Source organism: Medicago sativa, chromosome 7 (assembly GCF_051527215.1).
Source record: "Medicago sativa cultivar Bolivia chromosome 7, Bolivia_mono, whole genome shotgun sequence".
Classification (NCBI taxonomy): domain Eukaryota; kingdom Viridiplantae; phylum Streptophyta; class Magnoliopsida; order Fabales; family Fabaceae; genus Medicago; species Medicago sativa.
Genome location: NC_140755.1, coordinates 84,756,227 through 84,899,932, shown reverse-complemented (window position 1 = coordinate 84,899,932; position 143,706 = coordinate 84,756,227). Strand labels below are relative to the sequence as shown.

General features: G+C 33.7%; 11 protein-coding genes, 1 long non-coding RNA gene and 4 pseudogenes across 21 annotated transcripts; 6 read left to right on the top strand and 10 right to left on the bottom strand.

Moving 5' to 3' along the window:
• Positions 1-2,996: 2,996 nt before the first annotated feature.
• On the bottom strand, positions 2,997-8,617 carry LOC146909522 (alpha-L-arabinofuranosidase 1-like; annotated as a pseudogene). Its single transcript, XR_015017889.1, has 17 exons — positions 8,316-8,617; positions 8,091-8,145; positions 7,652-7,848; positions 7,031-7,155; positions 6,698-6,848; positions 6,498-6,565; positions 6,191-6,336; positions 6,052-6,097; positions 5,911-5,963; positions 5,662-5,806; positions 5,004-5,122; positions 4,808-4,885; positions 4,585-4,691; positions 4,351-4,407; positions 4,000-4,199; positions 3,397-3,537; positions 2,997-3,304 (listed from the first exon to the last, which is right to left on the bottom strand). The product of XR_015017889.1 is annotated as an alpha-L-arabinofuranosidase 1-like (transcript).
• A 699-nt stretch (positions 8,618-9,316) lies between these two features.
• LOC146909521 (alpha-L-arabinofuranosidase 1-like) lies at positions 9,317-15,695 on the bottom strand. Of its 2 annotated transcripts, none has more exons than XM_085723989.1 (18): positions 15,390-15,695; positions 15,095-15,300; positions 14,720-14,774; positions 14,398-14,597; positions 14,045-14,166; positions 13,791-13,944; positions 13,132-13,201; positions 12,515-12,660; positions 12,351-12,396; positions 12,203-12,255; positions 11,963-12,107; positions 11,722-11,840; positions 11,532-11,603; positions 11,349-11,452; positions 10,961-11,017; positions 10,626-10,824; positions 10,125-10,271; positions 9,317-9,587 (listed from the first exon to the last, which is right to left on the bottom strand). In XM_085723989.1, exons 2-18 carry the CDS (start codon positions 15,272-15,274, stop codon positions 9,438-9,440), a joined length of 2,019 nt encoding a protein of 672 aa, XP_085580115.1. In that variant the 5' UTR covers positions 15,275-15,300; positions 15,390-15,695; the 3' UTR covers positions 9,317-9,437. The 2 variants fall into 2 exon arrangements, with proteins under 2 accessions (XP_085580115.1, XP_085580116.1); XM_085723990.1 differs by having other exon boundaries at positions 15,453-15,695.
• A 15,329-nt stretch (positions 15,696-31,024) lies between these two features.
• On the top strand, positions 31,025-35,823 carry LOC146909520 (histone-lysine N-methyltransferase, H3 lysine-9 specific SUVH1-like; annotated as a pseudogene). The gene is made up of 3 exons (XR_015017888.1): positions 31,025-31,158; positions 31,570-33,816; positions 35,731-35,823. The product of XR_015017888.1 is annotated as a histone-lysine N-methyltransferase, H3 lysine-9 specific SUVH1-like (transcript).
• Positions 35,824-38,036: 2,213 nt separating this feature from the next.
• LOC146909519 (putative protein S-acyltransferase 1) lies at positions 38,037-42,513 on the top strand (annotated as a pseudogene). The gene is made up of 6 exons (XR_015017887.1): positions 38,037-38,420; positions 40,353-40,532; positions 40,634-40,942; positions 41,058-41,279; positions 41,543-41,991; positions 42,245-42,513. The product of XR_015017887.1 is annotated as a putative protein S-acyltransferase 1 (transcript).
• Positions 42,514-48,750: 6,237 nt separating this feature from the next.
• Positions 48,751-53,619, top strand: LOC146909518 (DHHC-type zinc finger family protein). The gene is made up of 6 exons (XM_085723987.1): positions 48,751-49,327; positions 50,144-50,338; positions 50,488-50,796; positions 51,146-51,361; positions 51,487-52,060; positions 53,188-53,619. The coding sequence occupies exons 1-5, from the start codon at positions 49,226-49,228 to the stop codon at positions 52,024-52,026; spliced, it is 1,362 nt and encodes a 453-aa protein (XP_085580113.1). The 5' UTR covers positions 48,751-49,225; the 3' UTR covers positions 52,027-52,060; positions 53,188-53,619.
• Positions 53,620-54,918: 1,299 nt separating this feature from the next.
• Positions 54,919-57,640, top strand: CRD1 (dicarboxylate diiron protein, putative (Crd1)). The gene is made up of 5 exons (XM_085723986.1): positions 54,919-55,432; positions 55,894-55,958; positions 56,112-56,439; positions 56,888-56,986; positions 57,155-57,640. Exons 1-5 carry the CDS (start codon positions 54,977-54,979, stop codon positions 57,416-57,418), a joined length of 1,212 nt encoding a protein of 403 aa, XP_085580112.1. The 5' UTR covers positions 54,919-54,976; the 3' UTR covers positions 57,419-57,640.
• Positions 57,641-58,324: 684 nt separating this feature from the next.
• On the bottom strand, positions 58,325-60,010 carry LOC146909516 (cytochrome P450 CYP94D108-like). Its single transcript, XM_085723985.1, has one exon. It carries the CDS (start codon positions 59,975-59,977, stop codon positions 58,451-58,453), a length of 1,527 nt encoding a protein of 508 aa, XP_085580111.1. The 5' UTR covers positions 59,978-60,010; the 3' UTR covers positions 58,325-58,450.
• Positions 60,011-62,039: 2,029 nt separating this feature from the next.
• On the bottom strand, positions 62,040-65,839 carry SIP2;1 (small and basic intrinsic protein 2;1). Its single transcript, XM_085723984.1, has 3 exons — positions 65,292-65,839; positions 62,518-62,781; positions 62,040-62,418 (listed from the first exon to the last, which is right to left on the bottom strand). The coding sequence occupies exons 1-3, from the start codon at positions 65,580-65,582 to the stop codon at positions 62,254-62,256; spliced, it is 720 nt and encodes a 239-aa protein (XP_085580110.1). The 5' UTR covers positions 65,583-65,839; the 3' UTR covers positions 62,040-62,253.
• Positions 65,840-69,121: 3,282 nt separating this feature from the next.
• Positions 69,122-87,172, bottom strand: LOC146909514 (uncharacterized). 3 transcript variants are annotated; one of them, XR_015017884.1, is made up of 10 exons: positions 85,775-87,172; positions 85,583-85,660; positions 75,893-78,542; positions 74,581-75,393; positions 74,122-74,478; positions 73,468-73,947; positions 72,377-73,282; positions 71,521-72,279; positions 70,063-70,126; positions 69,122-69,393 (listed from the first exon to the last, which is right to left on the bottom strand). XR_015017884.1 is itself a non-coding variant. In XM_085723983.1 (9 exons), the coding sequence occupies exons 3-8, from the start codon at positions 77,957-77,959 to the stop codon at positions 71,542-71,544; spliced, it is 5,361 nt and encodes a 1,786-aa protein (XP_085580109.1). In that variant the 5' UTR covers positions 77,960-78,542; positions 85,583-85,660; positions 85,775-87,172; the 3' UTR covers positions 71,086-71,158; positions 71,521-71,541. The 3 variants fall into 3 exon arrangements, 1 of the variants encoding a protein (XP_085580109.1); XM_085723983.1 differs by lacking the exons at positions 69,122-69,393; positions 70,063-70,126 and adding an exon at positions 71,086-71,158; XR_015017886.1 differs by lacking the exons at positions 71,521-72,279; positions 72,377-73,282; positions 73,468-73,947; ... (3 more) ...; positions 85,583-85,660; positions 85,775-87,172 and adding an exon at positions 70,257-70,458.
• A 5,019-nt stretch (positions 87,173-92,191) lies between these two features.
• LOC146909513 (putative aquaporin SIP2-1) lies at positions 92,192-94,614 on the bottom strand. Its single transcript, XM_085725786.1, has 3 exons — positions 94,211-94,614; positions 93,055-93,318; positions 92,192-92,775 (listed from the first exon to the last, which is right to left on the bottom strand). The coding sequence occupies exons 1-3, from the start codon at positions 94,496-94,498 to the stop codon at positions 92,632-92,634; spliced, it is 696 nt and encodes a 231-aa protein (XP_085581912.1). The 5' UTR covers positions 94,499-94,614; the 3' UTR covers positions 92,192-92,631.
• Positions 94,615-95,216: 602 nt separating this feature from the next.
• Positions 95,217-96,739, bottom strand: LOC146909512 (uncharacterized). The gene is made up of 2 exons (XR_015020428.1): positions 96,113-96,739; positions 95,217-95,430 (listed from the first exon to the last, which is right to left on the bottom strand). It is a non-coding gene; the product is annotated as an uncharacterized LOC146909512 (long non-coding RNA).
• Positions 96,740-100,072: 3,333 nt separating this feature from the next.
• Positions 100,073-107,786, top strand: LOC146909511 (PQ-loop repeat family protein / transmembrane family protein). 3 transcript variants are annotated; one of them, XM_085725086.1, is made up of 14 exons: positions 100,073-100,408; positions 100,643-100,817; positions 101,304-101,346; positions 102,289-102,315; positions 102,438-102,527; positions 103,380-103,540; positions 104,220-104,388; positions 104,475-104,597; positions 105,093-105,212; positions 105,431-105,451; positions 105,640-105,698; positions 105,829-105,919; positions 106,403-106,506; positions 107,294-107,786. In XM_085725086.1, exons 2-13 carry the CDS (start codon positions 100,663-100,665, stop codon positions 106,451-106,453), a joined length of 1,110 nt encoding a protein of 369 aa, XP_085581212.1. In that variant the 5' UTR covers positions 100,073-100,408; positions 100,643-100,662; the 3' UTR covers positions 106,454-106,506; positions 107,294-107,786. The 3 variants fall into 3 exon arrangements, with proteins under 3 accessions (XP_085581212.1, XP_085581211.1, XP_085581214.1); XM_085725085.1 differs by having other exon boundaries at positions 100,278-100,408; positions 105,084-105,212; positions 107,294-107,449; XM_085725088.1 differs by having other exon boundaries at positions 100,294-100,466; positions 107,294-107,590.
• LOC146909510 (DUF309 domain protein) lies at positions 107,246-109,043 on the bottom strand. Its single transcript, XM_085725089.1, has 3 exons — positions 108,637-109,043; positions 108,366-108,513; positions 107,246-107,675 (listed from the first exon to the last, which is right to left on the bottom strand). The coding sequence occupies exons 1-3, from the start codon at positions 109,009-109,011 to the stop codon at positions 107,449-107,451; spliced, it is 750 nt and encodes a 249-aa protein (XP_085581215.1). The 5' UTR covers positions 109,012-109,043; the 3' UTR covers positions 107,246-107,448.
• A 5,375-nt stretch (positions 109,044-114,418) lies between these two features.
• Positions 114,419-116,330, top strand: LOC146909509 (protein PHYTOCHROME KINASE SUBSTRATE 4-like; annotated as a pseudogene). The gene has a single exon (XR_015017883.1). The product of XR_015017883.1 is annotated as a protein PHYTOCHROME KINASE SUBSTRATE 4-like (transcript).
• Positions 116,331-125,837: 9,507 nt separating this feature from the next.
• Positions 125,838-127,631, bottom strand: LOC146909508 (BTB/POZ domain-containing protein). The gene has a single exon (XM_085723982.1). The coding sequence runs from the start codon at positions 127,566-127,568 to the stop codon at positions 126,132-126,134; it is 1,437 nt and encodes a 478-aa protein (XP_085580108.1). The 5' UTR covers positions 127,569-127,631; the 3' UTR covers positions 125,838-126,131.
• A 1,036-nt stretch (positions 127,632-128,667) lies between these two features.
• LOC146909507 (uncharacterized) lies at positions 128,668-133,694 on the bottom strand. The gene is made up of 4 exons (XM_085723981.1): positions 133,545-133,694; positions 133,070-133,130; positions 131,533-131,622; positions 128,668-129,765 (listed from the first exon to the last, which is right to left on the bottom strand). The coding sequence occupies exons 1-4, from the start codon at positions 133,610-133,612 to the stop codon at positions 128,815-128,817; spliced, it is 1,170 nt and encodes a 389-aa protein (XP_085580107.1). The 5' UTR covers positions 133,613-133,694; the 3' UTR covers positions 128,668-128,814.
• Between the last annotated feature and the right edge of the window lie 10,012 nt (positions 133,695-143,706).

The following is a 143,706-nucleotide window of genomic DNA, read 5'->3' as shown; positions in this document are numbered from 1 at the left end:
AGAACTTCTTGCCTAGCTTCAAGGAAACTGACCAATGACTCTGTTGAGACCAATTATCGTCCTCCGGACTCGGGACATGTTCAGTTCACCGAATAGGATGTCGTACATGGAAAGACCAAACACTTCATACTGATTACAAACCCCGTTGTCCTCACAAGGAACGGCTATTTCCCAGAAATTCAAGGACTATGCAACGTCCCGAAATGCCGCTTCCAACCTATAGGTAAAACTAAGTAAAGACACGGTCGATAGAATCTCCCGTCCATCCCGTCTCACTCTCCAATCTTTGGAGGGAAATCTGGGGCCACCGGCTTTGCCCTTCCCATATGAGCTTCGTTGTCCAATCAAAGAACAACAAACATAAGATAACCGAAGGGATAGAAAATACCTATTCAAAAAAGTTAAGAGTTGTCTGAATAAACATAGATGAAATTCCGAGATACTCCATAAATGTGGAATTCCAAAGGTGAAAGAGGTAGGGTAAACGAAGGAAGGAGAAGAATCACGAAATCTCTAAAGATGGTAATCACAAAGGAAACTACTCAAGTGAAACTTCCCTCTCAGCAAGATTTTAAAAAGAAGTTCCCAAAACCAACTACTCCCTCCTTTATACAATTTATAGACGCGTCAACGATCAAGACCCGCCGAACTACAAAATGGGTTAATCCAACGTTCTTAATCACACCTCAAGATTATAATTGTTTTTAAGTATCCTAGGCACGTCGCCTTTCCCCTACGCGCGTGTGGCACACATGTCGGCAATGAATGCAAAAGGAAATACTAGTAGTCCCATTAAAGATAGTAAGTGGCTTCGGTGGCCATCAACTTCAAGATGAACAAGTGTACTACCCCGACTACTTCTGTCTAGACTTCGGGGCCAACTTCATGCTTATTTTCATAAAGCTAAAGCTCCTTATATTATAAAGATGGTAAAGGCTTGGGGGTCAAGTCTTCCAAACTAGGCAGAAGCCCATACCGCTACCGCCGGCTCAATATTAGTTGGCCCATTAACCCATATTCTTCTCCAAGAAATTCGCCACGTAAGACCTCATGTACTCCTCACCGCATGGGAGTAATCCCCATCACATCATTGCCGTTAGATCAATCCGAAATGACTTCTCGCACTTTACGTAGAGTGTCTAGGGGAAGGTTACAACGTCGCCGGCTATAAAAGTGTGACTCATTGTCAAGCTCAAGGTATAATCACAATTCACCATATTTTCACACGCTTTTCTTATCTTTGTATTGACTTGAGCGTCGGAATGCTAACCTATTTTGCAAGTTTCTTTCCCTTCATCCATTGGTCGTGGGAAGAATCTCCTTCGGATCGAATCTTCTCTTTGTTGCGCTTGGTTCTTTTTGGCACGAGCATTCTCACCAGCACATCTCTATTATGGTATACTCAAGTACAATATACATGTGTGGGCTTCATTCATATGTACTCGTACAAAACAAAAATACCACTTTCATAGCTACACAAAACCTGTTCCTTTTTTACATTTTTTTCTTGGGTTCTCATCAGCCTGTTACAAAATTGCTCTTTGTTGTTTTGTTACCTCAAGTATGATTCATACTTGGTAATTAACTTTTAACAAGTAAACTAAAAATAAGTCGAGTAATAAAATGTGATTTGTCTTCACAAGACTACTTTAATTTCAACTCGGCAAAATCATTATCATTTTGAATGTATAATAAGAGGGGATGTACAAGGTATTAAGTATGGTTTAACAATCATAAACTAAATTGAAAAATATATATAAATTGGTAAAAAAACTAGGAAAATTAATCCGGTCTTTCGAGTCCTTTGTTCTCGCTATTTGGTAAATTCCACCTATCCACTATAATTATTCTCCTAGTTTCATGACAAATTAACGTAATAGTTTTGATCAATCTCTTGATTCAAAACCCTCTTCTCGAATTTCAACCCCTTAAGCTCTTAGGTGAATCTGTAACCATTGAATAGAGTTTCACAATTACATGATTCAAACAGCTTTAAACAAATTAATCCAATACACGATCAAGTATAATTTAGCTACTCATGACTAAAGCATAAACAATTAAAAGAAATAAAAACATTACATGAAATAGGACCAACTATGAGTTGGATGGCAAGCCACCATGAAATATTTGATCTAAGTTGCAAAACATGATTGGATAAAATTGTGACACGATCCTTCATTAAATTCGAATTCCATAATTGGCACTCATTAAATCGTCTCAGGATGTGCTTCAACCATGCCATGATTTCTTTGGCGTAATGACATGCAAAAACTTGATAAAATTGTTCATGAAGTGACAAAATTGTGGCACAATTGTTCTAGATCAGGAACCTTGATTTTCTTGATATTTTCATCTCAAAATTGCCTAAAACAACTTAAGACTGAACTAAAATGCATAAAATATGACTAAAACACATCATACGACATAGTGACATCACTCGTGAAGATCACGTTGTATATTTTGGGGGACTCGCACTTATGAGGTGGATAAATCCTCTTAACGACAAAGTGACTATGTCAAGCCACAATTTTTAGAATCATTTTTTATTTTGTAGGTCACATCCGAATTATTGTTGGAGATGTTGACCGAGGATGCGCCTATGGAAGAAGAGTTGAGTCTTTCCTTCAATGACATAATCTTGGAGTGAGGGTGACTGGAAGACACACATTGTAGTGCATATCATGCATCAAGAGGTGCTTGTTGCATCCATGAAAACACCGGCTTCAACGTCACACGTTCCAAGATGTGCAAAATATAGAAATTTATCTTGATGGATCCAAATAGAATATGAAGAATTCAAATATAATAAAAGGAGGAGTCACCATCTGGAACAGTTGGTGGTCTGCAGGGTTTGTTACCACTGATATATCCCTCCAAATCTCTTGCAATAAGAAAAGAGTTACATTTCTTGTATGATGCGGGATAATGGATAAGGTCATTTCGTGAGGAAGTCATGGGATCAATTTGCGATTAAAAGAATTAGAAGGTTGATACCATGAATATAAATGATTCAATTCATTGATTACATTTCAAAGTACATCAACATAGAGATACAAAAGTTTACATAAAATCTAAAGTTTGTTACAATAAACATTGGATTAGGATTTAGAATTTGAATTTGAAAATAGATTACAATAACAAACTATGGGAATATTACTCCAATAAACTCAATCCTTATTCTCTGCTTATTTATATCTCAAGGGTATTATTATTAAAAGATATCAAGTACTGTTAATGAAATTGGAGGGATTATGACATTCATCTCATTGCCAGGATTTTGAAGTGGACTTGTTTGTGGTGCTATCTGCATACATAAACAAACATAACTAGATATTAGATCCATGCACTGGTCTTTTTATTTTTGTAACAAATTTATAACAAAGAAAATATATGAACCTTTTTTGGTTCTGTGAAGCTATTCTCATCAAGTATATTTTGAGACGCGAGAACAGTCTTTGTTGACCCAGCTAGGTTTTTGCTCACATATCCTTGAAGAGAAATCTTGAGATTCACTTGGTTGTTCCCTAAGTTAGCAATCTGAAGAATCAATTGTGTTTCACCATCATGAGACAATATTGAATTTGTAACAATTGACAAGTAGGGAATCTACTAAGACAAAAAATTTACAAACGTATTCTAAGAGCGTGTTTGGGTTGACTAGTTTGAACTTATCTATTGGTGTTAGAGAGAACTTATGGAAATAGGTTCTTTATGACATGTTTATGACTTGTTTTCACACTATTTTCGTGAGCTCTTCAAAATAGCTTATGAAATAGTTTATAGGTTATATGAAAACAATTTAACTTTATTTTATCGTTTGTTAGAGAAATAACGTATACATAAGCCCTTAAACGACAAGTGTTAATGCTATAAGTACTAAATGAAGTTTTTTATGCAAACAAGACCTGGTTTTCTCCTATAAATTTTACATATGTATAATATAACTTTTTAGAAAAACAAATTAACAGATAACTATAGTAAAGAGTATGTATTTGTTACCTTTATTTTTAAGTGAGTATCATTATTTTGAGGATTTTTGCAAAGAATTGCAGATGCAGCCAGCGTTCCGGGATCGGGGTGTTTGAAGTTGTGAGTTGATAAATGTTGCTCCATTTGACTCTTTAAACAGAACCTGCGTCCAATAGCTAGGAGTTCCATACGATTGATCGCTGTCAAAGACAATTGCATCTGGACTCCAACTACAAAAATTGCACATCTCAATGTTATCATCATGCAATAATAGTTTAACTTAAATCTTATTCATGCACTTCCCCTTAGCATGTTCATACTACTATTTTCAGTTACTTCATGAATGGAACATGACACTTAAAAGGAAATAGAAAGACATACTTTCTATCATTCGCATTTACCAAAAGTGGTGCATAAGAAGCCATTGCAACATGATCACTGCATTAGAAATGGAAAAAAAATATAACAGTGAGTATAAAATTGTACATAATTTAAACCATGGTCAATTTCATAGTTTGAGATGCAAAATTTCCACAAATACATGGTCAACTTCAAAAATTGAAAGCAAGATTAAGAGCTTGCAATGCAAGGATCAATAGAAAGGTGCAGTCTAACCTGTTTCTTTCTAATCCAATAAGGAATCCAGCTTCAGCCACACCAGCCAAAATGGTTCCAAACTTAGCTTGCTTGTCTCCTATTAGAGCATATTCACTCACAAAAGCCTATATATAGGACATTCCAATTTTCCAAGCATTAACTCAACTACTAATCTCTTACACAATATAAACAAATATTTTGATACAAAAAGAAGAGAGCTTCATGAGAATGAATACAAAACCTTTGGTCCATTGCGTGGAGACTTATCAAAATTACTACCAAGATTAAACATAGCTCGAGCATCATCTTTAGGATAATTCTGGTAAGAAATTTAGAGTATGAGAGAGATTAATGTAAAAATTGGAAACCAATTATATACATAAGAAAGTGAAACATGAAATTGTTGAGGTTATAATTTTTAGAGATAGGATATTTACTTTATATTCATACAGATCGGCTGGATGATCTAGCGGCTTCTCATGAGCATCACAATTTGAAATAATTTGAATATCTGGATAAGATTGCCGTATTGCTTTGTGGAAGGCCAGGTAATTTCCTAATCAATGAAGAATTTTTTTAAAGAAAAGGTCAGATTAAATATTTGGAGAAGAAAATTTGTCATCAACATAAAATTAAGAGCATCTCTAACCAGGGTTATTTACAAGGTTCTTAAACTTAAGAATTAGTTGTTGAAGATGAAGTCTAGCATGAAGTCACGATAATTTTTTATACAAGCTATTAGTTCTTACTACTAAAAGATAATTTTTTTACCTATGTGAGTTACATTATTTTAAGTTGTAAGTTTTAAAAGATATGCATTATGACAGAAACAAATTTTGAAGTTGCTGAACTTGATTTGAAATAATAGAGTCCATAAAAAGGAGTTTAACAACTACAATTTATAATAGAAGGAGGAAATTAAAGATGCCTTAATATATATATATATATATATATATATATATATATATATATATATATAATAGAAGGAGGAAATTAAAGATGCCTTAATATATATAAAAAAAAATAGAAGAAGAAGGAAATTAAATAATTAAATTCTCACATAGTTCCTAAATATGAGGAAAAGAGAAAGAATACCAAGGTAATTTTTCATCCCACAATTATTGCTACCAAGAGCAATATATTTTAGGATAAAAGGTTCTGGGTGTCCCATAGATGCTCTAATGGCTCCCCATTTTGAAGTGGCTGGACCTCTAGCAAACTCAATACTATCAAGTGCTTCCTACAAATTCAGTTATGCAAAATTAAATATACCAGTGTTTCAAAAAGAATAGAAAAATCAACATCTTCATGGGATGGGAAACAAATAAGAGTAAGAAAATATACTTGCACAAAAGGTGCGATGGCACTTGTATCAACACTATCAGTCTCACTGAGGCCTGTATAGTAAAATTAAACACACATGAAAGGACAAATTTAACGATCACTTTTTTAAAACATTTGTAGCAAAAAAAATGTAAAATATACCGTTGTTGATGACCCATACAGGCGTTGCACCAATGTCCTCAGCTAGCTGCACAAGAAAAATAGTGTATCAATATTGAAATTTACAACAAAATAATTTTATTAATTAAATTTATATTAAAATGTGAATAAATAAACCTACTTGAAGACCCTCATAGTAACCAAATCCCTCATCTGTCCAATAATTCCAAACATCGTTAAAGTGTCCGGGTCTTTGTTCTTGAGGTCCAACCGTATCTTTCCACCGAAATGCGTTCATCAATGCTCCTCCTCGAAGAAAATTACCACCTTTTTGCAAAAAAAAACAAAAAGAAAAATTGCATTATTGTAATTTTGAACTTATTGAATGATTTAGTAACAACGTACCAAATTAAATTTGTATTAGTATTAATATGTTTTCTCTTAGATTACTATAGCATGCTTAATAAGCCAGAAAATGTTATGCATACCTGGAAATCTAAAAGGCTGGTTTCAACTGCATTATCATTTCAACCAAGTCGCTTCGGAAACCATGTCCCTTTATACCAAGGCAAATTTGAAATTAAAATGAGCAATGTCAATAGTTTATGATTAAAAAAACTAAAGATTATATAGTAGTAGTAGTAGTAGTTAGAAAAGTGTAATAGTTTCTGATATTCAACTCATATACCTTATATGTGTCTTGAGGCATAGCAGATACTTGGTCTAACCATATGGTTCCTTTTTTGGTTGTTCTTAAGGTAAGACTTGCATTTGAACTTGATGCACTGGCTGTTATTATGGTCTCAATTTTTTTCCACTTTGCAACCTTTTTATTACGTCTGCAAAATCAATTTTTTTGTTAACGACAAAATTTTATTAATAATCAAGTCTTTGCACAAGAGAACAAGACCGACAAAATACAAACAACATTGAAAAAGGTGTTGTATATAGATGGAATACACAAAAGAAAAGACAATTATTATTTCTATGGTCATATATCTCTCTAGGATATAGTGCTCACTTTATGATTTGGCTAGAACCCAGTATTCCTCCACTTTTTGCATCTCTGAATGAAATTGTCATATCTTGTGGTCCTGACGAACGATAGTTGAGCGCTACCTTGTATTGTTTCCCTTGCACAATATTCTGAAACAGCGTTTTAGAATATGAAAAACACACTTGTACATGGTGCAATATTATTTTATTTATGCGTATTAGACAAAGTCCCTTAAACTATGATATGGAAGTTCTCTATTTCTTTTAGATTTTAGAAAATCTAGTGCATCACTAAATAATGATTGAAAAATATTAAAATTTTAGTATTGTAATTGTGATAAAAAAAATGTAAATATATTATAATAAATTATGTTCAAATATCATTGTTGCCTAAATTTTAAAAGATAGTAAAAAAGCACGAATATCAATCACTTTAAATCAAAGGCTTGTTTAATGTCTAACATAAACACGACACCAATGGATGTTAATACATTCAATCATTTCTATATGTTAAATTATTCATGATATCTATAATGTTCATGTATGTGTCAATACTTGATAGGCCATAATTAAGCATAATTTTTCACAATATCAACGATCCCAAATCAAGGAGTTTGCGTAAGTTTTTTTTTTTTGTTATTCTTACCATGCCCTTAAAACCTGGGTTAGAAATACCAACACCATCGGCAGGGCAATTGTCACATAGCACATCAATTCTCAATGCAACCTTATTGCGTTCAAAGCTAGAACTAAGCTCAGTCACTACATGAATATCTGCTTCTGTTCCAACTATGGTCCAAGGGTCAAAATTTGATGGAACCTGTGTTCCTCCAGCTTCAAACCCTGAAACACAAATTCATATTATATTTGAACACTATACATAATTAAAATCATTAATTGTGTGCAGTTAATGTGACTTATTGGTTACTCTCAAAGAAGTATCAGTGTCCAGGATGTTAAAATAAATACATTCTTTTAATTATTTGAATTTTCTATTATTTTTTGGGAAATACTAACCATGTTTAAAGACCGGTTAGCATGACCCTTATTTTTTAGAAGTTTTAGAGAAAATGAAAATTAATGACCTCTGTTGCTCACAAGTTCAGACCATATTCCCCCAGTACCAGCACGGTTGACCTCCTGTAAAATAAAATATTTAAAATATTTAAATACAAATAAACATCCAAATTATTCTATCTAACCATGAAGAAATCAATTATTTAAAATGTTTCATAAACCTTAAATTAGCATATGAATTTAAAAGCTTTGTTATATTTAATTTTGAAGATATGAGCATAATAATTTCCTACCTCAAGAGATATTCCAAAAAGGGTGTTAGGAATTGGCCTTCCAGCTGATCCAGCATTTACAACTAGAGTTGAGGTTTGGTTACCATCAGCATTACATTGAAATGCAACAAATGACACTATAATTAGGCAGAGCCTAAGAAAACTACTACATGATTTTGAGAAAACCATTTGTTTTTCCTTTTTTCCTACCAAACTAAACAACTAATTCTACAAGCAAACCCTCCAATTTCTGTGTTTTTTTGTTTTTTGTTTTTGAGAGACACCAATTTTATTGTGTTAGTGTTGTGTTGTGGTATTTTTTTTTTCTTGTCTTTTAATTTTGGTTTGTATTTATAAGACACACTTTGTGCAGTTAATGTCAAAAATAGATAGATATATGACTAAAAATAAGTTAAGACCCGAGTCATTAGCACATTTGCTTTCTATGGATCAATGTTACAGTTTTCTAAGGATCATGTTACAGCCAAGTTCTGTTCTATGGATCAGTTTAGCTTTCTATTTACGTTCCTTTCCTTGTTTAGTTTTCTTAAGTAAAGATTAAGTAATAATAAATTAAAAATTGGAATGCTAATAATGTTTTTAATTGATCTATATTTAAAAATAATAATAATAATAATAATGTTTTCTGGTACATAAAAATGAAGTGTTTAAAAAGGTGTTACTAGAATTCTCTTACGAATGTCTCTCTGAGCATAGTTTAATTGGTAAGAATATTATGGTATGCATGTGCTGAGGTTCAAACTCATAATTCTCTTATTCAGCTTAAAGAGTGAATATCTAACCATCATGCTACTTTGACAAAAAAATATTTCTCATACATTTTTTTAAACCCTCTTACAAATATGTTACTTTTCGTTTCCACTTAAAAATAATCAATATTGTTTGCCGAAAGCGGTCATTAGCGTAATTAGATTTAGTCGATGTCCAAGTAACTGAATGAAGGTTAGCCGAAGATCCACGGAGGTCGTGGAAGAGTCAGAATTGGTCAACGACGATGGAACTTGACAACTTTGGAATAATATTAAGAATTTCATATCACAATTCTACATATTTACAGGGAGCATTTTTAAATTACATAACCAATTCCATCCCTTTATTTTGTTGGTTTAATTTATCATCACTTTATATAGAAGACCATGAGGAAGAATCACTCTCTGGCATCTTCAGATTACTGGATTCTTTCAACAAATCAAGTGATGTGAATGAATGTGGTGGGACTATTACATTCATGTCCTTCCCAACACTTTGAAGTAGGCTCTGGATTGGAACCACCTGTATCAACAACATTCAAATCAACAAAAGCATAAGCTAATTTAGCATAGTTCCACAATTTTAAATCTTTGACAAAGCAATTGTTTTATCACGACGAATTTTCGTTGACAAATGATCGAAAACTAAAATGTTATGTTAAGTAAAATTTCAGTTCTACATTCTATTTTAAGTTTTAATTATGAAATTGTTATCTCATTTTCATTTTGTATCCTGTTTTCAAAGATTTGTACATAAAACAATGAAAACAAGCAAAAGATATTTGTCAAGGGACAGTGAAAAGAAGAAAAAAGTGTTTTCAAGGTTTTCCGTAGTAATAATGTTTAAAAACATGAAACAAAATGAAAATAAGGTGCCAATTTTGTAATTAAAAATGGAAAACGTTTATCGATCCTGCTCTAACTTTAGTTCCATGTATTGTGAAAGATATGTAATTGTGAAAGATTTTATGCAATGAGTTAAAATTAAATAATCCAAAATAGAGGAACTAATTGGCTCAATTGCAAATGACAAGTTTGGAAATACTGAAATTTAAGGTACCTTTTTTGGCTGTGAGAAAGAATTCTCATCCATTAAATTTGTAGATGTAAGCACAGTCTTTGTTGAACCAGATGACTGCAATGAATTTGGGTCCAATCCATTGAAAGAAATCTTGAGGTTCACGGCGCTGGCACCGAAGTTCACAGCCTGCAAAAGTTAATTGTTTTAGGGTGATGACAGTGCTAATGAAAGCATTTATGACAACAAATCTGTTTATTAATCAACAAAAATTAGGCGCAGGTCCTTATCTGCTGATTTTACTGTTCTCCAATCACACGTCAACACAAATCACAAATAAGGATTATAAATTTATTAAAACCTAACATTTCATAGTAATACCAGCTTACAAAAAAAATAGGAAACAAATAGTGAGATCAATATAAAACGTTAGTGCAGGCAACTTTATGTCATTAACTATAAAAGAAAATAGAGCTTGATTCTCTCAGAAAGTATATAAGATGACTCAGAAATGTGTAACTAATGCAAAGTTGTTTTTCTTACCTTTATTCTTATGTAATTTTTCTTATCTACAGAATTTTGCCAAGTAATTGCTGATGCGACTAGTGAATTCGAAGCTGTAGTTTGTAGTGATGAATTCAGAAGTGTTGCTCCATTTGACTCTGAGAAAAATAATTGCATCCAGTAGCTAGGAGTTCCATAGTGCTGAAAAGAGTTGAATACAATTGCATCCGGGTTCCACCTTAAGAAATAAATTGACAAAATATTAATTAATTTGGCCATCGAGAAGGTACAATTCTTCCATGATGGGTACTAAATCAAGGTACGGTTTACTTCTAACTTATTAGAAATTTCCAAGTAAAATCAGAAGAAATTACCTCCTATCATTGGCATTTACAAAAAGTGGAGCATAGCTAGCCATATGGACAATATCACTGCACCAAAATGAAAAAAGAAAATATTAAAAGGATGAGTGCCATGTTTAGTGAACCTTATGAATATCTCATGCCGATTTAATCAATTCTGTGATCGAACACACAAACCATCTTTCTGTTAAATACAATGTGTATTATTTAGAGTATGATATATATGCCAAGTATGTTGTGGAGATTTTAAGGGTTGTAATTGATGTAGCCTAATATCATAAAAGTCTCTTCCAATTGGTTTTCATATTCCACATGGGAAAAGTGCAAATTTTCAAGGCTGGACGGTGTCTACCTCCTGCATAAATAATTAATTAAAAAATTATAAGAAACTGCAGTAAACCTGTTCTTTTCCAGTCCAATAAGGAATCCAGCTTCAGCAAGGGCTGCCAAAAGACTTCCTTGCCCGGCATCATTTCCGGTTACAGCATACTCACTTACAAATGCCTGTTAAGTGTTCAACTGGATTGAGCATGAAAGCAAGTGCCAATAAACAATTAAAATAGAGAGGTGTTCAAGATAAAACCTTTGGACCACTTCGTGTTACTCGATTAAATGTTGTAGATCTAGAAAACATGTCATTCGCGTTTGTATAAATCTGAAGAAAAAAACAGTGAGATAAGATACTGCAAGTGGATGTGTTCATCTGTATATGAATTGAAAAACAGTACTCCATTGAAGTCGGTAATCAAAGAAACAGTGATAAGATATATTACATGATAATCATACATATCAGCAGGGTGATCTAGAGGTCTTGAAGAAGCATCACAGTTTGAGATAATTTGGATATCTGGATAAGCACGTCTGATTGCATCATAGAATCTCAGGTAGTTTCCTGGTCAGTCAAAAGATTTAACAGAAAAACAAAGTCCAGAATTTAATCTGAAGTGCTAATGTATGTTAACAAAGAACAGTCACGTTATTTTCTAAAGAAATACATAAGAAAAACATGCATACCACGATAGTTCTTTTTTCCACAATCCTCATTTCCAACGGCAACATATTTTAGGTTAAATGGCTCCGGGTGTCCCATAGCAGCTCTCATGGAACCCCATTTTGAAGTCGGACCACCTCTCGCAAACTCAAGTCCATCAAGGGCTTCCTATAATCAAGATTTCAAGATTCTTAAACCAATTTTCATTAACAGAAAAAGATAGAGAAATTAATATAGATAAAAATGAAGATTGAGATATGTACTTGTACAAAAGGTAAGACAGCGGATGTATCAACTTCATCGTTATGGCTGACACCTACAATGAAACATCTCAATTAGAAAACAAACACAAATTTACTAATTCACTTTGTTAGAAACAAACTTAATCAACAGAGTTAAACAGAAAAATACCATTATTAAATACCCATATTGGTAAAGCACCCAAATCCTCTGATAACTGTTTAACAACAATAATAATATATATTATGTTACTTGTATAGCACAAACCAAGACCACTTTTAACTAAATACGAACATCAGAATCTTCGAAATCAATATTCGGAAAGAGGCACTTACTTGGAGAAACTCGTAATAGCCAAGTCCATCATCAGTCCAGTACTTCCATACATCACCAAAGTGCCCTGGTCTCTCCTCCCAAGGTCCAACAGCCGCTTTCCATCGAAATGCATTCCTTAAATAATCTCCTTCGACAAAACAACCACCTGATGCAATGTAAACCAACATTCCAAAAAGTTATCTGATCTGTAATTAGACTGCTCATACACAAACTAGAAGAATGAACTGGTCTGCAAGATTACTAAATTATGCTTACTTTAAAATATGTACTGAAAGGTACATGTTAAAATTTTGTCTAGATTTGAATTGTTTGTGCTTCATTAATAAATAAATAACTATGAGAAACATGCCAAATCACAGTTCTAAACAAATAGAAAACATCCATATAACCAGATAGACAGAACATATACTTATAATTTATCGTATAAGGCATAAGTAGTTTAGGAATGTGGAGCCAACTTAGAAAGTAACAACTAAAACATAACCGAAAAAAGTACCACAGAAAACAACAAAACACAAGTTCAAATATTAAAAATCCATAATTCCTTGGCTCAAATATCTGAAAGTGGAATAAAATCGACATGGTGTACTGGAGATAAAAACTACGTCATGCATACCCGGAAATCTGATAAAACTTGGTTTCAAATCTACCAGCATTTGAAGAAGATCACTTCTGAAACCATGTCCCTGTGCCAAGTTAAGGATGAATATTTTATTGATAATAAGGTGAGGGGAGGACAATGCGGTATTACTAACATTGACATCGGATATCAAAAGTTAATGACATTACATATCCTTGGTTAAAATACTTCATTTGTAAATAAGGTAATTTACAAAGAATAACTTACATAAACTGCCAAGATACAAGTCTTTACAAAACAGTATTTTAAACAATATTCTATATCATGAATATTAAAAGATATGCAATCACTGCAAAGTATGAAGACCAAATATGCTATATTTAAGGATAATGTTAACATAAAAATATACACAGAAATAAAGTAGAGACATGAAGAACGAACCTATGATCCTTAACAATCAATTACTGAGAGAACGAATAATTTACCATCCCTACCCTTACCACCACAAGTACTTTCGAATAAACAGTTAATTTTACTAAGAAACATTAATGTTTGTTATTGAGAATCTATTTATAGAACTAGCAAGGGTGAAAATTAATATTTTATTCAAACTCATGAAGAAAAAATTCTATTAATTTTCGGCTCAAAAATCATGTCGTCTGGTAAAAGTAATCAAATTCAAAATATAGGCCAACCTTATATGTGTCCAGTGGCATAGCAGACACTTGGTCCAACCATATCACACCCTTTGTAGTTGTTGTTAATTGAAGTCTCGAGTTTGGATTTGTTGCCTTGGCCTCCAATACAGTCTCCACCTTTGTCCAGTTTGAAAAATCGGATGCAGAACCCCTGCAAGGTCAATTATCAGTATCACTAATCGGTGCAAAAGATAACTGGGATTAAAAAGTTTACACGACACGGCACTATAGCACATAAAAGTAGAGCTCACGTGATCACGGTTGAAGCAAGGCTTCCCACACCGTTAGATCCAGTCAACGAAACTGTTAGATTAAGTGGTCCTGTTGAACGAGCATAGAAGATAACTTTGTATTTCTTCCCTTGCTCAATATTCTGAAAGATCATAAAAGTAGTAAGCATATCCGCTACCAAGGAATTAAAAAAAAACTCGAAATGAAAGTGACCAGAAAAGGATCTAACAAAATTCATAACCTAATAATTAAAATTAAATGACAGTCTTTATGAATTGGATTAATGTTATTCATTATTTAATTTTGAAGTTCAGGAAATGCATGCACATTGAATTTAAGATCGAATTGATGCAAGGCTATCAATTAGTCTCACCATGCCCCAGAAACCAGGGTTATAAACACCAACACCATCAGTGGGGCAGGTACCTTCACATAACACCTCCAATCGAAGTGCAACCTTATTACGTTCAAAGTAGGATGTACGATCAGTTTCAACATTAATATATGTTTCATTTCCAATAATTGACCAAGGATCAATATTCGACGGAATGTTAGGGCCTCCAGCTTCAAATCCTGTCACAAGAATTATCGATGTTTCAATTATACTAGAAAACAGTAACCTTTAAATCATCAACAGCAAGGTAAACAATAAACCATTCATTTTCATTTAAAATTTAAGAGAATATGAAAGTGACCTCTGTTGCTCACAAGCTCAGCCCACAATCCCCCAGCTCCAGCATGATTGATCTCCTGTAGATTAAATTCAAGAAATTCGTCATTTTCTGCTATTTCGATTGTGAGGCACGCCGACTCAAATACAAACATGCACGCTTATAATAAAATCTAATTTTCTATAATACCAAGTTCTATGTTATAGCCTTTTCATTGATATAATAACTCGGTACTCATAAACCATATAATAACTGGGTCAGGCTTTATGTCCCTCCGGTCTTATAGTCTTATGTACTATTTTCCTTTATTTTAATCTACTTCGGATGTCGCGGATCCTTCTACATCCCATATCATCAACAATATCTGTGAATTGCAAGACACTAATTCATAATTCTCACCTCAAAGAATATTCCAAAAAGAGTCTCCGGTATTCGTCTTCCAGATGCCTGAGAAGCATCTACAACCAGTGTTGCATTCAAATCAGCCTGCACTTGCACATCAAAGCATTGAACCACAAGACAAACCACAATTAACAGTTGCAGCATAAAAACACAGCATGAATCCTTTGAACAACCCATTTCTCTCTTCACAACATTCAATCTATCTGCACTCACAACAACAAAATGTAATGGAAATTAATAAGAATACTAAACAAGTTAAAAGGAAGCATATGTACCAAACAAGTTAACTAACACTAGTGTATTATATGTCACCACCACCGCTTAATAATGTTACAATATGACAATAATAACCGACACCTTTTTTTTGCTATGTTCTATTTTCAGCTGAAATTTCAGTCACAAGATATGTAAAAGGTTGAAACAAGTATGAGGTGAAAAGTTGAGTGAGTGAGTGATGAATTTGGTTGAATTTATAGAGAAACAAGGATTGAATTGGTCTGAATAATGAATGAAGGAAAAGTGAAGATAGAGTGATGTTGGGTTTGGATTTGGGTTTGCTTCTACGGTTGGTTGAAAAAAATGAAAGTGAGTTATGAATGTGTTTGGTTTAAGATTTTCTTGCTTTGGTTGTGTTTGTGGGACCCATTTTTGTTCTGTTTTTGGCCGTCTAGCTTTGACGCAATCACATTTGCTGCGTGTCAGTAACTAAACAGATAAGTACATCAAAAAAATAAACAATTATTTTTAGGATAAGTTTTGTTCTTTTCTATATCATTGGAAGTCATGTTAATATTATAGTATACATTATATGGTTAAATATGTTTTTGTCACTTGTAAATATACCAACTTTTCGTTTTAATTTCTTTAAAATTTTCCTTCAACTTTAAGTCTTCTAAAAAAATTTCATCTTCACTTTTGGTTCCTCCTTTAAAGTAAACTCATAGGTAGAATTCATATTTTTGAATAAAATTTTGCGAAATATTCATGATATTATAAGAATACTCCCAAAAAAAATTAGAATTTTTTTACCAAAACATGAATTTAATATGAATTTTTATATTTTTGAAGGTTAAAAATTCATATTTAATTTATGTTTTGTTAAAAAATTCTACATATTTTGGGAAAGATTTTTACAATATTCTACACATATACGCACAATTTCATTAAAAATAGTAAAATTAACTTAAAAATAGGAACCAAAAATAGTGATTGAAAATCTTATACGGACTAAAAGTTGAAGAAAAATTTTAGAGGGACTAAAACAAAAAGTTAGTATATTTATAGGGACTAAAAACATATTTAACCCTACATTATAATTATATTCAAAAACACTTAAATGAGATTATAATTAAATTGGAAAAACACCTCAATGAGATGATAAAATATCTGTTTCAACTTAATTTGAGATTTTTAAAAAGAAATTTTATCATTCATTATGATCATATTATATAATATACTAGTAATACAATATAAATACCTATTGCTAGTTTATAATTCTCTCCAAGGATTTATCTTGTAAGGCTTTGTTTGGGAGTTTGGAGGGGAAGGGAGGGGAGGGCTTTAGGGGTTGGAAATATATAGAAAAATGGACAAAAAATTCACATTTTTTGAAAGAACAGCTTTTTAGAGAATGATAAACTAATACTTATGATTAATATACTTTGGGTTGTGTTAACGGTGCCCCAGGGCCTTTGGTTAATGTATCTAAAAAGGAAAAATTAAATTGAAAAAGACACTTTTTTTGACTTTTGAAGCATTGATAACACAATTTTCAATGCAAAAGCTTCTACTTTTGCTTCTTAACCAAATCCACATGCGGGCACCGTTAACATTTCTCATATACTTTTAATTTTAAGAATATAATAACAACATAGATTGGATTTGAAAAATTCATATAAACCCTCCATAACCCCCTAAAATCCTCCCCGAATACAATTTTTGAGTTCCCCCAAATGAGGGGGATTTTTTATTATGAGTAAAAAATTAACCTCTAAAGCCCTCTCCTCCCAATGTCTTCTATTTCTTCCACTTGCTCCTTCCTTTTTTCCAAAACCCTCCCCTCCCCTCCAAACTCCCAAACAAAGCCTAAGGAGGAATGCTAATAATTTATTTTCAGAACTTTTTTTAATATACTCATTATAGTTATATAATTTATTTCAATGTATTTTAAAAGTGTGATAGCTTATGGGATGTGATTTTTAAAAATAAATAAATAAACTAATCATGAACGAAGTTTATATGGAAAAAGTGTTTTACGAACTTGTTAACATTTATCTACTTTATCGTTACATTAACAGGATTGGATTTCTTTACCAAATGGCAGACATTCTAAATGAAAAGGTGTAGAACTAGTTTCCTAATTTCTAATGTCTCTTTTTAGAATAATAACTTTGTTTTTAAACAAGAAAAAAAACAGCAATAATTTTGTTGATTATCTTACTTATTCTAATGTCTTTTATAGAATAATAACTTTGTTTTTAAACAAGAAAAAACAGCAATAATTTTGTTGATTATCTTACTTATATGTATAAATCATTTTTTCTTCAAAAAATGTATAAATCATTTTAAGATCCTCTCGAAAAAAACATTTTAAGATAGGTCCATAATAAAATTAATCTTTATTTTAGTTATATAAGGATTACGTTGTTAAATCTTGGTAGAAAGATGAGATTTGTTTTTGTTGATTTGAAATTTGAAGAAAAAAAAAATTGTCTTCTTTTTGCCAATGCATTGGTCACATTTTAGAAGAGTGTACAAAAAAAAAGGTAAATGGTCTCTTTAAAAAACCGATTAAGCGAGAAAAAAAATTGGTCAATGAAAATTTAGAAATAATAAAACTATTCCTAAAAAAAACTATATTATAAAACTTGTTAAAGTTTAGTGATAGATTAAAAATTTAATGATTAAGATTATCATAAATATATACGAGTATATAAAATAAGACATATTAGATCACTTGGTCCCTTAACTTATTTCATGTTTTCATTTTGGTCCCATAAGTAATAAAAAGTACCTTTGAGTCCCTCAACTTTTCGGCCGTTTGCCAAATAAATCCCGATGGTAACTATAACTCCAAATATCTATAGTGGACCAACCTTAAAAGAGGTCCATGGTAGACCTTATTAAATTTTGTAATTTTAACCATTCGATCTATTTATCTTAAAAGGGACCGTTAGATTTTCACATGTGAATGGACTGCGTTTTGCCCTTAATGAGACCAAACATGTGGGTAATTACCAATTTACCCCTTTCTTCTTCATATCCAAAACTCGAACTTCCATCTTCTTCTTCTTTGCAATCCAAAACCCGTAAATTAGGGTTCCTCTTCCTCCATTCATCCTCTCCTTTAAGTTCCCTCTTCTCTCCTCGTCCAAAATCGAATCCACTTCTTCATCATTTTTAATGGTGGTGTTTTTTCCAAATCAAACTCGAATCCTCTTCGCAAAATCAAAATCAAAATCGAATCCCTCTTTTTTTTTCAAGTTCCTTCTTCATCATTTTTAATTGAATCCTTTATGAAAGAGAGAAAATACGGTGGAAGGGAAAACCAAAGGAGGAAGGACGCCGTGTTGGTGTTTTCTTGAGGTTACCGTAAAGCTTTAACAATCCAAGCTTATGCATTCTCTCGCCGTTCTCTTTCATCCTTTGTTCCCTAATCTGTTCGTAATGTGATGATGAACCCGAAACGACAACACCTTCGTCACCGTCGGTTTTCGCCGTTTTGGTTTCGGTGGTGGCCGCGCCGCCATCTTCACCGTCGAAGAAGCCATCTTCACCGTCGAAGAAGCCGATTCTTCTTCGGTTCTCCTTCGACGACGGTCGGAAACACGCCGGATACCTTTGTGGGTTTTGTGTTGTTTTTGGGCGTGTGGCCTCGGTTTTGTTCATGAATTCTCGCTATTCCTCCTTCCTCTCGTTTTGTGGGGTTTATTGATTGATGCATTTCGAATTTGAATGACAACAAAGGGAGATGCATCCGAATTTGAATTTCGTTATTCTCGCTTCCCTCGGTTAAAAGCGATTTTGCTTTGCAATTGAAGAAATTTGTGTTTTTTCCTCCACCGCCGTTATTGGAAACGCATATAGGGTGATTTGATTCATTAGTTTCGTTATTGGAAAGGCATATGATGATTTTCAATTTATTTTTTCCGGGTTTTTAAATTGTTTAATTTAATGAATATGATAAAGATGAAGAGGGGGAGAATGAAAGAAGATGAAGAATGTTAAAAAGATAAGGTGTAGGTGGTGCACTATTAGAAATATAGACCCATATGATCCAATGGTTGTATTTTAATACAAAAAAATCGAATGGTTAATACAAAAAAACTAATGAGGTTTATGGTGGACCACTCTTAAGGCCGATCCACCATAGACATTTGAGGTTAAACTTTAACCGTCAAGGATTTATTTGGCAAACTAGTGAAAAGTTGAGGGACTCAAAGGTACTTTTTATTACTTATAGGACCAAAATGAAAACATGAAATAAGTTAAGGGACCAAATGATCTGAACAGTTTAAAATTTAACTCTTCAAAAAAAGTTTTAAAATTACTCCATATGTAGTTTTACATTATCAACACATCACAATTAATCATGTGTGTAATTTTGGAAATATATAGTTATCATGATAAAAAAAAAAAAAAAAGGCAGATAATTCTACCAATTTTAAGATTATGATAGGGAGAGTGTATAAAATCTGTATAAAAATTAAGTATTAATAAACTAAAAGTGGAGTTGATGCAATTATATTGTTTCCAAAATTGAAACTTACAAGAGTTTGTTTGTAATTATATTGTCTCGTTCTATAATTGTCGAGTGAACAGTCAATCATTAACACCACGCACGCATAGTACAATGTTTCATTCCTATATAGTAAAAAAATGGTACAAAAGAAGGGTCTTCTTTGAGACTGCAAGTGATCGTAATCCATCAAAAGATTACAACAATGTATATAGTGTGACTAAAGTTGTTATTTTTTATTGCTTTGAAGGTATGTATATCAAACTTGGACAGACTCCACTCATAAAGCAATGATCTCTCTACGATAAATATAGATAGATATTCCAACGATGATGAAGGTATATATGAACAAGAAAAGATCAAGATCGACGTGAATATGATATGATAAATTGACCTTTAGCAAATGCCTCTTATTTTACTCTTCAGATTTGGATGGTGTGTTTATCCATAGTTGGTGATATGTGACATCACTATGCCTACGATTATTATTCTTATTCGAAATATAAATAAAAATGAGTTGATGTATTTGATATAAATAAAATATAAGCATAAGTTAGTAAAAATACATATGAGCAAAAAAATAAATTAAAAGAAAATTGATACATATGATTTAATTTTAAACTAAATGCTTAAACTAATTTATGTAACCAAAAAAAAATTCAATGTAACCAAAAAAAAACTAATTTATTTACCTGTTTTTGTTTATATTTCGTGTAATAATATTATCATGATTCCCTTAAAAAATATTTATTATTACTATTTTTTTAGAGATTAATAATAATATTATTGTTATTAAAATTTGTGTGCCACGATATGATAAATGCATCTCATATCTTAATATATAATACTAAGGTTCACAATGCATGCTCATTGTGAAACCCTAAACCTAAACCTAATCCTGCCTTTTTTGAGAGGTTTAAAAAATCTTTACGAAAAAGTCTATGCAGGGAGTTGAACTCGCAACCCATAACCTCCATTCAAGCACTTTAACCACTTGACCGATAGTCGTTTTAGTGTTATAAAATCGCTTCCACTAATACATTATGATTGAAATGAATGAATAGCATATCATGAACAAACCAACAATGAATTAATACGGCAGTTGATATCAACAATTAAAAAGAATACACAAGGTCAAGTAATACAAGGCACAATTAACTTTTAATTTGACGTTATGCTTTTTGTTTCATTTTACGTTATACCTCCTTCACACATTCTTTACATGTTTATTATGGATTATGGATGGATGGATTCATTTTTATCACAACCTTTGAACTGCTTTTTTTATTCCGTAACTCATTTTTTAATTATGACTATACACTCACTCATTATATATACAACCACTAATATGATCTCAATATTTTTAGTTTCTACATTGAAAACATTGTGTATAAATATGTGATTTTGTGCATCATATTTTGGGTTTTGTTCATCATCACTTTCAAGTAACAATTGGATAATTTATCTTCAATTTTGTATTGTTGTTTTTCCACTCACTTTTCCTCTTCATCTTTTGATTATCAAAGTCTAAAACAAGAGTGTTCTATTTGTGGATTGGAGTTTGCAATAGGACGAGCTTTAGGTGGCTACATGAGGAGACATAGAGCTTCAAATATGAAAGGAAATAACAATATTCACAATTCTAATAATACTATGTGGTGGTAGTAGTCTTGATGCTTCTATTTTTTATTTTGTTGCATCATTGATGGTGAGGAAGAAGCTTATTAAAAATGGTTGTTTATCGTCACTTTCTCCATGAAACTATTGGATGATTCCTCTTCAATTTGGTGTTATAGTTTTTCTTCTCTTTTTTACTCTTTATTTTTTGGCTATTAATTAATACAAATTGGTAATATAAATAACGGGTATATTTATAAATAATATCGTTTTTTTATAAAGGTGAAGACAAGTGTCTACCATTTTTTCGTATAAAAATAATAATAAACATATTACTTCAAGTATAATGATAGAGATAAACATTGTGTATGTGTAATTAAGATAAAGATAGATAAAATTGAGATGAATAAAGAATAGTGCCTCTAAAAACAATATATAGAGAAGGTTAAAGGATATGATCCAAGTTACACATCTATCTCTCTATCTTCTATATATTTATATATCTTTGAATTTGTACATCTAAAAAAAAATTACACTATTAATTAACAAGTTGACTTTCCAATTATCTTTGAAGAATTAAAGAATTAATTAATTATCAAATTGAATAGTTTCCTCCACTATTGAAAAAAAAAGGAACTTCCCATTCTGCATGTCACACAAAATGAAAGGAGAAAACAAAGACTTACTTGCGAGTTAGTACTATATACCTCAAAGAAAAATATGTATGCTACAATTATTAAATAATTAAATCCATATGTCCACATAAAATAAATAAAAAAACGTATACACTAATCAAATTGTCGAGAAAATTTAGGAAAAGCCAGTCCTAACATGATAAGAAGATTAAAATGATTATGATATCCAAAAAAGTTTCATTCATTAGATTGGAAACTCTAAAAATGAACGTTTTAATTTTTTTCAATAAAATCTTGCCCCAACTTATCTTATATATGCATGATTGCCCAACTCTACTACCATGATCATTTATGCTTTTTTGCTTTGTTAAGGTGATATGGTTCTACTTTTACTTTCCTTTCCTTATTTTTTGTGTTTGGGAATACATTTTCGGTCCATAAATTGGTTTTTTTTTTAAGGAAGGTCCGTAAATTGGTTGATATGTTTTCTCAAAAAGAAGTTCATATATCCCACACATATAGCATATAAGATTATACATAGAGAACACATTATTTTCTTAGACTAATACAGCTTTATTTTCATATTTTATCCATAACAACAGAGAGATGTGTGATAACTAAGATGTACTTTCAAGGTTTGATACTTACTATTAAAATTTGCTTTTAGGATTGACACATATGCAATTTGTATGACCGTGCGGCGGCAGACGGGTGCAAGGACTAGTAATAATTAAATATTGCATTGACATTTGACATGTTAAACAAAGCTCATAACTTAGACAAAACCTACTTTGTTTTCTAATATCCAAGGGGTCTAAGTGTTTAAAGTCCCTTCATATGATCCTATTGAATAAAGGTTGTTGGCACTACTGGGCCTTGCATGATTAGGTGAATTTGTATCTGAGTGGCATAAAGTCGTTGGTAGGATGATTACACAGTATGAGAGAATGTTACAATAAAATTATATTTTAATTCAAGTGTACTTCAAATGTTTGATTGATTTACAACATGATATAATTACTCTTTATGAGAGGATTTACAATGATTTCTCTTAAGCATGTTCTTGGATTTGTCTTGATTATTATTTTCTTTAGAAAATAACTTTTTCTTTTTATGTGTAGTGTATTGAAGTTAAACATTCACACTGATCCTTTCTTATTCTTTTGTTTTTTGTTAGATTGGTCTAGAAGAGGTGATCAAAAGATGAAAGGTCCAAGAAAAATGGTCTCAAACGACGACATGTGTAACATTCCATACTTGCTTTTAGGATTGCCGACCGACCCCACAAACCAACACGAGTCTTTTCGCCGTGTTTTGTCCTCACTCGCACGCTTACCAGAAACTTCTCGGTAGGTCACCCATCCCAGAAATTGCTTCAAGTCAAGCACGCTTAACTCGTGGAGTTCTTATGGAATGAGCTACCGAAAAGAAGATGCATCTTGTTGATATAGGTAGTACCAAACAATTCTTATAAGCCTTCCTTCAACCATGTAGTCCCATACCTACACGGCTTTAGGATTCCTCTCATTCCGATGTGATTCGGTTCCTCTTGGAAACCTGTCGGGAGCCGCTCATTGTCGTGCCTTGTGCACCGTGACCACTCCCCGTCCTCGTCGAGCTGTGGGTGTTACAACATGTCTCACGGTTTGAATAATTTCCTTTTATACAAAGGAGAACGTAATTGTTGGAACAAAGATGTTGGAAAACAAGACAAAAGATATTACAAAAAATCATTGGATAAATTGTATAGATGTAAGGAAATGACATGTATGATAGTACTTGTTGTACTATTTGCTAGTTATCTTCAAATGCGTTGGCTTGATTCCTTTAAACTTTATATGCAGAGGATGAGAGGATGATCCTTTAATTCTTGAGAGACAAGCTTTCAGAGGTAAGCAATTCAACTATCCAAAGTCTTAAAAACTTCCTCATATCTTCAGACTTTCAAGACTTGATTTCCATTTGCCAAAATTTTGCAAAGGATAAGCACTTAGACTTTTATGACTTTACCCTTACTGGATGAACTTCTAGAGGAAGAAGCTATCAAAGCTTTATGACTAGGTATTTGTCTTGTTGAGATTTTGCTTAGAGGACATATGTGTTGAGTAAGTCATCAAAGAAAACTTTGAATTACGTTGACTTCACTCATACATTCTTGACCTATCTTTGAGTGTTACTAGTTCAAACTATGAGGTTTACTTGCTTCAGGCGTTTTCTCTTCATGTTGAAATATCTGAGCTAGAAGATTGTTGATTTTCTCTTGCTATCTTACACACTTGAACACATCGTTAGTAGACAAATTGTTCCTTAAATTTTTTATCACTAAAACATTAACTGTGAGATTATGTGGCTAAACCAAATTACTTCTTACAAGACATTGGAGATTTTTGGTTCGCATTTGTAGTTTTTTAAAGAAGCTGAAAAATTTATCTTGTGTTATGTTATAATTGTCAATCTAGTCCTCAACTATTCAATTTGCCGAACTTTGAAGTTTCAATATCTCATTTCTTTTCCTCCTGGTATTTTCAACCACGTGAAATAATTTGGATTTTGAATTGCCACCATAACACCCTTGCTCACCGTTTCCAAAATGCATATTCTTTAAAGCAAAAGGATATGTAAGTCTCTCTTGCACTTCATTGTGCTAACTTACAGCCACTTCATCATGCAAATATCTAAGTCTCTCTAATTTTCATGTGTATTCTTTTACTTCTGAAGTATACCTTGAATGTAGCTTACTACCCCACTAGTCTACATCGTGTGTACTTAATTACAATCTTGCATCACTCTCGTCACTTGCTCCTTCTAAACATACATTCTCAAAATTGAAGTCAATCTTCTTTGTCCTCATATCCCTCTTACACGTCATAAGGAGGATGTGTGGGTGATTTGATATAACTACTATAATGTTAAACAATATGTTGTTCAAATGTATATACAACCAACTTTGTGTAACCAGGGCCATGTTCATACTTTCTTCTACAACATAAGGAATGTATTTTCTTTTACTCCAAATAAAGGAAAAGCCATCGAGCTGCATATATAATAAGTGTCATTCCAAAAACTTATCCTACATGTATCTTATTAACGACGATACTCTCTTTGTATTTCCTCTTTTGCCATCATTTGATAAGATATAATTGAAATCACTCATGATCCACTAAGGGAAATCATTATCTTGAGTTAATGTCTGAATTAGATTCCAATATTCCTTGTGTCTTCCCTTCTCGTGAAGTTATATCAATCAATCTACAGACAAGGTGATTAAACTGATTCACTTAGTATTTATGAAACTTGTAGAACAACTAGTCACTTTACAATTAACTAGATGTTTCCACATAAGCTCTAATCCACCACTTCTACAAATTCAATTAACCGCAAAACTTGCATAAAAACTCAAGCAAACTCAGTTCTTCTCAATTTTAATCTTTTTGAATTGTATGACCTAAGGATGTAACAAAGAGTATGAATTGCTATTGGTTTACTGGCCCTTAACAATTTTAACTTAAGAAACTCATTGTCCTCGTCGGGCTTGTACGTCAAGGCTGATCGATAAAAAATGATTATTGTCAAGGTTGCTCCATGTTTCATGTAATCTAAAAAGATTAGTAATCTGAAAAATTAGTAACAAACTCAATTAGAGCCTACAAATAGAGAAGAGAATGAGATAGAGAGAGAGAGTAGGGAGAGATTCAACGTAGATTTCATTGATTCTACAAAACATCAAGGTAAGGGGTCGTTTTATTCAATCTAAGGGTTGTATATTCATGTGGGTAGTGAGAAGTTCTTAACTTCCGGTGTTTTTCTTAATTGTTTTGATGAATCTATGTTAAATCCGTGTCTTTTATGTTGTTATAACTACTTTTGATAAATCTTTGTTAAATTCATGTTCTTCTAAGTTGTTATAATTACTTTTGTTGAATCTTTGTCAAATTCATGTTCCTTAATGTTGCTATGATTGTGTCTTAATTTTTGATCTATTAGGTGTCCATTTTGGGCCATTGCTGCGATTATGTAACACTAGGGGATTGAGGTTTCGTTTATTTTCAAACTTTGTTTTAGAATTCTTGTTGAATTCATTTTCATTTTTAAGATGATTTGAGTATGCTTTGAACTTATTTTCACCGCACTATTTTTAATAAATTGAAATACTTTTGGATGATGAAGATGTGTGAGACCCTCGTATATTTTACTATTATTCGTATTTTATTTTAGAAAATACATTTTGGGGTTTAGGGTGTTACATTTTTGCGCCTCTATTATCTTCGCCTTGATCTTCAATTTTTTGTCTTCATTAATCTCTAGCGTTGTTTAAGCCGAAAATACACCCGATCTCTTTCATTTATTTATCCGTTTCAAACACATTCATTTCATTTCTCATGCAAGTCAATGATAGTCGTTACTTGCACCTTTTACTGCAACCTTTAACTTGGTAGCTTATGCGTAATTAAGGTCATCTTTGTAAAATAAAGCTGTCGGATTTATACGGATTTAAGTAATTTAGTGTGATTGGTTTTGTACTCATTATTGGCTTTATGAGGTTTGTCTACAAGCGTCATGTCCGCAATTAACACATTTGCATTAATGTTCCAAAAATGTCGGATTTATAAATAACTCAATGTGATTGGTTTTGTACTTGTTATTGCCATTACGAGGTTTGTTCCGCAAGCACCATGTCCATAACTCTCGCCCGCGCATTAATGTTCACAATATAAATCGTTCTAGTTGTGTAATTCGTCGTCATCCTAAATGTTTGACCTTCCTCCCTCATCCCACCTTGACTGCCATTTTCGGAAGCCTTCCATACCCACGCCCTTAATTGCACTCCCATTGTAAGACAACATTGTCATCATCAATAGGAAAAACAAACTTCACATAATTGCTCCATGTGATCCATGATCCCACATGTGTAGCACAAAGTACTCATGAAGGTTTTTGATAAAACAGAGGATGAATTAGGGTAAATAGAGACAACTTCACATAAATTAAAGAGAGAGAAAAAAACTAACTATAATACATATCTCACTTGTTATTATACTTATATATTATCTAAAATCTCCAAATTCACAAAAGTTACGGCGTTTCTCTAAAATAAGTTTCACATTCGTGTAACTTTTTTTTAACAAACTCATCTTTATATCTTTTTTTAAGTTGAAAAAACTACAACGAGAGGAACGACCTTGACGATTGATAAGTAAAATTAAAAAAATGAAAAACTATAAATAATAATATATTAATATAACGAGTTTAATTTATATACAAGTTTCAATGTACACAAGTTTTACACATACATCCAATGATGTGTTGTTACATTAATTAATGAGGTATGATAAAATATATGATTTTAACTTATAAAAATTATGGCAACATATCATTAGATGCTTGTGTAAAACTTTTATACATTGATTATGTTTATAAATTAAACTCGATATAATATGTTTTTTGGTAGAATGACAAAAGAAAAAGAAGAAAAGAAAAAAACCCAAAAATTTGGGCCCGGCTGGGGCATCAAGCCTCAACATTGAATTCAACTCGATGGAGGAGCTTGCCAAAAAGTCACATCTAATTTTGAAGAACGACCAAGCTTGGCCAAGAAATTTGTGCAATGGTTGCCCTCTCGAAGCACATGTTGGATTTTTTTAGGAATATGCTCATTTAACCCAAAAATCTTCACAAACAAAGAAGCGTATACATGCATATGAGAGAGATCCGGATCTTGAAGAAGACGGAGGACTTCTAAAGAATACTGTTTTGCAAATAACTCGTTGAATAGAATTGTTTATTACCAACATCAAACCATGGTAAACCCCAAATAGCTCGGCAAAAAGTGCATCCCCCGCCCATCATTAGAAGAGAATCCACTATCCAATTTACCTTTTTATCACGAAGTAAGCCTCCGAACCAATGTCACCGAAAACACCAAAACTTCCATCAATATTCAACTTAACACATCCATCTTGAGGTGTGGTTCATTTATTCATGTGACGATTAATGTGGTGTTTAGAGGTGTGAATATTAACGAAGTTAGGTCGTACGCAAAACGTCTATAAATGAATGACATTTTGGGATTTCCATTGTTTGTCGCCAAGAATATGATTATTTACGAAGCGCCGTATCCACTAAAAAGTTATTACAAACATGTTATCAAAAGGTCATTTAGATATAATTTTTAACCATGTTTTCAAGGATGTGAAGCTGAAGTAATATGGATGATTATCACTATATATTACTTGCCAAACTTCCTTCGATGGAGCACAATCCGTAAGGCAGCTTAAGCACATCTTCATCGTGTGTTCCACATCGCTAGCGTACACGAGAAGTTACCAAGTTGCGGTGATGTCGAAGCTTGTTAGTTAGGATTGCATTATGCATGCAAAGCCACATGAAATGTTGCACCTTGGCCGAATTGACAATTTCCAAATCCAATCACGGCTTTCATTATCATTCAACTATCCGTAACATGATAAAAGTCAACTATATGATGTAGAACTTGAATACCTTCTTGTTTGAGAAGCTCCTCAAACCCATCTATCCTAAATATCATCGTCAAAGGCCAAAGGAGGGGGAACTGATCAATAGTCGTGTTGAGCTCGTTTGGAACCATTGCCATCAGTTTATTCAGGTCCCATGATCTGAAATGTTGACAAAATCAACCAAGTGACAAATTGCTCTTAGCCCCGTCCGGTTATCATACCGTAATGAGGAGGATCCATCACCAATGTGGAATTGAAAGCCTTATCTCAAGGCTTCCAATGCCTTTAAAACACTTTTCCAGATTAAAGAAATGTTTTCTTTACCTTTAATGTTCCAAATGTCGCCACCTTTTATATACTTGTGAGATAAAACCCTCACCCAAAGTTTATGAGGATCATGAAGAAGGTTCCACACTAACTTCCCAAGAAGAGCAATATTAGATAATCTAGCTTCTCTAATAGCGAGGCCTCCAAATTTCATAGGGGAAGTAACATTAGACACTTAACTCTATTCCACTTCCTATTACGACATGTGCCACCTCAAATAAAGCTCTTCGCGACTCTATCAATCTTATCACAAATATTTGTAGGTAAATAATGCATCTGCATAATATATGTGTGTGTGTGTGTGCGCGCGCGCATGTGCACGTGCCCATTGTCGTAGTAACTTGGTAGCTTCTACGCAATTAAGGTCGTCTTTGTAAAATAAAGCTGTCGAATTTATACGGATTTATAAGTAATTCGGTGTGATTGATTTTGTACTAATTATTGGCTTTATGAGGTTTGTCTACAAGCGCCGTGTCCGCAATTATCGCATTTGCATTAATGTTCCAAAAATGTTGGATTTATAAATAACTCGGTTTGATTAATTTTGTACTTGTTATTGTCTTTACGAGGTTTGTCCGCAAGCACTATTTCCACGACTCTCGCCCGCGTATTAATGTTCACAATGTAACCGTTCTAGTTGTGTAATTCATCGTCATACTAAATGTTTGACCTTCCTCCCTCATCCCACCTTGACTCGATATTTTCGGAAGCCTTCCGTACCGGGTTCCACTTTGGTGCCATAGTTGTGTGCCATTGGTGCCATCTCCACCACACACACACACATCACACACACATCCCCACACCCATCAACACACATCAACGGCCGGGATTGCATCAATGGCACCAATGGCACCCAAGCAATGTCATGGAAGTATTTTCCTTCCGGACCTTCGCCATTAACCGCACTCCCATTGTCGGACAACATTGTCATCAACAATAGAAAAACAAACTTCACATAATTTCTCCACGTGACCCATGATTCCACATATGTAGCACAAAGTACTTATGACGGCTCTAGGCAAAAGTGGATGAATTAGGGTAAATAGAGACAACTTTTCATAAAGAGAGAAAAATATAATTATAATACATATTTCACTTATAATTATACTTATATATTATCTAAATCTCCAAATTCACAAAAGTTACACCATTTGTCTAAAATAAGTTTCTCATTCGTGTAACTTTTTTTAACAAACTCATTTTTATATCTTATTTTTTTAAAAGTTGAAAACTACAACAGAGGAATGACCTTGACGATTAATAAATAAAATTAAGAAAATATAAAACAAGAAATAATATAATATAGTAATATAACAAGTTTAATCTATATACATTTTCGGTGTATACAAGTTTTACACATACATTCAATGATGTGTAGTTACATTAATTAATGAGGTATAATAAAATATATACTTTTAATTTATAAAATAATATGACAACACATCATGAGAAACATGTGTAAAACTTTTATACATTGATTTTGTATATAAATTAAACTCTAATATAATATGTCATACGAACAATAAAATAAAAATATTAAAATTTATACATATGATTCAATTTTAAAATATGAGTCGAAATTTGATCTTATCCGAACGGCTTTCATAAAAGAAGATAACAATTTTCAATAATATTTTCAATCATAGATTCTTTCATACCGCTTTACATCTTTTATTTGAACCAATTTAAATACGGATACATATAATCTAGACATAACTTGCCTATGGTAAAAGATAATTTATTATTTTAATTTTTTGACCGGCAATTTATTATTTTAATTTTTTTGAATAGTTTATTATTTTAATTTTTTTACTCAATTTATTTTATTTTTTGATTTTTTTAGTATATTATTTGACTCAATTTTAATATTTTACACTAAAATAAAGAAAATCTTAGCCGTTGATTTCACTTTCTCCTTTCACCATTCCAAGTTCCAACTTCACCCAAAGAACCATTTTGTCCTTTCAATTCATTAATTAATCAACACGTTTTACCATGCAGTACCTTTCTTCCCCATCTAATTACATTCCGCCACGTCACTTTATGTCTCGCTTCCACCATTACTCCGTGTGCTCAATACCACCTGATCATTTCCAAACCAACATAATAAAAGAACCTTTCTCTTATTTTCTCTCTCATACATTACTTTCTTTCTCTCTCTAAAAACTACAGCGTGGAAGAAGATGCTTTGGTTTGAGGGAAGTTTCATGGACTTCATCTCAAACTGAAAAAGCTCACAAACCCCACTTCAGTTTTCAACACCCATTTCAGGTTTGTTTCATTTCTCATTTTTACACCTCAATTTTTCATTATTTACCACTTAATTTCAAAGCTTATGCCCTAATTTTGTTCTCTGACCCCTCATTTTTTAAATATCTGATCTGATCTATGTACACATGTTTTCATTTCCCACAGATTAGTCATAAAGTTTGCATTTTTATGTCAATTTTTTCATTTTTCTGTTCCTCAATTTTTTTTCCTATTTTATTTTTGTTTCCAATCTCACGTTGAGTGAAAATGTTATGATTAAGTTATAGACTTTTTTTTATTTTTTTTTATTTTTAACATGTTGGCTAGATTTTGTCGTTGTTATTGTTGTTTTATTCTATCAATGTTGTTGTTCTGCTTTTGTTTTTCCCTGAAATTTCATTTTCTGATTCTGGATTTGTTTGCATGTTGCAGGAACTTTGTTGTATTATTCAGTGTTGACTCCACAGCTTGTATCTTGCAGCTACTGTTGTTTTTGTGAAAAGTTGAAACTGCTCAATGGATCATAATTTGGGTCAAGAATCTGTACCTGCTGATAAGTCCAGGGTTTTAAATGTTAAGCCATTGAGGACTCTTGTTCCGGTGTTCCCGTCGCCGTCTAACCCTTCATCATCTTCAAATCCACAAGGTGGTGCTCCTTTTGTTGCTGTTTCTCCTGCTGGTCCTTTCCCTGCTGGTGTTGCACCCTTTTACCCTTTCTTTGTCTCACCGGAGTCTCAGAGGCTTTCTGAACAACATGCACCGAACCCAACTCCTCAACGTGCCACACCAATATCTGCTGCAGTTCCAATTAACTCATTCAAGACTCCAACTGCGGCGACAAATGGAGATGTTGGCTCGTCAGGGAGGAAAAGCCGGAGTCGTCGTGGACAGCTTGCCGAGGAAGAAGGCTTCGATAATACTGAGGTAATTGATGTAGATGCTGAAACTGGTGGTGGGAGTTCAAAGCGCAAGAAGAGGGCAAAGGGACGACGGGCTAGTGGTGCTGCTACCGATGGGAGTGGTGTGGCTGCCGTTGATGTTGATCTAGATGCAGTGGCTCATGATATTCTCCAATCAATTAACCCCATGGTTTTTGATGTAATAAATCATCCTGATGGTAGTAGGGACTCCGTGACATATACACTTATGATATATGAAGTGCTCCGAAGAAAGCTTGGACAAATTGAAGAGTCAACAAAGGACCTTCATACGGGGCAAAGAGACCTGATTTGAAGGCAGGCAATGTTATGATGACTAAAGGGGTTAGGAGTAACAGCAAGAAAAGGATAGGAATCGTGCCTGGTGTTGAAATTGGAGATATTTTCTTTTTCCGATTTGAGATGTGCTTAGTGGGATTACATTCACCTTCTATGGCTGGAATTGATTACCTGACTTCCAAAGCAAGTCGGGGAGGAAGAGCCATTAGCTGTTAGTATTGTCTCATCTGGAGGATATGAAGATGATACAGGCGATGGAGATGTGTTGATTTATAGTGGCCAAGGTGGAGTTAACCGTGAAAAGGGAGCAAGTGATCAAAAGCTTGAAAGGGGTAATCTTGCTTTGGAAAAGAGTATGCATAGAGGCAATGATGTGAGAGTCATTAGGGGTTTGAAGGATGTAATGCATCCATCACAGGGAAGGTATATGTCTATGATGGAATTTACAAGATTCAAGATTCATGGGTGGAGAAAGCAAAATCTGGATTCAATGTATTTAAGTATAAGTTAGCGAGGGTGCGTGGGCAGCCTGAAGCATATACAATATGGAAATCCATTCAACAATGGACCGATAAGTCTGCTCCAAGAACAGGGGTAATTTTGCCCGATCTTACTTCTGGGGCTGAAAAAGTCCCTGTTTGCCTTGTTAACGATGTTGATAACGAGAAGGGCCCTGCATATTTCACTTACATCCCCACTCTCAAGAATTTGAGGGGAGCTGCTCCTGTGGAATCTTCATTTGGTTGTTCTTGTATTGGTGGGTGTCAACCTGGCAATCATAACTGTCCTTGCATTCAAAGAATGGAGGTTATCTTCCGTATTCTGCAGCCGGGTTAATTGCGGACCTAAAATCCGTGATACATGAGTGTGGTCCTTCCTGTCAGTGCCCTCCTACCTGCCGAAATCGGATTTCTCAAGCTGGCCTAAAGTTTCGTTTGGAGGTGTTTAGAACTAGTAACAAAGGTTGGGGCCTAAGATCGTGGGATGCTATTCGTGCTGGTACTTTTATATGTGAGTATGCAGGGAAGTCATAGATAATGCTAGAGCCGAGATGCTTGGTGGTGAAAATGAAGACGAATACATTTTTGATTCTACTCGCATCTATCAGCAGCTGCAAGTTTTTCCAGCTAACATTGAAGCTCCAAAGATCCCATCCCCGCTTTATATCACAGCAAAGAATGAAGGGAATGTTGCTCGGTTTATGAATCATAGCTGCTCTCCAAATGTGTTGTGGCGTCCGATTGTACGTGAAAATAAGAATGAACCGGATCTCCACATTGCTTTCTTTGCAATTAGACACATCCCTCCTATGATGGAGTTAACTTATGATTATGGGATAAACCTTCCTCTAAAAGCAGGTCAAAGGAAAAAGAATTGCTTATGCGGATCTGTGAAATGCAGAGGTTACTTTTGTTAATTATCCGACGAGTATTGGACAAAGTGGATTGTACTTAAGGATAAGGTATCCTTCAAATTTTCAAAATTACCTTCTTATATATACTAAGCGTGTGTTTGGTACCGAGTTTACAGCCCCAAAAGCACGGTGGGCGTGATTATCAAAGCATTCCTACCGTGATTTTATGAAGCTCCAAAGTGGAGCTTTTGAGCCACCGTGATTTCCTACCGTGGTTTTGAAAAAAGTGAAGCCCTTCCAAACACACGCTAAATAATTCTCCCTCTTTCCTTCAAAAAAAATAAATAAATAATTCTCCCTCTTTCTCCATCCCTCCTTCTTTACCCTTGTTGTTTATTTAAAACAGAAGCATAGTATTTATATTGCTACTATTCACTCCTTTGCTGTTAATGGAATACTTTCTCCCATTTATCCTTGCTATATCTCTGGTAATGTTTGGTTAATTACTGTTTTAGTGTTTTCCTTGCAAAACTCATAAGTAATAGCATGAAGGGCATGATAAATATTATTATTACTATTATTATTATTATTATTATTATGTTTTCACATGACTACTTTTAGTAGGTTAAAACCTTGAAGAATTTGTCACATGACATTGGAGTGTTAGTATGAATATGAAATTCAGATTCTTAAATTGTTTGCAAAATGGTGACTACAAACGAAACTGAACTGTTGGCATGCTTAAAATATGAAATGTTGCGATACTAATATATTAAACTAGATATAAGGGTACAGGATGAGTTGTAGACCAACACCAAATGAAGGATAGTTTAATAGTTAGAGGTAAACCTTAGAAAATTGTAGAGCAAATCATAAACAGAGATTTTGAGGTAAATGGTCTATCTACGGATCTAGACCCTAGTGAGAAAATGCTTGGTTGTTGTTGTTGTATTCAAAACTAGATATAATGCTCGGCATTTATTTTCATAAATAATTTTAAAACTGTGGTGGCTATTTTTTTGGTTAAAATTATCTAAATTTTCAGTTTTGGAAAACGTTTTTTGGTTATTAACCACTTGCATGAGCTTTTTGGACTTGGAAGTATAGCCAATATGAACATGCTCACTGTACCTTGTTGTAAAATACAAACTTTTCCTAACTCATGAATGGGGGCATCAAGAATTGAAAATGAACTATTAAACTACTATATGCTGTGGACCAAAACTTGGTAAAGAAGAGTCAATTATTAGTTAATGAGGCTTGCTGGTTTTGTTAATACTTAAAAGACTAAAATATCTGTTTTTTCTTTTCAAAGCTATAAAATAAGTTGTTTGTTCTTATCTAGTCCATACATTGTTAAACAATAATTAACTACTACCTCCGTCCCTAATTATAGGGCCCTTTTGAAAAAATAACGGGAATTAAGATAGTGGATATTTGTATTAAATATGTTTGTAATTACTATTGTTTTTACAATTTTATCCTTTAAGAGAGAGAGTTGGTTTATGTTTTCAACATGTTATTTATTGTTGATTGAAGAAAAAGATGTATAATAAATAGGGGCATGTATGTAAAGAAATAATTAATGTAGTTGGAAATAGCAAAGGGGTCTTATAAAAAGGGACAAAAAAATTCTTAAAAGGGTCTTATAATTAGGGACGGAGGTAGTATATTGAATGGTTTTAGCTATCTGGTGTGGTAATATAAAATAACTGGTCAAATAATTCTGATTACGATTACAAAACTGCCATTTTTTTTTCTTTTCAATCTGTTGTCTGTTTTCAAAGATTTGTATTGAAAATATTAAAAGCCGAAAGAGTTATTTTCGGTGCAAATCTTGAAAACAGGTACTAGATTGGAAACAGTTTAACATTTTTGTAATTAAAAATGTTTTTTTGCCGTGGTGATGTGTTATAAAATAATTGTTCTGATAATTAATTTTGATTTTACAAGATTGGCTGACAAAGTCTGAAAACAAAAAAAAAAAAATCTCATTTATGTCACTGGTTGTTTCTTTTACAGCTTCTAGTGATGTCAGACAGCAGCAGGGAAAGAATTATTTAGAAAGATGGTAGCAGCCCAACTTTTCATTTTGGCAGTTGTAGTGAATTGGCACTAGAAACATTTGGTTTCCTACTCTTGAAAAGTTAACTGTAATTTTGTAAGACTCGTTTTGTGTATGTTGTTTCTTTTTGGCTGTTAGCTTGCCTGCTATTTCTCTTGAAAAGATTTTCAGCAGGATCGTTTAGTCCATTTGGTAAGGATGAACTTAACATGTAGAATCAGATATTTAGCTTGCTGTCTCATTTCCAGAATTCATCGTGACATGTTTTTTTGTATGTATGGATTATGCATGTTTCTGTTTAAAATTAAGTTTTGAAGCATAGGTCTTATATGATGGTTCTGAACGACTAGAGAAAACAGATATCTAGAAAATAAAACTATATTGGAGATGGATACCAACATTACCATGGTTCAAGTGGAATTAGATTCAGATTCCTTGATTAAGGTCTTTGATCCAACTCTGAGCATTAAACACATTGGTAATCTCCATCTTGTACCCGCTTCATGCTATGGCCATGTCATATCATATTGTCAATCTGTATACGTGTGTGCGATGTTATTTATGGATGTAGTTGAATGTCGTATACGATAGGCCACCCTGTGGAACTCTACATAGATCAACTGTGTTATAATGAAGGTAGGTTGATCAATTCGGGAGACCTTTATCCTTCCTTTGACAGGAGACAATGGCCCCTCATTAGGGTGCATCATTTAAACACCTATTAATACCCACATTCAACTTGATCTTGCTCCTCATGTTTGTGGGTTGTGGGTGAGAGTGATACTATACAAATATACGAGCACATGTTGAATGGTTTATTGGCGCACTATCTTGGTGTTTTTTTTTTGTTGGTCGAAGTAGCCTAAATGGCTAGAATTCACCTTTTTCAAGGTGAATAATTGGGATGTACGATGTTCGAACCCTGGTCCCCCGCATATAATAATGCATGTCACGACAACTGAGCTATGCTCACGGGACATCTTGGTGTTACTCCCTCGTTTTTAATCAACTAAACATAGAAAAATCACTTTTAATTATTACCAATTAAATATATTTTCATTCTTTATAATTATCTCTAATTTTATTTTTAGTATAAGTATCTACTTTTTAGCCTCTAAAAATTACAAAGCTCCATGTTTTTAAATATATAAAACAAAAAAGGAATAAATTTTACAGGAAATAAAAACAATTGGATGGAGAAATTGGTATTCTAAATTGTAAATATCAATCAAAACAGTTCCTTATATTTTGAATTCGTAAATTGATATTCAAAATTGTAAAAGTTCATTTAAAATGGTTCATTGTTAACTTTTGTTTGAGACTTTGAAATGACACAATAAACATGTCACATTGCAGAAATATCCCACATCAATTTCAACTCGATAAAATAATTTGGCTATGATTTTTAGGTCATGGCAGAGACTAAAAAAAGGTCATGGCAGAGACAAATTTATTACTCCCTCCGTTTCAAAATGAGTGTCGCTTTAGCCAAAAAAATTTGTTTCAAAATGAGTGTCGCTTTCGGTTTCCAATGCAATAATAACTTTTTCTTTTCACCGTACCCTCCAATTAATACTCGCACACTACTTCCAAAGTATTACTTTTAAAACTAACCAATAGTTAATAAGGATAATTTGGTAAAATAACCATTCTCTTTCTCTTAATCATTACATTTCTTAATATGTGTGTAAACACCTAAAACGACACTCATTTTGAAACGGAGGGAGTAGTAATTTTACAGGGATTAATCATCAACAAATTAGTGCATAAGAGACATACATTTTATTGACAAATTAGAATTTGTTACGGTGACATTGATGTGAGATCAATATGGAGATGTCACATATTAAATTAATATAATTGTATCTCTAATCTTAATGTGTTAGAGATACAATTATATTGAAATTTAGACGAGACTCAAAATTTTCAACATACTCTTTCTTATTAGTTGAAATTTAGATGAGACTCGTAAAATTTATGTGAGATCCATTTATTTCAGTCGGTCCTGTCTAAATTTCATCCTATAAACTATATGGATGCTCAATTGATCATATCAAAGATACAAGTAAATGTGTGAAAAATGCAATGAAAAAAGAACTTGAGAAATGCCAAGTCATATCTACACATGCAAAAAACAATTGTTACCAAATCTAGATATATTTTCCAAAATAGTTGTACCTGCGACAAAACCGGTGGAATGAAAAAGATTGTTAGAGCAATGCTAGTTTCATGGAAGGGAAGAGAGAGAGATCAGGAAGAGAGAGAGGGTGTTGGAGAAAAAAATGACATTGTAATAAAAAAAAAAACAAAGAAAAAATAAGAAAGTGAGAAGGGAAATTGAATTCCCTTCTTCTTCTTCATCAACCACGGCCAATTAATCTCTCACCTAAAAGGGTGAGGGAAGAAATAACAAGAAAGCAAAAATCTTAATGCCAAGAACAACAATAACAACACATGTGGGTTTTTGCAAATTAAAGGAGACATCATTGCAGAAGGAACATATAGTCAATAGTTTTATATATTATAGGCCATTATGAGCACCAAACATAATCATTTGGCCTCCTCTCCCTCCTCTTCTGTGGCTGCCTCAGTGGAAACTTCCAATCTTAAAAACAGAAGGCTCTATCAAGTTTGGAAAGGAAACAATGTACACATTCTTTTCACCTTTGTTTTTATTGACCATTTCTGGTATTTATGCTTTTCTTTGATCAAAATCAATACTTTGTGTGAATTGGTTTTTTTCCCATACCAGGAAAGATTAAGGTAAAAAAATGATAAAAATGGTGTTTTGAGGTTATTGATTGGCATAGGCATATTTTGAGGTATTTGATGGTCTATGGGGTGGAAAAATGAAATCTTTGAAGATGTTTGGTATTTAATATGCACTCTTAGTGAATATAGTGTTAGAGTATTAGATGTTTTGAGTTAATATTATGTAGTAATTTTTTTTTTCGTTTGACGAACTCTTGATGCTTCTTGTTTGAGGGGAGGTGTTAGATAATAGATTATCGAGCTTTTTGTTATAGATGGGCTTAGGGCAGTTTAGTCTATTTATATTTCACTATATACTCTTAATTAGAGTAACATATGTATTCTGAAGTTTTGTTGATTATAATGAAACCCTAGCCGCGTTTGTTGTTTTGTTCTCTATTCTCTATGATTCTCTATATTGTTAACATATAGAAATGTATTTGTGCCCTAATTTCTTAAAACTGAGTTTTTAGGGGTGAGTGAAGATTTTAGTTCTTAGAGATAATTTTTCTATTGTTGATCAGAATAGAAAAGGGTTTTGGAGAGATATGGATAAGTGAAAGATGTTGGATTCTTGATCTGAGGATGTTAAATGGATGCAGATGAAGAGAAAAGGTTCAAAATTTGTTTCTTGTAAGTGCTAAGAGCATTTTCAATGTTGAAATGCCTTGACAGTAGGTAGAAGTGTGTTGAACACTGATTATTTACCTTGTGGAAGGAGTAGCAAAATGATTAGAAAGCTTGGAAATTTAATTTCTCTAAGAATAAAGACGAAGTTAGCTCATAGGTGACATTTTTATCATTACAAGGATTTAAGTCTAAATGGTCTGCTATTAGACAATTTGCCATACTTTGATCTATATAGTTAGCTTCAACTATTAAGAAAAGGCTTTGGTTGATAATTAGCTTATGCTTATAAGAAAACATTTAGTGCCGAAAGAAAAGGCTTGTCGATCCTCTTTCTGCAACTAGATTATGTTTGCTTTAGAATATTAAGTGTTCATAAAAAATCAATACTCCATTTCACTTTTTTCTTGCCTAGGACTATCGAACAACTTAAAAGGGGAGTTGATTACTCGCCTGGAATTGCATAGCTTTTAAGATGATATTGCAATACACAATGATGAATGATTAGGCGATAATGTATAAGAGGTGACATTCAAAGGTGTAGTGCCTAGTGACTTTTCATGAATGTAGACTGAGGAATATTCTGCAGATTCCTTTTTAGTTTTTATGGCAGTTGAATGGTCAAATCTCTTCTTCGATCAGAACGTTAATTGAGCCCTAAGAAAAGGGAATTTCAGAACAAAAGAAAGCAAGATATAATGGCAGTTGATATGAGAAAGCTATCTTTTTCTCCCTTCCTTTCATCACCCTAATAATCTTGGTCTGTTTTTCTTCTGTTGGGCAGGGTTCAGGGGTAATCTTATAAACTGGACCATAGTATTTAAACACAAATTGTAATCTGTAAACCCTATGTTTGAATAATAGAAAGGTACTGCAGTCACTTTGCAATCACTTTACAAGGAATAAAATCATTAGATCCACTTCGCTTACCCCTTCCTTTATTAGTCTTCCATAAGAAACCAATAAACCTCGTATAAGATATGATCTGAATTTTTTTCTTTTGCTTCAGTTTTTATATATCAAACACGGAATTTGTAAATTTAAAAGTAACTGTCATTTTGAAAATAAGACAACATGTCACCTGTGAATTGTGAATGCATCGATTTTTTATTTAGGATCGAGTCTATAGGGCATTAGACTCAACAGGATAATTGAACTATCATGTAAACTTACTTCTGATATTGCTTATTTTTCATGTCAGAAATTTCTATTCGGTGGAAGAGTAGTCTTTGGTCAGGATGCATCATCTCTTTTTTTGACAACGTTTCTGATCGGAGGTCCGGCAATAACATTCTGCATAAGAATGTTATTAATAATGAAGGAGGAAGACACTCTTTATAACCACCTTGTACTTTTTGGAGGAGTGTTCCTCACAATTTTGGTTGGTAAAGCTATTAAATTTCCTTTACCAATAATAATAGGTACTTGTAGTTTTCTCATGATATTTTAAACACGAGGTTTCATTTCACTAATTGAATGCAGGATTTTACGTTTCTCTTCATGACATCTGGTAGAGATCCAGGAATTATCCCTAGGAATTCACAACTACCTGAATCAGATGAATCATGTCACACAAATACACAATCTATGGAATGGGTGAACAATAAAACTCCTAACCTCAAACTACCTAGAGTGAAGGATGTGATGGTCAATGGTCATACAGTGAAGGTGAAGTTCTGCGATACTTGCTTGCTCTATCGTCCACCACGCGCTTCTCATTGCTCTATTTGCAATAACTGTGTTCAAAAGTTTGATCATCATTGCCCTTGGGTTGGTCAATGTATTGGATCGGTAAGTTTGATCATCATTGCTATGTCTGCGTTTTTCGTATATGTTTACTTTTGAACCAGGTTTGTTGATCAAAGAAAATATAACACAGTTCGTCCTCCTATCATGTTACTTTCAGCGAAACTATCCATTCTTCATAATGTTCATATCATCATCAACCTTGTTGTGCATATACGTCTTCTCATTTTCTTGGGTTAATCTTCTTGGACAACAAGGTAGATTGTGGGCATCCATGTCAGAAGATGTCCTATCGGTTGCTCTCATTACATATTGCTTCATAGCCGTTTGGTTTGTCGGTGGCCTAACAGTGTTCCATCTTTACTTGATTTCCACCAACCAAGTATATTCTCTTTCTTTTTAATGTTTTAGTTCACTTGTTCCTATAAGCTATGGTTGGGAAAGAGTTATTAGGATTTAAAGATGTATCTAAAAAGCCTTTTTATATGAGAATTTCTTCTTGTATTCGTTTACTGTCCATTTTACGTGCTTAGTTTATACGGGCCTTTAAATTAGACCTTACATGTGTGTCCTATCATGTAAAGTTCCACATGATATATCAAAACTATACTCACTTTTTTCTTTTGGAATTTTCTTTTGCTATAGACAACTTATGAGAATTTCCGGTACCGCTACGATAAGAAGGAAAATCCATATACAAAGGGAATAGTGGCAAACTTCAAAGAACTTTCATGTTCGAAGATTCCAAATCCACTGGTCAATTTCAGAGAATGGGTTGCAGAAGAGGATGATATGCAAGATGAATCCTTTACTTCAGATCTCGAAAAGGTTTTATAAGCTCGAAACAAAAGTTCGACATGGACATGGGAGTATATGGCAAGGAGGGTAAGAAAGTTCCCAATATTTTACAAAATTTGGATTACAATGGCATTGATGATCATCTGAAGAAAAAGAAGGATGCTCCATTTGAAATTTTTGTTCCTGTTGATCACGATCTAACATTTTCCCAATGGAGATCCAAAGTTGGAGTCGATGGTCAAGATTTGAAGCCATAACTCCTTCAGATAGCATTTGCTGGTTCTTTAGAGACTAAGGTACCATTTTGATGTTTGTTTTGGTCTCTATGTACATACAAAACTGCTTATGACTTGTATGTCCTAAATAATCAATGATCAAAAACTTCTGTAAATATTTACATATCTGTGTCATGCTTTGATTTTTGAAATACACGAGAAATAGAAACAAATCAGAAATTTATTGAACTCTTATAGTCACATCACAGAAACTTGAGGACTTGTGAGATTCAGACAATGATTCCTACAATGTCTCAACTATTTTTTGGTGCAGATCCATTTGGCATGCTGTTTTCGCTAACGAATGAGGTGACTTGAGAAAAGGGTAAGGGTAGTGATTTGATTTATAATGGAAGTTGTAAAGGGAAACAAACAAATGGTATGGTTCACAAGGAAAACTCAGATATTCATATCTCAAAGTGGCGAAAAAGTTGACAAGTTACAAAATTTGGGACATGTTTCACTTATCATTACAGGACATACAAATGAGTGAAGGAACTGAATTAATGTATGATAGACAATGCTTGTTCTTTCTTTCTCATAGTTTTTTAGTGTGGATTGTAGGTCTTGTTTGGTCTGCAATTCTAACTACGTCGTTATTTTAGGTAAATTCCTTCTATATATCATGCTTGCTCCTTCAATTTTTGTGGAAAACGCTTATTAGAAGATGTTAATGTTTAAGCCCTCACCCGGGGACCATGCTTCTCTCGCTCATTTGTTTTCTTCTCCCCTTCTCATTTTCCTCGTTTAATGTCATACTCACGACAAATGTTAATACATTTGATGCAGTAAAAACTTTCTGTATTCACTGCATCTCCACTGTTGAATGAACATTGAATGGTTCGTTCCAAGTTTTAATTTAGTGAAGTTGGAATATCAACCATCCGATTTTCATCCAAGTATGATGCAATGACTGCAGGCATTTTTTATTGCGCAGAATCCGCATCTTGACAAATATACTATGATTGCACTAACATATAATCATATCAGGAATTCATATTCCCTCCCAACAATCAAGAGTTAAAGTAAGGATAGACTATTAGTTCTCATAAAAGAAGATGCTCATTAGCCAAAAAAACTCCATTTGGCTTGTTAAAATAAAATAAGATATAAAAACTTCATTAAAAAATTAGTAAAACTAAATTAAATAAAGTTATCAAAAGATGTTACATGAAACATACAAATCCAGTCGTGAATCCTTATGATTTTTGTATCAAGCTGTCTTGAATAGAATTTCTAAATGAACAATGCTTCAAATTGTCTTATATTATATCCAATGTCAAATGCTGGCTGGCCATTTAAATTATTGGTTATTTTTTGTCTAAAGTTATGCATCCTAATGAGACATCACTCTAATATTAATAATTAAATTTGCTAGTATAGTATCTTTTCTTGAGCCAACTACCTTACGTTTAATGGATAATAACACAACAGAAAGAGACAAGAAGAAAAAAGATGTTTACTGTAATTGGATTTATGAGTTGTAAATTGAAGGTTAAAGTTGAATGAAAGAGAAAGTGTAGGTTTTAATTTGCATGTCACGTTGAGCCAAATGCCAGCTTTGAAGCAGCATATTTAGTTAGATATAAGCATATAATAATATATATCTGGTTCCAGCATTTCGTCAACTAAGTTATGATTTTTAGTTTACAGTAAGTTAACATTATTTAGAGAGAATATTCTTAGACATACTCCAACCTAGATGCTTCTGCTCAAATATAAGAAAATATTCCTTTTTTAGGTTCATTGAGTAGTTAATGTATCCGGTCTACATTGTAAAGCAGATACATTAATTATTCAACGAATCTAAAAAGGAATCTTTTCTTATATTTGCATGATAACTTAATACAATTTGAATGAATAGTGTTTAGATAAAATGACACAAGTCTATTTTTGTTTGATCGAAATTCTAGATTCGAATTCAACCTTAAGTATGCAACAACATCAAGAATTTATCGTCTATTTGTATTCGATAAGATTTGAAAGACGCAATTTACATTAAACAAATCTAATACAATTTGTTGTATTAATTTGGACTCGAGCACAATCATGCGCACCCACCCACTATTTATGCGCGTGTCTGTCTGTATAATGCGCAGCACAATCACAAAACTATGCATGTGACAGATGGATGTGTTAACTTTCTATTCATAATCATTTCCAAATTTTAAAATCATGTTTCTATTCTATGCATAAAATCATTTTTTTTTTCAATAAATGCCATAAATATTTTAAAAAAAAACTTAAAATCACGTTAAAATAGATAATGAGGTAAATTTATATGCATTGACATGCATCCAATATAATCACATCATAAACCACTTTTTTATACTATTAATTCCTAAAATATATCCAGAAAAGTGACATGATTAAATTGGATATGTGTGTAAAATTATTTTACACTATCAAACATACAAATTAAATCCATAAATTGCTCTTTGCAAAATAAAATTTAAATATCTTTTCTTTACTTTAATTATATTATATTTTTAATATTTATACAAATATACTTTTTTCTTTAAGTTTTTATTATTTTGTTTTACTTGTATAATAATATTATTTGTTTATTTTTTTAAAGGGTTTATGTTTTTTTAAAGGCTTGATGAAATTAATGTATGTAATATGTCGCTTAAAATGAATAATTTAGTCCTTTTATAGGTTCCATATTTGAGGAATTAAAATTATGTATATCGGCGTTTAAACGGACACTCCATGTCGGTCTGTTCATTTTTTTTGCACTAACGCATGTAAATTATTAGCAATATTTTTTTATTTTATGAAATTTTGATTAAAATTTTATGTATTGATATTTGTGTTTTTTAAATAGTAACAAACTATATGTTTATCTTTTTTCAATAATATAACAAATATAATAAAAATTCTTTACTTTTTCAATAACACTAATAATATAGCATTTTTAAAACCAAATTTATTAAAGGGTATAAAAGAAATAATGAAAAATTCAGCCTAAAAATTTGTTATAGATATTCCTAACACTAATATGAACATATACGATTATTCATTACGTGAACTAATCAATAACACTAATAATATAGCATTTTTAAAACCAAATTTATTAAAGGGTATAAAAGAAATAATGAAAAATTCAGCCTAAAAATTTGTTATAGATATTCCTAACACTAATATGAACATATACGATTATTCATTACGTGAACTAATCCAGTCAAAAAATTCACATGAACTAAAAGAAATAGTAAAAAAAGGGATATATTTTATAAGGACCGAAATAAAAAATTATCAAAATTAAAATAAAAGTCATATATTCATGGGATGAATACTACGTTTAATTCTAAATTATATATAGATATTTTGTTCATTTTTTAAATGAAATATTAGTAATTAGTTTCACACCTTTATGCGTTTCCCCCTAAAAAAACCTTCGTTTCTATTATTTTTTATGGGAAGTTTCTAATTTTCATTGACTTCTTGATGTAATTTATAAGGGTGACCAGACGGTTCACCAAAATCATCCCATTATAATAATAAAAAAACCACAATTATTATTGTTTTGACTAAACCCATTATTCATTGTTAAACTAAATTTTAAAATATTTATCAGAACAGATTTATGTTATATACATGAATTGTTTTATTAGTCTTGTGAGTTCTTTGACTTTTTCAGAAATGTTTAGCATTTTTCTTGAAAACAAACATATATAAACATATAGTTTTTATACATATTTGTAAATTTACCCAGATAAAGGAATTTGTTATAATTTTTTGAGGGGAATTTGCTATAATTTTTGTTGTAAGGAGTTTGTTACAATTATTTACTGTACATTTGAGTCAACAATTTAATTAAAATTTTCTTTTAGGAATAAACTAAAAAATCAGTTGAATTTATTCGAAAAACATGTTTGCATTAATATGCCAAATGTCAAAAGTTGCTCTTATGTGAAATTCAATTATGAATTTAATCGTAACCAAAAAAATAATAATTATGAATTTAATTTTTATGCGTTTTAGGTGTAAAAACGTTTTATATATACTTTTTTTGTTGGTCAAGCGTTTTATATATACATTTAATCTTATATCATTATTAAGGCAGTGATGTAGAAACTTTTTTATAAAAGAATCATACCATTATTATATTATATTAATTAATTAATCATTTTATCTTATATTACATGTCTTTTTACAGTAATATTGTCGCCTTTTCTTTTTCTTCAGAAAATGATTGACCGAATTACTTTCGATCGTAAAACGAATTTAATTTTTAAAGTACCTTATTAGTAGTAGTTAGAGCATCTCCAATGGGGGTCCTTACTTAACAAGGACCACTCCCCGTTAAGGGCCTCCATTGGAGGAAGAAAAATTAAGTTAAAGTTAAGGAGCGGACAACTATATAAGGACCTCTCTCTCCTGGGTAACTAACGGGTCCCATGTTTAAAAAAGTAATAAAATGTGTACTACTTGGTCCCACTTGCATAAAGAAGTAATAAAATGTGTACTACTTGGTCCCACTTGTAAAAATGAGTAATAGATAAATTATTTTTGTTTAATATGTAAAGATAGTGGGACATATTTAAGTATTTTTCATTAGAGTCCTTATTAGTGTATTGCCATTGGAGTCATTGAGTCCTTAATAGGTACTTTTATTAAAAAATTATAAATAAGTGATGTGTCGCGTGGCCCATTTAAGGAGTCATTGTTAGGGAATGCACTATTGTGGATGCTCTTAGTATGGTAAATAGATGATTTTCAGTAAATGCAAAAGTGTTTGTATCTTTTGTCCTAAATTGCAAAAGTGTTTGTATCTTTTGTCCTAATTCAGTAAATGCAATTATGCAAAAGTGTTTGTATCTTTTGTCCTAAATTTGAGTATGCCTTACGCTTGAATTTGCGTCATGGAATTTCTAGCAATTAGGTGAGTCGATATGCAATAAACAAAAATATCGCTGTTAAAATAAATATTAAAGAAGAGTATTTAGTAGAAAATAAGTGTATTTAATAGAAAAAATTAAGTGCGTTATTAATAATTACAAATAGGAAAATGCTAACAAGTGCCCTAAGGGCATTGTTTAAGCATTTAAAAGTGACAACTTTTACATTGAAAATTGTACGGTTATGACTTTTAAAAGTGTTTGACTTGTATTTTCAAGACATAATTTCTTTTTTGGGTTCCTTAAACAATGCCCTTAGGGCACTTGTTAGCAAGACCCTTACAAATAATATAAGTTTGGTGAGCTTAGCTCGGTTGGTATGAAAATGCATAATATATGCAAGGTTCGGGTTTCGAACCCGACAAAAAATAAATATAAGTTTGGTTACTTTTGGAAGGTTAAAATTAATATTAGAGGTCTGCAATAGATCTTCTCTTCCGTCCATGCATGTTTGGTTACTTTTGAGAATAATTGATTCTAGTTGAAGTTGAGATTTGTAGTTTTTGTGTGTTCTTAGTTGATGTTCACTTTTCGTAGTTTTTGTAATATGCGTTTTCGATTAGTGAATTTTTGTTAGGATAGTTTACGATTGGTTCACTTGGTACGATGTTTCACGATATTTTCCCATCTAGGTTTTACTTCGGTCAAGTCTCTAATATCCCCCAATCTCTGTATTTATTGATTATAATTTTCCTTTTGCCTACAAAAAAAAAGATTTTTATTATATAATTGATTTTTACCCATAAATTTATAGTTTAATTCACTTGTACATGAATTTGTACATAGATGTATTCAAATACAAATCACTTTACACTTAACTCACTTTTAATCATAATCAATTTTACAGAATTAATTCACTCAAAATAAATTTCCATCACTCGCAAAACCAAATATACACTAAGACTACATGACACATGCTAATAGACAATCAAAATATGTTTATTTATATTTGTCATTGAATATGATTGAATGCAAGTATCTTTCGATTGATAACTAAGACGTTGATGCATGTAAAAGTCTTTTAATAACACTTTTTTTGAGAGAAACTTCAACTTCTCTCTAAGTTTTCCTTCTCTTTCACTCATCGGAGCAGGGGTGGTTTTAGTGTCATTTTTTGACCTAAAATCACCCCTCTGCATCTTTTTTCCCTTTCTTTCGATCTAAATAAGTGATTTTCACAAATATCAAGCGTTTTCTTTTGTGTTTTTTCGTGATTTCGTCGTCTAAGTGCGACCTTGTGTTGTTCGTCGTCTTGTGCGGCGTTGTTTGATTTGGCATTTTGTTGCGGTGTTCGTTGGTTCTTATTGAAAGATCGGCTTCGATCGATCACGGATTCAATCAATGATTTGGACATCAACGTTGCGGATCCGAAGCAAGAGTATTCAGTGATTTAGATTTTATCATATTATTTGTAGGCATTTTGCCGTTGTATGCTATTAACTTGGGTGTTGTGAGTTTGTTCGCGAGATTCATCCTTTACGTTTTTAGCGATCTTGATTACGATGTATTCTATCGATTTGAATGAATGAATATCGTTTTGTTTTTGTCAAAAAAAAAAACTAAGACGTTGATATGTATGACCTCGAATTCCAACTCGGGACTTTCAACTTCTCCGCATTTAAAATATGTTAGTCAAATCATCATATTATTTGATAAGAAATAAATAAATATTAAAGTGTATTTTTGACTGAATTATTGCAAATGTATTTATTTATTTATGATAAGATAAACTCAAAACATTTTACCAAAAAAGAAGAAAAAAGAAAGAGTGAAACATGTCTTAATAAAACAAGTGAAACATTTTTGTTGTTGTAACAGAAAAAAAAAAAAGAAACATTAGGCGCGTAAAAGGCGCAAAGACTTGGAAGATCCGCCCAGGAGGAACAAACATCATCATAAGCTGACAGCAATTTGGATTGGAGAAGAGAGAGAAAACAACAACAACATTTTTAGAGAGAGAAAGAGAAAAACAAGAACAACAATTAAGAATTTTTTAATTTTTTTTTTGGAAACTTTGAGGAATTTTTTGATTATTACAAATTAGGGACATGGAGATTCTCGTCCTCCTATGATCCCTTCCTTTCTTGTATATTTGGTTTCACAGCTTCATTCTTCATTGCTGTGATTCCATTATCTTTCTCTCTCTTCTTTATTTCTCCTCTTTCATCTGCATTTTCCATTTTGGTGAAAGAGGATATATAATAATAATTGAAGGAACCCCAAAACAAAAAAAAAAAAAATTGATTTTTAAGAGGAATTTGATTCTGGGTCGGGGTTTGATTTGGGTTTTTATGGGTTTTGGGGAAGTTAAGAGGTAAATTTTGGTGACACACACGTGTGGTGGTGCTGCCATGATTAGGAGTAGAAATTCTCAAATTGGGTCTTCTCCTTCTGGAGGTGGGGCCCATGATATGAAACCAAGGAGGCTTTATCAAGTTTGGAGGGGTGGCAATGTTAGTTCTTTTTTGCTCTTTTTCTTTTTGTTTTGATTGTTAGTTCTTAATTATGACGTAAAAATTGGTTTTTGTAAATGGTGTTGATTGTTTGTGTTTGATATGAATGCTATTTCACTTTGAAGTTGAACTTGTTTGTCTTTGTTTTGATTATTATGTTGTATTCAAAGTTTTGTTTTTGTTTTTTCTTCCTTTTGTGTTAATATGTTGTTTTTCTTGTTGTTAAGGTAATGATGTTTTGGCATTAATGTTGTTGCTTACTTGCTTTCATTGCATGATTGTTGTCTGTCCGATGTTTGCTTACAATGATAAGTATATGTTTGATTTTGCGGCGCGTTCGAATCACTAATGGAAATAGTCTATGACGCAAGTTTGAAGACTCTAACGCGAAATCAAAGATATGCTATATTTGCTCTTGTAGTAAATTACAAACGCCGACTAATGCTTGCTATTGCAAATATTTTGTAATTAAACTTTTGTGGACTAATGCTTGCTATTGCAAATATTTTGTAATTAAACTTTTGTGGATGCTGTTTCCTTTCCCTACGTCCATTCTCGTGTTTATTTAAATGCAAAATCCACAATGTTTTGATATCATGGAGCTGTTGAGGTACTGGTGCCACTTAAATTGGAACATTTTTCTTGTGGTCAATTTTTTATTTCGACGAATAACTTTTTGTCATGGCTGTGGACTTTTAGGTTTTATATAGTTACCATTTGAAAATTTTTTTTACGTTGTTGTATTGGATTGGAGATAAGTGAATTTCTGTATATTATTCTTTATTAATTCCTTTTTTTTTTGTTCCCTTCATTCAGAGATTTCTCTGTGGTGGGAGACTGGTTTTTGGTCCTGACGTAGCTTCCTTGTTTCTTACAACATTCCTAATTGCTGCACCTGCAATTGCATTTTGTGTTAAGATGTATCTTAAAGCAAAGCATGAGAAGGCCAATAATGGTGATCATCTTTTTTGGTGTCCTGTAGTGATTGTGGGTTCAATTCTTACTATTCTGGTAAACACCTTCAACAGTTTCTCATTTTACCGAAACTAGTCGAAGCTATGCATTATCTTTTTCATTATATAATTTCCTTGTAGCTTACGATTAGAGCACGTTTCTCTTTTGAAAGTTAAAACTGATATATAAGGCAAACTCATGTGCAGGATTTCCTATTCCTCCTCTTGACTTCTGGGAGAGATCCTGGAATTATCCCGAGAAATTCAACACCTCCAGACTATGATGACGCGTTTAATATACCTACTCCTTCTATGGAGTGGATTAATGGTTCGACCCCTCATTTAAAACTACCTCGAACTAAAGATGTACTTGTGAATGGTCATACGGTGAAAGTGAAGTTCTGTGATACATGCTTGCTATATCGACCGCCTCGTACTTCTCATTGTTCTATATGCAACAACTGTGTCCAGAGATTTGATCATCACTGCCCCTGGGTTGGCCAGTGCATTGGAAGAGTAAGTCAACTTTACTGCAAAAAAAAAGTGAAGTTTAGAAACAGAGATTTGATCATGGAGATAGTATTCCATGTGTTAATGCAACAAAAAGAATATTTTTATGCTATTTGGGAATGAGTTACGACTACAATTTACCTCTTGACTGAAGTTGGTAATTTTTATTGCATTGCAGTGACAAAATTACTGCAATGTATAATATATTTATTAACTTCTTTTAAATGTCTTCTATGTTTGTTTGGCTTGGTTTTATTGGTCAAAAACAGAAATGTGAATTATTTGTTTTTTGTTGTGTCCATATCTTCTCCATTTCATTTTCTACAAGAACTAACAGTTGTCTTACATGCTGCAGCGAAACTATCGGTACTTCTTCATGTTTATTTCAACATCAACCATTTTGTGCCTATATGTCTTTGTGTTCTCTTGTATCAATCTTTCGCAGAAAGATTTTTGGGATGGAATCTCACATGATTATGTATCGGATTTTCTCATTATATACTGCTTCATTGCTGTCTGGTTTGTTGGTGGGCTCACAGCTTTCCATTTCTATCTCATTTGTACAAATCAGGTGACTATTTTTACTTCTCAAAATGCAAAAAATATCTTAATCATTTCAGATTCTTTATTCATCTCCATCACATGTTTTGTCTTATTGGTTCAAACTTACAGTATTTTACTTTTGTTATTGTCCAGACAACTTACGAGAACTTCCGGTATCAATATGATAAAAAAGGGAACCCATACAATAAGGGATCACTAAGAAATATTGGAGAAACACTTTGTTCCAGTATTCCTGCTTCAATGAATAATTTCCGATCGTTTGTACAGCAGGATGAACATACGATGGTTGGGGGTTTGACTCCGAATATGGCGGACGGGATTTTGACTCCAAAGGAGAAAATTGATGTTGAAATGGGATCTAGGCGTGCGGACGACGGTGGTTTTCCAATTCCCGAACTTCTGCGAAATTTTGATTTTGATAGTTTTGAGGACGAGGAGGGACAACATTCATTTGATCCATTCTACAGTGTTGAGGAAGACGCAAAAGATTCGAGCCGAACATCTGTTGCTACAGTTTTAAATTTCCATAGTATCGCAATCGAAGATTCAACAGAAGAGTCCGTTTGTAGCTCCCATACTGGATTCGAAGTCACAGAATCTGACCAAAGGCCTGTTACTGTTGATGAAATAAATGGAACTAAAGCAACTGATGACAGAAATGACTCATGTTAAGCTATAATGCCAACTTTTGCTCTTTAATGCAGAGGTTTTCTTCTCACTCTTCATACATTTTTGTTGTTGAAAGTTTTGTGTATTATTCAGAATTTTTGAACCAACAAAACCAATATGATGATATGAAGCACTGACACAAACATCAAACACGACACCAATACTGATAATAATTTGAGAAAATGCAAATGATTGAATGTAATCATATGTGTGGGTGTCGTGTTAGTGTTGAACACTTGACACACCTTCAATCTGAAGTGTTGGTGCTACATTATGTCCGTAATTTTTTGTGGGTTGCTTAGGTTGGATCATTGGCGGTGACAAGTGCTTATTCTGACTTAATCCTAAGTAGCATTTGCTCAACATGTCGTGCTCAAATTTGGATTAGATATCGTCATGCTGAATGTACTGCAAAAAGGAAGGAAAAGGCAATTAAGAAACTGTTTGGTTTGAGAATTCATTTTCTACTCTTATTTTTCAGTTTTCACTTTAATTGCAAATCCCTTTTCACAATTTTACGTACAAGTATTTGTAAACAAAAACCAAAAGGACAATATTGCAATTAAAAAAGGAAATAAGAGTAGAAAATGTTTGATCAAACCAAGCAATCTCTAAGGTTATGTTTGGGAGTCGAGTTTTTGAAGGGAATGTTCTGGAGAACGTCTATATGTTGACATATATTTGAAATTTAATTTAATTTTTTTTGAAGGAATGATGTGATAGATGATCATATAATATTTCAATCACCCTCTTAATCGTTTTTTGGCACATTTTATACTTTATTTAATTTATAAATGTAAAATAAGTCTCCCTCCCTTTCCCTCTAAAACTCAACTCCCAAACATAGGCTTTGTAAAATACTTTTATTTAGCTTTGATAATATGATTTTTTTTGCGAGTTTGGAGGGGAAAGAAGGGGAGGACTTTGGAAAAAAGGAAGAAGCAAGGGGAAGAAATAGAAAACTTTGACAGGGGAGGGCTTTGAGGGGTTCATTTTTCTTCATAATACACAATCCCCATCAAAAATTATATTGGAGGAGGACTTTGAAGGGTTTATATGAATTCTTCAAATTCAATCCATGTTGTTATAATATTCTTAAACAAAGCCTTAGGTTTCATTCTTAAACCATTTCCTTGACTGGTCTTTATTTATGGTTTGTTGCAGGCCCTCTCTTTGATTACTTGTTTGCCTATGGAGGATAGTCCTTCCATACCACATTGGTTTGTAAGAATTCTGAATACGCAGGATTCATGCAAAGTTCATTGATGCTGTAAAGGAGGGGCTGGCGTTGCACTTCCTCTCTCATTTTGGTATAAAACTTTGGCAAGTGTTTGTTGTATGATGTGTAAACTCCACTTGCATTGAAAATAATGCAGAAAAGATTGTCTGGCTAAGTTTTATGATGATAGGTACTGTGCTAGATGTGTCTGTCTACTCCACTTAGTCCCTTGTTAAATTCTAGATTGATTGATTTTTTTTATTTACTAGTGGATATTTAGAACTTCTGTAAGTAGTATATTGATACTGATTTTTCTCTTCTGTATGATTCAATTTTTATGTCCCTCTCATCAGGACCTTTGCTTGAGAAGCATGCAATATCTAAGTGTCACCTTAATGTTTTTGATGTGGGAAAATACCACTCAACTTGATTGAAACTGAAGATATGAAAAGGGAAATAGATCCCATCATGTTTAATTTTCTCTAGAAGGATAGAGTGTGATCTCCCATCATTCAAAAGAAGAGAGAAAAGCATGAGATGTTGAAATGTGATCAGTTTGAATTGTGAGAGATTACATTTGACTTGTTGGAAAACTATCGGTAATAACTTTTGAGTCTTCTTAACGAGTGTTCTCGGGACATTTTTTAAAAATTTTAAATTAAGAAATTATTTTTTAAAAAGTAATACTTCAATTTTAATGTATTGAAAACACAAATTTTCATAAAAATTTACCATTTAAAGTCTTTAAAGAAAGCACCAGGGAACTTGTAAGCATTTTTGATAACATTTTTTTTGAGTATAAAGTGGCTAACCTCCGACGCAACTTGATAGATTAATCCTTTGAGCCAGATAGGAATTAAACTTAAGGTCAATAAAACATGTTGCATTCTTATAGTTGAATTTAAACTTAAAACTGCATGGATAAGTCATTTGAGACCTAAACTATCTCATCTAAATGCTTTCGGATAACTTAGTTGATAAGAACTAATTACATTTGCATCTTTAAAAAATCTTATTTTATGAAATAAATAACACAAGAATAGTTTTTATTGTCAAACGAATTTATGTTCTTCCTTTTGAAAAGATAGAGAGCTGAATCCATGAGAGAAATACATAATATTATTCATTTGATACATCTCATTCATTTTTACTATAATGTTGCAATCTTTAAGAAATATGATTCTTTAAAATTTCAGTATGTTGTATACACTTTTTAAAATAAAAAATTTCATTTTAGATTTCTTAACTAACACTCTTAGGACATTAGTTATCAAATGTTTTATCGAATAAAACTTAAAAGATCTCTAATTTCATAAGAGATTACAAAAATATTTAACCTTTTTTAAAAATAAAAAAATCACAAAATTAATTTCACCACATATTAGTTCAGCACACAGACTAATCTAAAACAAATAAATTACAAATCTAGCAATCTGAAACAAACCAATCTTAAACAAAAAATCAGTAACAAGTATCCAATGAGAGCAAAAGAAAGCCACAAGTTGTCATCAACAACATGTAATCACCACAACCAATCATACCACAAGTAGAAACATACAACAAATGCCACGTGTCATGTTTCAATTAACGTTCAAAGATTTCATTGGATGAGATTCTATCACACACAATTCATCTAAATTATTATATCTTCTTATCTTTCTCAAAAAAACAGTTTCAAAGTTCAAAGCTTTAGTTCACTCACTTCACAAACCCATCAAAGTTTTTGCTCCAATTATGGCAGCAGAAATGGCTCTTGTGAAACCAATTTCAAAATTCACACCAAAATTCAGCAACATTCCTAGAAGAACAGTTTCATCATATTCCATAAGAATGTCTGCTACTCCAACAGCAACACCAACTTCAACAAAACCAAGCAAGAAACCAAACAAATCTGCCATCAAAGAGACCCTTTTGACACCAAGATTCTACACCACTGATTTTGATGAAATGGAGACCCTTTTCAACACTGAGATTAACAAGAACCTTAATGAAGATGAGTTTGAAGCTTTGCTTCAGGAATTCAAAACTGATTACAATCAAACTCATTTTGTTAGGAACAAGGAGTTTAAGGAAGCTGCTGATAAACTTGATGGCCCTCTTAGACAGATCTTTGTTGAGTTTCTTGAGAGGTCTTGTACTGCTGAATTCTCTGGTTTTCTTCTTTACAAAGAGCTTGGAAGGAGGCTTAAGGTTTGGTTTCTTTTCTTGATTTCTTTATAAACCTTATTCAGCATTCAATTTAGCATAATTGATAATGAGTAAATCATAGATTTAGCAACTTGGTACATGAAGCTAATAAATTTTGAAATAGGACTAATATGATTGTAAATTTGCAATTTCAAGGGTTATTTTGAAATATTAATAATTTCAGGGACTGAACTGACAACATCATACAATCTTAATGAAAAACAGTTCTTTGAACTTTTTTTTGGTCTGAATAGTATGTTTGGGAACATGCAAAGTAGTAAAAAATAACTATTTAGACAACTTTGATTGCAACTCTAAGTACTAGGATTTTGGTTTTATGACATTTTGATACTTTAATGTAATTTTGCTACATTTAATGTCTTATTAGATGCTGTTGTTCTTTATACACTGTTTTTTGTCTTCTATTCATTGTCTGATATATTGCATGGGATTCAAAATGGCAGAAAACCAACCCTGTGGTGGCTGAGATTTTCTCTCTGATGTCTAGGGATGAAGCTAGGCATGCAGGGTAAGGAAACACCTTGTGCTTTTACTTGTCTATATGTCTAGTATTGAGAATCATGCAACGCATGGGGAGAAATCGTTAAAAGAATATACGTTAGTTACGGTTTACAATTTGCTGCGTTCAGTTATTGAGCTTATTCTTTTGATTTATATGCAGGTTTTTGAATAAGGGTTTATCTGATTTCAATTTGGCATTGGACTTGGGATTCTTGACAAAGGCTAGAAAGTACACATTTTTCAAGCCCAAATTTATTTTCTATGCTACATATTTGTCTGAGAAAATTGGATACTGGAGATACATAACCATATACAGACATCTCAAACAAAATCCTCAGTACCAATGTTATCCCATTTTTAAGTACTTTGAGAACTGGTGCCAAGATGAGAACAGGCATGGAGATTTCTTCTCTGCTTTGATGAAAGCACAGCCACAATTTCTCAATGACTGGAAGGCTAAGTTGTGGTCTCGCTTCTTCTGTCTATCGGTATCTTTTCTTTCTTTTGCATACACATTTTTGCTCTTCCTTTAAGTTTCTTAAGTTGAAACCTCAATAGCTAGTTCCGATTGGTGCTGAGTTACATACTACTTTACAAACCTTAACTGAGAATGCACATGGATGACAAGCTATGTAGCACCAACACTTAAGGTTGAAGGCATATCAAGTGTCTGACATCTATACGACACCGACACGTGTGGTTAGATTCAATCACTTCTATTTTCTTAAATTAGTACTTGTTCCGTGTCTGTGTTGGTTGGTTGTGTCGGTGCTTCATAGATGACAAGTATATCCAACATGCAGAATCAGATTTACCTTGGCATTCCTTAGTATGCCAGCCAAAGAGATCACATTTTTCTTGTCTTCCATTATGAGTTTGTGGTCATTATATTTTTATTAGCCCTACTTAAACATAGTTATCAAATTTGTGTTGCAGGTTTATGTCACCATGTATCTGAATGATTGTCAACGCACAGATTTCTATGAAGGAATTGGACTTAACACAAAAGAGTTTGACATGCATGTCATAATTGAGGTTAGTTTGTGTTTGCATATTCGCTATAATCTCTGTCAAATTAGTAATGGATCTTTGAGTTACTGTTATAAACACTTGGGATAAGTGAGAGTTGATTAACTAAGAATAAATGTTGAACTCATAAATCACAAGCAGTTACTCAAGCTTCATTTTGGGTTGTTTTTGCAGACAAACCGAACAACTGCGAGGATTTTCCCAGCTGTACTTGATGTCGAGAACCCAGAGTTCAAGCGAAAGTTGGACCGGATGGTGGTGATAAACCAGAAGATTCTTGCTATTGGTGAGAGTGATGACAATTCAGTAGTGAAGAACTTTAAGAGGATTCCACTGATTGCTGCCTTGGTGTCTGAGCTCTTGGCTGCGTATCTGATGAAACCAATTGAGTCAGGATCCGTAGATTTCCCCGAGTTTGAACGGGGGCTTGTGTACTAAAGATGTGTATAAATTCCTTATTTCCTTTTGATCCCTACTGTAATGTTCATCTTGAGTGCTACTAGTACTGCTGCCACGAAACAGTGTGGAAACATTTACCATGATGAGATACTTATTAGTTTAAATCACATTTTCTCAGTTTTGTATCTCATTTTGTTCTTTAGAAGTTTATTAGAAATGTTCACATTATGAGTTATTTATCAAGAGATGGCTCTTTCCTCACTCTTATATTCCAATTGGAAGGTCTCTCTAGCAAAGTTTAAATACTGTTTCTTAGCTGTTGATTTTGGTCTGTCCAATTTACTTGTGTTTAACAACTAGACTTTCATAATTTTATTTAGATAGGCAGATTGCACTGCAGACGCCCTTTCTGAAATAAAATGTAGTAAAAAAGAAATCCAGCTTTCTTAATTTTAGGATTTTAAACATAAAATGTACTAAAATTGCATGTTTAGTTGTGTGGTTTTGTGGATGTCGAAAAATATTGTTTTGGGGTTAGTTTGTTGGTAGAGCAGATCCTAAAATTGGGGGTTGGTGTAATTGTCCTGCTTGGTGGTAGTTTTGTTTTAGTCTACTTTGATTATAGTACTCTTGTATTCATCAGTGTTACATTGTTCTGGCAGAACAAAAAAAGCATGATGTTCCCATTGGCCAGCAATATTCAAGATGAACATAAGTTTGGTCCCTTAATGGAAAAATAACAGCCATACATACACACACTCACATACCCCACATATATTTTTTACAAATCTTACTCTTCGATTCAAATATGTATTTCTTATAGACTTGTAATCTTGCATTTCACACAGTCATACATTATGAACTATAGATCAAGATTAAACTACTTAATTTTCAATTTTGGTAAATTGGATTAAAAAAATACAAAGTTGAAATGCAAATCCTTATGATCCTAAACTTCCATTTTAGATCAGCAATTGTGTGATTTGTGTACATCTACAATCTACACATCAACTATCCACTTGCAGCAGATCACATTTCCCAACTTTACACCTTCAAACCTTCACCTTTCCCTTACCTTACACTCACATTCACAGGCAACCCATTTTTCAATCTCAAAGTCAAAGACAAAACATGTTCAGGACAAGTATCTTTCTCCAAAGCAACAATCTCAAACCTTTCGATAACCGAAGCTGCAATAGACTTCATTTGAATATAAGCCATTTCTTTCCCTAAACACATTCTAGGACCTGCATGAAACACCGGAAACTTAAACGGACTCTCACTTCGACACACACTAACACCATCTTTATCGATGTCTAACCACCTTTCAGGTTTAAATTCATTACAATCTTTTCCCCATACACTCTCCATTCTCCCCATAGCATAAGTATGATAAGAAATAAACCAACCTTTCATAATCCTAGTTCCATCTGGTAAAACATCGTCGTTTAAACATGCCTTTGTATCAACCGGCACTGGAGGATACAGTCTCATTGCCTCGGTTATCGCTGCATGCAAATAATGCATCTCCTTCAACTCTTCATATCCAAACATCGTCATTGTGCAGCCACTCTTTAAACGTATTGTTTCAATTTCTTTGATTATTTTTTCCTTAACATCATTTCTTGAAGATAAAATCCAGAAAAACCAACTCAAAGCAGACGAAGTAGTATCGCGTCCAGCAAGAATAAAGCTTATTACAATATCACGTAAAAACTCCGGTGAAGCTTCTTCTGTTCCGATGAAGCGAGATAATAAATCTTCACCTTTTGTGGGAGACTCTTTAGCTTCCATTCTTGACCTTATGATCTCATCAGCAAACTCATGAACAGTTGTGATTGATTCTTTCAATCTCCGTTCTGATCCCACGTTGAAAATCTTCTTCATTTTCCATAAGAATGGAAAAAGACTCATGAACCTTCCAGAACTTAACATGGCGGCGTCTTCAAACGCCGCCATAAAAGCAGCGGCTCCAGTGGTGCCGTTGCCTCCAAGACATCCAGGATCAACGTCAAAAGCGAGTTTACAAACGTTGTCGAATGCAAACCGTTCTAAAACATCCTGCAAGTCGATGATCTCATTTTTCTCAGTTGCTTTTGAGAGAATTGGAATGAGTCTGGTTTCTGTTTCGACAGTTACATTTTGGACGATGAAGTTGCGTAGAGATTTCGTGTTGAATTCGTAGCTGGCGGTTTTTCTCTGAAGCTTCCAAAGATCACCATCAGAGTTAAAGATTCCTGTACCAAGAAAATCTTGAAGAAGGTTGATGAACCTTTCCCCTTTCGGATAGTTTTCAAATTTAGTTTTGAGAATGTGTTGTATGTTTTCAGGGTTGGCTGTTATGATGCCATGGATTTTGCCGGGGCGAACAAAGATGGCGGTGTTGGTAGGGCAGTTTCGGAGGACTTGTGTTGTCCATTCGAGAAAACGGTGGCGGTTTAATATGAATTCAGGTAAGGCTCCAAGTAGAGGGTAGATTTTGAAGCCATATTTGATGTGTTTTTTTGAGGTGGTGAAGAAATGAAAGTAGAGGTAGAGAAAGAGAAAGGAGAGGATGAGGATTAGATATGATTCAGGTGAGAAGCAGAAGAGTTGCATGGTTTCGGGTGAGTTTGTTGATGAAGTTGGTTTGATTGTGATGAAAGAAAAGGCGAGTTGATAAAGTGATAAGGTGTGTGAGTGTGTCAATAGATATTTGTTCAACAAAGTTGGTGGACCTGTGATTCTTTGATGTTTTGTGAATTTTGGAGATATATCGGTGAAGGAAATAAAGCACAGATGCACAATTACTAATGGAGCTTCTTTTCCCACATCACATGTATTATGAACTCAATCATGCATCAGATCAATCAAGATTGTATGGTCTAGATATATATATATATATATATATATATATATATATATATATATATATATATATATATATTTGTAACAGCCCGTACGGGTCCCTGGCTAGGCACTGTACCCCGACACCGTTACTCACAAGTGAATCACTACCCCCCTATAGTAGTGTTTTTGCCTCCCGTGGGAATCGAACCTAGTACGCAGGGTTAAGATCTTAGTTCAATGCATTCCCACTACCAATTGGCTAATATATATATATATATATATATATATATATATATGAACAAACAAACATGGTGTCTTTCAGTGCATGAATGCGTGGATTGTTGATTGCAATGAAGTCAAATTCTTAATTTAGACGGGTAAATATGAAAAGAGAAAACAAGCATGTTAAAAAAAAGAGAAATGATATTCGTACAACCATTTTCGTACAACTTTCAGACAACTTTCTCTCCCATACTCACATTATATTTTTATTCTCTCTCTTCATTTTTCTCTCTCTCTCTCTCTCTATTGTTTTTGACCAATGAGAAGAGAGAACAACAAAGTTGTCTCAAAAGTTGTACCAAAATGGTTGTCAAAATATCACTACTCTAAAAAAAGGACATTTTAATATTTGCAAACAGGTCTTGTTAACGAGTGCCCCAGGCACTCTTTAAGCATCCAAAATTAGGAAATTATTCTTTTAAAAAGTCAACTATTACAATTTCCAATGCATTCATTACATAACTTTTCATATAAAACTTACCATTTAAAAGCTGCTTAAAGAGTGTCTGGGAGCACTCGTTAACATTTCCCTTTGCAAATGGGTAAAGGAAAATAATACTTAGACACCGAAACCAATCTACCACTACAGAAAGAAAAAACAAAGAAAGTAAAGTGATCGATTGATGATGTGACAAGGAGAAAGATACAAATAAATGAAGTGTTTAATGAGTGTAGAAAAAAATAAAGTTGTATAAATATAATTGCTCATAGATAAATCAATACAAAAACTAACGTTTTAGTATGTTTCAAAAACTCCATTCCTATTTTTTCAAGGATGTACGGGAAAATTAACTTGATTTTAAACTTTTTTTCTTAATAATATCACTAGATACTTTTGATTTAAACTAAAATAAAATCAATAGAAAGAAGGAATCACTTGATATACATAAGGACCAAAATTGACCACCGTCATTAATTTGATTTGACAGAGTCAAGTGGTCGATCTATTTTAATTGTTGGATCAATATCAGATGGTTCAAAATTCAAATTATTTTCTATTTTTTAAAAAAAAATCAAAATCTGCACTAAAATATGAAATGTCCAACTTCGATCCAACGATTACGGTTGAGCCGACTGCATGATTGCGACAATTTTTTTTACTAGAAATCTTATTTCCTTACAAATGGGACAATGGTATGGAGTAACTATGTTACAAATACAAGTATTTATTCTCATGCATAACGGCAAGGTACGATGTCCTTAGATTATTAATTAATACTTTTAGACTACCTCACAAATTGTAATTAACAATTAACTATGTTGGCTTAATTTGTTCACTGAGTACATGTTGGCTAGTGAACTGTCTCTATCATGAGCAATAAGATCCTCTTTTGCCTTTACATAAAGAAAGATTGATTCGCTCCATTTGCCAAATTTTTCTCTTTTAATAATGAACAATGTAAAGTAATAGAGGAAGAAGAGTGCCCTTAAACACTCATTAGCATTTCCCAAAGTAATAAGAGCAATAAAAGAATGGTCCGGCTATCATGGTCCTTTGGTCTAATGAAATTCAGAATTATGATTAATTTTATAAATAATAGACGATGGATGAGTTGTGACATCTTATAATATTATAAATTCTCTTTAACCAATAATCATTTATCCATAAGGAACTATACACTTTGCTTCTTTAAGCATGTCAATCATAAGAAACTATACATTTTGCTTGTTAATACATTTATCCAACCACCTACACTACACAAATAATCATGGAACGCCAGATAGAATCAAGCTTCAAACTTTTATCAGAAAATGAAAAATTTTCAATCTGATTTACTTTTTGAGACTGTTTTCTGTTCTATAACAGGTCGGACAATAAATTTGAATGTCCACACTGCGAAAATAGTTGCCTCTATAGGGGCAAGCCAGTAAACAAGGATGTGTTCCTTTGTTATGTGATCCCCTCGAGCATAAGCCCATCCCATTACCTGAACATGTCAATAAAGATCTCTTAGAAAAACAGCGTTAATGACCAAAGCTATGATACCAAAGTAACTACAGATAAACTCGGATACAACAGTACTTACAGCTGCGGGGTTCATACAACCACCGGTCAGATCAGAACCAAGTATATGGAGTGTTAACTTGGAGAGGCTGGAAATCCAAGTCTTCATGAAGAAATTTCCATGAATTTTTGTTGTGGCAAGCCCAAGTGAAATGCTTACAATTGCAAATGTTAGTAATCCTTCTGTCAATGCTCCCTGATGAATGTCAACATTCAAACGCGGTCCCTGTCCTACTTCGGGAATGGTATCAATAAGAAGTTTAACTCCAACAATAGATCCAAACACCTGATGGGATTAATACCATGCATATTAGAATGACAATCTTCAATTTAGTATGAGTTTGAGACATTCATGTCATTGGTTGAGATGCATAAAAAAAAAGGTTCAACTATATACTAAAACTCGATATAACACAACATTATGCAACCCTGGTTCCTCTCACATCGCCACATATACACTGGTGCTATGGGGTATCTCATACCTAAGCACTGCTGTGATTCTATATCCTGTTGATGCATGCCAGACCAAGAATAGTTGAAGCTTCAAGTATGATGAGAACTCTAAAATAAAATATCCAGCCATGCCAAGGATAGGGGTTTCACTAGAATCAAATGCATGATACAAATATTTCTCTTAGAAAAACACATGCGTCCAGATTTGAACCCGTAACACTATGGTAGTAAAAAATCGAGATTTTACTTAGAATTGGGAAGGGGAGTCAAGATCGTAAATTGTATCATGAATCATAAGATCTTGCAAAATTCTTCGAAGTACAACCCATATGGGTGAGTGCACATGCTCAAATTAATTCATTTATATGCATATAAACCAACACAAACAACGAAAAAACCTTCAAATCACTACAAATAGTTGATTAAACTTAAACTCAAATTCATAAGAATGTCGCACAGTTCATAAATCACAAACTAACAACTTAAGCTAGAGTATTACAAACACAACTTAACAGCTCCAAAGAGGAAAATACATAACACCATGTTTTTAACAAATTCTGAGACATAAACACCAATATTAGGCAGTCAAATTCTAGACACCTAATCTAGGAGTTAAAAGCACCAATCTCATCAATCCCACCAAAACACTCGTCAATCCGATTGATCTTACAAGTACCATGGATCATCAATCACAAGCAATCCTACCATATTGCAATTGTACCTGTGATTGGGATTGTGCTAGTCCTCAAATATCGCAAGATCACGGATTTGATTGCTTTGCTTAAAACAGTCAGAGTCTCATACTTTCTCATTGTTTAATCAATAATACAAGCCTTTATAATAAACTTGTACAACATCGTAAAAGACCCATGACATTAATCCTGTGTCACATACGATCACATGGTTATAATGTTATTAAAATTTTCCTTTTTCGTGCATCTTTTAGGATGTAGTAGAGGAGAAAATCACATATTGAGTACAATCACACGAGCAGTTTGACAATACACTTCGAGTCTTTAACAAAACACTGGCCAATATCAGCCTTTCAAAAATCTAGTATGTAGTTAAAGCCAAGCGATTTGCCCATTTCAAGGATTATTTAATTCTACCGCCCTTCCCTCTGTCTTTGGTGTACATATGTGGGACTGTGGACAAAAGGAACCAAATACTTTCATTTGGGACAGAATCACAATGTAGCCTAACAGGTTGATTGGTAAGTGAGATCTGATAAAAAGAGCAGGAAAATATCTCAGAAAAATCTGATTCATTAGACTTTATTTTTACCCCACCATCACATGCACCAATCAAGGTGGACAATGCCTCAACTTGATAAATACCTCCAGAAAATATCTGATAATCAATGTTAATCCAATTCGTGATAGATCAATTCACATGTACTGCGATTTTTGTGGAAACTTTGAAATTCAATCTAGTGCTTGTTAAATATCCAAAACTAATTGGTATCCTTGTAGTCTAGGCCACAAATATTCCACAAACAATATACATGTTCCAATTGCATTAACAAATGAGCAGACATGCAAGGGCGACTCGGTATGTATGTATGTGAAAGCATGTGAGCCCGTGACCCTGAACATGACTGTGTGATTGTGAGTGTGATTGTTCATAAGAGAGTAGCAGTTGCCAAGCAACTGGGTATCTAGGCACATAAATGCATCAATCATAAAGCAACAAATCTCTCAAAAGTCAATAAATCACTGATCAGAACATCAAGATGATTGCTTCACTTTCCTTGTATGCACTATTCGGAAATCATGTTTAATTTTCTAGTCCTCCAAGACAATGACTTGTGATATTGAGACAGGTAAAATCAAACATGACCAAAGTATGCAGTACAAAACTTAAAGAGAAAAATAGATCATTTAATTCCAAATCTCTCTCAATTTATTGGACTAATCTCGCGACATTTATCACTTCATGGATTCTTTTGCACGTATTACACATGCTCAAACCATCTAAGAAGAGACTCTATCATCCTGAGTACAACTACTAGATCCACTCTTACAACTTCTCAAATGATTTCATCCTGTACTGTTTTGTATGACTACTATTTATCTGATCTAATTCAATCCAAAACTATTAAGAGATTTAATTTTTTTTTCATAGAGTAATATACAACAACATGAAACAGAATTAATCTATCAACCAAGCTATATATCAAAGTGAAAAAAAGACTATTTGAAGCAATATACTCCCTCAGGTCCTTTTTGACCAGTAAAAATAAAAAAACAATGAATACAAATAATTATTCAATTATAAAATGTAACAAAAAAAATTGTTTCTTATAAAAAAGACAAGAAGGAGAAAGAGAAGGTTCAGAATTACCTGTGCAGGAATTCTGAAAGCAACACAGAAAAGGAAATTAAGAACACCACGAGAGATAGCATCAGACAAAACAGTGAGAGGATTGTAGACCCCACCACGAGAAACTTTGGCAAGGAAAGCAAACAAGAACATGTTGAGGATGGAAAACAAAATCTTTACAATCTCGCCGATATGGGTATGAGAAAATCCAAGAATCTTGAAGACGAATAATCGAACGAGAACACCAGACCATACCCACATGAAAGATAGAACAAAATCTGAAACGAAAACCAAACTACTTCGTCGTTCCATCTTCAACGACGATAACAAGTTCTATGAATTTGAGGATGTTTTTGTGTTTGGAATCTGAAAAAAAAAAAAAAAAAAAACATAAAAGCAGAAGAATCTATGTCTATGAATAGGTATACTTGATTGGTTGGTGGCATTGTCGTGGGGACAAACAAATTACTAGGATGTTTGTCAAACAAAATTGTAACACTTTTTTTTATCCAAAAAATAAATATAACAAAATTAAATAAGTTTTTTTTAGCAAGTTTTCATTTCCAAATATATTTTTTTTTATCACAACTTTAGTTTATATTTATAGGTAGGTTATTGCTCTTCTCCCATCCGTTTTTTCTCATTCCCATCAATTAGTGAACGTGAGTTCATGCGGGAGTATTTTCGGCATGAGGTAACTCACATATGCTTATTTTTTAGCGTGAGTTATAAGTCACTTGGGACGAGAATGAGGAAAAACATAGGCGCCGTCTCGGTGGGAGACCTTAATAGGTCACCTACCGTAGGAGACATGGTGTTTTTTTTTTTTTTTGCAAAATGAATATGAACCATTAGATAAAGATTAACCAACAGTTGGATCAAAATGTTTACTATACACCTCCAACACCGAATTGCTTTCTTTTATTCTAAATCACTCTTCTCTTTCCTCTCTCACCCATGGGAATTCGGATCCCTTCCATATCCAGATCCATCTTCCTTATACATATGTCTCACTCGGTTTTATCAATTTATTATTGTTGCTATTATTATTTTTCGAATTTAATTTTCAATCGAATAATTTAACATGTCTTTGTGTTCTTTGTTTTCAATCTGGTTTAAAACCCAAATGCAGACAATCAAAAAAAACTAAGAAACACGTAATTCACAACCCCAAGAGAGATTCAACAAGACCCCAAAATCAAGCCTTATGCACTTTGATGAAATTATATATGGTATCGTCAACATGTCGAAAATTGAAATTGAAGGTTTTTTTTATTGTAAATTGAAATTGAAGATAGCATAATTTGGAATTTTTATAATCATAAATTTAAATTCAATGATTAAAAGGAATAGAAAGGAAAGATAGAGGAAAAAACATGTGCAAATGACCGCAATGGCAAGGTGATGGTGGAGATCCGCGATGAAGAAAGATGGACGGGATGAAGAGGAAAGAGAGTAGAAAAAGTGACAGTAAAATAAAAAGTATTGGGTGTTGTTGGTGTATACTAAGAATCATATAACTTTACAATCTAAAGGTTAAAATTTGTTTCATTCTTTGTACAAAAAAAAAAAAATTTTGTTTTGTTCACTCACTCACGGTAGGAGACCTATCAAGGTCTCCCACCCTAGACTTAGCCAAAAACATATGGGAGAAGAACAATTCTCTTATGGGTAAACTCATCTTTACTTCTCACATTTTTTTAATGTTTAGAGTATGGTAACAACCCCTCCACAAAAATTTATAATTTTTATGACAAAATATGAATTTTTAATCGTTAAAAACTTAAAAATTAATATTTAATTCATTCATCATCGTTAACAAAATTTATAGGATTTGGATAAACTTTTCTATAGGATTTGAATCCTCTAACCCACTTGGGTTAGTCTCGTGATGTTAACTTGAGACATTGGAGTGTTATTCTCTCGAGGTCTCATGTTCGATTCTTCATGATGTCAATTTCGGTAGACTAATTTGGTTTCTTAAATAAAAAGGATTTGAATTCTTTAAAATGAATAAAGTGTAAAATGAGAATCAAATGTTGTCATGGTAACAAACTCATGATTTATTATGATATACATGCAATATCTACTTTTAATTTTAATTTTAAAATTAATTGTTAATATATTACACTCTAAAAGTCTTTTTCAACAAAAAAATATTACACTCTAAAATGAGTTGTTCACTTTTGAATAATCGGATCTATTTCTATGATATATTAAACATGAGTGCACAAAAACAATTTAAAATTGCGAAGGATAGTCATGAGTTTATTTTATTTTTTGATCAAGGCTAGGAAAATAAAAGAAAACCAGGAGATGAGTTTATTTAAAAGTGAGAAACTATGAAAAACATCAAGGGACCAAAATTTCTAGAGGAATTAAAACCAAAATTTGAGATATTTCTAAGAATAAAAAGTTATTTAACCCAAAAGAAAGTTTATTTCTTAAGGTTAGAGATGATCCATTGTTTTAGCCAAAAAAAAGCTCTCTCCCTCCCTCCCCTGTTAGTATAATATTTTGCTAGTCATTTTTTTTTTTGTTGACAAAAGCCATATTACTCACTTGGCATTAGATATAAAAAATTGAAATGAATTTGTCTCTGTGGTTCAGCAAAGTTAGAACAAAACTCAAAACGTGATATTTACACATCATTTACTATATAAGTAAATATGGTCAACATTTTTCAATGACTCAACCAATATAAAGTGTTGATGTTTAGAGTTGAAATTCATGGTTGAATTTTGATAAATGGCGATTGCAGCTTCTCCTCAGAATCACATCAACGAATGATATATTGCTCTTCATCTTCATCTCTTTAAAAAAAGAGACTAAACGGTTCAACAAATTTACGCCAAAATCAATTCATTGACTCCAAACTCTTTCACTAAAACACAACTCCCAATTCCTCATGGAATTGTTCTTTCGTATTTAATAACAATGATTGTATGCATCGCATAATCATGGTAGTATATTCATTACTTATGTAATGGCCACAAAACAAACAAACAAACACCATAGCAAAATTATAATTTCTTAGCATGGTCATGCATGTAACACTAAGGAAAATGCTAACAAAGAGCTCTTGACATTGTTTAATAAACTAAAAGAAGTAACATTTACATAGAAAGTGACAAAATTACGAATTTGACAAGTGTTTGACTTGTATTTCTAAGACAAACATTTCTTTTATGTTATTCCTTAAACAATACAACGTGGACACTTGTTAGCATGAGCGATTGATTAATATCTCAATGCTCTCCCGAAGACCATCACATAGTCACTCTTTCCGCATACCTTAAATTACAGGAGTTGCAGTGCAAGGGATAAAGTTCTAACTAATGGTATAATCATCACATATAATGGAACTCAGTTTATAGATAAATGATTCAAATATTTCTAAAAAGGGCTACAAATGAAAGCATCACTTCACCTAGGTGGAACTTTACACATTAGCAGTCCTTGTAAGGACAATTAATCTCGAGAGTATATCTAATGCAACTAAACTCTGTATGCACTACAATTGAGATTTGAGACATATATTTAATTATATTATATCATGAATTATATTTGGACTTGTTTTGTTTCTCTAGTAGGAATGAAGAATGCTTCCCACAAGCAGAATTCATGAGAAAAACAAGCAACTCATAGAGAAACCACCCCCTATTCCAACTCGCCACCTTTTTACTGTTGAACCTTGAGTGCTTCTTACACCTGGTAAATTACTAGTACATTTTTCCACCATTTTAATATTTAATTACGACTAAGGGCATAATAATGAATATGGAAACATATGAACATAATGAAAACTTCTCTCTCAAGATACCACCTCAACTAAGGGCCAGGTAAGGATATTAACACCATGTGAAAATCTATAATCAATTCATTAAAACCATTAGTTCAAGATCACATAAGAGTAGTAAATAATAGCAATTTAACCTAAAACATTGTTATACCAAGCTAGTGTAATGGTTTTCAACATTAACAAATTAGTTAGGATTCAGAACTACAACTACATCAAGATCCTTATGGACACAAAACTAGCCTAAGCACCACAATTTGTTGAAACCTTCTGCTCGAATTTAGCACCAAAAGTATTCTAGTTGTTTATAGGAAGCCATTTTCTCTGCGTTAAAGAAAGGAATGTTAGAGAATAAATCATGAACAGAGAAAAAAAGGAATAGACATTTGTTCATTATCTAATAAAAAATATACATATAAGTCTAACACATTCATATTTGTTATATACACTAGTGCATGCAAAAGTGAAAGAAGATAGTTATTTCTTATTCCTTTTGATCTAAACACTCCTAACCTTATAATGTTTGGGTTAAATTAAGAATATCAACACTTTCCAAGCAATGATAGATAACATGCATTATCGAAAACTAATACATCTTTTTGTGGAATAAGATTACATAAATGATACAAGCAATGTGACAAGACAACACCTAGCTACCAATTGGTCTCTTACATGTTTTGACATTATAATAAGTTGATAATTAACTCAAACATTATCTAATTAAATCATTCATTATTTAACTCACATACTACTTGAAGTAGTAGAAGCCAAATTTAGCATATAACATCCACCAAAGAAAAGTAATTGCATAATACTTTCTTAATGGAAGAAAATCAGCTAATCAAATTAAAAGCACATGAAGCATACCCACCCTTTTATTTTTTTTATAGGGTGAGATTTGTACATTAGGCATGGGATATGAAAGAAGATAATTGCATGTATATTTCATGTAAATTTCATATGATAAATAAAAAAAATAAGAGTTGTATTTACCTCAAATATTGAACAATAGTTAATCTAGGAACCAAAGAGCTTCATCTAGATTTGAACTAGAAACCTGCAGAAACCATACAAAAACTTATTTTAATATCTAATCTAAGCTTGATGTTATTATACAAGCATCACTTATTAATTAATATGATCAATTTCACATAAGAATGCCACATAAAGAAAATCTAGAAACATACCACATATTAAAAATATTAGGATGCAGACCATATTCCCTTCCAAATAAAATTATTATTGAGCTATTTCTTTTCTTTACAACCGAAAATATCAAAAGCAAAAGAACAATTCCTAGGGATATGTTGTTTCTATTTTTTCTTAAAGAATTGGCTGGAGAACCAATTCGCATTACCCATATCAAAATAATATCAAGTAGCAAATTCTACTCCTAGTATTTTACAGATCTAAGATTTAATTATGGCTATCTACTTAATGGGGTTACTGTGGGAGTTGATTGAAACATTTTGGAATGGGTCCTACATTGTCAAGTATTGTAAATGAAGATGGAGGCCAAGACAATATATATCGGCTATAGTTCTTTGTTACAAGATATACTTTTCTCTTAAGAGCGTTGTGAGATGTGGTTGCTTTGGAGAGTATGAGTGTACATCGGCCATAGAATTAAGAGAAGTCTATGTGTCGTAAAAAATTTCATATAATGTTATTATTCGCCGGTTGTCATTAGACATGATTGTGGTTTTACATCTCATTGATAGCCCTCTCCTTCTAATGGTGACCTTTCTATAGGGACGGCTCCATCTAATAGGTAACTCTCCCTAATCGTAATCACATACTAGGTGCACCTAGGTCGTCACAATTATAATTGTATTCTCAAAACAAAATTCTCAAAACGTCTCTAAAACCGTATTTCACAACATATAGAATCTTATGCCAAAATATGTACCATCAAAGGTTTTGTTTTCCGTTAAAGAAATACTTTGATATAGAAGTAAGCAAAATATCAATAATAACAATAATAAAAATATACGATAATGATCGTCATCAACTCACAGCTTATGACAAATCAACGAAATTTGCTCTCTAACCACTCCCGAAGAAGTATGTGAGGCGTCCGATGTTATATCTGAGCATCAATAATATTTTCTCTTGAATTAGAAACTCATTCTACTACTTCTCTAACTATAGTTAACCATAAAATCCCCATATCATCTACTATAATCTGAGGAACAGTGAGAAAGGACGAGAGTGAATTAGAATGGGAAGGGAAAATGAATGAAGGAAATAATGTGCAGCTTCTAGACTGTGCTTTTGTTTTATCATTATTTTAATTTAATTTTAATTTTTAATTTTTTATAAGTGAAACGGTTCGTTTCATAAAAGAAGTTGCTTGGATAAAAATTTAACGTGTGACAGTGTACAGGGTTTCCAATTTGAATGTGTGAGCTATTTATATACTAAGAAGGAGAAAGTTGTAATAATTCATACCTCACTCACACCAACACTTAATCATTTATTGTGTCCTTGTATCACCTCGTTAACATCTTCATCTTTGTCAGATTTGGTATTTTCTACAAAAATTCCATAAAGACGTGGAGTGTATAAGATTCCTTCGTCCCAAAAGGTCTTCATCTCATGGCAGTCTTTAATTCTTATCCTATAACATAGTGGCATCTCAACATAGCAAGGGAAAGAGCTTTGACTGAAACATTTGAGGCTAGGAAGCTTCTTTAGTTCTATATACTCCAATGATGGGAATCTGATCTTGTTAGCCTTGTGTTGTTGTGTTTCAACATGATTACAATAATTATTCCCAATTATCTCCTCTATCTTCTCGCATTCAGACACTTCAATACAACTCAAATTTGGAAGGCTTGTGGCTATTGAAACATCCGGAAACACATATTTCAAATCATTGCACTGCTTTATGATTATATACATCAAGTGCTGAAAGCCTAATATTTGACCAGGACTTTTCCAAATGTGCTTCAGTTTTGGAAGATAAAACAAATTTAATGACCATAGTTCACACTCCAACATGCTATCATTTGATTCAAATATCTCTTCTAAACAGTCACATTCTCCCACTGTGAGATACCTCACATATGAGAATAATTGCATCATGTTGGATGGGATGCAATTCAATAGCTTATGAAAGTTTACAATGTCAAGATCTTCTACTCTTTTGATGTAGCCAAGAAGCTCTTCATCCATATCTCTAAATGTCTCTAATTTTTGCAACTCCACCTACACAAGATACAACATATATAAAATTGACGTAATCTAAATTTTAAAATTAATTGAGCATTTCGAGGTGGAAGACCTCATGTGTATTTGTTTGTACCTTGTATTTCTCTGAATTATGAAGATAATATATTGTCAAATTTAGGTCTCCAAGTGTTTGCATATAATTCCAATCCCACAGAAATTGATCAAGGTTGGGTGTGTCTACCATAACATTTCCATGGGGAAAAGTTGTCATATTTGAAGGCTCTTTAATTGATGACATCATGATATTGTAGTCATACGCTCCTGAACAAAAACACTTGAGCTCTGGTACTTCACGAAGCCTTAATTCCTTTAATTGTGGAAATGAAATCTGAACCTTATCATTATTATTGAATTCCTTGTCCACTTCAACAGTGCATAAAGGGATATCATAGTCATAGTCTCCTGAACAAACACATTTCAGCTTAGGAAGAGATTCAAGTGTCAATTCCTCCAACTTAGGAAATAAAGTCTTGACTTTGTTGACATTCCTTCCTCCTTTGGTATTCTCGTCTTCCTTTGTAACAATCTCCTCAATCATGCCACAGTCTAAAACTTCTAATTTTTTAAGTTGCACAAGGCTTACGGCAATGGAATAAGAGAACAAATTCTTCAAATTGTGGCAAGCATAAACATAAATATTTGTAAGCTTCTGGAAGCTTATAACCTCCACAATATCATGTTTCCATATGTGACTCAGTTTTGGCAAACCATCCAATGTCATATTTTGTAATTGATAATGTGTGTTGACATCCCCTTTTCTTGTACCTTCTCCTCCTCCTCCTGATTCAATCACCTCAACTAGGGAATTACAATAACTAACAGTGAGTTCCTCCACATGTTGAAGCATTTGAATTTTATTGTAAGGAACAAGATATGGCAGTTCATGACATTCTTTGATACTTATTTCTGATTTTTTGATCAAGTATCCTTCATTATGCAACATGGTCCAGCTCAACATCTTCGATCCTTGTGATGCCACCTGTGAAACATACATTCATGTATTTCTCAAAACTATCACCTTACTTTTAGTTTTATTACGAAAATAACTAGTGAACTAATAACCTAAAATGCTACAATTATGAATTGATGAAGCATATATATCAGATCATCATGAAAGAAATAATTAGTTTATGAGAAACTTAGACTTTGTAAGATGAGACATACAAATGCTTTAAATCCTCGTACAATATCATTGATGTCTGTCTTCTGTATATTGCCTCTAATATTGAGTGATGATTGCTTCATTGTCACATCCACAAGCACAGGTGTAGCAGTAAATCCTTGTGAAAAAACTTCCATATTGGGACAATCATTAATTTCCACTTTTTGCAATGATGGGAAAAAGAAATTATAGGAACTTAGGCAAAAGGCTTTAAGGTTGGGTAGCTCCTCAAGAAGTAGATGTTTCAACCCATTGAACACAATCTTATTTGAACTTTCTTCTAGAGATACTATTTCTTGCATGTTCTTGCAATTTCGTACTTCTAGCTTTTCAAGATGCTCAAGACTCCCCAAGGATGAATGAGAGATCAATATGCAAATTTTGTTGCAAGCTTCTATGAGCAAAGAAGTTAAGTTTGGAAACAAGGACTCATCCATGAGTCGATGACATCTAATACTTTCATGATCGCCCACACATTCATCCTACAAAATTAAGATAAATCTTTTTACTAATTATGAAATTTATAGTCTGCTATTCACTAATTGTAAAATACACATGCAAGTAAAATAACAAATAACAACTATATATCACTTTCCAACTTTATGTTCGAGAGAGAAAAAATATAAAATATAGTGGCAAATAATTTTATCACTCACCTTGTCTTGTTGGTTGTTCCATAACTCATATGGCCCACAAATGCTAAACTTCACAAGATTTGGAAGATCTATCAAGTGAAGAGACACTACTTGAGTAAAAGTGTTTATCATGTCTTCTCTATTTTCTGTTCTAGCCATTATGATCTTTAACTTGTCACAATTTTCAATTTTGATGGTTTTTAGGTTTGAAGGAACTGCAAAATTGAATTTTTCTTTGTGAAAAAATACAAAATCCAACAAATCACATTTTACAATGTGTAGGTCTTCTAGAACAGGCATATGACTTTTTCCTTTCTTCATCTCCATTTCAAAATTAGAAGGTATATGATCCTCTGGTGCTTGTGTTATTGATTCTTCCTGTTAATTATGACAAGAAATATTATTAATATCTTCTCAATATGATATCAAAGGGTGTGTGTATGCATAATGGTGAACAATACATGTCAAGAAATTGATTACCTTATTAATTCTCTTATTTGTGTTTCCTTTAAGAAATAATTTGGACAGAAAAGGAGTACACCCTGCAGGGGGGCAAGTTGAAGAGCTTGAGTTGTTTACTTCAATATTATCATCTTCTTTATTTTCTGAATATGTGACATTGTTGAGGCTGTCTTGATTTGCATGGATATCAGTTGGTGATAGAGATATTTCCAGCATAGGACAATCATCAATCTTAAATTCCCTCAAGGATGGATATTCTAACTCAACAGAATCTGAACAAATATTCACAAGCTTTGGGAGTTTTGAAAGTGATAAATAACATAGTTTGTTAAACCCAACAGTTGCCACATCCTCTTGACCATCTCTGCTCCAGATCACTATGTTCTCAATCATTTTACAAGACCTTACTCTCAATTCCTCAAGATTTGTGATTGCTCTAACAATGGCAGAAGTAAATACATATTTTAAAGAGTTACAACTTGAGATTGTTAGAAATCTCAAATTATGAAAGCCTTGAATATGATATGGAACATTACCCCACACATACAACAAACTATGCATCTCTGATATCTCAACTTTTCTTAGCTGAGGAAACAGAAAATCTTGTGCATTTCCGATCCATTCTGAATATCCTTCCAAGTCAAATACCATCTCTATGGAATTACATTCTAGTAACTCCATTATTTCCAACTTTGGAAATTGTATGATCCAATTAGATGAAAACAACTTGGCATTAACTGATGAGGGTCTACAACCATCTGGATTTGATCTGGATGTTTGACCTTCCTCAATGTTTGTTGAATCTGTTAATTTAGTTGTAGAACTCAATCCCTAAACATGTGTAACAAAAGTTAGTAGACATTCGTTAGCCCTAGAGTTGGTTCATAGGATTCAACTAACTCTGTGGTAGAACGTAATATCGAAGTACAACTAGTAACAAAATACTCCAGTTGATCATCTCCTTGTAAATGACAAAAATATAGATTTAACTCTTATTTGTATATTAATCTATAATTTTCAAACAATCTTCATGTTTTAATTCAACATTCATCATGTCATTATGATTGTATTTTTAACATTCCCCACTAACACTAGTTTTGACCACAATACCAAATATTTTGTGAATAAAGGTTTATCAAATTGTATCCTTCAAAAAGAAAAGTCAATGTTCAGTGAATAACAAGACAAATGAGTTGAAATTTGAACATTCAATAGAAGGAAAAAGAAGAAATCAGAAATAACATTTAATCATATGAGAAGTCATGATTAATTTGTAATGAAGAAGAGTCGCTAAAAATTGAATTATAACTAACATAACTAATTTACTCACATGATGAATTGGTTGATGGTGCTCTCTCAAATAACTCGAGTTTGTAAAGCCAATCAGCTTGTCGAGGTACTTCAGCTCCAATTTCTCTAAATTTGAGAATTTGGTAATTGCTTTTGTGGTTTCTTGGTGATCAGGTAAACGAATAATTTCCCTCATCATGGCAAGACTCGATAAAGACAATGACCTGATCAACGGGATGGCAGACAAAGGAGTATTGCAATCTATGACACACTCAAGATTGGGGCATGAATCAAGCCTTAAATCCTTCACACATTGGAGTCCACGATCATCTAATTCAGATATGACATTTTTCAAGTCCTTCACTTTTTGTAATATGAGAATTTCACATTTCTTGAACAGTTGCATGATCATCACACTACTCTTGATAGAGTTGTAATCTAAATCTCTTAATTGTATTGTATTTGACTCCAAATATCCACAGCGCTCATAAGAAGCATAAGGAACAATATAAACCCAAAAAAATTCTAGATTTTTGAAATCCATATAACCTGGTAAAATTTCCACCTTCCTTACTTTGATCTCAAGAACCTTCAATTGTGGAGAAATATTTCTTAACTCATCGAGAACTTCTCTGTTTAGCAACCAAGGAAAGTTTTTTATCCTAAAATAAAACTCTTCCAATCTTGATAACCTTGCTAAGACATTAGGAGAAATGAAATTAAGATAATCACATCCAGTCAAATCCAATAACTTGAGAAATACCAGATTGCCAATTTCAAGTGGAAGTTCTTCAATATTTGAGTTGGCAAAGCTTAGGATTTCTAGTTTCTTGATCTCTTTACCAATTACAGATATATCCCCAACATCACATCCTTCTAGTTGCAATGTGTGAAGGTTGACCGAGGCTTTGATCGAGGCATGAAAATGAGATGATGTTTTTGGAATGCACAAATTTTGAATATATAAAACTCTGAGTTTAGTCATTTCATGGATGAAGTTCTCTCTCCATAAAGACATATCTCCCTTTTCTCTTTGTGATTGCACTTGTAAAATCTCTAGTGTTGGACATTCTAGGGAACTTTCTAACTCAATCTCCTCATTCAAAATAACTGACATTCTAAGGATTTTTTCTTGTTTCTGTTTCACCTCCTTCAATTCAGTATTCCTCTGCACAAATTCCCCAAGTTCTTCTCTAGAATAAATTTTTAGGACAACGTCACGCACAACATCATGCAACTTTACACACCCTGGATCTTTACTGTCTAATAATAAGAAACATTTTTTCAGATTGCTCACCAAATAATTTATGTGATTTCTTGCTTTCAAGACATTATCAGTTGTCTTAAACAACCCCAAGCCCACCCCGTGACGCAATACACTTTCAACAGGAATGTCAAAGTCCTCTGGAAACAATCCACAAAGGAAAAGGAAAGACTTGTGTTCTACACTACCCAAAAAGTTGAAGCTAAGTTCAATACGTGAATAGACACATTCTTGCATGTCTAAGAAGGATGACGATTGAGAATCTCTCAGTTGTTGAAGAGCAACCTCCCACGTTCTCTTTTCCTCATTGCCAAGTGCACGTCCAACAGTCGCAATTGCAAGGGGGAGGCCACCACATTCCTTTGCAACATGTCTTGCTATTTGATTGATATCAGGTATGTTAACAATATCTCCTGCCATTTCTTGAAATAGGCTCCAAGCTTCATCCTCTAGCAAAACAGAGACATGTACATTATCTAGGCTTTTATTCTTTTGGCACACTTTTTCATCTCTTGATGTGAATAATACTTTTATACACTTCTGATGGTATTGAGATGAAAGGCCTATCCATTCAAAATTAAGCTCTTGCCACACATCATCTAAGACTATTAGCGCCTTTACCTTCTTATCTTCAAATTCCTTAAGCCTTTGAAATATTTCCCCACCCCTTCCTTTATTGCTTTGCCCTTTTAACTCCAAACCTAAACAATCAGCAATTTCTCTTTGAATCTTCTCATAATCAGGATTTTGGGATACAACAGCCATCACAACTTTATCAAATAACTTATTTTCTACCGTTTTGACGAGTTCTTTCACAAGTGTGGTTTTCCCCACTCCACCCATCCCACAAATGCCAATCCTTTTGAGCTTATCATCCTTCAACTTCTCTATGAGCACTTGTATAATTTTGTTTCTGGACTCCAAACTCTTATAATCTTCAATGAAGGTTGATCCAAGTGCTGGTGCAGCCTTACGGTAGGATATAAGTGGAAGTTGTTTTCCTTCCTCGTTCAATCTTTTAACATCTTCTATTTTCTCAGTTGCTTGCTTACCCAGTGAGTAATTGAATGCAAAATTTGTACATTGGCTCCAAAAGCATTTATTGTTCTTGTTAACTTTGTTTTCATAGAAACTTTGTAACGCGACTTCAATTTCTCGCTTCTTTGGAGAGCCAATTCAACACGTTACGTGGGATTTCGTTTCCTTTCGTGCTTTCTGCGTCCACCCACCCTTGCAATGATTGTCTCAAAGAATACAAATTCTCATGCTCTTCATTCAAACTGGCAATAATCTTTCTGTATTGGATCATATATTTAAATTGCTTCAAGGTAGACTCCACTCCCATTTCTCCAAGTTTTGAGGCAGCTCCTTTTGGCAGCTCCATACAAAAATCCATCTTCTTTTGCCTTAAAAGGTGGAGGTATCCCTAAATTATCACATTGTGCATGTAAAATAAGTGAGATGACTCATTTTTTTAAGATGATCATCCATGTGTGAGTAAAAGTCTCACTTTGGATGGAAAAAATGGATGTTGAGCACTATATAAGTGAGATTACCCATATACCTAATAATAACTTAAATTTTGGGGAAATATATGGTGTCTAAATTCATTGGTGCGGAATAAAATAAATTCAACTTGTGCGGTTGATGTAACTGATTGTAATAATCCCCCAAACTCCTAGCATAACCCGACATACATCGAGAAAAGACTTTGGAAATTTTGATAAGTTTCTAATTCCTTTTCACTCTGTTTAAAATACTCCAAAACAAAGACAATATTACTCATACATATTATTTTTTATCTTCCCTAAAAACATCATCCGAAACAACGTGAGGGATTCCCTCTCTCTTTTCATTCCTCCCCTCTCTCCAATGTCCTCTGCTACATTTTCCTCATAACTCTCGGAGAAACCTAAAGGTAACAACTTACGCTCAACTTAACTTTAATAGATAAAATTCACCTTGTTTAAGTTTGGGTTGGAGGGATTAATAATTATCTCAACTCCAAGTTGTGCATGCCTCAATTGTTGCAGTAACTATATAAATTTCAGTCAAATATAATTTGGCTTTTAATAGATTTCTTATGTCCTATTTTGAATTAAATTTTCTTTGATTACGTGCCAGTAACAATTAAGATCCATGTGTGCCATGCATCTAGGTCAGTTGTGTTAAAAATTTGGGCAGCCTGCTAATCTAGGTTTTACAAATGAGGAAATGGTTATGTGTAGTGTTACAAAATTTGGACTAGACGAGATTGATTCATTGTGTGGATTGGAAATACATGAGAGTCTATGAGACTCGGATTGTAAGCCCGCATAGTTTGGATCTTGATCGTTAACCAGAATTTGGACAGTTCATATTACATTGTTGGGAAATTAATTCTAAATGATCACAATCATTGATTATTTGAGAAGGGACTGCCCAAATCTTTAATTGCTTCCTGGAGTTACATCAAGGAATCCAAATCCGAGTCCACGGAGATTGATTTGACTCAGTTTTTAAAATATTCGTAATTTATTTTTTTTATTTCAAAATATTATATTATGGGGATCTACTCACATATTTTTAGCTATTATATTGATAAAATTAGATGTAATTCTAAAATTATAATTAAAAACATAAAACAGTTTATCAATATTTGATAAAGGGAAAAAAGAAATAAGATATCAAAGTACAAATAATGGATGATGATTATAATGAACGATAGTTGCAGTCGTAGACAACTGATGTTGTCATGACCCCAATGGATGAGCTGGACAGTGAGGGGGATGAGGAAGAGGCAATACTCAGTCCACAAGTGAGAGCCAACAGGAATACTACAAGGCCCAAGCATTTGAAGGATTATGTGGTCCCAAAGGAATTCCCCAAGTAGTGACTCACCTTGATTCTAGAAGCTCTGCTTAGTCATAGAAATCCATTGGTAACAGATAAGGATTGTTAAGAAATGCATGTGCTGATAGTACTATATAATGTAATGATTGCATATGAATAAAGGCAGAGAATGATTAATGAAGAAATAGTCTAGTTTTCCTTCTATTGCATTTTATCTGAATTGTTTTCTTTACTAGCTGTTGCTGCAAATACACCTCAAATACACCTTTCAGATCTCATTCATTTACACCATCCATAACAAATTGGTGCTTTCATTTGTTTGCATCATGAGCTCAACAACACCTATCCAACTTGAAGACCTTCAAGCCATCATCACCCAACTCACCCTTAGCCAACAGAACTTTCAATCATCCATCTCTACCAACATCGCAAACCTCGCAACTGAACTCCATGGCCAGCGGCGAAGCTCGCACAATTTTTACGAGGGGGCCAAATATTAAAAAGAAATAAAATATATATTTTAAAAACTAATATATTAAACTTAATCAATAAGTAAAATAAATTTACAATAATTTTTACTTATACTTTTTGAAACGACAACGAAGAAAATAAAAGTTAAACATAGTTATTTATAAAAGTTGAGCTTTATAGAGTTGTAAGAACTTAAATTTATCCATAATTGACACTAAACTAAATGTATTATCAATATTTGTGCAATATCATCTCTCTTTAAACCAACAAAATTGTTTTGAGTAGCCAAATAATATATTAATGGGATAGCTACGTATAAACCTATACCAATTTTCAAGTTTTTCATATGCTTTTGGGGTAGCCAATGCTACCCCATGACAATGAAGGGAATCGCCCGTCCATGGCCTCAAATCTCGTATGGGTCCTCCCGGATTTACCCATCACTCATCGAGATCTCACCGCTTCCGACCACCACCATCAAACTAGACATCCCTCGCTTCGACGGCACCGATCCAATGGGGTGGATTTTCAAAATCAATCAATTTTTTGATTTTCACCGTACTTCGGAGGACCAACGTCTTCGTATCGCGGCGTTCTACATGGAGGGGGAAGCGCTAACTCGGTTTCGGTGGATGCACTCCAACCACCGGCTTCCAAACCGGCCGGCGTTTTTGCACGCCTTGGAGATGCGATTTGCACCGTCTCGTATGAAGATCCAAAGGGTTCACTCTTTAAGATCCGTCAAACCGCCTCTCGTGAAGGAGTATCAAACTCAATTTGAGTCGTTAGCCAATAGAATCGTGGGTCTTCCGTCACAATTCTATCTCGGTTGCTTTCTCTCCGCCTCAAACCGATCATCCGCCGAGAAGTACGGGCGTTTCAACCACAAACTTTATCTCGTGCCATCGGCCTTGCCAAGCTTCAAGAAGAAAAAACAATGGATCGCACCCACCTACCCCCAAAATACAACCATTCATCTCCTTCACCATCACAAACTCCACAACCCACCTTCAAACCAACCCTTTCGGTTACACCACCAAAAAATCCAACCCCAATCAAACGCCTTTCACCATCGGAGCTACAAGCCCGCCGTGACCGTGGCCTCTCGTTACAACCGCGATGAACGATTCCAACCGGGTCATAGATGCAAACGGCTTTTTCACCTCCTCATTGTGGAACCAGAGGCACCGGACCAGTAACGACGATGCCGCCGCGCTTCAATTGGAAGTTTCGGGTCAACCCACCGATTCGGATCCGGATCCAATCGAATCGCTTCGGCCAAATCGGTCTACACGCACTAATGGGTCACTCGTGCCACAAACACTCGGGGTCATGGGCCGAATCAACAAAAGCCCAATTACAATTTTGATCGATTCCGGAAGCACTCACAACTTCCTTCAGGATCGCGTGGCCAAACAACCGGGTTTAGCTACGGACTCGGCTCAATCATTCCAGTCCTAGTGGGTAACGGTGAGCAACTTCCATGCACTTCTATGTGTTCCCAAGTTCCATTATTCTTAGGCCCTCACAAATTTTTGGTGGATCTTTTTGTGTTACCTTTATGTGGAGCTGAATTGGTCTTAGGGGTACAATGGCTCAAAACCCTAGGCCCCATTGTAATCGATTACAATAAGCTCACCATGAGCTTCACGGTGAATGGTGAATTTGTCCATCTTTCCAAAGCATCCATAAACCCGCACCCAGAGGAAACTAGCCTCCACCAACTCCAACGCCCGGTTGATACTAATGCAATTGATACTTGTCTTCAATTGCAACCGCCGCCTACCGAAACTACTCCTCCAAGTGCGTCGGAACCCAAGTTACAATCTCTTCTCACTCGGTTTGCATCCCCGTTCCAAACACCCACCACTTTACCCCCGACGGCACCAATTGACCATCAAATTCCACTCCAAGACAACTCCAAAACCATTAATGTGCGACCATACCGTTATCCACACTTTCGAAGGAAATTGAATCTCAAATCCGGGAGATGCTTTCCAATGGTATCATTCAAGACACGGCTCCGGTGCCTTTTCCTCTCCGGTTTTGCTAGTCCGTAAGAAGGATGGTACTTGGCAATTCTGCGTTGATTATCGTGCTTTGAATGCAATAACCATCAAGGATCGGTTCCCTATTCCAACAATTGACGAGTTGCTCGATGAATTGTACGACACCAAATGGTTCTCCAACCGGACTTACGCTCCGGATATCATCGTATCTCGGATGGCGAACACGATATCCACAAAACGGCATTTCGTACTCACCAAGGGCACTTTGAGTTTCGGTAATGCCTTTTGGGTTATCCATCGCACCCTCTATGTTTCAAGCAACCATGAATCTCATATTCCAACCTTACCTACGTCAATTTGTGATTGTGTTCTTTGACGACATCCCGGTGTACGGTCCCTCCTTTGATACTCATTAATAGCATCCGCAAGTGGTCCTCCAATGCTTAGCGAGATAATGCTTTCGTCCGAAGGACTCTAAGTGCTCTTTTGCACAAAATTCTATTGAGTATCCGGGTCACATAGTGTCACCGAAGGAGTGGGACTCGATCCTAGCAAGATTAGCGCAATGATTGATCGGCCGGTACCTAGTAACGTCGGACGGCCTTCGAGGATTTCTAGGCTTGACAGGGTTTTACCGCAAATTTGTCAAGGATTATGCCGCAATTGCTCAACCTCTCGACCGAATTATTGAAAAAAGATGCATTTCTCTCGGTCGAACGTGCTCAAGCGGCTTTTGAGAAGTTGAAGCTTGCCATGACGAATGCATCGATCTTAGCACTACCAAATTTTGAAGAGCGGTTAGCTTGGAAACAGATGCATCGGGTCTAGGCATGGGTGCGATCGATTCGAAGGGTCATCCAATCTGTTACTATAGCAAGAAATTTTGCCCTCGCATGGTCACCGCCTCAACGTATGTGAGGGAATTATGCGCCATCACGTCACCGTCAAAAAATGGCGTACCTACTTGCTCGGTAATACATTCACTATTTACACCGATCAACGTAGCTTCGAGGGAGCTTATGACACGGATAATTCGGACACCGGAGCAACAATTCTACTTAGCAAAATTGTTGGGTTATTCGTATGATATTGTCTATAAGCCGGGGGCGCGTAACGGGGTAGCCGATGCTTTATCTCGTGTACAATGTCCGCCGATTACTACACCTCACCGGGATTTTTAGACAAGTTTAGAACTCAATTGAAGGATGATGAAGAGTTCCAATCCTTGTGTTCGAAACCGGCAGCAAGATCCAACCCGGTATTCAGGATTTGAAATGCTTAATGGATCGATATTTTTTAAGGGGAAACTTTTTATACCTTCGCATTCATCCCTTAAAACGGTTCGCTTGAGGAATTCCACGCTTCAATGCTAGGAGGGCATAGTGGAATCCACAAACTTATGGTAAGTCAGGGAAAACGTGTTACGGCATGGCATGAAAAAAGATGTCATAACATTTGTTAATGCGTGCACCGTCCGCCAACAAAGGTTAAGTCCTCCAATCACTCCCCTTACGGCTTATTACAACCTCTCCCAAGCACTCGACAAAGTATGGGAAGATATTTCCTTGGACTTTGTGGTTGGGCTCCTTCGTTCCAAAATTCAACGGTCATTTTGGTAGTGGTGGATCGTTTATCCAAAGCCGCACACTTTGGGATGCTACCTACTCAATTCACCGCAACAAAGTGGCAGAATTGTTTGGAGTCATGGTTTGTAAACCGCATGGCATGCCACGAAGCATGGTTTCCGACCGTGACCCTATCTTCCTAAGTAAATTCGGCAAGAATTGTTCAAGTTGAGTGGTACCAAACTCCGTATGTCAATTGCTTATCACCCTCAAAGTGACGGACGGACAGAGGTGGTCAATAAGGTTATGCAACAAGACTCGCGCTCGTTTCGTTCATGAGAAACAAAACAAGTGGGGTCATTTTCTACACCGGGCGTAATGGCACTATAACACTTCGGTGCACTCATCTACGGGACTAACTCCGTTTCAGGTGGTCTACGGCCGTCCTCCTCCCACCCTTGCCTCCTATATTGAAGGATCCACCACCTTGCAAGCTCTAGATGCGACCCTCTCCGAGCGCGACCGCATTCTCAACCTCTTGAAACGCATGCTCACTAAGGCACAAGACACTATGAAATCTTATGCCGACAAGAAGCGCATTCCACACACTTTCCATGCGGGAGATCTGGTTTATGTCAAATTGAGGCCCTACGGACAGAATCCGGTGGCTGGTAGACGCATTCACAAACTCTCCAAAAGGTTCTACGGATCCTACCGTATTGTGCAAGTGATAGGAGAAGTTGCTTTTAAGTTGGACCTTCCTTCTACAAGCAAAATTCATTTTGTTTTCCATGCTTCTCAGTTGAAACCATGCTTAGACCCAACAGCACAGAGTCTCGCCACACCACTCAACGCTGTGAACAATCAACCCTTAATCCAACCAGCAGCAGGGCTTAACTGGAAAAACGATGATACAAGCGCTGATGTTCAGTTACTCATTCAGTGGGAGGGTTTATTTCCAGAAGATGCCACATGGGAACTGTATGATGATATCAAGACTACTTACCCACACTTCCACCTTGAGGACAAGCTGTTTTTCCAAGGGGGAGGGATGTCATGACCCCAATGGATGAGCTGGACAGTGAGGGGGATGAGGAAGAGGCAATACTCAGTCCACAAGTGAGAGCCAAAAGGAATACTACAAGGCCCAAGCATTTGAAGGATTATGTGGTCCCAAAGGGAATATTCCCCAAGTAGTGACTCACCTTGATTCTAGAAGCTATTGTACTCTGCTTAGTCATAGAAATCCGTTGGTAACAGATAAGGATTGTTAAGAAATGCATGTGCTGATAGTACTATATAATGTAATGATTGCATATGAATAAAGACAGAGAATGATTAATGAAGAAATAGTCTAGTTTTCCTTCTATTGCATTTTATCTGAATTGTTTTCTTTACTAGCTGTTGCTGCAAATACACCTCAAATACACCTTTCAGATCTCATTCATTTACACCATCCATAACAGATGTGCACAAAAAAGGCTTACTACGTCCTAACTTCCTAATAATTAATGAAATATTCAACAATATGTTAAGTAGAAATTAAACAAATTAAACATTAGAAGCAAAAAATTGATATAAAATCTAACCTGAAGCAGCACTTCAAGATCAGAAATGAGAAATAATGGATGCTGATTATAATGAGCGATAATTGCAATCGTAGACAACTGACATGCACAAGAAATTACAATTTTTTTAGATTAAACTGACGAATAGGTTAAGTTTACTAATTAATTAGTTATATAAATATATGATGAAATTAAATAATAACAAACACTTACCAATAAGAACAGATGCTTCAAAGGAAATGGACTCAAAGAAGTTATATATTATAGAAATTCAGAACAATGAATGATTCAATTCAGGTAAAGATGATAAGATAAAGTTGGACTAATATATATAAACATATAAAAAGCTTCATCAGATTCCAATACTTTGTTCAACACAGAAGCAAACTATCACCAAAGAAAAAGATCAGATGTTTTCATCAGAGTGACTACAATATTGTAGTCACTCTCTCATTCTTTACTTATGTGTGGAATTCAAGTAAAGTTGTTAGTTCATAGCATTTCCTTCACGAAAAGAAATCATATTTTTGTTTCTTTTTTCTATACAAAAAGAAAAGGAGGTAGAATTTATTCTTATGGTATATATTTGCTTTGTTTTGCAATTTATATATATGCTTTTCTTGACACCAAAACTATGGCATGAGAATCACGAGTATTTGATCTACAAGTGACGTGTTTGGGATAGTTTCTGGTGTAAAACGTCGAAGCATACAGTAGCTCCATTTTTCTTTGTTTAATACACACACAAAACAAAAAGAAAAAAAAACTTTGCAGCAATGCCTTTAAACTTGCACAAAATTGTAATAGACCGGAGCTATTAAAACTCTCATCAAATCATCACCTAGTGATGAGTCGATGAACTGGATCCGCTTGTTTCTTTTCACAAACCTCAGTTTTCTTGTGTACTGACAAAACAAAAACATCAAAACAGAAAGAAAAGAAAAAGAAATTCGCAAGAAGAAAGATAAGGGTTGGTATTGATCTAATTTACTCTGACAATGCCCTCTTGTTAACTAACAACACACGGATAACGATTCCAAAATCAGAATCTGATTGAGTTAGAACTCTTGTCATCAGATTCCATCATTTTTTTATGATGGATGAAAAAACACTCAGACATCAACACAAAATTTCAAGATCCACGGTGAAATTGATCCCGATTAGTCAATCGTTGAATAGGATACGGAATTTCCAAAACGAAAAAAAAAAATCAAGATCCTATAAGAAGGGCTGACAATAATTTTATTCTTAGGGAAGTGTCACACAACTTATGGAATAAATGAACATATGACAAAATGCTTATAGGTCAGTTAACACTGAGCCTAATCTAGACAGACAAGGGTTTGATGATGGAATGTCAAAACTCAAAATTTCAATCCTCCATTAGAGTAATATTGAGACAGGTAAAACCAAATGTGACAAAAGAATGCAGTACAAAACTTCAGAGACAAATTCAAATCCAAACATCATATAGTAGATTGTCGACAAAGAGTTAATTCATCTTTCACTGATGAAGAATTTAATATTAATTCTTTTATCAGCATCTCAAATGCAAATGGTCCACTTAACACAAGAGAAGATTACGTTAAATGGATGCTAGTGAGACAAAATCAAGCATAACAGTACAAAGACACAGCTTAAATAATATACATATAATAACAACTTTGCAGCAATGATTTCCATGTTCCTTGTTTTAAACACTAAGTAATCATCTGTGTGACTATGTGTTTTTTTTTCCTTCAGCTGAACCAAAACAATATTTCAGTAGTATAAGGGACATTTCGGATAGAAGGAATGTTTGGTGTCCAAACATGTGCCAAAATCAATTGGCGATACATGTGATTACATTCGGTTAACTCATTTTTGAAAATGTTATTCGTGTAATGCCGTTGTCATGTTCGGTGTTCATGTCTTTGTGAGTGCTCTAATTTTATCTCCCTGTTTCCAATTCTTCCGTGCGTCTTGTTCCTTTTATATAACACCAGCTAGAGGTGTTTGTGATGCTGTGAGGTGGCACCCACGGTCATTGCATACATGGCACCCACATAAAGTGAGGTGCAATGTGTGTCTTTCTATTTTCTTAGGGGGCCAAAATCGTAAGAGTGTGATACTTGGGGAACAAAACGCAATTAAGCCTAATAAATAAAATGATCTAGGTGCCACGTATGCATTGACCCACCAAAATTGGTTCGAGGGGCCAAAATTACAAAAAGGGGTAAACTTAGGGGCTGATTTGTTATTGTTTTTTATAGGGGCTAAAATTGCAAGATTGTAATACTTAGAGGGCCAAATCGCAATTAAGCCTTTAAAAAATATGTCAACAATTTTGTTTAGGCTTAATTGCAAGTTCGGCCCCCTATGTTTCACAATCTTGCGATTTTGGTCCCCCTATAAAAAACAATAGGCTAAATCCGCACTTTTCGACCCCTAAGTTTTAAAAAGTTGCGATTTTGGCTCCCTATTAAAAAAAATAACAATTTTGGCCTCTTTTGTCCCAAAATTGCCGAGAAGACGCCACGTGTCCCAAAAAAGGGGCCATAATCGCAACTTTTTAAAAAATAGGGGGTCAAAAGATCATATTTCCCTTATGTTAGGGGTCAAAAGAGCATATTTCCCTAAACATGGGGGGTCACTTTTGTCATTTTTTTCATAGGGAGCCAAAATCGCAACTTTTTAAAACTTAAGGGATGAAAAGTGCACTTTAGCCAAAACAATAACAAACCAGCCCCTTAAGTTTATCCTCTTTTGCACTTTTGGCTACCCGATCCAATTTTGACCCAGTCAATTCACACGTGGCACTTCAACGATGTCACGTGTGTAATTTTTTTAATTAAAAAAAAACATGTGGCTTTTTTTATTTATTTTTAATTCAACTCAATTGAAAGAAAAAGTGGCCAAAACACATCCAAAACAAACACAGTTTTTTGCAAATTTTGATTTGGGTTTGTTCGATTTGGATTTTTTATTGAATTTGTTTGGTTTTGAACATCCCTAACACCGACGGTCCATGCTTGCTTTTAAACTTTTTTTAAGGGCATGGCACAAGTCCTCAGTTTAGAGAAATCTACTCGGTGGTTGTAGCCCGACTTCAACACTTTTTTAAATTTCCACTACTGACTATTTGAATTTGTAAAAATTCTCTAATAGTTTTCAGATTTTTCTCTTAACACATAAATTTTTGCAAGGTCAGTTTAATAATTTTAAAAAAGAAGTGAGCTGCTCTAAAGCAAGTTTTATATGTGACTTTTTTTCTGTGTGTACACGGGACATTTTTGCTTATAAAATCTAATATAAAAATATTTTGTGGCCTAAAATTAAAGGATATACATGGACGGTAGTTGGAGGTAGTGGCTCTCCTAAGGTTTCCTCATCCGAGATTCTTAGGAAAACGATTAAGCTGGCCCTTGCGAACAACTTGATGCGGTACCTCCCTTCAACCCTTTGAGCGAAATATGGGAAAACAAAAGAAAAGAAAATCCATGGACTGGCCCTATCATCTCCACCCCGTTGTAGGAACTATGAGATCACCCAAGGACGCCTTCGGCATCCAGAGATAGCGGACCGACCATAGAATCATGTTCAAAGAAAAAAGTGGAACACATTAGTTATCGAATTCTCGCTCTTCCCCAAAGACAAAACACTCGCGCCCCGCAACCATGCCCAAAATGCCCATGCGCTAGTTAACTAGCGCAAGTGTAAAATAATGTGCAAGTTAACAAACGTGGCGTGAGTTAAGTGGCGCAGAGAGGCTAATTTTTTTAAATTTATTTACGTGCAAATTACACTCACCTCCCCTAAGGTATTTGTAAATGACACCGACACCCCCTCTAGTTTTTAACTTAACACTAACCTCCCTTATTTGTTGTTTAAATAGACAAATACCTCCCTTTCTATCTAACATCCGTTGGTCTCCGTTAAATAACTCCTCCAATTTCACTCATTCTCCCACTCACATTCTCTCTTATTCATTCCGATGGGAAATCTTCGTCCACTATTGCATTTGTATTCATGGAAATTTTATTTTAATTAAGCATTAATTTGATAGCCGATAATTATGTCCTTTATTTGGTTTACACCTGCTCAAAGTTTTGTGTCGAATGTGAAAAGATACAATTCATACTTCTCAGCCCAATATTCTACAAAACCTTCAACATCAAAACGAAAAAAAAAAAAAAAGAATTTATTCCACTTTCCAAAATACACACCTAGGGAGCTACAAACTCCAGGAAAAGCAAGAAGAAAAAGAAACTCAATTTCAAAATTATATTAGCGTTAAGGGAGATATATAAGAAAATTGGACACAACTTTCTAAATTCTAGAAAATTGAGTGGTAGTTTTGGGATTGAACTTGTTAGTTTATAGAAACTCATCAACTCCGTCCGGATTGTTTACGAGAGAATTCAAGGTGTTTGGGAGAGATCCAGATAGGGAATTGTGTGAAAAGATTTCAAGGATTTGAGTTAGTTATACAAAAGGAATCAGACCGATAATGAATTGGTTTGGGGTGTTATGATTTTGAGGTTTGAAAGGGAAGAGGTTGAAGAGGAAATTGGGTATAAGGAGATGCCAAAGAAATCATAATCGCAGAACGTGAGAAGAGTGAAATTGGAGAAGTTATCTAACAGTAGACTAACGGCGTTAAATGGAAAGGGTGGTTAATGTCAAGTTAAAAACTAGAGGGGGTGTTAGTGTCATTTAAGAATACCTTAGGGGAGGTGAGTGTAATTTCCCTTTTATTTACTATATTCAAATTATTTTATTTACTTTATTCTAAATTATTTTATTTACTTTATTCTAAATTATTTGTTCACTTTAGTCTAAATTATTTATTTTCTAAATTATTTGTTCACATTATTCTAAATTATTTATTTGCTATATTCTAATTTATTTATTCACTTAAAATAAATTCGAAATTAGAAAATAAATTCGATTTTATTCTAATTCAATATTTATTCTAATTTATTTATTCATTAAATACAAAATTAGAAAATAAATTTAATTTTATTTATTCAATATTTATTTATTCAATACATAACCATAAAATAAATGCAAATATAAATACAAATAAAAAACAAAATTAATAAATATAACTCTCATTTTATTAATATCATTCAAACATTACAAGAATCAATACATATATTTTATTTGAATTCCCTAATCTACTTATTATCTTTTTACCCTTTTGGGGTAAAAAGTTATTTTTACCCTCGTCGGTATATAGCAATAGCTCTTGGGAAAATAGTGATCGATCTGTTGGGGAAAAAGACATCAAGATCCCTTGAGGTAAATTTAAATTTGGTTCCTTTTATACCCCCATGATGATTCTTTTTACCCACGGTAAAAAGATTTTGGGAGTAAAAGAAAGCAAACCTAAATTTACCTCAAGGGATGATGTCTTTTTCCCCAACCCGACCGACCACTATTTCCCAAGAGCTACTACTATACACCTAAAGGGGTATAAAGAGCCTAGAGACTATAGAAGCAAAAAGAAGAAGAGAAAGAGGGGGAGAGAGTGGGAGGAGATAATGCGAGGAAAAAAGGAAGTTTGTGAGGGTATTTATAGGTGGTTTAAGGTAACATAACACTTAATGAGGTCAAAAAACGTGAAAAAACTCAAAAAAAAAGTGTAAAAACCATTAAAATGCATTGACCACCGTCCAAAAAACGTGTGTTCTTGAGCTCTAACAACCGGCCAACTTGTGCGAGTTAACTCGTGCAGAGGCTCATGGTTATAAGGTTCGTGAGTTAAGTCACGCATCGTGACTTAACTCACGCAGGGGTATATTTGAAACCATGTTGGGTGCAAGCAAAATGTCTTTGGGGGAGAGCAAAAATCTTAGTTATCTCGCTCTCATGTTGAACAATTAAGGGTCATAGAAGTGCAATTACCCATTCTTAACTTAAAACCCACATTCTCAAGAGCAAAGCGTCAAGTGATAAAAGGGGTCTATATATAAAATAGTTTAATATTATCTATACTATATATAAAAGGGTTAAATATGTTTTTTGTCCCTATAAAATTGGGACCTTAAGTTTAATCCTTACTTAATTTTAATAGTACTTTTAGCCCTTATAAAAAAAATTTCGCACTTAGTTTTAGTCCCTACTAAATTTAAATTTATTTAATTATGCTTAAACTTTTAAGATTTTGAAGAATTTTTTGTATAAATGTTAAGAACATTACTAAAAAGTTCATCTCGCAAAAAATTATCTCAAAATTTTATTTCTACGTTCGTATTTTTGTTACTTTTATCTTGAACTTCGTCTTTTAAAAAAATTCATATTTAATTCATTTCATGTTAAAAAAAAATTAAATTTTAGTAAACGAACCGTTTGTAATGTTATAAATTTGTCTCAAACAAATCTTTGCCACTCTATATTACATGTTAGTCCCAATATTTTCCTTCATTCTTCTTATTGTATTCACTCTATTATTCTAGATGAAATAAAATGAGCTATAATTTTTAAAATAAACAAAAAATAGAGTTTATTATATTCAAAGGGGTCTACAACAGATTCAACTCAACGTACAAAATATTTTTAAAACGTTTTTGACCTCGTAACACGTGTACTTAGAACATCCACAATGGTAGTCCATTAATAGGGACGCTTTAAATGGACCCCACATGTACACATCACTTATTTATAATTTTTTAATCGAAGTACCTATTAAGGATTCAACGACTCCAATGACAATAGACTAATAAAAACTCCAATGAAAAATACTTAAATATGTCCCACTAACTTTAGATCATTATACAAAAATAATTTATTACTTCTTTTACAAGTGGGACCAACCAAGACATATTTTATTACTTCTTTTACACTTGGGGACCGTTAGTTGTCCAGGAGAGAGAGGGTTTTTATATAGTTGTCTATTGCTTAATATGGACTCATTTTTTCTTTCTTCAATAGGGGTTCTTACCAGAGAATGATCCTTGTTATGTAAGGAACTTTCATTAGAGATGCTCTTAGACTTTGCATTATTTGCTATCCCACACCACCTACACGACACATGTAATAATTGAAAGCTATAAAGATTCAAACATTTGTATTAAAATGGCATTTCTTCAATCTGATTTACTTTTTGCAGCTCGTACTAGCAATTTGAATGTCCACACTGCTAGAATAGTTGCCTTTATAGGGGCAAGCCAATATACAAGGATGTGTTCCATTGTTATGTGATCCCCTCTAGCATAAGTCCATGCCATTGCCTGAACATGTCAATTAAGGTTTCTTAGCAAAAGACCAATATTATGATACGAAATTCTAAATAGGGGTGTAATGAGTCGGTTTGATTTGATAGTTGAGAGAAAATAATTATGAGCCAGTAAAAAATAGTTGGTTTGGTTTTTGCAACCTTTTCTCACAAAATTCAAACCAAATTGATAAAGAACATATTAGTTTGGCAAGGTTCAATTAATCGGGTTGACATTTTTATAACTCTAAGAAACTTAATTACATTATTTTAACTCGGATACATCGGTACTTACAGATGCGGGATTCATACAACCACCGGTCAAATCGGAGCCAAGTATATGAAGAGTTAACTTGGAGAGGCTGGAAATCCAAGTCTTCATGAAGAAACTTTCACGGATTTTTGTTGCAGAGAGGCAAAGTGAAATGGTTACAATTGCAAATGTAAGTAATCCTTCTGTCAGTGCACCATGAGGAATGTCAACATTCAAACGTGGTCCCCTTCCTACTTCAGGAATGGTTTCAATAACAAGTTTAACTCCAACAATAAATCCAACCACCTGAAGGGATCATTATTACCATGATATATATATATATATATATATATATATATATATATATATATATATATATATATATATATATATATATATATATATATAGAATTTAAATTGAGTTCATTGGTTGAGATGCATAACAAATATATAGTTCATCTATACACTAAAAGTCTTTCTTTTGTGTGTGAAGTGTACATGTAGTGTGGTAGGCAGGGGACACATTAAATTGGTGCCCCTGTAATGTAAGTATTGTTCCACAAACAATTAAATAAGGGTTAATTATTTTTCTAGTCCCTATAAAATAGCGACCTTGTAAGTTTAGTCCATACTTAATTTTAATAGCATTTTTAGTCCCTAATTTTGTTTTTCTCGCACCGAGTATTAGTCCCTACTCAATTCAAATTTGTTTAATTTATGCTTAAACTCTTAAATTTTTGAACAATTTTTTGCGTACATGTTTAGAACATTACTAAAAGTTCGTCCGCAAAAAATTATCGCAAAATTTGATTTCTACATCCAGATTTTATTACTTTTTATCTTTAACTTTTGTCGTTTTAAAAAATTCATATTTAATTCATTTCATGTCGAAAAATGCTAAATTTTAGTAAACGAACCTTTCATAAATAGTTTCTAATCTTGTCTCAAAAAAATCGTTCAAAAATTTAGGAGTTTAAGGATAATTAATCAAACTTTGTTTTAGCAGGGACTAAAATTATAAGTAAATTTTTTTTTATAGGGACTAAAAATGCTATTAAAATTAAGTAGGGACTAAACTTACAAGGTCGCTATTTTATAGGGACTAGAAACATAATTAACCCATTAAATAATAAGTTAAATATTTTATTAGATTTAAGTAATGCAATAAGAAAGCAACAAAAAGAAAGAAAATTTTAACCTGCGCAGGAATTCTATAACCAACACAGAAAAGGAAATTATGAAAATCTCCAGATATATCAACCAAAACAGGGAGAGGGTTGTGGGCCCCACCACGAGAAACTTTGGCTAGGAAAGCAAAGAAGAACATGTTGACAATGGAAAAAACAATCTTCAGAATCTCAGCTAAATGAGTATGAGAAAAACCAAGAATTTTGAAGACGAATAATCGAAGGAGAACACCAGAACATACCCACATGAAAGACAGAACAAAATCTGATACAACAACTAACCTACTTGGTCGTACCATTTTCAACTGACAACAACAATAAAGTTGAACTGATGATGATATCTTGTGTTTGGAATTTGAATCAAACAAACAAGGAGGCTGTATCTATATATATGATACTAGATTGGTGACATTAGCATTAATATTGGCATGCCAATGCAGAAAGTGGTAGCTGCGAATACTTTACTAGGAAAGTGCTGTGGTCCAAGACCAAGAAAGAATGTTTTGTAATTGATGTGTGACATTGCCATGCAAAATGTTGTGGTCAAAGAAGTTATGATGTTTACTTGAAAATGAAAGCCTAAGAGGATTGCTTTGGTGGTCTTATCACTAGTTGCTGCTCATTGTCATAAAGATGATAAAATAATTGTAACAAAAACAAATCTAATTAATAATAGTCTAGTGGTTAGATATTCATCCCATAAAGTGAATAAGTGGATTTGAACCCCAACCCCTTGCATATTAAATGCAATGTTCCTACCAATTTGAATCCTGGCGAAGCGTTTGGCGGCTTGTGGAGGATCCTTTCGTGAGAAAAACCTCTAATCCATGGTTTTTTTCGGCCTTCGAGCGTAATGGTGGCGTTAGTTTTGCAAAAAAAAAAAAAAAAACTGCAAAGTAAAGTTTTGAGGATGGCAGCTCTTTTGTACTAAGAACACCCTTAGAAAACTCAAACTGAACTTCGGATTTGGAACCTTGCTTTTATGTCAAAATGGCTCGAAGCCAAGAGAATCAACTCTCTAACTCTCAAATGAGAAACTGACAATTTTATATAATTAAATGTTGTTGATACATGAAGGAAGTGACCTTATTTATAGTAATCCTAGAGGTCATGGATACAACTGTAATGAAAATAGAAATAGCTATGGTTGCTTGCATACTAAGGGTGAGGCAATTAAGAGGTTGTCTGTATGTCTTGATGTGTATCAGTTGTTCAAAGGAAGCCACTTTCTCTGCGTTAAAGGAAGGACAAAGTTAGAAAAAAGGAATATGCATTGTTCATTGACTAATCAAAAGTATACATCTAAGTCTAACACATTCATATTTGTTATATACTTTAGTGCATGCAAAAATGAAAGAAGATAGTTATTTCTTTATTCCTCTTGATCTAAACACTCCTAACCTTATACTGTTTGGGTTTAATTAATAATATCAACACTTTCCAAATAAAAATGGATTACATATATGCATTCTCGAAAACCAACACATCTTTTTGTGGCATAAGGTTACATAAATGATACAGGCCATGTGACAAGACAACACCTAGCTACCAATTGGCCTCTCATATGTTTTGACATTATAATAAGTTGTTAATTAACTCAAACATTATCCAATTAAATCATTCATTATTTAAATCACATACTACTAGTTGAAGCCATATAACATCCATCAGAGAAGATAAGAGTAATTGCATAATACTTTCTTAATGGAAGAAAATCAGCTTATCAAATTGAAAGCACAGGAAGCATAGTATCAATAGTAAGTTACATGCTTGACTTCTTTTACCCACCCTTTTATTTTATTGATAGGGTTAGATATGTACATTAGGCATGGGATATGTAAGCATCTAGGTATAAATTGTATATTTCATGTAAATTGTAGATGACAATCAAATAAAATAAGAGTTGTATTTACCTCAAATATTGAACAATAGTTAATCTAGGAACCAAAGAGCTTCATCTAGATTTGAACTAGCTACCTGCAGAAACCATTCAAACACTTTATTTCATATCTAACCTAAGCTTGATATTTTTATACAAGCGTCACTGATTAAAATGATCAATTTCGCATAAATAAAATCTAGAAACATACCATGGAAGGAATGAGAGAAAACTCAAAGAATCTTTCTATTGAGGATAAAAGTGAATATTACAAATGATAAGAGATACCTTCTAGTGAGGTGGTTACAACTATATATACTACTATATGACTAATGCTAACTAGTAACTAACTTATATCTCTAATACTTTTCATGTTACTTGGTTTAAACTTGCACAAAATTGTAATAGACCGGAGCTATTAAAACTCTCATCAAATCATCACCTAGTGATGAGTCGATGAACTGGATCCGCTTATTTCTTTTCACAAACCTCAGTTTTCCTGTGTACTAACAAAACAAAAACATCAAAACAGAAAGAAAAGAAAAAGAAATTCGCAAGAAGAAAGATAAGGGTTGGTATTGATCTAATTTACTCTGACAATGCCCTCTTGTTAACTAACAATACACGGATAACGTGTTCAAAATCAGAATCTGATTGAGTTAGAACTCTTGTCATCGGATTCCTTCATTTTTTTATAATGGATGAAAAAACACTCAGACATCCACACAAAATTTCAAGATCCACGGTGAAATTGATCCCGATTAGTCGGTTGTTGAACAGGATACGGAATTTCCAAAAAAAAATAAAATAAATCAAGATCCTATAAGAAGGGCTGCCAGTAATTTTATTCTTAGGGCAGTGTCGCACAACTTATGGAATAAATGATTATATGACAAAAGGCTTGTAGGTCAGTTAAGACTGAGCCTAATCTAGACAGGCAAGGGTTTGATGATGGAATGTCAAAACTCAAAATTTCAATCCTCCATTAGAGTAATATTGAGACAGGTAAAACCAAATGTGACAAAAGAATGCAGTACAAAACTCCAGAGACAAAATGATCAAATCCAAACATCATATAGTAGATTGTCTACAAAGAGTTAATTCATCTTTCACTGATGAAGAATTAAACATTCTTTTATCAGCATCTCAAATGCAAATGGTCCACTTAACACAAGAGAAGATTACGTTAAATGAATGCTGGTGACACAAAATCAAGCATAACAGTACAAAGACACAGCTTAAATAATACACATAATAATGACTTTGCAGCAATGCTTTCCATGTTCCTTGTTTTAAGTACAGTAAGTAATCATCTGGGTGACAATATGTTTTTCCCCTTCAGCTGAACTAAAACAATATTTCAGTAGTATAAGCGACACTTCGAATAGAAGGAATGTTTGGTGTACAAACATGTCCCAATATCAAATGGTGACACATGTGATTACATTCAGTTAACTCATTTTTTCAAAATGTTATTCGTGTAATGTCAATGTCATGTTCGGTGTTCATGTCTTTGTGAGTGCTCTAATTTTATCTCCTTGTTTCCAATTCTTCCTTGCGCCTTGTTATTTTTATATCACACCAGCTAGAGGTGTTTGTGATGCTACTTGGTTTTGAGCTTAAAAATCATCCGAACCGTACGAGGAAAAAACATGTGGTTTGGTTTGGTTGACTTTTTAAAAAAATCAAATCAAACCAATGCAGTTTGGTTTAGTTTCGTTTTTTGCAAGACAATATGTAATTTAAAAAATATGTCAACAATTTTGTTTATGTTAGTTGCAATAATTAACTACTTTTCAACGATTAACTTCAAATGCCGTTAAGATGCATAAATAGAAGGTGCAACAATTAATAATTAACCCCAATTACAAAATCCACAACATATTTATACGATTAAGGAAATAAAAAAGGTTTGAGTGAGTGTTTGGTGGGACGAGTGAGTGTTTGGGTTGAGCGGATGTTTCTCTAAATCTGCACTTCGGGGTGGATTTGGTTCATGTGGCAAAAATAAAAAATAAACTGCAAATTGAACCACACAGTTGAAAGAAAAATCGGTCAGAACACATCCAAAACAAATGCAGTTTTTTGCAAATTTTGATTTGGGTTTGTTCGATTTACGATTTTCTATTAAATTGGTTCGGTTTTGAACATCCCTAACTCAAGCAATCCATGCATTTCAACTTTTTCTAAGGGCATGGCACAAGTCCTCTGCTTAGAGAAATCTACTTGGTGGTTATACCCCGCCTAGACTATATATTTCAACACTTCTAAATTTCCACTACCGAGTCTTTGAATTTGTAAAAATTCTCTCATAGTTTTCAGATTTTTCTCTTTAACACATAAATTTTTGCAAGGTCGGTCTAATAATTTTAAAACATAAGTGAGCTGATCTAAATCAAGTTTTATATATTTGACTTTTTTCCGTCTACGTACGGAATATTTTTCTTATAAAATCTAATAGCCTAAAATTAGAGGAGGATACATGGACGGTAGTTGGAGGTGGTGGCTCTCCTAAGTTTCCTCATCTGAGATTCTTGGGAAGAGGATTAACCAGGCCCTTGTGAACAACTTGATGCAGTACCTCCCTTCAACCCTTTGAGCGAAATGCGGGAAAACAAAAGGAAAGTAAAATCCACGTACGTACCCTATCATATTCATCCCGTAGGAACTACGAAATCACCCCAAGGACGCCTTCGGCATCCAGGGGTAACAGATTGACCATAGAATCCTGTTCAAAAAAGAAAGAAAAAAAGTGGAATGCATTAGTTATCTGCTCTCATGTTGAACAATTAAGGGTCGAGAAGTGCAATTTGTAACATCTATTATTTTCCTTAATTGGTCTATTTGGTGTGGATATTATAGGATATGCCTCTACTTGTTGGCCTTACCTATGTCTTTGTCTTAGTATTTATTGAAAATTTTATTATTTAGTGTATCCATCTTTCTTAATATAATAATGTGCTAGTTTAGGTTTCAACCCAAAGGTTTAATAATAAATAACATTGGTATAATAGTAAGGAAGAGAAAAAATTAGCCTTAATAGTGGTTTTGACCCCTTAATAATAATAATAATATTAAACTAATAAATTTAAATTAATAGATTTTAAATACGTAAACATTAATTAATATAAATTTTATTATGAATTAAAAATGTCCTTTTATGTCATTTTACATTTATCAACTAGTTAAACCGCTAATTTTACCAAACATTTCAAGTAGCATATCGCTTATCCGCTATCAACTATCGCCTATCGGTCATCATGCTATAAGTTATCAACTAGCATATCGGTCATCCGTTGTTTATACCAAAGAGAGCTTTGAATGGAAAAGAGAAATTATAAGTTATTTTACAAAATTATCCTTCATTAATGGTATTGGAAAGATAAATTGACGAATTGAAAGAAGTGTGAGTAATAAATAGTTGAGGGTATAGTAGAAAAAATAGTATTTAATGCTTCGTTGGTATTGTAAATCGAGTTATAATTTGGAACAAATTTTTTTCTCCAAAACAACTTATAATTTGGGACTGGGGAAATATAAATAACAATGCTAAATAGTGAAATTAATAACCATTAAAAAAATTAGGTAAATTACTATAAACACGTGTTAAAAAATTTTGAATTACTATTGTATTAAAAAAGTTCACTATAATTTATTTTTTAAAACTATATGTCAAAGTTCACTATGTGTTGAGTATATTTCCCGTTACATTTAATTTGTTTATAAAGTTTGAACATTAAAATGAAAATAAATAAATAAATAGTTTTTTAGCAAATAAAAATTAATTTAATAATAACAATAATACATATAAGATATATTATATTAATAAAATTAAATTATTAAATACTAAATACTCTTTCCGGTCACATTTATAAGCACAAAACAAGATTCTAGATGTATTGAATAGTTATTGTATCTTGTCACATTTATAGGTCGGATACATTAATTATTCAATGTACCGGAGGGAGTAGCTTATAGCTGATGGATAGCTTATGACTTATAATTAGAATCTTAGGACACACATCATAGGTTGTTAGGGTATACAATTTGAACCAACTTGTATCAAAATTTAATTTGAGCAACAATATTTGTTTGTTTATATGAATTGAGTATCAATTAATCTTTCGAATTGGATAGGATCGCGACATAACTCTCAAATTTAACGACGTTGTATTCTCATTTGTCGCTTCACAAATGGAGACGTAACAAAAAATTAAAGATATGAAATGTATTTGATATATAACATTTCATGAATTAATCTTTTAATCATTTGTTGCTTATATTGCATTTCAATTTTGGAAATGTATTACACCGTGTGAAGCAGAAGAAGGTAAGAACGATTCTTGTTTTTGTGACTGCACTGCATGTAACAATATTCACAATCACAGGTACTATTTGTTTTTCTTTGCATGTGTTCTTCTTGTGAACGTGAATTCAATCATTCAATCAAGAATTGAATTGTTGCACATTCACAATTTTTTGATTTAATCATAACATGAAAACATGCACATCAAAAAGAATTGAATTGTTGCTGATTTTTTGCTATTTCATTTCTTGATTGTAGACATCATTTTATTTGATGCAATGGGAGTCTTTGATAGGGAAACAGCTTCTTACATCTTAGGTTTAGCGAGTGTTGTTATTTGGGTTGTTGCTGAGATTCCTCAAATAATCACTAACTACCGAGCTAAATCTACAGATGGCCTCTCCGCCTGTTTCTTGATCACTTGGATTATTGGGTAAGTTAGCTTTTATTAAGATTGATTTTCTAAGGGCTGCTTGCGTATTTCTTATCCGATTCGGTCCCTAAAGTATATAAAATCCGTCAATTTAGATGTTAAGGATTAACTTGACGAATTTTCATATAATTTGGAGACTAAATTAACGGTTTTAATGTACTTTATGGACTGTGCATATAGAATGATAATTTAGGAAATGGTTTATTCTTAAATAATTGGTTGCTAACTATGCAGTTTTATCTGCAACAACTGTTTAGGCTTTAGATTCAGTTGAGGGATGTCGTTGAATGAAAGTATATGATGTAGGAATCAGTTTGTTGTCCTCTTAAAATGGATGCTAAAAAGACAGAATGGGGTTTCTATGAAATTGTCGTATAATCTCATCTATGAACGTTTTAATCTCATTTGTAATGATGCACTACTGGCCATAGTCTCCTAGCATGGTTCATTCACTGTTTTGATACAGCTTATTTGTGTGTACTGCAGAGATCTATTCAACCTGTTTGGGTGCATTCTGGAACCTGCAACTGTGAGTGTCTCTCTCGTGTCTTAAATATTTAAGTAGCTTGCCTCTTACGTCTTACGAGCTATCTTTGAAATTCGCTGTTACTTATTCCATTATCAAAATTCATAACATTTTATTTCATGGAAAAAAATATTCACATCATTGTACTGTTGAACTGGTTTGGTGGTTTGGGCATTTAGAAAAAAGACTTGTAGATTTTGTAGTAAGGAAAAAAAGATTAGATGGAGGATAGTCAGATTACTAGAGGCAGAGGAAAAACTATAAGATAAACTATTAGGTTCTAGAGATGAATGAGTCGGATCGAAATATGGTTTATGATAGAACATTATGGCGTAATTTGACCCATCTAGCCGACCTCATTTAGTGGAATATGGCTTGGTTGTTGTTGCCTTATACTGTCGAACAACCAGGCGACAAGGATTGGACATGTAATTGTCCAACAACTGATTCCTGCTTGAATCACTAAATATGTTACTGCTTTGGTAAAGTGTATCTCAATGAGAAAGTGAGTTTTATTATAAAGTTTCTTGAACGCTGCCTTTAACTGTTAATGATTCTGATTTCTTAAGTGCAGAGAAACATGAAAACTCTACTAACTCCTTGAAAACCCTCTACAACCTTTGAGTTTTAAGAGAGAAAGATGAGAGAGAGAGAGAGAGAGAGAGAGAGAGAGAGAGGAAAGGAGAAAGAGTGCTCAGTAGTGTTTGTTGAATTACGGACATAGAACCTAAGGACCAAATTCTCCACCAGGGCTTACCCTTTTCAAATGATAACAAGTCATAATGGTGCCTCTACCTGTACCTCCCCTTATTTAAAACTCAAAACAGATACCCTTTGGCCTTTACAGTATTCATATTGAACTTTGTAAAATATGCCAATATGTAATTGGTCATTCTCAAAATTAATAGGGGTATGCTTAACGATTTCTTTTATTTCTTTATGCAGCTTCCAACTCAATTTTATATGGCAGTGGTAAGGACTCTTGCTGAAGACTGATGGGCTATGTTACATAGGAAATCATTATTTTTATCTGGATTTCCTATTCTCAGTTTGCCGGTGTGATGTTACCTTTTTACTGATGTATTGATATGCAGCTGTATACAATTATAACTGTTGTGCTTGGTTCACAAGCCATTTACTATGGATACATATATCCCCGATCACAATACCAGAGACTGCTCAAGGTACAAATTCCTATCCCTCTACTTATGCTTCATATGACCTTTTTGACTTGTATATGTCTGTTGATTATAATCGCTTTCCAAAATTTCAAACAGTATATCTCCCTCATTCAATTAGTGAAGTTCATATTTCTTAGGAGTTGTGAATATACGTAGACATCAAATACACGGAATGATAATGTTTTTTTAGTGCGGATTGAAGCTAACCTCGGAATGACAGGATCTTGAAAATCATGTAACTAATATGTGTGATGTATAATAGCCCAGAGTCCTGTTATAACGGGAAACAAAATGAAAGCTCAAGCTCCATATTGAACAGAGGCAGCATGTTTATGTAGCTTTGGGAGTCAAAGTACCATATTGAATGTGCATAAAGTTAAATTAATTTTATTTGTGTGGTACCATTGTCTGCTCTCTTTGCATAATTTATCATTTGTGAAACTTAGTTATCCACGTCAATTCTAACTGTCTGAGTAGATAAGAATCATATGACCTTGGATGTTATTCCCATAGAGTAATACTATGTAGCTATTTTGCATGTGATGATCCATATCATATAAGTAACGAGAAAGAATTTAAATATTTTCCTAGTTACTGTAATAAAATTGAATTTTATGAAAAATATGGTTCGAAATACCTGCCAAGAGTTTTGTATGCAGTTTTATGCTTTCTCTTGGGACTATATTTGACCATATTAGGTCGACAGAGAAAAGGTCGCAAATACACTCATAATTACAGTTAATTTTAAGAAAGTTTGTGAGCAATTCTAGACAAAGAAGTTGAGATACATTCAGTAAACTCGAATTGCTTAATACAATATTTTCATCTGTATTCTATCATTCTATGAATGAGCAGGTTGAGACTCCAACAAAAGCTGGACAAGTACAAAAAGTCAGTGATGCTGAACAGAGTCACCAATTTGATGATTTCAGTAGAGGCACTGGTCAGAGTTCTCCTATTCCTCTTCCAGTACACCTTCCAAGTATATTTACCGGAAGAGAAGAATTATTCTACCAGTAATAAATCTTTCTCATTAAATCTGTTTATAATGCATTGTTGTGCTCTAGCTTCTCACTTATCCTCAATCTTCTGATGTGTTTGGTATGAAGAAAATATCTGATTGTTCCCCAATCTTCAGCAGTATATAAATAAACTTCAATTCATTTCATCAAAAAGTTGTCAGTTTAAAATGCACTTATCTTCAATGTTCTAAAACTGTAAAAAAATTAGTGTTTGGTATGTTTAGCCTTCCAGTTTGAGGACAAGCTTATTGCGCTCTCCTGAAACTGGCAATAACCCTTGCTTTAGTCATAAACAAATAAGACTGAAGGGGCTCATTTTTAGGGACCGGATTGACGCCAACCTAATTATTAGAGACTAAAAGGGCACTTCACTAAAATAAAGTATTGAACTTGCGCAAAAAATGTTTGTCAAAATAACATTACTCGATTTTTCTCCTGTTCTCTTGATTGAAATCTTCTGGATTTCTTACCAATATTTTTACTTTTGAAAGTTTTCTTTATCAAAATATTGAAGATTCACAAAGATTTGTCTTCTTTCTGTTGGGCTTGCTGAGTATGGATGATTTCTTTTGTGGTAATATGAAGATAATAAGCATGAATCTACACAAAATTTCTAGTGAGCTTTGGTTTTTCTATATTTTAGAAATACTCATTGATGTTTTGAATTCATTAGGTCAGCAAGATCTCTGTCCAAGAGTCATACGCCAACAGCAGGATCCATCATAGCCCAAAGAATGTCACCTACTTCTCCTTTTTTGGATTCTATAGAAAAGAATTTGTTTCGTCCAGATGTTGACACACAATCTGACCCAAGTTTGAAGATCAAGTCTACTCTATGTGTGGTAAACATTCTAGTGATATGGACTACTTTGTTTATGTTTATGGGATTGTTAGCATCGAAATCTAACTGCATCTAGTATTTATTCAGGTGTCCACATTAACTTTTCTTGGTGTTATCAATCTGCATAAATCACTAGAGAAAAGAATTAATCCCTTGGTCTCAAATCCAAGACAACAATTTGTGGTGTATGTTGGACGGAAGCTTTTAGAGGTATGATTGATGATTATTTGATGATGTGAAAAAGACCAAGTACTATCCCTTAAGTAAGGAAACGAATAATGATGATAACTAAAAAATGTGGAAACTAATCTTAAAAGATAATCGACGATACTAGGATAAGAATAATTCCTATGACAAAATTTAAGTTACTCCAAGATAATACCAAGCCTCTACGCACATTGTATAAAGTTTGATCGTTGTTACCTTCATTTTTATAAAGAAGAGTTAAATTTTGTCATAAGGTGCGATCTGTCAGTGCATAGTCCATGCTTAAACCCGAAACATTTTTGTATTAGGGGGTATGTCAGATATAAAACATTCATGTACTCTTACCCAACAGCTTTTAACCAAATCAAAAACCAACAAGCTTTTCAAATAATTGGTTCATGAGCGTTATATTTCTGTTAAACAATCAACCATGTCAAAACAAAATTAAAATGAAATACTTTTTGCAGTATTTGTCATCAATGCTTACAGCAATTGCAGGTTGGCGGGGATCAGCTTATGGAAAATGGTGCATCAGGAACAAGTGGCATTGGGACCTTCCTTGGTTGGGCAATGACAGTTGTATATTTGGGTGGAAGAATGCCTCAAATATTTTTGAATGTAAGTTATATACTTACATTCCGATAGCTTAGTATGGACTACAGATAAAAATTATGTTACATGATATTATTGTTGAACTGGTAATGGACTGTAGTCATTCATCACATCCTTTTATAGCCTGTTATTCGATAAACTAGGAAATGTGTGTTATATATTTGAAAAACTCCATGTCATCTAATAAGCAGTTTATATTGACGTCTATCTCAACAATTTTGCAGATCAGAAGAGGACATGCTGAGGTCAGGAACTTCAACTATTAAAGCTGTGATCCTTTATTTATTTTACTTTTGATTATCATTAGCAACTTAAAATCCGTTCACCAGATTCACCTTTATGAGAGTTAGCAGTAAAAGATATTTTATTTCTAGTTGCACAAAGTGGTATTCATGCATACTGGGAAGAGTTTGAAGTCTTTTATGATTTGTAGGGCCTCAATCCTTTGATGTTTCTCTTTGCTTTAATTGGGAACGCCACTTATGTTGCAAGGTATGCATCTGCTTCATATTATCTTCTCTATTTTAAGTTTTGGCACCAAAATGACTTTTGCTAAAATATGGCAAAAGGTGTGAAATTATCACATGTATTAAATGAGCATCTACTTTATCTTTTTATGTAGCATACTTGTGCGCAGCTTGGATTGGTCAACAATCGGACCAAATCTACCATGGCTGGTAGATGCAGGAGGATGTGTCCTTCTTGATTTTTTCGTATCCTTTTAATTTTATATATTTATCTTCAATCAAATTATTCTTGCAAAAGAAAAGGGGATTCTGCATAGTTTAAGTTATATGTAGGGTCAGCATAGATAGCCTTCGAGTTTAGCTTATCAACTTAAAAAGTTATTTATTGATTTCCAGAGGCCTCTTAGACAGTAAAATAAAATTTAAGGAACACCACTCTTTAACTGAAAAGAAAAGATAATACGACTATACCATCGAATTAAAGAAAATAATAACAGTGAAATGATAGATAACATGTATATGAGGTTCCTGTTGAACCATGTGCAGAAAATTATCATTCAGAAGAAATATGTCTATACTTTTTTAATGGCCAATAATGGTAGTTAGTTGCTATTTTTGTTAGAAGGGGAAGTTGAACCCATGACCTTCTTATCACTCTAATCCCTATGTTCCTCCCCTAAACCACCTTATGACTCCTAGAAATATGTCAACCTTAATACATGTTTTTAGATTTTATTGCAGTTTTTATATTTTCGCTGTCGGACCTCCTCAAGCCTGTAGATAAATATAATCATCAGACTGTTTCTTATTGAGGAAGAAGCAAGGATATTCAGGTCTCTTACTCTGTCTTGTATGTATATGCATGTACGTCTGTGTCATGTTTGGATGTGTTTATGCATACCATGTACTCCTCCGTAGCAGAATATGTACTTTTTTGCTTATATTATGTTACGGAGGGTTATTTGGTTTCTAATATGTCTTCAATTATATCTGTTTTTGTTAGTATCCTGGTGTAGAGGCTGCTAAGACTAATAATGTTTTAAGTGAACGAATGAAAAAGAGAAGGTATTATCTTAATATAACAAGAAAGGCTGGCAATGTTTGGAACTCCAAGAACAACCCTGTCACATAATACTTACGCATTTATCCTAATCGTGCAATCATATTTTGATTAAAAATGTTGTCTTCTCCTACTTTCAATTAACCATAATTATTGACAATTTTCTCTGATTTCAACCAAAACTATATCATTTCATAAAGCTGACATGGATGTTCGCATCAATATTTCCATCTGCACCAAATTGACCTAGATATGTGAGCTTGAAGCTGAATTGGTGAATGGTGATAGCTGCTTAATTGTTAAAATCATTGGCCTAGTGACCATAATAACAAAAGGAAGTAGTTTTGTTCATTTGAGACATTAATTTTGTTTGAGGTTGCTAACTGTCAACCTGCAATTTCGACATGACATTTTTTATGGCATTTATTAAGACATTAGTTTAGTTATTATTCAACTTTCAATCAGTACTTGTGTTTTATTGATCTAAATCTACAAAATCAATGGAAAATGTTTGGATTTATGAAGTTTAATCCTCCTGATAAATATAATTTTTTTTGTAGATCATTGCAAAACACAAAAGTTTAGTATATCGTGGCTACTACTTCAGGATTCCATTCAAAGATGCTTGCTCAAGAAGACTCTTCCCAGCATGTGATCCTTGACGATTTTATACAGTAGGTAATCTGTAATAGAAGTGAAGAATAAATTCATTCATTTACTTGTATTCATATGCTACAAGATGTTCTGAGGTAGCATTAAGCCTTGGAAGCTTTGCCCTTGGAGCTTCAGTGGCACCATTAGACCCTTGAGGGCAGAACACAATGTACACTGATGCATCACGACCAAGTTCTAGATCATATACGCGCTTCCCTGCAGCATATTCTCCCATAAGTTGGTAGGATCTTTCTGATTGATCCATTGCAACACAAATATCATCACTACCTGCTCAAATTCAAGTTAAAAAATGTAATTTCTCCAAAACCAATCATATAACATTTGTGAATTAAATCTAATCTTGAATGGTAACAGGTAAGATACATGAACTTCATGACACATATCTATGCATAATGACTTGTATTTACTGAGTTCAATTTTGATTCGGAATAAGATACAATGTATTAGAGCATCTCCAATGGGGAATCCTTACGTAACAAGGACCACTCCCCGTTAAGGACCCTCCATTGGAGGAAGAAAAATTGAGTCCCCGTTAAGGAACGGGCAACTATATAAGGACCCTCTCTCTCCCGGTAACTAACGGGTCCCACATTTAAAAAAGTAATAAAATGTGTACTACTTGGTCCCACTTGCATAAAGAAGTAATAAAATATGTACTACTTGGTCCCACTTGCATAAAGAAGTAATAAAATGTGTAGTACTTGGTCCCACTTGTAAAAATGAGTAATAGATAAATTATTTTTGTTTAATATGTAAAGATAGTGGGACATATTTAAGTATTTTTCATTGGAGTCCTTATTAGTGTATTGTCATTGGAGTCATTGAGTCCTTAATAGATACTTTTATTAAAAAATTATAAATAAATGATGTGTCGCGTGGGGTCATTTAAGGAGTCCTTGTTAAGGAACTACCATTGTGGATGCTATACATAACATTTCAAGGTTGGAATTTACTCACATGCAGCTAACTCTATCTGTGTCTGGTAGATAAATTCCAAAACTGCTGAAATATCTTTCTCAAACTTAAGAAACGGTCCATTAGGGAACTCCATCTTTCTCAATTTACATAGTCCCTCCCCTAACTCCATCATAGCTCCTTTATGATTCTATATTCAGCACATGAACAGATTTTATTTAATTTGAACAATAAATAATATATAATCCAAACAAAACCATACCACTAAAAATAAAATGAAAACTAGTAACAAGACACAAGTAATATTGAAAACCTGATTGAATAGGTGATGAAATCCAACTGCACATTGCAGTATTCCATGAATTAGTGTTCTTGATGGCTCTTCAGCATTGTGCCAAAGGGACTCAAGATAGTCATGACATTTGTAGTACTCTCCACCATTAAATAGAGTCACTGCTTCATCAAAGTTGTGCTCTTCTTCTTCTTCGTCGTCTTCTTCTTTAGTGAAATACCTGTATGAAACAACAAAGAGCTTGGAGTTGTTGCTTTTGAAATTCAGGTGCTGCTTTGGATAAGTCACTGGATTGAAACCTAAAGAAGAAGGGATGAGGTATGGGTGATAAAGTTGGGATGAGGTATGGTAGATAGTTTTGAGGAAAGAAGAAGATGAAGATGGAAGAAGAGCCATAGATGATGAATATGGTGTGAAAAGTTTTCTCTGGTTTAGCCATATTTCCGTTCATTTTTTATGTGGTTGGGGTGGAAGCTTGTGACAAACAAGAAAAAGAAAGACTTTCTTGCACACTAAAAATTTGAATTAACTATCAATTTCCTCATTAAATTATCTCCCTCTTTAATTTAGTCCCTAGCTATACAAATATAATAAGTAAAATATAGTATATAAAAAAAATTCAATCTAATCCCTATACAAAGATACTTTAACCATTACTTATTATGTTTATATACTTTAATCATTTCTTATTTTTAAATTGACATATTGTATTGAAGAAGGGTTTTGAATATAAACTCTTCAAATTAAATTCATATTTTTATAATATTTTTAAAATTAAAAATATATTATCATAAGCATTAATTTATCATTCTCTAAAAAACACTCTTTCAAAAGATATGAAAGATTTCTCAATTTTTTCCTATATCTTCTCCCCTTCTTTCCAAACTCTCAAACAAAGCCTAAAACTCGAAATGAGACATTGCTCTATTGTTGGTCTAGATTTTCTTTTCTATTGTAAGATGAATCATTTCTTCTCCTAAATCCTTTAATTTAACATTTACCGGCTAAATGGTATTAAGTAAAGCAAGGATTGGTTAGGAATTTTAAGGGAAGCTTTTAATTTGGCTTCTATAGTAGTGGGGCTTTGTCCGATAGTTTGCACGTAGAAATTTACGTCTTTATGATTGAGATTAAGTTTTACCGGAAAGTTGGTTATAAGAAACCGGTTTGTTTTTCGACTCTCATCATGTGCCGTATTTGGTGTCAAAGGAAGTATTGGGGCTTCACCATTATGCAAAACTCTTGGAGCTCTTTCGAATATATTTAGTTAAGGATTGAGATATTTTCATTCATCATATTTTTTAGGAAAGAAACTCTTATACGGATATACATGCTAAATTGGATGCTTATAATTCGTAGTTTCTTGTGATGGTACATCAATCGTTACCTTAGATCTTCTCAGTCTTACTAGCTAGTGTTATGTAACTAAAACAATGAGTGCTGGTATTTTAACATAAAAAATTAGATAACTTATTGGACAATGTATAAAACTACACCTAAAACAAGTCATTAATATAATAAGTTGGGATGATTTAATTGAAAGAGAAAAAGGAAATTATTATAAAAATCTCAACGTTTGTAGAAAGAAAAAAAGTCATAAACATACGGTGTGAGACAATTCTTTTATGTCAATATAACTTTTCTGTTATTATTATTATATAAAAGTTTATATATGAATTGTTTCTATGCATAAAATTTATAAGACTATCTCCAATATACATATTCTACGATTTGTTTTTTCAAGGATACGATATGATTTTTGTTATACATAGTTATTTCTATTTTTTCTTTTTTTGAATAAGTTATTTCTCTTTTTTTGGATAGCTAGATATTTCTCATTTCAGCAGCATAGGCCACTTCGTAAGAGCGCATAGGCCACTTCGTAAGAGCGGTTCTTCTTTAAAATCGATTCTTACATTTTTAAGGATTTTTTTTTATATCTATGGTGAAAATTTCACATTTAAAGTAAACAAGTTTGGAGTTTGAACTTCACCGCTACGTATATTATACAATGTCTATACCAAATAAATTGTTCTTGAAACTATATTTTTATGGATTAAAATGCTTAGTGAATTGTGCGACTTAACCGTAAGATAAATAAGATGTTAAGAATTAATTTCTCTGTCCGAAATTATAAATCGCTTTGGCTATTTCATACGTATTAAAAATTTAATTAATCCCTATACAAATATACTTTAACCATTACTTATTATATGTATATACTTTGACCATCTATATATCATATTAGAAAATATAAATCATACAAAAATAACTTTTGAATTTCACGTAAGTCAATTCAAATATGCACTAAATATATACTATTTTTCTTTGAAGTTTCACATGAACAATTCTAATATAGTAATTTGTCATTTTATTCCAGCACCAACAACGAGTGAGTCTAAATAAAAGAGGTTTAAATTTTTACAACTCGACGAACCAATGTTCGAATTCCAATTGAAAAAGAATGTTCACATTTAATATCCCAAATAGGATCGAAAAAATAAAAGATTTGTCACGGCATATTTGCTTCCAGATCCTTCTCCATAAGATGGCAACCAGTTAATCATTCGTGAGATGTCGTTATCTTCATGCTTCCTACAGACTATGACTATTCTTTTCGATCATCTAGCTTGTAGTTTGATATTCATACGTTTGATATTTTATTTGCATGCCTTGTTAAATTGAGTAATGAGTTAACATGTCAGTAGTTAGAATGAATAAGTCACGAGTGATTATTGGCCAAAAGCATTGCTTTGAAAGAGTGATTATCGAAATAAAGAGCTCAAATGCATTTAAAAACGGTTGTTTTAAAATAATCATTGTTTTAAAATAATCATTAGTTTCATTTTAATTGATAAAAATTTGCAATACTCAAAGTAAATTCAAATTGAGTTGGATTATTGGCGTGGGTTTAATACACGTCATCTATAAAAAAAAATTGTTACGACACATCATCTATATTTTTGTTTAGGTTATCATGATAATGATACGAAGTTTTCAATATTGTTAAGTTTTCAATACATATGGGTTCTTCCCTTCTAACTTGATTTTTTTCTATACGTAAGAGTCAAAAATCGAACATTTAAACACATTTTTAAGGAGATCAAATCTCTTATCGCTTAGATCAATCCATTGTTGATGAACACATCATCTATATTATATACCAAAAACACTCAAATTTGTTGGACTCGCAATAATATATCCTCAATCAATATTATAATTTCAAAATTGTCCTTAAATTAATTGGCAAGTGTTATGAAAAATTACCATTATATAGAAACAATAAAATTAAATATACTTGACTATCTTCTTTTTAAACAAAAACATAACTGATTTCCTTTATAAATGTGAAAATATGTATTTTTTTTTATTTATAATTGAGTTTGCATGGTGAACACTTAAATCCAATCTTCACACTCATTTAAAGCAAAAATTATCGGTCAGTATTGGATTGGATTAGGCATGTATATGTGATTTGAGTTTGCTTTTCAAGTCTTCCTTCCATCACCAATCTGAAATTTTATACGCTCACATGGGGTTACCAGTTAGTACCAACCAGGCTGCCACCACTAATAAGCGTCTTTAGATAGTAGTTTACCGCTAATAAAGAGTCTTTGTGTCAAGCTAATTAAAATCCACTTAGGCTTTGTTTGCGAGTTTTGAGGGGAAGGAAAGGAAAGGCTAAGGAGGGGAAGGGAAGGAAAGGGAGGGAAGGGAGAAAGGAGGGAAAACCTTCCCCTTGTTTGGGAGTTAAGGAAACCAACAAGGAAAGGAGATGGAGGGCTTATGTGATAATTTTACTATTTTACCATTTTTTTCTCTTAAAATCAATACATTATGTTATACTTTGTAATTTGTCTTGTAAATTATTATAATTGGGATTTTGAATTATTATGAGGAAAAAATTGTCAATTTGTATGTTTAACCCCCAAAACCCCCAATTTGGGGGAACTTTAAAATTGGACAAATGAAGCCCTTCAAAACCCCCCAAAACCTTTCCCTTGTTTTTTAAAAACTCCCAAACAAGGGTTTACCTCTCCATAAGTCTTTCCTTTCCCTCCCATCCCCTCCAAAACCCAACTCGCAAACAAAGCCTTAAAATATTTAAAACTAAGTCTAAGTGTGCCTTGTGAATACCTCAATTTCTCTTCTAAATTAACTTTTAACTAGTATGGACATCAGTGCTAAACTCGGGTTAACGGGTTCGATACTCATCTAATTATTTTAACAAATTTACCAAATGTCAAGCCATTTATTTATATATTTCTAGTTTAGTTTAAAAAAAATAGTATTTTTTCTAGCAATTATGTTTGTTATATTTTAGCAATTATGTTGATAAAAAAATAGTCCAGACTCCAGTGACTTTTAAATGTGCCTTACTCACCATCAACCAAGATAAAGAATAGTCAAGAAATAAATAGAATATACTATATTATCATAGAAAGAAAGCATGTAATCCAAATATTGATCTAAGGCAGCAAAATTTGGACCACCACCTGATCAAGAACCGTGCGTAAATTGTCTAAAGGCAGGCAATAAAGCAGTGCATGTTACCTACAAGGTTAATGGTGACCCACTATACACTTGCTTCCCAAATCGATCCACCTATGATAATTGATATGGTAAACCCATAAGGACATTTCTTTATGGTCTCTCAACAGTTCAGACATAACTTCTTCCCCTAAATGTCAAATTTAATGGACCCTCACTTATTCACATTGTTATCTGGCGGGTGATTGATGTCTCAGATAAGACTAGCTTCCTTGCCTACTTTATTGAATCAATACTACGAAACTTATCAGGGAGCCACATGAAGAGAAAACCAATTTGGTAAATAAGAACAGAATGCGAGAAATAGCCATAAATCAAGTTGGGAAACAATCCATTCAAGGGAAAAAGTGATTCCGGCAATTTTTGGTCTTTGTAATAGTAACCTTCATTGTTCTAGAGTCTTGTGACTTATGGAAGCTGCGAGTGACATAGACCTAACATCATTTTATCATTCACAGACAATGATTTGGACAACATGCATAACTTGTATAAATATAATAGCATATGATATGACATTGAGTAATAATAGCAACAACAGGTGTCAAAAATTAGAAGAGCTTGTAATGTCTGCCCCATAAATCAGTATAGAATACATATATGTTATTTTTGTTACAAACTTGTGCAAATTAAATGGCTCTATGATCTATCTAAATGGCATGAGTCATGGCATTGAGCTTCACAATTAAGTAACTCTCTGAGATATGGAACAAAACTGGGAATCCCAGAGGCATTATATCAAGATTTATTTAGTACATTTCTAATTCAAAAAAATGTTCTGAATTGAATAAAATGTACTTCATAGGAACTTCACACTTACACAATGGAGAAACATATGCCAATCAAAATTGTGTAAAAAAAACAGAATACTTTGTTGTTTTACCTTTTCCTACATTTTGTTTTACTGTATTCTGTGGTAGCCCAAGCTACTGTTGTTGTCTTCAGCTTAAAATCAAAATGAACAGAAATTAGTTTCAATGATTAAATCTCTAGACAGAGATACCTACTAATAGATGGTCATAATGTAACCAAATAATGAAGCATCACATATATATAATTCAATAACTCTATCCACATAGATATGATAATCTAGTTAGGATATCTTCTATTTTTAAAAATTCATACTTTTTGTTGTTTGCTTATAATAATACATAAGTGTGTGAGGCAGATCATTGGCTGGGAATTTGTTTCATTGAAGAGTAAGGAAAAAAGGTAGGGTAAAGAGAATATGACATGTTTGGTTTCAACAGCTTTATAATTGGTGACAGGACAAATAGGTACACAGACCTGAAACACATATATATGAAAGCAAAAGGAATTTCATAATCAACCAACAACACAACCTAGTAGTTTTCTCAGAATCATTTCAATTTCATCCGAACTCAGCTTTTCTAGTAACAAGATATGGAAAGAACAACAACAATGAAAACCTTTGATTGCAATCTGCCTCCAAAATCACCAACCATCTTAAGAGATATGGATGCATCTTTCTCATCCTATCTCACACCCCAAAAGCCAAACACTTGCCAACCAAATAATCATAATCACCATCACAAACTCGACGATCCCACCTCAGAACTCAGTATATTCGACGCACACAAATACTTCAACGAAGGAGCTAACAACGACAACATCCAAAAAGTTACAATCAGCAACAACAATAACAATAACAACAATAGCAGAGTTTCACCGGTGGTGATCAATGTTAACAATGAAACAGAAAGCATTGTTATACCAGATACAACAAGATACTCATCTGCTTCATCAGTGGATGGTTATGCAAACATCCGAAACTATCGAGCTCGTTCTTTCCATGCTGCAACACCAACAGCTTCATCAGAAGCTAGTTGGAACAGTCAACAAGGTTTGTTATCACACCCAGCAGGTGCTATCTCAGTTAACATCAAAAACCCTACCAATCCAAACCCTAACAACAACAACAACAACAACAAACATAAATCATCACTTTCGAAACCAAATTGGTTTCTAAGGAGAAAATGTCCCTGCACAGGTAAAAAATCAGTTCAAGTCAATGAAAAAAATTAACAGAATTACCCAAAAACAGCATCAAAATTCCTTCACCAATTTCACCATCACCACCACCAATGAACAACAATTGGATTAACAATAACATTGATCAAACAGAGAATCATATTGTAACGAAATCTCAAAGGTTTCAACCAGTGGTAACAACAACTTTGAGAGTACCTTACACAGATGGATTCACATTCCCAGTGTTAAACCCTAATTCATCTTCAACAACAACAAAACTCAAAAACGGAATCGTTTTGGAAGATCCACCTAGAGAATCACTAGAGGTTTTCCGACCACCGGAAGAACTCGCCGTGGATTCTAAAACCCTGAATTTCCAATTTCCGCCGGGTATATCACGAATTGTCATCGACGATAACGACGCGGCGAGTGATGCTAGCTCCGATCTGTTCGAAATCGAGAGTTTCTCAACCGCGACGCAATCTTCATACTCAGCTGCGGTGTACCGGAGAAACAGCAGAGACTCGTTCGACGAAGCATCCGTGACGACGGCGATGACGGACTGTTACGAACCGAGTGAAGCGAGTATTGAGTGGAGTGTAACGACAGCGGATGGATACGACGAAAGTAGCATCGCCGCCGCGTCCGTCGGCGGATACGGCGGTGGTGGTGGAGGAGGCGGTGGCGTGACGACGGAGCATTGGAAGAGAAAAGGCGGGAACGGTTTGTTAGTGAGCTGTCGGTGTGAGAAAGCGGTTAGTGTGGGTCCACAGCCAGTGAAATGTGAGGGACAAAGAGGGGCCACGTCAGCATGGAAACAAGTGAATGGTGGTGGTGTAATTAGTAGTAGGGTAGGGGGTGTAAATATTAATAAACCACCACTTGCTAGGTCTTCTCATTCTCATCAAAGAAATAGCAGCAACAATACACCTCGTGTTACTTCTTTTGCTTTTGCGACATAGTTGTTTCATTTTGATGTTGATGCATGCACCCTTCAAATGTTACATTGCAAGGGTCTATGTTTTTTTGTTTTTTGTTGATTTAATTTCAAAGGTCTCAAATAGTGTGTGTTTTCTTGTATTTTTTTTATTCTATATTGTACTCATTTTTATTTCATAGATTTGTAACTTGTAATGTAATGTAACACACCAGGTAGCCACTCTGAGCTTCTTGTATATTGTTGCATCCATGCTCCTTTTTCTCTAAAATCTAAGCTACCAAATTAATTACTACTAGTATTGATTAACACAAGTTTGGCTTATGATGAAGAACAACTACACTATTAAATGCATTTTGATATCATGTTAGCAGGGCGGACTTGGACTAGGTCCGGTGTGGCAAGTGTCACACTGGTCCAAGTCTAATTTTTTTTTAAAAAAAATTTAGTTAAATGTTATATTATATAAAAATTAATCACATACGTATGGTATATTCATGTGGTAAAGGTGTGCCCTATTTAGGTGGGGAATTTGGGTTCGACTCTTGTTTTGCTCATTTTAGCTTTTCGGCTATATTATTTTAACTAAAAATACCATAAAAAAATGCACAATGCAAGTTTTGAACCGGAATACTTGATCTAAAATCCAATGTACCTACAATGTTTATATGAATAATTATTGTGAGAAATAATATTTATACACTAAAGAAATTGTCCCTTCAAAAAATTACTCTTAACTCTGTTATTGATGTACATCTACAAAAAATTGTGCCTCGCCGATTTTGTGAGGCCATATCCGCCCTTGCATGTTACGTTGAACAATCGTGTATCTTTTACAAAATCATGATAGTTCAATATGATTTAACCAAATTCATCGCGAAACACTTAGTATATTGTGGAATTGAATCTAATTAAACAAAAAAATATTCCCTCCGTTTCAAAATGAGTGTCGCTTTAGTAAAAAAATTGTTTCAAAATAAATGTCACTTTCACTTTCCAATGCAATAATAACTTTTTCTTTTCAATTATACCCTCCAATTAATACTCGCACACTCTTTCCAAAGTATTACTTTTAAAACTAACCAATAGTTAATAAGGATAATTTGGTAAAATAACCATTCTCTTTCTTTTCATCATTGGATTTCTTAATATGTAAACACCTAAAACGACACTCATTTCATTTTGAAACGGAGGGAGTATAACTCAAGTATGGGTCAAGCATGGGTTAATTTTTATAGATCCTTGATTAATGTTAGTCATACAAAATTGTGGTATGTCCTATTTTCATCTCCTCGTATATATTAGTTCATGTGGCGTGCATAAATTAATAGCAACATGGTGTAGAATATGCGGGTCCTATTATTATCGTGTCCAATATCCGTATACAAAATCACGTGGTTATTCTATTTGGAACCCGTAGAAAATCACATGGGAAGACAAGAAATATGTATTTTTGAGACTACTATCATGAATCCATTAAGAAGATTAGATCTTCCATACATTTTGTTGGTAGTGCTTAGGTCAAAATATTCTCATCTTTCTATGAAAAATATTTATATTTCGATCATATTATATTTTGAAAAATGTTAACCGATATCCTAAAGGCAATTGTTATGAAGTTTAAAGTAAAAATTTATCTCAGATTGTCTATTTAAAACATTGACACATTAAAGACATCTTTTTAAATAAAACCTATCAATGTTTCCTTTTTTGTTAGAATGACTCTTATATTTTTATTCGGATAACCCCCATAATGACTCATTGAGTATTATGTAATTTTTTTAGGAAAATGTTAATCGGTGCCCCCGAGACACTAGTTAAGAAAACCAAATATAGTATAAGAGTCAAAGTATTTTTGAAAAATAATAAAAATAAATAATGAAGACGCTTGTTAGTTAGACCTAAAAAATAATAAAGAATTTTGTTGAAAATCAAAGTATTTTTTGAATGACCTAAAACACAACGATGGATCATGCAAGTTGTTTATGTTCAAATATGTATGTCTCTCTTGCTCTAAAAAATATATTTTAGGTCTCACTTGCTCTAAAAAAATAATAGATATTTTTATATTTGGAGGTATTTGGCCACTCATTTTGAGATGGTTAAAAATTCTTCGTGTGCTTTTGTTTTGTATTTGTCATCATTTTCTTCAATTTGAAAATTTTGGTGTGTTCTATAAAATATTTGAACATGTCAACTGCTGGTTTGGATGACCTGCATTTAGGTTATTTGGAAAGAAAAAAAAAATCTCGCATTTTTTGTCAAAAGAAGTCTTCAATTCAAACTGTGTTGTATAAAGTGAAAGTTATGGTTTATTGGTAGATGAAAGTTAAGTATTCACATTTATCTTTTGAGTTGTTTTCTTGACGACGTAATCCTTCGTTTGTCTTAGGTTTATTCATCTAATACCTTCTTCATTTTTTTCTTTTGCCGCGGGCGGCGTTTTTATATTCAAACTCTTGTTAAATTCTATTTGTGCACACCTTGTGCTGTCTAGGATTTAGCTGTTGGTAATATATATCTTTTTAGCTTCTTATAAAATAAATATGTGCATTAATCTCCTTAAACTTTACATTTTTATTTTTGTTTTTCCATAGATTCCCTTCGTCAACAAAAATATAGTATCTTGCAGTAGAGATTTGAACATTGGTTCACTCATATCATTCATATTTTTAAGCAGACATTTTTATCTTAAACTTTGACCGAATTAATCTCCATTACTTGACACGATAATAATGAAAAAATCCCAAATACTTCATCTTTATCAGATCTAAATCATTGTTTTTGTACTCTATTTTTCTTTTGAAAATCAATTATTTTCAATATTTGTTTTAATTGTACTTGAATTTGATAAATAAAAAATAAAAGATATCGTCAATTATTTAAAGGGTTAGTTATGTTTCTAGTACCTATAAAATAGCGACCTTGTAAGTTTAGTCCCTACTTAATTTTAATAGCATTTTTAGTCCCTAATTTTGTTTTTCCGCACCGAGTATTAGTCCCTACTCAATTCAAATTTGTTTAATTTATGCTTAAACTCTTAAATTTTTGAACAATTTTTTGCAGACATGTTTAGAACATTACTAAAAGTTCGTCCGCAAAAAATTATCGCAAAATTTGATTTCTACATCCAGATTTTATTACTTTTTATCTTTAACTTTTGTCGTTTTAAAAAATTCATATTTAATTCATTTCATGTCGAAAAATTCTAAATTTTAGTAAACGAACCTTTCATAGTGTTCTAATCTTGTCTCAAAAAATCGTTCAAAAATTTAAGAGTTTAAGGATAATTAATCAAACTTTGTTTTAGCAGGGACTAAAATTATAAGTAATTTTTTTTTATAGGGACTAAAAATGCTATTAAAATTAAGTAGGGACTAAACTTACAAGGTCGCTATTTTATAGGGACTACAAACATAATTAACCCTTATTTAAATTATGATAGCTAAGAATTAGTTGGCTGTCAATGAGTTAATTAAAATGAATAAACAAACTTGTTGTAATAATATCAAGGAAATATTTAAAGATAGTTGTAAATATATTTAGTTCGTAAAAAAATATAGTTTTCCTACGTGTGTGTAAAATCAAATAAATGCAGGAAGCTGATTGATGTGCATGCTTACGCTTACGCTATGTGGACTTCAAAGCATATGCTAGCTGGATCAGTGGATTATGTCTGAGGATCATCCATTCATGCAAGAGAAGAGGTGGACTATGTTTCAGCAGGGAAATACTTTGATGCCATTAATGGCACCATACTATTAGATCTCGGGCCACACATTGCCCAAGTGTGTGTGTGATGTGTGTGTGTGGGTGCCATTAATGGTCGTGATTTAATGGTACGGTGCCATTAATGGCACCCAAGTGCGCTCGTTTCAGCATCCGTTGATCAATCAAAATCGTAGTACCGTTGATTACCGACATATAAGAGGACATAATCGTGTGGATGTTTTATGTTTTTCTTCAATGTAGGCAATCATTTTCAAACCATTGGAAGCAACTAAATCTAGAGACATCTTTCCGTCAAAATTCAAACATTAATTCATCGTGTCGAGAGGTATTAGTCATCTCTACTAGACGGATTTAACTCCTCTAAAATAGCATGTTAGTAAAGTAAGAAAATAATAGCTAATATTCCAGTTTCATAATTTATTATAAATATTTGTATAATATTAATATTAACATTGATTTATTTTTATATTTATTCATTGGGTCATGCTATAATCACATGTTAATGAGTTGCTCATTTTGAAAGACTAATCAAAACTATCTACATCAGAGACAGAGTTTCCGATTTGAAGCTAAAAGGGTCCATTCAGATGTACACTAATAAGTAAACAGAATCGTTTGGCTTTGGAAATCATGTCTTACACAAGGAACAGATAAAAAGTAAAAGAAATTTGCTCTCCACCCAAAGAACTTTTACTCGCACCCCCGCAGCCATGCCGAAAATGCCCATGCGCTATTTAACTTGCGCAAGTGTAAGTTTCGCGCAAGTTAACTTACGCAACGCAAGTTAAGTGGCGCAAGGATACTTTTTCAAATTATTTTTATTAACTTATTCGAAATTATTTTGTTTATTTTAACTTTATTCAAATTATGTTATTTTCTTAACTTTATTAACTTTATTCAAAATTATTTTATTAACTTTATTTTGAAATTATTTTGTTTACATTAATCTAAATTATTTTCTTAATTTTATTCTAAATTATTGATTCAATATTATTCTTTATATTAATACAAATATAAATAAAGGTAAATACAATACAAATATAAATAAAGGTAAATACAACAAATATAAAACAAAGGAACAAAATTGAGGCATAAATAATCTCTCATTTTATTAATAATTCATAAATTACATTACAATAATTCATATGATAAAAAGTAATCTACTTATTCACTAAATCTACTTATTTTATCCTTCTTGGGGTAAAAAGTGAACAATCTTCGTGGGGTAAAATAGTGAGCAGCCTTCTTGGGGAAAATAAATCATCAACCCTTGGGCTAAATTTAAAGTCGTTTTTTTTTACCACACGAAGTTCTTTTTACCCACGGTAAAAAGTTTCGCGGTTAAAAAACAGGTTTAAAATTATCCCAAGGGTCGATCATTTCCCCAAGCTCGGCTACTCACTATTTTAGCCCGACGAAAATTGATCACCTTTTACCCCAAAGAGAATATTGAAAAGAAAAAGAAGAAAGAAGAGAAATAGAGGGAGAGAGTGATGAGGGGGAGAAAGTGAGATGGTGTGAGGAATTAGGGAAATATGTAGATGTATTTATAGGTAGAAATGGTAGTATATGTGGTAAATACCATTAATGTGGTCAAAAAACGTGTAAAATTTGGTAGAAAACGTGTGGATTGAATGTTGAAACATTGACCACGGACCAAAAAACGTTTGTTCTTCGATTCGACCACCGGCCAACGTGCGTGACTTAAGTCACGCATTGCTTACAACGTGCGTGACTTAAGTCACGCATTGCTTACAACGTGCGTCACTTAAGTCACGTATTGCTTACAACGCGCGTTAGTTAAGTCACGCCGCGTGACTTAACTAACGCAAGGATATATTTGGAAGCAATGCGGGGTGCGAGCGAAAAGTGCTTTGGGTGGAGAGCAAAATTCAAAGCAAAATGTGGCCTCAAATTCCTAGCTTTTATAATATACTACCTCCGTTCCTTTTTAATCGTCACTTTTGGGTTTTTTACACAAACCAAGACAACAAATACATTTTACTACTTTTGATACAACAATTTATTTTTTTCCTATAATAACCTTCATCATCAAATATCTCATTTCATATATTTCTCTCTCTCTTCAATAAATAACCAAGGGTAATAATGGTAAAACAATATTTAATGTTGCATTGAACTTTCAAAGTGACAGTTAATTAGAAACAAAAATTTCTACAAAAGTGACGATTAAAAAGGAACGGAGGGAGTACATGATATGGAGATAAATTTAATTTAAAAGAGTACTATTTAAAAAATTTATCAATGTCTAATCTTATCTTTGATTTTCAATGAAGAATAGTTAAAAGTATAGTTGCGGGATTAAACTTGACTAGATTGTGGTGGGGGTGATTAGTCAATTATTTGCACACTTTATTTGTTGCCATAACATGCACGTTTTAGACTATCGCAGATGGTCTAGTTATGGAGTAGAAGAAAAGCAAAGGGGACAAAATGGGTTTTGACTAGCCTGCTTCAAGACCAAAGGGTTATGTACAAATGGGTCTGCCCCAATTAAGTTAGAAAATTGTTCATCTTTGCATTAAGTGATCTTTGAATACACATTTGTCTGTGTTCTTGCTTGAAATGTATTTTTTTCCCCCTCTAGAACTGATAGTTAACTGCCGTAGGTGCCGCCGGCAGTTAACTACTGTTCCAGCAACAGCAATTAACTACGTAGGCAGAGAACGATAGTTAACTGACGTTGGCGATATTTTCGTTAAAAACGGTAATTAACTATTGTTGGAGGTATTTTTGTCGGTTTAGAGTACCCGAGACCAAATCCATCCCAGATGACAAAAGAGCAATTTTCTAACTTCATTGGGGCATACCCAAACAGACACATCTAACCCAAACTTTTTTCTTTAATTACAGATAGGGCTAAAAGCCTCCATCTAACCCAAACTTGAATGTGAATGTTTTAGACAATTCTGCTCATGTTCTGATAATCACTGTACTTATCACTGGAAGTGCACTGCCACGCGGACCTTACTGCAGGGAAGAAATTTTCCCCACCCCTAACATGACTTGGGGTGTACTCGTCTAGAAAATTTACATATTCTGAGTCTAGAAGTACACTTCCTAATGAGGTAAGTCATCTTAAAGTGCACTTCAAAAACATGTGCTGTTTAGAAATGTGGGGTGAAAAAGGTTTCCTTTCTCCTACTGTTTGAAAAAGGTTGTGCATTATGGGCAACTGTAGTAGGAAAAAAAAACAAGTACAATTTCCCTGCCCTGCCTCTGATATAAGAGCTAGTGTATCGGAGATTAACATCATTTTTACATAGTATGTGAATGGTGAAACTGTAGTATAGTATATGGCCAGAGCACTGACGGATAGAGATGAGGCCCTATGCCAAGTCAAATCTCATCTTCATCAAGACTAACAAACTATGAAGAAATATGCAGACTCGTGTAGAAGACAAGTCAATTTTGCTAAAGAATATTGGGTGTATATTAAACCAATACCTCATAAGAAAGTTTGGTATCTAGTAAAATCAATATCAAGTTGTCCCAATGGTATATAGGCCCTTTTCAAATTGTTTCATGTAAAAGGGGGTAATGTGGCAGCAACTTTGCCTCTTGAAATAGATGTACCACAACCTGAACCAATGATTCTCCAACAATGCTAGCAATAAGAAAGTGAAAATGCAATCGCATACCAGCCAGTAGTAGAGGTACTCACCATTAGAGGAAGCAAAAATTGGTAGATCGAAACAATCAAGGGGGAACTTGTTAATCTCTGCCTTGAGGACAAGGCAGTTGCATGAAGTAGTATTTTTGATAATTTGATAAGAACCTTTTTCTGGCCAAGTGAGAAATTCACTCAAAGGGAAAAGCCCAAAGGGAAATGCACACAGGTTCAACAGCTACTATTGCCATAGTCAAGATTAGTTCAATAATAGGCATCTGAAGTGTGGGATTCCTGATCAGGCCACAATCAAGAAGTCTATACCTGAAGGCTGAAGTGCCAAAGGACTTGGCACAAGCTGCATAAATTTAGCCGGGAATTATTGTAGGAGGGAAGAGTTAGATTATACAAAGAGACCAGAGAATCAGAATCTGTTATATAGCGAGGAGGGAATAATGTGGGATGTTCCATTTGTCGTTGTTAATTGGAAAGTCCAGAGAATTCTCTCTGACTTGGGAACTCACCTCTTACTTATCGTTGTATTTAGTTTATTTTCTATTCAGTAATTCAGTATAAAGATAGTTTCAGTTACAGGACTTGCTATCAAAGGGTCATAATGCAAATGCAACGAGTATGGCTTCATAGAGACAAAACAACCAAAATTTTAACTACAAATATTAAAAAGATAAAACCTAAAGTAAATAGGCAAAGGTACGATGGGCTACTAAAGAATCTAAGTACAATGCTTAAATAGTCAAAAAACAATTTGCTATGGCTATCTAGTGCTTTGCCAAGATAATTAATTTGACAGACCATTTAACAAGTTAATGGTCGTTGACTTATACAACCAACTGACCACGAAAACTGCATTTCCTAATTTACAACATGTGTGGAGCTCAATGGATTAGAAGTTCATAAACATCAAATTCACCAATATTTATCAAAATTTGTTGGGAACCCAAGAATTGAATTGAAAATAATGAACTACGTTATTGAAAGATTGAGAAAGAATCAAGGAGAATAGGAGAGAAATCTCTCTCCAAGTGTTTTCCCTTCACAGCAGAGTCACTACTCTATTCACAAAAGTTCACAATACTCAATGATTGATCTCCATCGTTGTACTCTCTAACTATTCAAATAACTAACTTCCCTAACTCTGTCCAAAAAAAAAAAACTTCCCTAACTAGTTATCCTATATTCTATATCCTAACAGAATTTGGCTGCTCAATTGTAAAAACAGATTTTTAGATGAAATCTATTTAATCTACAACCATCCTCCTTTTAGAGGCAATGCTGTTCAAAATCAACAGAGCAACAGGGATCATAAGACTTGTCTTCAAGAGATTTACTTTTCACAAGACATTGATCCAGGGATCTCCCACTAAGGGGTATTTTCAAACACTTTCTCCCCACTTGCAGTCCTAGCATGCATTCACCAAGCCAACTCTATTCGGACAATTAATATAACTTATAAGAGCATTGAAACTCTCAGAACGGTATCAACTAATAAGCATGCAGTCACTAACTTAATGAGCATAACAGAAAATAACAGCAAATATATGCTAAATATAGTCAAACAAATTGATTACAACAGGAAAATAAAAATATATAGAATATACGATAAAAATGAGGAATCAACTAATTGACAAAACATGGGTGAGTTGTCGTGAGGTATTCATGATGCTGAAAACTACTTCCTATGTCCACCCCACCTAAAATAGGATTGTAAATTTTAAGTAATGTAGATATAAATACTAGATAAATTTCCAATCTATCACTTGCAGGCTAGGTTGATCAATAAATCATCAGAAATGGCAAGTAATTACATATTCGAATGATAAAATACAAACATGAAAGGCTACAACAAATGACAATAAACAAAAGACAGATTACTAATAAAATATGTAATGGAAGATTACCTTCAGTTGGCACTTATTGGACCCAAAGCAAATGGTACTCCAAATTCTGGAAACAGTCAGTAGAACATTGAATTGAGGGTAGTTCAAAACCAAAATAACCTACATCAATCCGTGGTTTCCACCACAGAGGCTTTCATTGCCAAGGAAAAGATGAAAGTGGAAGTGCGAGTAGGTGATTATGGATAGAAGGAGAGAATCTTTTGCCAGAAGACTGGGACTTAACATTAGTAAATTAGTTTAATATTAATAGTAATAACATATTAAGACAAAATTGTTCACAAAATGTTGGATAAAACAATAAAGCTCAATATTATTGAAGCGATTATGTTAGCAAAACAAAGTACCAACACTTTCTCATGTGCCAATAAGAATGGTTACATCTTCTACATCAGATTCATCGGTCACAATCAAACTTCTCTGACATTTACCTTAGATATGAGTACAATATAAACGAAAATGAAAGTTGGTAAGATAAAACAGAGAAGTAAGTAAAATAAAGTTAGTGTTAATAATGTATTACACTTGCCCCAAAGATTCATTGATCTTGAACATCATTACGAACACATTTCAGACCCATTGTGGTTTATTCATGATACTAGAGCTAATATTACGACAAATGCAGGAAACAGTAATTAAAACTGCATCAAATTATGGCTATTCACAAAATGTCAAACATTAACAAATTTCGTATGGAGGAAGAGGAATCTTACAACAAGGTAACCCAAGCCAACCCTAACTATCAAATTCAATCCCAAGGTCACAATACAGAAATAGCTCCAGCAGAATGGGAACTCTCCCACACTTCAATACCTTCAACATCTTCTCTACTAATGAACAACCTATCCCCACCACCTTCAATCTTCACAATCACACCTTTCTCTGAATCCTCTCTCTTATCAACAAAATTCCTTCTATAAACTCCCTCACCATCACCCTCCCTATCCCTCTCACTCTCACATTCTACCACCTCTTTCACCCTTGACCAAACCTCCAACTCACCGCCTCTGCCCACAAAAACTTGCCCTTTGTAACAATTCACCACACTACTAGTACTCCCATCACCCCCATCTGTCCATAAACTAGGATTCTTCTCCTTCAAGTAAACCCAAGGATCATCACCCAAACGACGCATATCTGCCATAGCTAAATCCCCTGACTTTGAACAAAGCTTAAATAGTAACAATTTTTCAACATCAACATCTATAGCAGAAAATGAATCACCAAATCTACTACTCCTACCCGCACCCGGTTCGTTCGTTTCCCAAACCACTTCCCCTGACCTAGGGTCCCAAACCCGGATATATCCTGAATAACCAAATGCTCCACCGGTTACCGCGCTTCCAACGAGCACTCCGGTCGTCGGAACAAACGTCAATTTCCCCGGAACCATGTGTTTTGCTTGGTTCCCGGATTGTCTACCTAACTGCGACACGATCTGGAGCTTAGCTTTATCAACCTCAAGGATGCAATTCTCTCTGTGAGGACAATCAAATGAAGCGAAAACCGATTTCTCGGATGCGGTTATCGCGTTGACTCGCGCTTTGAAGATTCTCGGATCGGAAGGATCGCTCCAATGAACAGAACCAACATGACGGCTACCGGAGAAATTGTAGAAATGTAATCCAGCATCAGATTCAGTTCCGACGGCGGCAATCTCCGGCCAGACTCTGCAAATTGAATTGATCTCATCGAGATGAGTACGAACGGTAGCGGAATGGATTAGATTCCAGTCGTAGCTGGAGAGTTGACCGCCGTGAGCAATCCAAACGGAACCATTTTCCGCAGCGGTGAAAGTAGAAGACAATCCTTCCGATGCAGGACGGACGGAGGCAACGATGGAAGCGTCGATGCCGGAGAACGGAGGTGGAGAAGTGGCGTTACGGAGGTGAGAGTCAATTCCATAGAAGAGAGCTTCGTCGGCGAGTTCTTGTTTGGAGAAGCGACGGGCGATGGAGGGAAGGTGGTTGGTGCGGAGGAGAGAGAGGAAGACGGAGAAGATTTCAGGGTCGCGGTCTATGAAAACCGGGTTTGGGTCGTTGGAAAAACGGTTTGATAGTGCGAAGAGGAGGGAGTCTGGACCGCCGGACCGGATTGTGGAAAGTGTTGTTTCGAAGAGCTTACCGCCAACGTTGAGTTTTATGCGGTCAGTTACGTTGGAGTCTGTGGTGGTTTGTGAAGTGCTTTCTTCCTCCATTTTTGAAATCCAAATGCTTACTATCTTCTTCCTACCGTTTTGTGCATTATCGAACTCTCTCCTATTGACTTTTTCAATTAGAATACGTTATATCAAAATTGCAAATGCATCCTCGTTTCTTTTGTTAATACCTCCGTCCCGCTATAATTGACCTACTTTGGTTTTTCACAAAAGTGTATAAATAAAGGGGAAAGTGGAATATATTGTATTGGGAATGATAAAAGTAGTATTATTTAGTGTTATATTGTATTGGGAATGATGAAAGTTGTATTGAAAATTGAAATGGGTCAGTTTTTTGGGACACTTTTTTTAGAAAATGGGTCGGTTATTAGGGACGGAGGGAGTAATAGTTTTGCAAACTAAATTGATCAACGAAAAGTATATTCGAAAACTAAGTTGACTATAAAAATATATTTAAGGACCAAAATAATTAATAAAAAAAAATATTTGTGAATGTGATAACAATAACAATTTTGATACATTCAGAGATTAATTTGAGAGTGAGTTACACTCGTGGGAATTTGTCTAAATTGAATTGTTGATTTATTCCATTTTTTATTATTTATTAAAACGGTTTTTTCAATCGATTATTAAAATGGTTATTATATCTTTTAGATATTACACAAAATACAAACATTTTCAGAGCCATTTTTGGATTGATTTGTTTAACTTGGCAAATACTCAAATTATGGACATTAAGCCCTAAACCCTTCAGCTTAGTACAGGCAGATGACCATTGTCACTAGGTGCCTTGAGAGACTTAATTGAGGTGCTTAACCGGGGCTAAACTCAAATTATGGACAAAATAGTACCAAAATTAGATGAAGTTCTGGTTCAATTTTGGTTCCATTTACAACAGATCAACTAAACTGACACTCTTCGAAGCTCCCCATCGTTGAGATCCTCCTCAATGGGACTAAACTCTATCCCGTAATCCTATAGATAAAAAACTGTTATTAGCATAATCCAAGTCAAATTTTGTTGATATCATCCATTTGTTACACCTGATTAAAACTAGCCCGCAACATCCATAATATTGTACTCTGCAGTTTTGACTGTACCATGAAGACTTCAAATCAAAAGACACGACACACCAACATTGCACAAAAACCCTGACATAGTTTAAGGATTTATATAATGCAATAATAATAGTTACAGAAATATTGAAAGATAATATAAAAACTAGTTTGGAAAATACAACTACTGTGAACAATGGCTACCTTGACCCTTGATTAACATTGTTACTTTACATAATGCCATATTTTTCTCTAATCACATTACACAACATCTCATGATCTCGTTGTTGTCTGGCTGTCATCCCGGATATATCCTTAAAGAGGAACTCCAACTCAAACTCTCTCTCCTTTAGATTCAACTCTTTCTCCTTCAACTTATTTTGTTCATCTTGGACACGTGCCATTTCTGCCATGACGAGAACTTTTGTCTTTGGAATCTCTTTCACTTCAATTAGCTCAACATTAGCAGAAGATGTTTCCTCCGATTTTGATTTTTGCTTTCCTTCCTCTACTTCTGCCTCTGTTTGACAAAGACAAAGCACCGAAGATGTTTCTTCCGATTTTGATATTCCCTTTCTTTCCTCTACGTCTGTCCCCATTAGACAAACCACTGTAGGTGATGCTGCGTTGTATTCACAACTTGATGGCGTGTCCAGATTAGAAGTGGTCGAGTATGCTCCTGAAGCAGAAATCTTGGTTCTCTTACTACCTCCTTCAAATGATGTATTTGACCATTTAGGTTCATCTTTCAACAATCGCCATGCATACTCTAACTTGAACTGTTCACCTTCATCTTGATAATAAAGTGTATATGCATCTCCCATGATGTCAGACTCAGAGCTACCACTTTTCTTTTTCTCAAAGGCTACTTTGTAGCACCCTACAAATTTATGAACTATGCTATTCAACTTATGCCATCGCGATTTTATTTGTGACACTCCCCTCGGTTTGAAATGGCCGCGATGCTCGTTGTAATTATTCTTAATTCTTAGCCAAAAGGAATCTACTCTTTGATTTGCCTCCGCAGCTGCATTCTTGGGAACGATGAGCCATGCTTGGATGAGAACTTTATCTTCCCCAGGGGTAAACCTTGTTCTTTTCCTTTTTTGAGTTGATTGTCGTTCTTCACCGAGTATAATATTATTCAACCCAACTGAGCTTGAAAACTGTGGGGCTTGAGCCTGAAAACAATACGATAATAAATCAGATTTGCGTGTAAGTACGTGCATAAGGACAAAATGTAGAATATTTGTAGTTGATGATCCAAGGTTTGGGAAGATATGTATTAAGTTTGATTTACCAATGAAAAATAAAAAATGATGTTGCGTGAAAATAAGTGTGACTAATTAATTTCATCACAAGACATCTGCATATATAGTTTGTTTTCCGTTTGCTCTCTTCAAGAATAGCATAATTGAAGGAGTTCGGCCATAAGCATGACAATGTAGATGCAACGTAGCAAAAATAAATTAAGAAAATGTGATTGTAAATCCATCAACACACATTAACCAATATTTCAAATGGGGTGGAAATGGCAAAACTGCAAAATTGATAAATAGATTTGAATATATAGGGAACAAACAATGAATGATAGTGTGATGGCGGACAAGATATATTTCGGCGATTGATGGTTAAATTTAATAAATGCCTTCTATTCTGTCAAGGACTACTTTGCTAAAAACTTGACTACTTCATCATACAGGCTCTGCAGCTCTGATTGAGCTCAGTTTGTTAAAAGGACTTATATTTGCTTGTTATAATAAATTAATAATCATCACCCAAAATTTCTATTCACAAGAAGGACCAGGCACAGCAGTCAATTAAGTTCTTCCAACACTGCTTAGAAAAATAGTTACAATAGTAAAATTATAATAAGGAATAGGTAATATAACCTTACATGAGAAAAGTAGCCGGGAAAGAATACCTAACAGGGAAAAATACCTTATAATATTGATTACTGATTTTCTTAAGGTGTTTTCAGGGCGAAATACATTTTGCTAACAAGATGTGGGGATAACAAAGATAAATCATACTTCGTGTGGATATCTACATTCTATTTCTACAATAAGCAGCTATAAAACAAGCTAGAGAGAAGTGCGCAATTAAGGATGTAGAGAACCACCGTGTAGTATGGTGGTAATACCCCAACCCCAAAAATGATTTCGGAGTATGGCTATGGCCTTCCTATATTTCTTTTACAAAGGTAAGACAGACACCTTGGATGCTGTGCAATGCAACCTAGAGAACATCAACTATATTCACCACTAAATGAAGAACTATATCATGTCTATGTATCAACGGGGAATTTATATAATAACCGATAAATTGTCAAATTAGATTACAACCCAAGCCAGATAATTGTAAAATGAATTGCTATGGATGAAAAACTTACACAACTACCAAAAGTCTACTTCATATTCATACCTAAATAATTCATACGTATTTAAGCACTACACACTGTCCTGATAAATACGTGGTATCCAAAGGCACAATCAAAATTTAAAATTCGGCCTAAATGATTTGAATGAATAACCACATGCAGTAGACTTATAAAGCAATTTAAATTAACCGCAACACTGCCTAAATTTGGCACAGACACACAGCTATGTTTGAATCCAAAAATATGTAGCCCAATTTATATCTAGAAGATAATAGACAATATCAATGTTTTCTAGCATTAAAAGGTACTCTTTCAGGAAATAAATTACATTATTCTTCACGCTGAAATTAAATCTTCAAACATCAAAAGTAGTAAATAAAAATTAGCACAGTTTATAAGTTGCACAACATTTTTTCATCACAAAATTAAACCTTTATGTTATCAATATGTTGATAAAGTATAAGGAAGGAAACATGTCATAAAGTAATTTTTCCTAAATAGTAAGTTTTTTAAAATGAATAAAAAAATGCAATTAGTTTTTTTTGGCATAAAATTCATTGAAAAATACCTTAGATAGACCAGTCAACCCATCTCTAGCTTTCGGAATTATTACAATATGGGGAGGAGCTTCAGGAGCTATATCCCTAAAGGCAAGGACCTGCCAAACAGAAAATAAAAATATGTAAGGATTATCAATTGCTATGGGCGACAAAATCACATAAAATAGCTTGACCAGAATAATAGCTAATGGTGAAACCATGCTAGCCAAGTCTTGGTTCTATGAAGCCTATTGACATTTAACACAAGGTGTAATGAGAATAGTTTCCTCAAGTTTTGCTAGTTAGGGGATGTTGTCAAATAGCAGCTGTGGCGGATTTTATGCCACCTGCCACAGGCAATTTTTGAAGCACGACCTGTCATGGTGACACCATAGGTCGAAATCCCACGTTATATAGCACGGAGTTTTGACCATCCGCTATTGACAGCATGAGTTAGTGATAGTTATTTTCCCTTAAAACAAGTGCCAGACTATACCATAATAGATTCCGGTGCAAAATATGGCGATCTTTCAACAGTTTAGGAAAAAAAAACATTTGAAATAAAATGCAAAATGATGCATGGAAACATTTGAAATAAAATGCAAAATGATGCATGGTTGTCAAGATCGGGAGACAACTCATGACAACATACAATCCCACATGCCTATCTTCCTTCAACATGGTGGTTTGGTAGAGAACTCGCCAAATGCAACGGTGCAGCTGCTGATAAGGAAGACTGCAAAAACGCAGGAATAATGCTCTTCTCTTGCGCCAGTGGTGAAGGTTTTTTAACTCATTTGACCCGGTTCACGGCACACTTTTCCTAACATGGCTGTGACCCGAATACAAGCTGATTTGCAGCACATACAAGGGAAGCGCTGAACAGTAACATTTTTTTGGGGACTCGTGCATTTTTAATAGAGTTGATTACTTCCCGGCATGGGAATTGCTCCTATCATTTTCTAGTAATAAATCCTTTACGGGTTCAATGCTTCGGGATTCCAATTACTTCTATGACCCATTTTCTAGCCCTCTTTTTCATTTCTTGACTTCAGTCATGTCTAACGAATATGCAATTCATTAAGAAAATAGTCTTTCAAACTCAGTGCCCTATTTCTTATAGGGTCATGCTAACTTGTGCCCTAAGGGCACATGTTAAGGAACTCAAAAAGAGCAACTTTGCATTGGAAAACATAATATTTTAACTTTTAAAAAGTTGAATGCACGATTTTTTATACATATATTTCTATAAAAAGTTTATTAACATTTGCCCTTGAGGGCACAAGTTAGCATTTGCCTTTCTTATAATAACATGGATGTCCATTGAACCATTTTACATAATCAACATGCATAGCCGTTTTTTTAATAGCTGTTTTATCTTTGGACAGTATGTAAACTTATCGATGTTATAATCTCAGTCACGCGTAACATCTGAAGCTTTATTCATATAATGCCCTATATCAATATCACAGTCACAACCTCAACCATAGAAAAATATACATAAGACATAAACGTACAATAAATTAAGTGAGGAACTCCATAAATCATCACACTCAGACACATTACCTCATCATCCTCATAAAACACAGTAGAAGGATGTTCCTTTTTGATAATACTCCTGTCAAACCTGTTCATCACATAATAAATAAGAAAATATATGAATATTAGGAACTAAAAATAAATAAACAAAATCACAATTAAAAGGGGAATAGGAAATTAAGAATGTGGAAATTTCATCATTTCCACATAAAATACACTGATAAATCACATTATTTGCATTCACACACACACACACACACACACAATGTAACTAGCCATTATAGAAGCAGATAAGTGTCAAATTCTTACAGATTGTGTAAATCATGTCATATAAAGGAAAATTACCCATTAAGCCTAAGTACATAAAAATGCAAGCTTTAAAGGGTTTTTGCAAATTAACCTATGATATCATAATGACAGAATTAAAAGGGGAATAATGCAGATCAAAAAATTCAGAGGTTGGAGAAACAGGTGAAGAAAGAGAATGGAATTGAAAGCTTACATGGTGGGAGGATCAGATTCAGAGGCAGAGAGAATAGTTGCAGGAACAGCTTCTTTGTCTGAAGCCATGGACAAAGAACAAATGTGGATCCTATGCAAAATCGCCTGTGCCAAAATGGTGTCTCGTAATGATGCTCTTCAAGACCCAAGTGGGCTCCGACTTGTACTCCATCCGTCTCTCAATAGATGACTTAGTTGACTCCGACACACATACCAACGCATATGTTTTATCTTTGATATCTTCAATTCTCTACTAAAAAAAATTATGAAAGTTGAATATTTTAAAAATATTCATCGAGACGAATCCAACAACATCTTACGTGATAGTAGTTTTTTAGGAATAGTTTTATTTATCTTTAGGAATAGTTTTTTAGGAGTATTATTTATCTTTGTAAATTAGTAGAAAAATATGGTCAAAGTATACAAAGTCAATAATGTATATTGTCAAATGAGTCATTTATTAAGGGACGGAGCGAGTAATACTTTATGTTAAAAGTTTTTTAAATAGATATTGTCTTGATATTTTTGTCGTATGAGTGAGGATCTAATTAAGAAGACATTAATTTGTTTGAAATATTAATAGAGTTGGAGATTAATTTGAGAGTGACTTAAAAAGACATCTACCAATTTAGTAGTTTGTATGTTTTTCTAATATGAAATTTTATTTTAGGGCTAAATTATGCACATTTTTAGTGAATTTTTTAATCTTTAAGGTTTCTCATATCGCTAGAAGGAATCTCTTAAAGTGTCGATTTTAATCTTTGTCAAATAGCTTTCCTCTTGAAAGATGCATCAATTTTCTTATGTTTAATCATTGTAGATTCACTCTAAAAAAATAAACAAATTAAATATTTAAGCAACATTTGATAAAAAAAAAATGCACAAGGCAATTGCTAAAGATTATGAATCAAAAACCAACAATTTCATATTGAATCGGCAATCTCATGATCTAATTTGAAAAGGAAATTAAAACCAAAAATCAATTAAAACCCCTATTGAAACTAAAACAACATTATTCAAAATTTTGACAATAATGGGAGTTATTGTCATGGGGATGTTTAACTAACATCCTCCAACAACCATAGAGATTTTTCTTAAAAAAAACAATCATAGAGATTTAATTCGGTAAAACTACCATGAGGGTATGATTTTGACAACAATATGAGTATTTTACTAATATCCTCTAAATCATATATAAAATTACAGTTGTTCCTTAACCATCGTTGAACCTTGACTTTCATATCATCTGATGACCTTTTCTCGAGTTTCCATTCATATTTCAATCTCTTATACCAAAAACAACCCCAATGATCTCAAAATTCTCAATGATTTTAAAAATGGGTTGAAGAAGCCAAAGCTTCTTAAACGGCCTGAAATCGGTGATGATCCATGTGATCCACCTTCATGGCCTTACCTGTTATGTTCTAGAGGTAGAGTTGCTCACAATCAAGCCAAGAAGTAAGAGTCATGGTCTCAATGGTAATCAACTTGTTGGTTTCATTCAAAACTCATCGGCAAATATGCAAGTTTAAGGTTGCATAAGTATCTTTTGCCAAACTAAAATTGGTCGTGATTATTTATGTTGTTGACGTCTTGATGGATTTTATCCATAATTTGAATTATCCTTCTTATTACAAAATAGGTTGGTAATGATCCTTGTGGATAAGCATGATCTAAAGTAATGTGCAATAACAATGAGGTATTGAGAATCGGTTTGACTAGAAAAAGCTTAATTATACATTGAGTCCTTCACTTTTCATGTTAGTGTAATTACTTGATGTTACGGTTTTAGGAATCGATTTAAGTGGCAAAGTTACAAGCAGTTTTACTTAGAGGCTGTTTGGTACAGCGTTTAAAGGCAATTTCTCGCGTCCCGAGGCAACTTTGAAGTGAAAATAAAGAAGCTACAAAAAGCAGCTTCACACAAAACGTGGTTTTCTTTGCTTTCTACCGCTTCAACAAACACACCATTAATTAAAATCTTTAAGGCTTTTGGATTTTATTTTATTTTTGGCTTTTGCACTAGTTTCCGACCCACCAAAGGTGGGCGACTAATCCGGCTCGTGCGTAAAGGCATGCGCACCGGCCAAGCGTTGTTCATGGAAATCGAACCCGGCTTTTGGATTTTTAGTGATACCACTTTTATTTATAATATTGAACGAAATTTGGATGTTCCTAGTTCACACTACTGCTGCTGAAGTGGTACACTCACCTTCGCTTTTGTTTGAGTTTCGAGTATTAGAGATTGCATTGGAAGTTGTGACTAGTTATTATGATTCTAAAGTTGACCGGCTTGAAAAAATTGCATATCCCGCGTTGGATGAGACCACTGGGAATGATAATACCGGATTTGGATCCTCTCCATTGAAAATTTTCTCAAGTTTTCTCCATTTTTAATCTCCACCATTAAAACCCACTAACCACTTTTCTTTATAATTTAACACTCATTTTCTCTCTCATATTTGATGGTTGAGATTTCAATGGAGAAAACTTGAGAAAATTTTCAATTGAGAGAATCCAAATCCGATAATACCAGACGTCTTGAACTTAAAAGAGCATGCTTGCACGTGTGCCTAAGACGCAAGATGCAATTCAACATCTATTGCATGACATCGAAAGCAAGATGGAATTGAAGATGTTCCTTGTAGAATATATTTCAAAGTTGGATCAGACTAATAACATGATCTTATTAAGCGTATTGAACACACTTAAGACTATATCAAGACCCAACTTGTACCACACAAACAAAAATAGCAAGATGTTGTTATATATATATATATATATATATATATATATATATATATATATATAGGGTTTTGTTACAAGCCACCCTTTGGTGGTGTCTTTTATCAAGTCACACCTTAAGGTGTGATTTTCATTTTTTAGTTATAACTTTGCTAAAAGACACCTTCCTAAAAGTAAATTGGTGTCTTTTCGCAAATGCTCATAGAGTAACTTGATAAAAGACACCTTCATAGAAGGTGTCTTCTATCATAACCCATATATATATATATATATATATGCTTAATTGCGATTTTGGCCCCTAACTTTCACGAAGTTGCGATTTTGGCCCCCTAAGAAAAAAACTACAAAATCGTCCCATAAGTTTTGCAACTATAGCAGTTTTGGCCCCCAAGGCAAAAAAAAAAATAAAAAAATTAACATGTGGCACCTCACTTAGGGTGCCACGTCGGCGTAGACCAAGTCAAAATTTGCCTTGGGGGCCAAAGCTGCCACGGGTGCAAAACTTAGAGGGCGATTTTGTAGTTTTTTTCTTAGGGGGCCAAAATCGCAACTTTAGAAAAGTTAGGGGGCTAAAACCGCAATTAAGCCATATATACACACACTCATTTATCTAGATCACGTCCATACCAAATGAGTATTGAACTAATTTAGTATTACTACACTTACTACTATTTCATCCAAAGAAAAAATTGTATCCATAGGTTTACCACTAAAGGGATGCATTTTTAGCCATATGGAATGTGTCAACAACAATTTTCTTTTTAGAAAATTGTTGTTCACACATTTGAGAAAGTTGTGGCTCACATGTAAATTACGCTTTTGCCCCCTCGGCGATTAACTCGCCGAGTAATTCAAAATCCCAGCTAACTCCCGAGGAAATCCTCGGTAGTTAGCTGCCGAGGAAAGCATTTATGCGGACGCAGTTGCATTAATGCTAACCCTTACCAAGCCGTTTTTAGGTCGGTTTTGACACGTAATTTTACTCGAGCATTTCCATAGGCAATTCAAATTATACAACAATGAAACTCGGTCATAAACAAGAAAAATACAATATCTTTTACATTTGTCCATAATTAAATCAAACCGACATTTGGTTCAAACCACACAAAAGTTTGAAATTCATCAAAACGGAACATAGTGTCTATAATCAAACAACACATTACAACTCATTACACATCATTAAATTAAATCCCTACTTACATTCATTACAATTGCATATGGAACGAACATATATATATAATACATTATTTTCCGCCATATTCCTAAACATAAATCCGACGTTGCTATCGTCTTTAATAAGCCAAGGCATATAGCTTGCCGTTTTCCATGCGAATTCATCTCTATCTTCTCCTAGGTCTATGCATGGCATTAGAGCAGACAAGTGACGTGTATATTGATTTTCACCAAGATGCTCAAAATAAGTGTTAAGTTATGTCTTCAAATCATCAATAGAGTCCGTCGGTGTTATCATAACCTTAACCGTCTTTTTAAACGCGCGGTACCTAGCACGCCCTTCAATTCTTGCAACCTCGGACATGTTTCACTTGACAAAAGCTTTAACAAAATAATCATAGATTAGAACAAAATTAAATGGAATGTAATAACAAATAAATCAAATGCATAAACATTAATAAGCTATAAATAAGTATTGCACTAGTTTCAAGTCAATAAAAGTCATATTATCATATATATCAATATCAATTACATAATGTTACTTATATATTGACCACAAAAAATTGGCATTACAATTTTGACCCCAAAATATACGTCGGTGTAATTTCTACCAAAAAAAAGGACTAACACCGACAAAAAAATCACTCGTTAAAGGCCAAGTGACCGGAGAAGATCAAGTGACATAAAATCTTCCTCATCTTCCGCAATAACTTCAAATTGTTGCTTTGGTTTTTCGGGAGTGTCCAACAAAATAGGCGCCGCTTTGTTTGATTCCTTTTGTGGTTTCGGCGGTTTGTTTTCACTTTCAATAGCCATGAGCTTTCGGAACAACTCATGTTGATCCAAATACTCATCTTCCCAAGTCACCGCATCTTCTTTCTTGTGATTGTGCCACTCCGTAGATGATGGAGGTAGTGGACAACCATTCTTCAAGTAAATAAGCACAAAGTGATTCGGAATTACCCCAAGGCACATGATGGGAGTTTTTTGCTTACCCCGCGGTGGTGGCCCTCTTAGTGGGAAAAAAGATTTCGAGTTACCAACTTCAAGATTTGTCAACACGACCACACACCTTTTGCAATAATTAGCAACAATGTGGCCCATGTCCGAAAAGTCAACCACTTATCAACAAGATGTGCACAACTTTTTGTATTTGTGGGAGGATGTAAGCCATTTAAAATGTAGTTATAACGATCCTCACCCGCAAATACTTCAACATAATCATCTCTATGATCTTTCAATTCTTGAATAAGATGTGTACGAATCATGAGATGATTTTGTTCGGTTAAGCCCATGAACTCGGCTATAGCCCGGAATCCACAATGTCCATGGCCAATAACATCCACCACTTTTTCAATAAATGGAAGCATGAAGCGTGACATATAATCAATAGGCCTCATGACCGGGATAGCCTTAGGCTTTGGATACGAGAAGGTGGTGGAAGTGGGGAAATTGGTGCTTTACCAAGACGAGCACCTTTTTTCATTTTATATGATGATGTTGTTGGTGATGGTGACGGTTGACTTTCCGGATTTTGGGAATCAACAACCTCCCAAGAAGAAGGGGTCCGACTAGTCGATGTAATTCTTCCTTTAGACCTAGCAATGTCCATTTTTCTTGCCTCCCTTGGTTGTTGCTTTTTGTGGTGGTGGAGACATCATGGTGGTTTCGGGAAATGCCAATTGCCGCAAAGCCTCTTTGACTTCAAGCTTCATTTGGAAAAGGAGTTTCTTGAGACGTTCTACAATACCCTTCAACTCATCATCGACAGAAAAACCAAGTTCATTACTTTCTTCTCCCATGCGTAACCTTTGCCAATGGTGGTGTATCTCATCCAATAAATTTGGCTTTTCTTCAAGGAGTTTAGTTGCAATTTCGCATGCACATGGTAGGCCGTAAGATGTCCTTTGAACACAACCACAAATTTCCTTGTCCATGCACAACGTTTCCCTACAACGTGACTCTTCCATAACAATGTTGTCCAAAGCATATCTAGACACATGACCACCTAAGCCGAGTACAAAGTGACATCTTTGAATCTATGTTCCAACACGGTAACGCTACGACCAAAGGCTGTTTGTATCGTAGTGTGTTGAAGCAACATGTTATGTATTTTCTCCCAACATGTACCCAAATCACCCACACTATTGTCCAAATATTTCTTCACCAAAGCATGAGCCGATTCTACCCTATTGGTGGATCTACAACCAAGATGCAACACACGGTCTGTCCATGCCCTCACTATTTTCTCCTTCACTTCATTCAAGGTGGTCATGGCATAGGCTAGGAAAGGTGGGAAATCACTACAAGCATCTTGGAACTTCACCGATGCATTTGCATATAACTCTTGAGTGGACATTTCAACCATATCTTTTCATGCCCTCATGATCTTCTTGACAACATCGCGATTACTCACCTCTTTCCCATCCTTTTTTCCCAAAGGATATTTACAATCTAAGACGCACCTTTGTTTAACATTTGCTTGCACATGAAAGTAACAATTCATAGCGTAATTTTCCGGGAAAACAATTCCAACCGCTTTCATCAAAGACCCATCCCCGTTGTTGCGGATTCGTTGTGAAAACCACACCAATAATAAAACCGATGCGTGGAGCAAATTAATACCAAGCAATCAAATGAAGTGGATGACAAAATAATTCAAACAAAAATAAACAGCAAGAGATAAAGGAAGAAGGAGAAGAACACAAGAATCTGTTTACCCAGTTCGGTCTAATGATGACCTACTGCGGGGAGAGAGCAGCTCTCCGTTCCACTATAATGATATGAGTTTCTTTACAAAGAGATATTGAAGGTTACAAGAATTAGTCTTCAAACCTAACTCTACCCTCGGTCCCGGCCTCTTCCCGTGACCAAGAGACTCAATCCTAATAGTGCTTTGTTCAAGGTGAATCAAAACAATCCCAACCCTAGTGTTGTTGCCAAGAGAAATTCTCTATAAACCCTAGTTTGTTTGTTGGCTTCTAAACCCTGTTTTTCTACACCCCATAATCATCTGATACAAGGTTTATATTTATAGTGGAAAGCATCCCTCAAAAATTGGAACAAAACAGCCCACAAGCTGTTTTATTTTTCTCCTCCTGCGCGAAATCGGCCACCGAGCTCTCAAAATCGGCCACCGATTTTTCCCGAAACAAAAGTCTCCAAAAAACAGGTCAAAATCGGCCACCGTGTGGTACAAATCGGCCACCGATTTTGACGGACGAAATGCACATTTTTGAGTCACTTTTCAACACCCGTCGGCAACAATCACCTTAGGCATATTCATCTTTGAAGTAAGAAGTTTACGCAACATTTTTAAAACCCAAACAAAGTTTTCCTCTTTCTCATGTATCAAGAATCCAAACTCAACCGAATATGTCAAATCGGTCGAAGTTACCCCAACTACCTCAAACATTGGCATCTTATACATGTTGGTTTTGTAGGTGGAGTCCATAACCAAAACCGTTGGAAAATTGTTAAACAACTTAACGAGATGTTGGATGGGCCCAAAAGATATCTTCGATTGTATTACTTTCACCATGTGTTCTTGAGTAATAAGTATAGTTGTGCTCCTCCAACTTCGAGATTATATATTGCAACGGCTTCTTGTCACCTCTATTTGCCTTCCATATTTTTTGACGTTCATTGTACACTTGCTTCACATTTGTCATGCAATGTGGTCTTTTGTTCTTCAAGTGTATCAAAATATTTCTTGGAAGCATCTTGCTCTTGGTCAAGTCACGTACAATCTTCTTGTCGTCCTCCTTTAATCTACCGGCAAGAATGTGTCCTTCTAAAGCGGCTCCATCGCATGGTTGTGAACTCCATTAAGAATGTTCAATCCCCATTCCTTTGTTTGTGTACTTTGATATCCACTAATCATGAACAAACACCCGCATTTTCTTGAGCCCGTTGTCGCATGCTTCGCTTTTTAGGCACTTTGTGAGCTCCACTCCTTTCACACACTAGGCGCAATATTGGATGGATCAAGCTTGATCTTTGTGTAACAATTGTAAATCCCGCCTTATTTGCTTGACAACGTACCCACCCAAGCAATTCTTCTCTATCTTGAAACTTAATGTCGTCGGAAAAAAACCTAGCCGTGTCAACTTCGTGGGCTTGAAGTGGGACGACATCGGGGCTAACATATTTAGAAGCTTCAACATGGACGGAAGCTCCATCAATGTTTGGTTTGACTTCAACCTTAGGCGGTTTGACATCTCCGGAAATTTGGACAAAATTACGTTTTGTCTCTCCCGAAACATCTTCCGCGTTCTCGGTCATTACTACAATTAAACAACACAAAAATATAAATTAACAACTTACTAATGCATAAACATCAATGCCATAATGAACTAAAACCAAAAAAAAAACAAAAAAAAAACAAAGAAAAAAAAATTTGGAAAAAATGGCGATATTGCCATTTTTTCGTTCCAAAATTTTTTTCCCAAGAGTTTTAACTACCGAGGTTTTCCTCGGCGGTAAAGGTACCGAGGTTTTCCTCGGCGATACTACCGAGATTCCCCATAACGGGGTTCTACGTAAGCGACGTAGAAACCCATTGCATAATAAAAAAATAAACCGATTAAAATGCTCAATACTTGTTTTTTTACGTCAAAAGTGTGTTGATACATCCTATGCTTGATGCTTGAATCATTTTGGAGCAAGATTTGATTAAAAAAAATGTTGGATTTGGGTGGATTGAATGAAGTTGTATGGAAGATGATGAAAATAGTGTGTAGGGGAGCGGTGATTGTTTCATACGATGAAACGATTTTTCTCAGACGATTAACTACCGAGGAAATCGTCGGCGATTAAGCTTCACGGATTTTGAATTCCTCGACGATTAGCGCCGAGGGTGTAAAAACGTATTTTACATGTGTGCCACGGCCATATGGAATGTGTCAACAACAATTTTCTTTTTAACTATGTATTGATGATTACAACCAATTTAATAGTTCTTACTGAACATGTTAGACAATTCTAGAGTATTGATTACTATTTCATCTATCAACCAAATATTGTTAATCAAACTAAAGGAAATTTTTGCTAAAAAAAAAACTAAAGGAAGTTTATTCTGCTTTCAAATGCCACAACATTCCAATTTACTCCCTCGGTCCTTATTATAAAAAAAAAGTTGACTTTTTAGGTTCATTGTGTAAGTGATGTATCTAGTCTATATTTATAACAAGATACATTAATTATTCTATGAACCCAAAAAATCAATTGTTTCTTATAATAAGGACCGGAGGGATTATTATTTTTTCACTTTTATTTCAATTATTTTAGTTTCAATTCCAATGCACACACACCTCCTTTATTTAAAGTAGAATAAACAAGAAAAATTCTAATTTTAAATTAATTTTGACATAACCTCGTTATAAAATGATCATTTTATATCTCGTCAAAAACGGTATCTAATAACAATTTTACAATTGCTAAACAAAATTTGTTTGTATAACACCACCTCATTGGTCTTATAAACAATTGTCAATGGATAGCATAAAACTCGATTCAAAAAAAAAATGGAGAACATAAAACTCCAGTCTTTTAAAATTTATTAGTCATTATGTATAAAAATAATCCTCATAAATTTGTAGGGGTTGCCATGGTTCGGTTCGGGGAAAACCAAACCGAACCATTTTTAAAATTCATAATAATTGACCGAACCAGATCGTTTGGATTATGAATTGAACGAAAGCTGTTTTAATGATACAACTCTATAATTTTGAACCAAATCATAACTAATTTTTTTTTAAAAAAGAATATAAAAAATCAAGCCAAATCAAATTTTAGAACTTTATGAAAACCAAAAGCTGATCTGAATTGAACCTAACTGATATGTTTTAGTTTAGTTCCAAAGCCATTAATAACGATTCAATTCTTTTGGTTTAGTTCTATTCAATTCAATAGTTTGGTTTGTTTTTTTGTTTTTTTAGTTTTTTTCGCCCACCCATATATACGTGCAACATTCTATTGTAAATTAAATTTTGTAATTCAAAAAAGTATTCATTACACCCTCATTTTCTCACAAGGTACATCCAATTTCCACCTTATCTCGAGATTAAGAATTTTCTCCATTAAAATCGTCTTCATTCTTTTCAATTGTTATATTCGGTCTATGAACTCAACATATCTTTTCTTGATTGAGATGCAACAACCGAATTTTTTTCAAGAGGATTTAAATCCATTTTCCATTTTCCATTTTCCTTGATTGAGATGTTAGTTTTTCTATCAATTTTTAA

What these genes read in the sequence shown, in the direction of transcription:
- LOC146909521 (XM_085723989.1), bottom strand. Translation starts at nt 15,274, where the DNA reads ATGGGTTGTTCAAAGGATTCATGCTGTGTTTTTATGCTGCAACTGTTA. An exon ending in CTTGCTTCAACCGTGATCAC is followed by an intron (nt 13,945 to 14,044) that starts GTGAGCTCTACT and finishes TTGACCTTGCAG; the next exon opens with GGGTTCTGCATCCGATTTTT. An exon ending in AAGTTTTATCAGATTTCCGG is followed by an intron (nt 12,661 to 13,131) that starts GTATGCATGACG and finishes ACATTGCATCAG; the next exon opens with GTGGTTGTTTTGTCGAAGGA.
- LOC146909518 (XM_085723987.1), top strand. Translation starts at nt 49,226, where the DNA reads ATGATTAGGAGTAGAAATTCTCAAATTGGGTCTTCTCCTTCTGGAGGT. An exon ending in GTTCAATTCTTACTATTCTG is followed by an intron (nt 50,339 to 50,487) that starts GTAAACACCTTC and finishes ACTCATGTGCAG; the next exon opens with GATTTCCTATTCCTCCTCTT. An exon ending in ATCTCATTTGTACAAATCAG is followed by an intron (nt 51,362 to 51,486) that starts GTGACTATTTTT and finishes GTTATTGTCCAG; the next exon opens with ACAACTTACGAGAACTTCCG.
- CRD1 (XM_085723986.1), top strand. Translation starts at nt 54,977, where the DNA reads ATGGCAGCAGAAATGGCTCTTGTGAAACCAATTTCAAAATTCACACCA. An exon ending in GATGAAGCTAGGCATGCAGG is followed by an intron (nt 55,959 to 56,111) that starts GTAAGGAAACAC and finishes ATTTATATGCAG; the next exon opens with GTTTTTGAATAAGGGTTTAT. An exon ending in CTCGCTTCTTCTGTCTATCG is followed by an intron (nt 56,440 to 56,887) that starts GTATCTTTTCTT and finishes TTTGTGTTGCAG; the next exon opens with GTTTATGTCACCATGTATCT.
- LOC146909516 (XM_085723985.1), bottom strand. Translation starts at nt 59,977, where the DNA reads ATGCAACTCTTCTGCTTCTCACCTGAATCATATCTAATCCTCATCCTC.
- LOC146909514 (XM_085723983.1), bottom strand. Translation starts at nt 77,959, where the DNA reads ATGGGTGGAGTGGGGAAAACCACACTTGTGAAAGAACTCGTCAAAACG. An exon ending in TACGAGGATTTAAAGCATTT is followed by an intron (nt 73,283 to 73,467) that starts GTATGTCTCATC and finishes TATGTTTCACAG; the next exon opens with GTGGCATCACAAGGATCGAA. An exon ending in ATAATTCAGAGAAATACAAG is followed by an intron (nt 72,280 to 72,376) that starts GTACAAACAAAT and finishes TATCTTGTGTAG; the next exon opens with GTGGAGTTGCAAAAATTAGA.
- LOC146909513 (XM_085725786.1), bottom strand. Translation starts at nt 94,498, where the DNA reads ATGGTACGACCAAGTAGGTTAGTTGTTGTATCAGATTTTGTTCTGTCT. An exon ending in GTTATAGAATTCCTGCGCAG is followed by an intron (nt 93,319 to 94,210) that starts GTTAAAATTTTC and finishes TGATCCCTTCAG; the next exon opens with GTGGTTGGATTTATTGTTGG. An exon ending in GTTGTATGAATCCCGCATCT is followed by an intron (nt 92,776 to 93,054) that starts GTAAGTACCGAT and finishes TGACATGTTCAG; the next exon opens with GCAATGGCATGGACTTATGC.
- LOC146909511 (XM_085725085.1), top strand. Translation starts at nt 100,663, where the DNA reads ATGGGAGTCTTTGATAGGGAAACAGCTTCTTACATCTTAGGTTTAGCG. An exon ending in GCATTCTGGAACCTGCAACT is followed by an intron (nt 101,347 to 102,288) that starts GTGAGTGTCTCT and finishes TTCTTTATGCAG; the next exon opens with CTTCCAACTCAATTTTATAT. An exon ending in TTGGACGGAAGCTTTTAGAG is followed by an intron (nt 104,598 to 105,083) that starts GTATGATTGATG and finishes CAATGCTTACAG; the next exon opens with CAATTGCAGGTTGGCGGGGA.
- LOC146909510 (XM_085725089.1), bottom strand. Translation starts at nt 109,011, where the DNA reads ATGGCTCTTCTTCCATCTTCATCTTCTTCTTTCCTCAAAACTATCTAC. An exon ending in TTCATCACCTATTCAATCAG is followed by an intron (nt 108,514 to 108,636) that starts GTTTTCAATATT and finishes TGCTGAATATAG; the next exon opens with AATCATAAAGGAGCTATGAT. An exon ending in ACAGATAGAGTTAGCTGCAT is followed by an intron (nt 107,676 to 108,365) that starts GTGAGTAAATTC and finishes GAATTTGAGCAG; the next exon opens with GTAGTGATGATATTTGTGTT.
- LOC146909508 (XM_085723982.1), bottom strand. Translation starts at nt 127,568, where the DNA reads ATGGAGGAAGAAAGCACTTCACAAACCACCACAGACTCCAACGTAACT.
- LOC146909507 (XM_085723981.1), bottom strand. Translation starts at nt 133,612, where the DNA reads ATGGCTTCAGACAAAGAAGCTGTTCCTGCAACTATTCTCTCTGCCTCT. An exon ending in GAATCTGATCCTCCCACCAT is followed by an intron (nt 133,131 to 133,544) that starts GTAAGCTTTCAA and finishes TGTGATGAACAG; the next exon opens with GTTTGACAGGAGTATTATCA. An exon ending in GGTTGACTGGTCTATCTAAG is followed by an intron (nt 129,766 to 131,532) that starts GTATTTTTCAAT and finishes TATTGTTTTCAG; the next exon opens with GCTCAAGCCCCACAGTTTTC.